This window comes from Nothoprocta perdicaria, unplaced genomic scaffold, assembly GCF_003342845.1.
Source record: "Nothoprocta perdicaria isolate Ctin4 unplaced genomic scaffold, notPer1 scaffold_7, whole genome shotgun sequence".
NCBI classification, from domain to species: Eukaryota; Metazoa; Chordata; class Aves; order Tinamiformes; family Tinamidae; genus Nothoprocta; species Nothoprocta perdicaria.
Window position 1 is genome coordinate 2973150 of NW_020455976.1, and position 144179 is coordinate 3117328.

Genomic DNA, 144179 nt, shown 5'->3' on the forward strand with positions numbered 1-144179 from the left:
GTTTAAATGTTACTTGAAAGGTTTGTGTTCATGAATGTGGACACATGGGTATTATTTCCTTAGTGTGCGAATGAAGATTATCCAAGTTTATTGGCAACCCGGGTGTTGTTGGTACATTCCTTTCTCCTTATACAAGAGTCATGTGCAGCGAGAGCCGCAGTGGCCGCTCCTCGGTCACACACTGCAGGACGCAGCCCATCCGAGCGCATTAGTTATTTCCCCTGGGAACCGCGCGGCGGGAGAGAAACCAGACTCTCCTCCAGGATCATAGAGAGCGGTAATCTGAGCCGAAGGAGCACGGCCATTAAATGTCACAGGCATAAACACGGCAGCAAGTGCTGATTCTGACCATATATATATTCAAAATAAATTAAATATAAATATAAACATAAATAAATATATTTAATGTACATATATATGCACATACAGGATGATAAAAGGCCTTCTGGGTTACAGTGACTGCAATGCRCAAACACCTGTACAGTTTTGTGGAGATGCAGTTATATTAACATTACAACATGGTAAATGTCTCAACGCTTTTTGAAGCAGGACTCACATCGTGGCACATTGTATCACCCACCCAGCACCCCGTGTGGGCTCTCCTTTGTGTGCTGCCTATCACAGCATGCAAGTACAATGCCAATGTGATACTTGTAAGTGGAAAAGTCAAACCAAGCAACATTCATTTGATTTGTATGATTTTTTTTGGATGCAGTTCAGTAGTTTGGAAGCACAGGCAAAGCTAGAAACATGTATCCTAACAGCTACAGCATCTGATTCACTGTTGGAGCACTGCGGCATTGCAGAAGGCTTAAGCTCATTATCTTACTAAAGGTAGTAATTTGCTTGATAATGAGCCAGGCTCTGCTAGCTGTACTGGGCTGTTGAGCAAGGCCCGAGTCTGAGCTCCGCAGCAGCAGCTGTGCAATTCCTGGAGYGCAGGGATGTTGCCTGCAGCTCAGCCACGCTGACACTACCACAGCAGAAATTAGCTGTTATTGGTGTTAAGTGTTGTTTCTAAATCACAGCCTAAGATCCGTCCAGCAGAAGTGAACTCAGAGCAAGGTTTGGGCTGGAGTTAAATTCTAAATCTCTCTCTCTCATTGGCTTTCAGATCCTTCAGAAGATAGAGGAATGATTTAATCTTTTCCACCAACATTCCTAATCCCTTATAAAACCAGCAATATTAAGCTATTGCAAGCAGTAAATAAATAACTTTGCAAGACCTGCAAAGGGAGAACACGAACATGATGGAGAGGTCAGGGGCAGGCAGCAGTGGCACAGATTTTAGTACAGCTTCCAGCTGCGCCTTCACAAGGAGCACACCGAGAGTGGTGGGCAGGCTGGGCCACACAGCGGGATTCCCATTAATGCAGGGAAAGCAGGTACAATAATTTCACGCATGCCAGGCCTTGCTGTGGTGCCACCTTCATGCYGTGGGCCACTGTGTAAAGCTGAAGCAGACTGCAGCAGCAGAGTATTTGAAAAGACACAGCTCGGTGTGACCTTGCACATCAGCACATGGCTTCACCCACTGCCTGTTTGTGTCCACGGTCCCCACAAGGCCCTGTGACAGCTATTACCAGCAGCACGGATGGCTGCCCCGCTGCAGCATCCACCGGTAGCTTGGTTTGCTGCAGCATCCGTGCTGTGGGGCAYGGGGGCCGCCAGAGACGGGACCGGTGACTTCTCCTCCCATAAGAGTTTCACCGTCCCTAGTTACCTCCWGTGCAAGCAAATGCACAGGGAGGCAGGGCTGCCTCCTCACAGCTCCAGGCTCACCATGTGGTGTCCTCATCTACCCCCTTACACCTGACTAAACATCTTAAACCTCTGTAATTTCTCTGGCGTTCCTTAGGCATTAATAAAGAAGGATTTTTTTTCAGTAGCCCCTTCTTCTCAGAGGACTCAAGTAGTGAAGGATGCCAGGCAGATTTTCAGCTTTAGGGAAGATTTGCTGGGAGAGAACTACAAGGCTGAAGAATAAAGTATGAAAGGGGGAATTAGGAATCAGGGATTAGGGGCAGGGATTCTGCTGCTGGAAGYGTGGGTGGAAACCCGTTCTGCTAATGAGCACAGGATGACTCTGGACATAACTGAAACTCATTTTAAAATAACTCAAATGTTCATGATGGGGAAGAGAGCCACAGATGGGATCTGAGGAGCAGAGAGTGGAAATTATCCAGGCTCAAAACCTGAGCACTGTGAAGGGCCAAGTGTGTTAATGCTGCGAGTCTTCCTTCATTGCCTCTCGAGGGATTAATAATGCTAGGGCAGGCGTGTGGGAGGAGGTGACTTCAGCCAGACACAGCCTTCAAACACACAAGGTTTTTGTTCCCCAAATCACCTGTGCCCTCCTAGTTCACTCTCTGAAGCTGTAGGTTGCATTGGTAGCGTAAATTGTATTGGGAGCATAAATAAATTGGGAGCATAAAAAWATTGGGAGCAGTGAGAGCCAGTAGTGGGTAGCACTAGCTGTGGCGATGGGCAGAGCGGTGCTTTCTTCCCAGAGCCTCTGAGAATCCCTAAGTTTGGCATGGATGGAGATGGAGGAGAAGGATTTTTTAACAAGTGTAGCAGGGTCTTACACAATCCTAATTACAGAACTGGGAGAAAGCCTGGTGAGCCAGCTGGCGTAACAGCAAGCTGGGTATAGGATCTAGAAACTGTTCTTTGGCTTCAAGCCRTGCTGGGGACTGGCAAATGCAGCTTGGTTCCAAAATTAGCAACTTAAGCTCAAGTATATTTCATAATTGCTATATGTTTAATATACACAGAGTCTTTAACTGTTACACCCAGACTGCTTAGAAGCTTTAGCTTCTGTCCCTGAATTAACCAAGCTCTTCATGAAGGCATTTTTATTAATAACAACAATTCTATGATTTAACTTTTCATGAAAATGGGATATAGTATCTTTCCTTCTTTCCTGTGAGATGCCTGGCCCAATTCTGGTGTCTGACGTGACTGGAGGTTAYTGACATTTGAGATCTGTTGTCTGATCTTCATGAACAGAGTAGGAAGCCTCAACCCAATTTAAACTGAACAAGTGCTCACATCATAGAACTACCATGTAGTTTGAAAGTGGAAGGAGGGAATTTTCCAAAATTAAATAGAAAAAATATCGGTCAGGAAATTAAGTGATCAAAGACTGCATAGCATTTCCCAGTGACTTGGAAACAAAAAGAAATGCTTTTAATAAGCTCAGGTTTCTTTTAATACTACAGAACCATGCTAGCTATGAGGAGATACACTGGATACCTCTGTGTCTTTTGTACATGCCAGCATGTCAGCCCTGCGACAGCGTCGTTACAGTCTTTGCTGTATAAAGCCATGGGATTATGGTGGATTCCCATATCACTGGGGAATTTGCAAGACTTGCATTAAGAGAAGTAATACTTATATATTTTACACAATATATTAATAATATTTGCAATATATGTAAACATAATACTCACATTTTAGCAATTTTGGGGCAAATCTTGTTTTCTTTGATGGTAAACTATGATTTATTTCATGGACAGAACAACAGGCAGAATATTYTCATGTAAATACAGGACCATCCATGATTATATATTCATCTCACTATTGTTTCTTTGCAATATTAATATTTGTAGCACGTTCCAAAAATGTAAAAGGTTGTCAGGGCAGATAATAGCTATTGTTTAGGGGGGCAGTTTATCACATCACTGCGGTGGTGGGGTGCCACCTAGTGATTTTCTTTCTTAAAACAGCCTCTTGTAAAAGGCAACCCATTTCACCTCCCAGCTCTGGGGCTTTCTGTGATTACTTCTTCTTATCATTACTTTGCAGCATCCAAAGGGTTCCTTTACACTTTCTAGAAGACATGTTATGTCCCAGTACCTGTCCCAAATTGCTTACATTCTCCTGGGTGATGTTATGATGAGATTTTACTCTATTTATTKGTATCTCTACAGAAGCCCATAAATTCTTACATTCAGCAAGTGATGGGTTATCACTCTTACGCTGCTACAGTTTAAAACCTGCATTAAATTAACTGCCTGAGGGYTGTGACCTCAAATAAATCAGCAAGCAAATATTTCTTTTCTAGTAACCCTTTCTGTACACACACAGTTGTGGACATATCTTTTATGCAGCCAGGGAAATAGATGATTCTGTCGATTTGCTATAAAATACAGATCTCTCCTGGAAAAAAAAGTCAGTTATTCAGTGAAATGAATAAGAGTAGTCCTTTAAATGAAACTTTATTGGCCAAGCTTGTCCCTACTGTTAATGAAATTACATTTGAAAGGTGATTTTTCTTCTTTTCTGAATGAGCTTTCTGCCTTTGTTATCATGCAGGTTTCATAGGGCTGTCAACATCGACTCAGAGTCATCGCACCCGATGAGGTCCATCCTCTCCATGCTTCCGTCTTGCTCTCCTCACACGGTTACATGAGCACATCATTTACACACACGTGCCTGTGACACTGCTGCAAGATAGACAGATTATCTCTGCTTTTCTGATGAAAAGACAGGATTGTTTTCTTTTTATCCCAGACTGCAGAATGTTCTTGAGAAGGTAGAAACCCAAGTGTCCCCTTGAGTCATTAACCCATCATTTCTCTCTGCTGGCTTGATGTCAATGCAGAACAGGTAAGTACATATGGGAGTCTTGCCCTGAACACAAGTTTTGTATAAACATGACCTGTTTACACTTAAAACTCTGGTTTGAGCTGTGGTGCTTTAACTCATGGCTTATCTGACACAGGCTTCARCTTGAGTTACCGCAGGCTAACTCTGTCACCCATTGTGTCTGCAGGTGCAGCTACTCTCCAGAGGACTAGTTGAATTTGAATTAATTTAGCCTAAATAACACCTGTTGCTACAACCAGCCTACACAATTACCCTAAGAGGGTCTCACAGGATGAAGGTCACCATGAATTTGAAAAATATACAACCACAGGTATCCACCAATATAAGAATATWTTTTTTTTGACCTCTGTATTTCTGGTGCTACTCACAAGCATGAAGACAACCCTCAGTTTGCATCACATTTTTTATCATCCACACTCAGGCCTCCCAAAGCCACTGCTGCATTTCCAATGGAATACAACACCTCTCTAGCACCTACCCCTACTTTGGACAGAATCCCGCACAAATTCCTTTTATTCTATCGGGCGCCTCCCCGGGGCGGGAACACGGGGCTCTCCCGGCGCGGGGGCGCGCACCGAACCGCGCCTCCCGCCGCGGCCCAGGCCCCGCCCCTCTCCCAGGCCCCCAGACCACGCCCCCCCCAGGCCCCACCCCTCTCACCAGGCCCCGCCCCTCTCCCCAGCCCCCCTTCCCCAGGCCACGCCCCCTCCTACAGGCCCCGCCCCACGGCCGTTGCCGGGACGCGGCGCGCGGCGCCATGGCCGAGGTGAGCCCCTCCCCTCGCCCCCCGCCATCTTCTGCGCCCCTCGACCCTCCTCAGGAACCCCCGACGCCAAGATGGCGCGTCCAGGCCYTGGGGGCGCTGCCCGGCCCAAATGTTGCCCCTGGGGAAGCGCGTTGGGTCGGCTCGCTTGTTTTAAAGTAGTAAAGGAAAAAAACTGCAGCTAATAACATAAAAATGGTATTAATTCTAGTCTGTTGCTGACAAGCTTGTGGGCTTGTGGGCAGTTCATCCCACCTTTGCTCGCATATTTGCCATCTCAAGTATAAAGAGATCAAAGTTAAAGGTTGAGCATCAGCGGGGAATGGAAGAAAAACAAGAGAAAAGCCAACCTGCCCCGAGGTTTCCCCTCTGCGTTGCCGCGCTCGCCAGCCCCTTTCTGAACGGGTGGAGKGCCGCGTTTCGGCCCCCCTGCACACACCTGTATTCTGCCCCAACAAGAACGCGCTTGTSAGCGTTCAAGCTACCTCCGTGTCCGCTGGTGTCTCCCTGGGGCATCTGCAAGGGCACAAACGCACTGGAGCTGGAGCAGGCCCCTGAGGAGAGGCCTTGCGGGCGCCCCTCGCCGCCTGCCCATGTTTTGCCACTGGGCTGTAATGGAGAAGAACGGTGGAGCTGGGTGTCCAGGAACCAAGCTGGCAACCTGACCACAAATCCCCCGTGCAATCGGTTCCAAACGAGCATTTCCTGCAGAGGGTGGATTGGCCGTATTAGCATTGCTGGAGCTTTTGAATATGTGTATATAAAAGCGGTTTGCTGATGCTGTCTTCATAAAAAGCACAGCCTAATCAGAACTGGGAAGAACGAGGTCTAAAATGCTGGGTTACCTGAGCAGCTGATATGTTATTTAAATGCTATCACGATGATGGCTTGTCTTTTTAGATCTATTTGTACAGTAGTCATAGTGCTCAATTACCGCAGCTCTGGCTGTTAAAGCACTAGTTATTTCAGTAAGATCAGTRGAGAGCGATTTGAAAAAAAAAATAGCCTGCAATGTGAAGGTCATATGGCAATGAGAAAACTGCTGTTATGGAAATCTTTGTCATGGTTTCTTACTAGGCAASTGTTAAACACTCCATATATTGCTTTTTTTATATTCTGGGGTCATAAGTGAGATGTTGTTAATTGATTATCCATCTCCTTCAGGAAAAGTCTGACAAACTCTGTCTGGAAGAAAGCGCGATTGAAGCACTTGAGAAAGACTTTCAAGATGTCATTGATCTCCTTAAGGGAGATAAAACTCTGGAGAAATTCCGAATCGAATATGAGAAGCTCCATGCTGTTATGAAAAAGTCTCATGAAAATGAAAAGCGTCTCATGGAAAAATGCAGGGAGCTGAATGCTGAGCTCGTGGTGAATTCATCTAAAGTAGCTGCACTCACTAAGCTCTCTAAAGATGATCGGGTGTCTATATCATCGCTTAAAAGGGTAAGGTTTTCAGTAGAATTAAATATGACCTGAATGGGTAATGGAAAATGTGGTAAAAAGAACAGCAGCTGCCAGACCACTATTGAATGTAGAGAATTAACCAGAGGGTTAAGTAAAGAGCATCTCTTGTCCTTGAACCTCTGCTTTGCTGCTGATTGCTTTCTTTCCTTAGCCTGGTATTTTTACCCCTCTTTGCCAAATTCTGTGTTTATTTGCACCAGGCAAAAACCAAGGTGAATCCACTGGCTTTCAAGTACTCACTGATTATTTGTATTTTAACTTCCATCTGTAAAATATTGTACTTGGATTACCTACATAACAAACAAGTTTTGAGACTGGATTAGGTAGTGCTAGATCATGACAAACCTGCCTACTTGCTGCAATATGAATTAGAGACTATGGAAGTGAAGTCAACTCATATAAATGAATGGTTCAGGGTGTGTTTGAAAAGGAATCTTATGTTGCATTTCAAGATGGTTTTATGAATGTACTCTGTTACATTCTTTGATTGAACTCTGTCAAATCAGAAAAAAAATCAAAAACTCTGCCGGCTCTCTAAAGAACAGTGAATATTTTTAGCCTTATACATAAGTTTAACTGCTGTAAATAAAGCTGCCAAATGATCAGAAAATGGTACTTTGATGAAATTGTGGTTTTTTTTTTCCTTTTGGTGGTTTTTAAAGCTTAAGCTGTGGTATGTGGACAGACTTTAATTTAGCATTTAGCTGAGAAACCCCCATGACCTATAGTTTAGTGTTACTTTTCTTAGGACAGGAAAGACTGCTATTATTAAATGCTTCAAAAGAATTATTAGTGTTCTTTACACTATATACTTACTTTGTTCAGGGTACTAGAGGAATGGAGAAGTTCTTTAAAATTAAGTTTCTTGTCCTTGGAATTATGAAGAAAATATACTCAGAATAAACATAACTGGCAGTTCTGTCACTCTAAGTCTGCAGCTTTCAAGCTTATCCTGCTACTCAAAGCATCCTCAAGAAGGATGAAAGCTGCCTAGAAAATCTTGTTGATTTTCACTGCTGCTAATCAAAACCTGGTAGGAAGCTGTCAAAAACTGCAATTTTCCTTATCATTCTCTTTCTGGTAGTACATGGTAATATTCTGAATGGGTGCAGGAGGAGAGACAGTCTTTGAAGGTGTCCCCAAACTGAGGAGACATCATCTTAGCAAGGTCAAGAAGCTGAGGAGTGGAAGAGTGGGAAAAATAATGGCCTTTTCAATCTGTGTTTGAGGCTAAGGCAAGATAAGGTTTTGCAATAGCACCCACTGATGAAGCAGCTGAGAGATTATGTAATAAAGAAGCTCTTTGATAGTATGATCCTATTAGAAACAACACAAAATGACCAACATAAGACCCTTAAATTCTAGTGATGTGCTGTGGACCAAGTAAAGAGCAGTGGTTTTTTGTTTTCAATTTGGCTACAAGCACGAGTCTTTCTCTTAAAAGCTCATGAGTCGTTTGGATGTTGTTTATTTTGGGGTTGTGCTTGGCATAACCTTCACATTTCATGTTACTCTCCTTTTCAAAGAGAAGTTCTATTACAGCTGTAGTATTTCACAGTGATTTTAGTAGCACACAAAAATGTGTCTCACAGGTGCCTAAGGCAAGTGCCGAGGAAGGTTCAAGCACTCAGATAATAAAGAGGAGGATGTCCACGCTAAATTAAACCAACAATGTGCTCCAGTGTTTCATTATCTGCCAGGGACAGGAGAATTCTGGTGGGGCTGTTCCTGTAAAAATTGTCTAGTTGCTTCAAATTAAAGCCCTAAATCGTGGTGATTGATGGGTCATCAAGGTAACGGGTTTGTAGCTTTCCTTTCCTAGCACATAGGTTCAGATTGAAATAAAGGCCTCAGGTCTGCAACCCGGGCTGCAGAGCTAAAATCTTTCTGCCTGTGAAGCCTTACTGCGATCAGTGGAGTTTGTTTAGGGAGAGTTTATCTATCCAAATCTATCCAAATGCTGGTGGGAGTCAAATTGATAATAATCAATAGTTATTGTCTGGCATCTGCTCGGTGCTTTGTTCTGTAGTTTTAATACGTTGCACCTCCCAGCCTGCTGTTGACAGAGGTGTCGGAGCTGGGGCAGGACGGAACAACCGGGAGCTGCAGCCCTCCCTCCCCTGACAGGGACCACAGTGTCCCACAGGGTTGCAGGCAGGAGCACTAGGGGGGCGTTTTACAGCACCTCAAACGCCTGCTTGGAGTTAGCAATTTTCAATTTCCAGAGCCATCAGTCCAAAACACTCAGTAAGCATTTCATTCAGTCTCTGTCTTTGAGCAGTTAAACTGATATGATTTGGGGGCTATTTAATCAAAATAAAGCAGTCACACTGTACAGAGCCTGTTTCACATTTTCCAGAGTACTTCCCTAAAAATTTCTGAATGATTCTGACTGCAAACATCCCACGTACTCCCATCTCTAATTATACCCTGGGCTGCAGAGCATGTTGAGTGCCTAACCGTGCGCTGCAATTACCGGTGACTCCAGCACTGCCTTCCTCCCGTTCCACCTTCCGCAGAATAACAAGGTGATTACTTCTTAAATGAAGGCATCATCCTCCAGTCAGAACCTTTCTTCCCTTTTCCTTTTAAATGAAGTCATTTATTGTTGCTCCACTCAAAGGAAAAGAAACAAACAACTAGAACAAAGCCCATTTTTGCTGATGCTGAAAGGCTTTAGCGAATTCTTCTTGAGATTTTGCCCGTTAATAAATAACAGTAATATGTGCCTGCTAACCCTATTGCTAAGAATTACTGTGACAAACATCAAGAGCAGGCTCRGAGAGCTCAGACTGCAGCTTGGAGTACCCGAGTCACTGCTGGTCTGAACGGCCTCGCTGGCTTCCCATGACATGTCCTCATGCACTGGGAAAATGCAGCAGAACAAGGCACAGATACAAGAGAAGGACCTAGTCTAACCTTCACGGAAGCCAGTAAAAAGACTTCTCAAACGCAGACTGGTTTTAGTCACCAATTCTATCCCCCAAAACTTCAGTCATAGCAATTWAATTCACCGATTTCAATCAAAACCTAATCAGCCAGCAGGAAGCTGTGATTTAAGTAATCAACTTTTATTATCTATTTGCATTTTTCTACAGAAAGGTTGCTTAATCTGAAACATGTTTATTTACAGCTAAATTTACTGCTTTGTTTTTTGCTAGCCAAGATTATACACTGTGTCTTTGTACCATGCTGTCTAGCATGCGTTTATTTAAATTTCATAATTTAGCAGGGAGTAATGAATGAAAAAAATCTTATTTACTAGGTAGCATTTAATTCTTGATGTTTCCTCATTACTGCATGTGAATGTAAATTAGAACTAAAATGTATAAAATATTTCAAAATGGATTTTAATGTTTAAAACTTTAAAATGTGCTTGATACATAAAGAAGAAAGACATTTTTCGGATTAGATTTTGAACTAGGTAATTTATTAATGAAACTACTGTTTGTAGACACTGAATTTAACTGATTATAGTCTTTAGAACTTCAGAATAAGTAGAGCTCACCATTTAACTCTTTATTCACAGGCTGGTGAAAGCGAAGAACACTATAAGAACAGTACACATCCCTGATGCTTAAACTCCAATTGGTTTTTCAAATTTGGATATCCTCAACTCGTTAAATAAATGAAAGTGTATTTTTTCACACACAGTTCAAGAAACTGAATTGAGCTGAAATGAGCACAGAGAGTCACATATTGATGTTTGAATCTGTAAAGCAAAAAGACTGCAGTTTATTTCTTTAAAATCTCGTTTGAGAGAGAGAGAGATGCAGAACAAGTGAAAAAAATAAACCCTCGTCCCCCTTCCCTCTTTGTGGATATCAAACCCTGGGCTTGAGAGTGGCTGCTTGCCAACCTGGCAGTCACATAGTTCCATGTGCTGTAATTTGGTAGAATTGTGATTTCTCTAAATATACAATTACAATATACAAAATCCTCACAGATGAATGTGAGCAAAGAGGGAGCAAAAGCCCAGAGTACATCAAGAGAACTTCTCTTTCCTTCCACTGACAGATACAGTGATTTAGATGCTCATTATCATAATGAGATTTTTATAGAGATTAAAGAACTATTTAAGTGGATGGTGCCTTTGTAAGCCTAGAAGRTTTGGTAATTTTTTTTTACATTAGTGAGGTTTAAACAACCAAAACCTCACAGAGTGAGATTTGATAATGTAAATGTTTAGAGAAAATGTATTAGGTCTTTTGTGGTGTAAATTGACCTAGCTTGAACATGTCAAAATGTTCAATATGTGCTGGTCCAAACAAATGGACGACTGGCAGAAAGAACAAACATGAATCTAAGCATGAAAAGACATGAAAATCTATTTTCTTAATTAACCAAAATGCAAGGTAATTAATTTTCAATTTGTTATTCATTTTCAACTCCATTTAATTTATGTAAGCATTTCTGGTTTGTTCCCAGGAGATTGAAAAGGCTTGGAAAATGGTGGATGCAGCCTATGAGAAGGAACAGAAAGCAAAAGAAACAATTCTTGCCCTGCGCGAGGAAATTGAGCGCCTGACTAAGCTAGTGGAGCAAGGATCTGAACTGTCCCTGGGCCAGGAGTACAAGTGAGTTTTCCCCAGGAAGGAGGAAAGCCTGGTCTGGGTTTCTGTCAGCCTGCACCTTGCTTAGCTGTTTTCACAGTACAAAGGCTTTGAGAATCAGAGAGAGGTCTTTACCTTGCTTTGCTTTTCTCATGAGCTTACATTTATTGGTATGTGTGTTTATGCAATGAGCAAGCAGAGAATCAGGCTCTGAGAGGGTTCCTTCAGCACTGGATTTAACATAGATCAAATAAAAACTAGTATTATGCCCTTACTCAGTGTCTGTCATATTGTTTTATCTAACTGGCAGTTCAACACACTGTCTTTGAGAATAAGATCCCGTGAACATGTTTGCATGTGATGGCAGCATGGTCAAGTAGATAAGATAAGGAAGCAGGAGACTTGACTTCCATTCTCAAATTTGTTGTAAGGCATCATCACTGTCTGTATTCTCCTTTRTCTTCTATATTTATACATTTTAAACTTTTTTTTTATTGAATACTTACACAGTCATGAACAGAAAGAGACCCTAATCTCATGTGAAGCCCCTAGTTGCTACCATTTATAAAAATAATGATCCTGAGGACCTGCAGRTTTTAAATACCCCTCAAAATCAAGTGCAAACTTGAAGGTGAGATTAAGGATATTGGCCCCCTAAGACCTGTGTGCTTTCTATGCAGATTGCCAGCACTGAGCCCAGCTAATTCTGGCTTTAAACATTAGCCCTGTGTAAGGTGTTTATGTGTATGTATGTAAGGTATTTACCCTACCTTATGTAGGGTCCCTGCTAGGGGGTCTGCTCTTCTCCCCTCCAGAACCTGAGCCCGCAGATAAATCATCTAAGTGGCTGAGAAACCCCTSCTCTGCCTTTTGGCCCTGAGCTGTTCTGGTTCTGCATAACGGGTTTCCCTGGAGTTTGGCCAACCTGCCTGCTGCTGGTAAAACCCTCCCAGAGGCAGCTSCCTGGCTGGTGCTGGCATCCCCTGCAGTAGCCAGGGCCACGGCTTTGCCAAGGCCTCTGCCCTGCACTTTCCCCCTGCCTGTCACGCTGCAGAGACCTGGCTGCTCAGAATTTATTTTGTGCATTCCTTCTGTGTTGCTCTCCAGTTCAATGTTTAAATATTCTATTGAGTGATGAGGCCATGGGACTGACCCTTCATAAGCTTTTGGTCCTATATGGCATTTCCAGGTCATTCAGAATAATAACCTTGGGCTTTAATGTGGAACTTGAACCCAGATTGTGCTGCTCAGGCTTTCTTTTCAGAGTGTAAATGTGTGTCAACCAGGGATCAGTTTTATTCTAACATTAAGAGACTCAATTCATTATCCAGATAGGTGCTCAGGTGGGTAAGTTGCATAGAGGCTGTTTGCAATACTGTCTTTGGTTGCTGAGTAATTCTGCAATGGTCCAGGCGTTTTGTTCCTTGTTACCATTTTGGGAAAGTAAAAGTTTCTTTGTACCCAAGAGGATGGCAAATAACAAGAAATTTATTTGTTATTTATTGGACTGAGGTTTTAGAAGCGTTTTCACAGTGGCTCTAATGATTACAGTAGATAGAGTGTATAATTTGGTTGATCAGTGCAGGCCTAATCAAAAAGGAGTTTAAAATGGAACAAAAGACTTTTAAGCTCCTGTTTGCCACAGAAGATCTGTATATTGGTAGAAGAACGAAAGTGCCTGTAATGCTACTCAATTCTTACTTCCTTTTTWTCTAGTGTCCGGGATTTGCTAAAATTTAAAGAAGACATAACGAAGGAGCGGGACCAGCTCTTGTCAGAGGTTGTGAAGTTACGTGAAAGTCTGACTGAAGCCACGGAGCAGCAACAGGACATAGAGAGAGCAAAAGCTGAGGCAGATCAATCCATAATGCAGGTCAGTGCAGGTCATATCGTCGTTTTTAGGAAGATATCGAATTATTACTTAAAACTAAGCTGGGAGACTTTTCCAGAACCTTACTTTCCTGATGGTTGGAAACCTCCTACTTTCTTTGTCACACTAATTTAAACCTACTACTCTTTACCTCAAGTAATTTTTCTTCTTCCTAGTGTTGGTAGAGAGCAGCTGTATTCCATCTCAGCTTGGTTCATTTTGTCTCCTATTTAAGTTTGTTTCTTTGTTTTTCTGACCATCTGAATAGAAGGGTGATATGTATATGTGCTTGCTAAATGGAGAGAAGGTGCAAAAAGATGGAAAATTGGATAGAAAGCTCTGATACATCAAAGTATAAAAATTTGATAATGAGGAATAAACGAATATAGAACAGACTGTAGCCAGGAACTGAAGTAAGGCAGCTGGAGAAAAAGAAAATGTGAAAAAGACCACAGAAAAAAAATAACAGGAAGAAGAGAGAAATGGAAATAGCATTTGGCTTATGTTCATTTATTAATCACAAATAAGAAAACAATGATCATCGCAGGTTACATGTGCAATACTAATTTCTGTTTCTGAAGCAGATAGTTGGGGTTGTGCTACAAGGGAGTGTAAGTCTTAGCTTTCTGACAGCCTTGTGAGGCATTGTGGAAAAGAGGGCGGAGTGAAACTCCCATCAAATTTACTGAAGCTTGTGAACTTAAATCTTCTGACATATAGTTCAGCAGCCATTAAACATACAAGATTGTTGCAACATGTAGAACCACCTCTCATTCTCCCATTTTGAAATTATTTTCCTTTTAGAATAAATTACTTCAGAGTGCTTATGTCTTTCTGAAGACCCTACTGAAGACCTTGTCAGTTCTAGCAACTTTTCATCTGTGGGAAAGAGGGAGGGAAAGGAAATTTTAGTTCAGGCTTAACACAGCAAGGTGCATCTTTCAGTTGCGTGTCCCTGGATGAACTCTCCATTTCCATGTGGATCAGCCCCCCGTGGCTCTTCTCTGCTGATGCTGCTCCACTGCATTTTTGGGGAGGGAGAGAACAGAAGATTGTTCTTCTCTTTCTGAGTTTGTGCAGAGGAACTTCGAGAGCAGAAAGATTGAGATGAGTTGTGAAAATCAACATTACTCATTTTCCTTTACAATCAGTGTGATAAGTGTTGCAGCAGGTGAGATAGAAAAGTCAAAATAGAAGTGCTTGAAATACAACCTGAAACCCAAGATAGTTTTAACTCTATATTCAGAAAATACAACTATACAGGTAGCTAAAAACAGAAAATCCATTTGTGCCACTATATCTCCAGAGGAATGCTTTTGTATCTGAACTCCATCAGACCCTTCTGCTTGGATGGACTGACTAGTGCTTAAAAAATTCTTATCATAAACAAACAGAATCCTGCAGGTAGGTTTTTTAGTTCAGCCACTGGAGGCCTTATTTATTCTGAGAAGATATTACATATTCCATCTAGTAATGCAGTAATATAGAAACTACTCTTTTCAAAATCAAGCTTAGTCAAGGGTTAGGTCAGAGGCCTTGTTTTCCTGAGTAATAGGCAAGAGAAYTTAAACTTTTGTCCTGTCTGTTATTACAGCTCCAACAAGAAATCCAGCTACGTCAGAATGAGGCAACTCGAGAGGCTCGAAAGAAGGAAAAAATGGAGAAGGAGCTGAAGAATCTTCTAGCTGAGATGGATAACAAGCAAGCTGAGATTAAAACTTTACAGCAACATATGCTGAAAAACAAAGAGGAGCAGCTAAAAGTAGAACAGCATCTAAAAGAACAGAAGGTAGGTTATGTCGCACACTGTATTTATCAGATCTAAGATTAGGGCCAGATTTCCCAATAAAAAGAAAATGACTTTTTCATGAAGGAGGATGAGGAAGATTAAAGTTAATACATTTTATAAGTCATTCACTTTAATATACATATTATTTTATTAATAACTGTTCAAAGCTTGCTGTCARACTTCAGGTGGAATTCCTCATAGAAATCAGTAGTGTTCTGCTTGGATCATGATGTTGTAGTTAGAGATCGTATTGAAAAGCCTACAACTGAAAGTACAAACTCCATGGATGATCTAACGATAGCAGCAGGAAATTGCCTGATTTTGTTTCCAGCATGTATTCCCAGTTTTGTCACGGACTGACTCTAGTACCTCTGGTAAAGTCATTTTACCACTGACTCCTTTCTTCTCTGTCACAGTAACTCTTACCTGCCTCTTGAGCTTGTGGAATAGTTTCTGTCAAGGGGCAAGGAACTGTCTTAGAATAGCATTTTGATTGATTTCTCTCTCTCTGTTTCCAAACACTTTACTGGGAATGTCCTAACATAGTGTTCTGCACGTTTTTAAATTTTCAARTTTTCACTCTATTTCCCCTGACTCGGAGAAACTCTCCGAGAAGCAATTTCAGTAAATGGCAGAAGAGATTTCATCACTGTGAAACAGTCCTACCTCAAGGGAAACTTCCTCAGGAGCTGTGTGCATCCTGTAAATTTATGGCTATTTCTTCCCTTCAGATCCCTGAARTGGTGTGGGGAGAGGCCTGTGACARTTRTTTTGTTCTGTCAGCACGAAGTCTTAATAAAATAAGTCACATAAAGAGATAAAGAGATAAGAGAAAATTAGGTTTCTTTTTGAATATGACTGAATTGGATGCAGCTTTTGTGGGCAGAGCTCCATGATCTGCTGACMTAATCATGTTGTTTTTAAATAGGGTATCTACAATTTCTGGTTCCATTCCATTCTTGCTCCTCCTTCCTATAGTTTCTTTTAAGCTTTCTAAATGCAGATTTTAGGGATATTCAATCTRTGCTGGACTACTAGTTCATGTGAAGTGCAATGCCTGGGCTTATTTGCCAGGTGATTGTAGTATCTTTCTTGCTGCTGGTTCGTGAGGTGTCTGTGGATACCCTGCACTGTGCACTGCAGAGAGGCTTTCCAAAGCAGAGGGAAGTCTCAGCTTATAGATTGCAAGCAAAGTTGATTCAACTATTGTTTATGAACTGAGCATGGCTGACTATGAAGCCTGCCCTTGTTCGGCTGAAATTTATAATAAAGTATCTTTACTTGCACCATAGTGAAGGTGGTTTGATACAGCAACTATATATTCATCCCATCCATGCCCAAGTATCAAGAAAGAAAGCTGTGAAACATGATGTAGACTTGGCATTTTTTTATGAGCATAGTACGTATTGACTTTATCAGCCTGTCACACACGGATGCTTAAACTCAAAAATATGATGATCATTCTTTCCTCACTTGTGGTGTAATGTCTGTTAGGAGAAGTCCCATCAAGCAGAAGAAAAGTCTGGCAGTTCCAAAATTGAAATATATGTTCTCCATGTAAACTGCAAAGCTRCTGTTCCAGGCTTTTGACTGAAGACAAATTAGAGAGGCAAATGGTTGTATCCTGGTCTCAGCAAACCGTGTGCTCAGATATTGTAGGCATGTTAATGTAGGATTTGCTTGCTCAGATAAAGAGCTCCCCTGCCCTCTGCYGATTGAAGTCATTTGAATCTCATATTCATTTGTAGTGATTATATGCAGCAAGTTGTTGTGTTACATGATGCCTGCCAAATGTCAAACAGGAATTAAAATATTTAGCTACCACCTGTGAGGGAGATATACAAAGTTCCCAGAAAGAAATGACACTGGCTGTGCTATTCATTAGAAATCATCATTTTCCCTAGCCAATATGAACATTTATCATATTTCACATTAGTAATTTCATCAGCAGTAATGAGTGGTTTATAACCAGACAACAATCTGCAGCAGCTTTTATCTCCTGGGGAGACAGAAGGTTCTGTCTTCATGTATATGTAGGTGTTGTAATCAGATTAGAGAGAATTAATAGGATTGTTCTTTAATCTAACAGATCTTGAATGAAAGAGCTGGCAAGGAACTTGAGCAATTTCAGATTAGAAATAACAAGCTAATGCAAGAGAGTGAGCAGCACAATATGATGTTTGAGGAGGTGATGCAGGATGTCCAGCAGAAGACAGCGGAACTGAAAGTAAGTGCCACAAGAGGTTTGTGTCTCACCAGCCACGTCACTGAGTGCAGTCATGCCACTTGGGACAGCAATGGTCTCAGTTCTTGTGCTCGTAGCACAAGAGGTTGGTACCAGTTGAGGACTATAGAAATAGATCTGGCCTTCATTTGTGCCATTCTGTGTGTGTACCATGATGTAGACTCCAACCATGTCACCTGCAAGCAGCTCACTCACGCTACTGGAGTTGTTTCATATGACACATAAGCCAAAATGCTCATTAGGCTGAGGGCACAGAAGACCCATGGTGCTTTTGAGAAGCACAAAGTCTTTTTTTTTTTTGACTACATGATATTCAGGTAAGAACAATGGCTTGCTTATAATAATTAACAAGACCTTAATGTTATCAAAACCCATTAATAAATAGTAATATAAGAACAGTATTCTGGATATCTCAGAGAGAAAGAAGCTTCCTGCTATTTTCTCTCCTCACCAGGATCAGCTAGAGAAGTTAACCATAAATAAATAAATAAATATGCTGTTTACATTCTGATCTGAATTGTTTTCTTGACTTATTTTCTTTCAGTCAAAATCTTGACTGACTTTAAGCTGTTAAACAGCAATTTTGTACCACTCCAGAGTTAGCTGAATTTCAGCTGRAGGAGGACTAAATGATTCCTGCATATGATTTCTGGGATAATTTGAGAGCGTTTGTGAATAAAGGCTAATGTCTTAATGCTAGTTGTTTTTACTTTATGGCTACCATATCTTGCATTTTGCAGTTCAAACACTAAGTGTGTTAAAAACATGGTAGAAAGCCATTATCTTATCAAGCTTTAGTTAAGTATACCATCCACCTAAATAAAAGGGTTGTTTGCCAACAGAAAGCTTTTTTGAGTAGGCCCCGTTAGTCAGAATGATAAAAACATACTACTGACAGATTAAAAGCTCAATTCAGAACTAATGTGACACAGAAGATCCTCGTTTGGATCCTAAATGGGYTGTGCGGCAGGAGTTTGTTTTATGTTGTATTTTGTTGGGCAGATTGCAGGACAGTTTTATTACCTATTTAAGAAACTGATTACATGTCCTTCAGGTCATTTGCCTTTATCTTTCTAGCAATGCCATCATTGTTTAAAACTTTACAAAGTGTCCAACTGATCTTTAAGTRTTGGATTCTAGTGTTTTAAAATGARGATTTTAGTTCTATAATTAATCCTAACTTCAAGAATAGTTGATGGCGTTTTTAGGGTCGTGCGCATGAGCTTTTGAGGAGAGAATGAGAAGCTGCTGCATTGGTTTTATTTATGCCAATTGCTGAAGTTGCTGGGAACACTAGTCATGAGAGGCCTTGTGCTTGCAGTTTAATCCTGCTGCCTGCTGAGCACCTGTAGTACAGTGCTGGATAACAAAAAACCTGCCGAAAGTGTTCATAAATCTCCTGAAGATTTTTGTAGTCAGTACAAGTTGTGGGGGTTSATATCCTCCCGGGAGAGGCTCACGTGGAAGGATTCTCTGTCTCACCTAGTCAGTGTCGGAGACTGTACCTGGTGTGCAGATGGTAGTCTGTGATGGCTGGAAAAATTAACAGTGGCACTGAAATCATATGAGGATGTCAAACTTACTGCTTGAAAAGCACAGGATTTATTTTTGTTATGATAATTGTTYGTAGTTCCTGGTAACCAGTTCCTGCACTTTCATGCAGTATTTTGATTATTTCTCCTCTGATTGCATAGTAAATGAGACGAGTGCTACACTGAACTTTTTCTTTAAAGCCATGGGCTATAACACGGATGGGAATAGTAGCTACATGCTGTTTAGGACGTGGGAATTATGGTATCTCTTCATGCTGCAGAGATCTTTCTCACCACARTGACTGTCACTTGTTAGGAAAGCAGAGTGGACTGTATGTAGTCTACAGGGCTAGTTGTGCAGTGCTGCATGTGGTTTGCAGCTGAGGATTCTTTATTGATCGTTGTAAGCCTGGAGGCATGAGATTTGATTATCATTTTCCTTGCCCTAGCTGGCTTTGTTTAAATTATTTTTAATAGGGTTCAATTATCAAATCATATTCTCTTACGCCACTCATAGCATTATCCCTTTTCTTCCTGGGGCACTGAAATGCACAGATTAAATATATATAACTCAACAGAGAGACATTTCCTTTTTGTGGAATCCTTGTTGCTCTTGTATAGGTCAGAGATGATGAAGTGTCTCAGATGCGCTACGAAATTTCAAAGCTCAACAAAGTAAGAGACGTTCTCCAGAATAAGCTGCGTGTTGTAGAGGAACAGAAAGTTGATGCAGAATATGAGAGAGACACTCTGAAAAACCAAGTGTCTGGACTGGAGAGAGGTAGGTGTCTAAGTGATGAATGGGTCTGTCTTCCAACCTTAATTTGTTCTTTCAAGGTACATCTTCCTCTTAAGATCCTCCCCTCTAGTGCCTAGTATGAGACTATACTAATGACAGATGGGGTGTAGAGCAACCTTATATTAAGCTTTTAAGGTTATAGGATTTTTACAGTGCAGCATATATGTGGTGAAAATACAATAGATGTAACTGAGTGTTACAATGTGCCAGTTTGTGCCACGTCACACAGAGAGTTGCCCTCAACCTGCCTTCATTTATTAACGTTCCAGTGCATTGCCTCTCATGAGCTGCACTGCCAGTGTAGCAGGTTTTAATTAATTGGACAATGTAATGAAACCGTATTTCTCTTCAGTTTGTAATAACATTTTAATAGTATGTATACAGTGTTAATCATGACCCATGTTAAGTACTCCACTGAACCCAGTAGAATCACCCAGAATCACCCAGGAGAACTGGATTTGATAGAGATGGAATAAGTGAAAATCTGTTTTTGAAAGTGCCTCAACTTTTAGATGCTTATTTTGAAGTTTCTTGAAAGGTTCTGATTTTCTGTGTGCTCCGTGATTTCTAAAAATGTAACTTCTTTGTGCTACCTTTCTTTGAACAACCAAATATCATATAATTAGTCATTATTATGTATTTGTCATATATCATTCTATATGATGTATATCATGTATCCTATAGTACAGGCATATTATATATGCATGTATAATATCTATATATATTGTGCACATATATTATGTTTGTATATGTAATGTGTATAATAAACATCATATTAATAGTATCATTAATCACTAGAACTGAATTCTTCTAAGTACCTAAATAAGTGTTAACACTATTAGCTAATGAGTCTTCAAAATCTTATCAGAGCTAATTGAACTGATTGTAGGTCTTCTTAAAAGGCTTCTTAAAAAGTCCACTAGGTGTTTCTGTTTTTACCAGCATACAGTTTGAACCTGGGATTTACACATTTTCCTCCTGTCTCTAGAATTGGAGGCTGCTAAAAAGCAGGCAGAGTTTGACAAGAAAGCTATAGATGAGCTTGTGAGGGAAAAGGACATAATAAACAAGGTGAGCTTGCTTTGGTAATAGTGGTACACAGATCTCTCGCCTTAAAAATGAAATATCTGTTGTTTAAGGCCTCAACTCACAGAGTATGGTAGAATAAGTAACATTTTGAGTCAGACATGGATTTCCTTAACTGGATGGTTTTACTGCTTCTTTTCTATACACTGATATAATATTAGAATTCACAAGCACAAAAGAGATTTCTAAGTTTTAGCACACGAATCATCAGGGAGTTCAGAAGTCATAAACGTCTTCACTTTTATGGTAAACCTGGCATTTGATATCCCAAGTTGATTACTTCTCTGCTTTTATTCTCTATAGTGTATGACGTTTAATATTAACCCAGGCAAATTGAGACTGCACTAGTAAAAAGCCAAAATGTTGGTACATCAGGTATCTGTTCATCAGGCTGTTTAATTCCAAACTATCTTTTAAAATCTTTTTCTCACACCAATCATTTTGTGTCACTCCAAGGTTCTTGTGCTGCATGATAGCGTCTCATGTTTATGGCCAATCCTAAAACGGAATCTAGTAAATTTAATACTAAAAGGTGATTTCCAAGTTGTGTCACTTAGTACAGATTCATTGTCCTGTACCCTGACTCTAGCAGGGACTCACATTTTGGAGAGAGAAAATAATTGTTCTGTAAAGTGAAAAAAAAAATTAAAGAAGAAACAGAAGACTGACTATGTAAAGATGTTATCTTAGTGTTCTGTGTTCAGCTCCTATGCACAACTTCTGAGGGAAGTGAACCTAATGTACAGTCCAATTCACTGTTTAGGGAATGAGAAGGAATAGCACTGGAGCTCATTTGTTATTTTTCTGGCTATTGACTTACTTTACAGTCCAGATGCTTGAGGCTGATCAGATTTCTCCAGTTCTTGATTATATCCCCTTGTTAACAATTCCAGCAATTTTTCTAAAATGTAATCACTAGTGTTTTAGCTTCAAATAAGCTGCAAAGAGCAGTTCTTTTATTTCTTTTTTTTTTTTTAATTATTTTTGAGGCTCAAGTACTTAAACTGAGCTAATTAGGTAAGGGATAATAACAGTGGGAACTCCATAATTCGCTTGGACGCTGATTTTTTTTTTTGTTGGCATGATGATGTCAGTGTTGTTTTTGCAGCTCAAAAGTCATTGTTTTGTACTCGCATCTACAGAACTTAGTCAAAGCTACCAATGCCACTCAGAAGCAAGTGAATTTGGTGAAACTCCATGAAAAGTCCAAAAAGAACTTAGAAGAAGAAATCCAGAATTATAAGAATGAAGCTCAGAAACAAAGGAAAATTATCTATCAGTTGGAGAAAGAGAGAGACTGTTACATCAATGAAGCAGGTGAACTGAAACAGAAGGTAGGAACAGCTTTATGTTTAAGTGGTTCTTACCTTTCTTACTCTCAAAAATGTAAAGATCATGCCTTAGTTTCCTTACGTAGCAGTGAGGGGAAGCTTACATCAGCTGCCTTCACACGAAGGAAAAAATGTCTGCCTCCCAGTACACAGTGCTCTGCAGGGTGTACAACGAGGGTGGACCTCGTTGATGGGTGTCTGTTCTCTGAGAGGCTTGGATTGTGGCCTCATATTTCTCTCACCTCTCCTTTGGGGAATGAAACCAGGGTTGGGGTTTAACCCAAGGCCTTTGCCTTCTTAGTGCTGAGTCCCACAATCATACACCTGTATGCAGTTGGAACTTACTCTTATATTTCTGTTTTAACTGCAACCAGCCATATCTTGCATACTGCTGGTGCTTCAGAATCCCTTGGGAACTGGTGTTGAAGCCACTGGGTGCTGACAGTGCTCAGCATTTTGAAAGACTAATTTCAATATGTGTAAAACAGTAGAAAATATTCAATTTAATCAAAAAATATGAGTTTTTCTGGGAACTCCCTCACAGAAACTCGGCATGAAGTTTGTGTTGTCTGCTGTCCATTGTTATGTAAATCTGTACTCCTGAAGGTATCCTCAGGAGTGTGATTGTAACATGTTCCATTAGATGCTGAAGATCATGCGCAAAGGCCCTCCAGGTAGTTCCCTGATTTATTAGGATTAGCTTTCAGGCTGTTACAACTCACATGTTATTTTCTATCTTACTTTATAATTACCTTTTTCGGCTTCCTATGACCAGGGCCTTCTAAATCATCTCAGAATGCTACATGCTTCCTTGTCTGGCTTGTCTTGTGTCATTTCCTTGGAATAATATTCAATGGAAGTGAAATTTCTCTTGCTTACAAAGTCCTATTTTGCAACTTTCCTGCATCTAGCAGTATAAATATGAGTTAAGATATTTGTAAACTAGGGCTGGGCAGCAATTCATAACACTCAGAGTGTTGCTTTCAGTTCTCGTTAGGGTTGCGCACAATGATTTTTGAGGGTGAAATGACATGTTTTGCTTGTTTTTTTTTTTCTTTTTTTCCTGTGCTGCCTCTTTAGAGGCAAATTTTCTGACACTTATTAGAAGGTAGAGCCTCGAGAAATAGGCTGTGACACCTGAGCTGTTTGTATAACAATGCCTGCTTTGAGATCGCAAATTTCCGAAGGAGTTTAATGCCTCTGTGCTCTTTGAGTTACTTTGAGATTAATCAGCACAAATGAGGGGAAAAACAGTCTCTTTGCTCCTATTTGTGTGGCCTGTATTACTGATCTATCCGTGTGAGTAAAATATTCCTTTTTTTCACCTAGAATTCCTAGATTATAGAATCTTAATTTCCCTATGGCAGATTGAGGCTTTTGGGAAGCAAGCAGTCAAGCAGCGCTGCAGTCTTGCCTGAGCTGCACCCTGACCCTGCCTTATGAGAAGGCACAAAAACGGTCTTGGGAAGCATTGCTTTTCAGAAAAGCTATTTTGATTTTGACAACATGTCCAGGAAAGTTCAGAAACAAATTTCCTTTTTTAAAATATGCATCATTTCTGGAAAAAAAAAATGTTCAACAGACATACAAGACAATGGACAATACCTTTCAATACTTAAATAAAAGTAAGCAAATAAGGAGAGTACTTTTAGTGAGTTCTTGGGTAGGTTCACTGTTAATAAACAGGAGAAGATAGTTGAGCATGCAGGCAAAAAAAATGTGTGAGGCTGCAGAGGAGAACTGAGTATCTAATTGTTTTTGCTGGGCTTTGGCAACTTGTTACCGAAGCTGAGAGGCCCAGAGTGCCGTCAACTCCCTCCGAATAGAGGATGCTCAGCCTCCCCCAGGACTGCTGGCTAGGAAACGTTGCATGCATCTTTCCTGTATTTATGAAGGAGAATTATTTAAGTTTAATAATTTCTGAAAAAGCAGAGTCAGCAGCCAGTGTCTGAGCACCAGCTTGGAAAACTTGTGCTGCTATTGCATCAACTCCAAGTGAAAGAGTTAGAAATGCAGTGACCTACTTTCCTGTCTTGCTGCAGCTTATGTGATCACCATAGTGCAGATTGAAAACATGCCTTATTGATTTCTTCTCTCTGCTATTACTATTGGCAGCTTGTTTTAACAGAAAAAGAAAAGGCAGGAGCAGGTTATAAACTGGGATTGTGCTGTGTATTGCACTGTAAGCAGTTCCTTGGATGCTCTGCAGGCACCTACAAATGCGCTGAAATTGTATTGCTGCTGCTTTAATACAGCTCTATATTTAGCTATAGCCCGTCRCCCAAGGTATTTGGAGGGACCTGATAGAATAATCAATTAATTAAGCTCTTGCCCCAGAGCCAGACCTCTCCAGACTTAACAGTATTGCTTAGAGCAAGGGACAACTTTGCCAACAGCAAACTTTGCAATTATTCRTTGTCTGATGTAAACACTACTGTATTCTTTTGCTTTGGCATATGGATGTAAATCCCAAGTCAAACTGTTACAGCAAAGAGATTCTGTCTCCCAGATTTTGTCCATGTGTTTTTTTTAAATACTCCGATATTTTTGCTGGTTTTAAGGGTGGCACTCGTTCAGTGAGCCTTAAAAATGATGTTGCTAATAGATRCGATCCATTTTTTWAAAAAAAATTATTTCTGTGTGATGTTGAATTGCAGTTGAGTACTGTGTGTTTGTGGTCTGTAGTTGGCARCTTTATACAGCAGGATAAGAAGTGTTACATTTAAAAAAACCCACACATTAAGAAGCTCATCATACTGATTAGCAAATATTTGTAGTTTTGCTCTTTTAATGTAGTAATTCTTRTTCTTGGGGTGGAAACTTGTTAATAAAGCTGTCTATCAAATTTTCAACATCCATTTTTTGACAAGGCACAATGAGATCATCTATTTGCAGTCTGCTGTCTGCTCTCCCACATGGAGAATAGACAGGAGTCTGCTCATGGAGAGTAGACAGGAGCACATGTAGGGACTTCTTAGGAAATTATATGCATTTTTATCCTTTTAATCGTAGAGTTGATATTCGTAACAATGTACAAAACATGGCTTTGCTTTATGAATGACTTAATGTTTTTCCTGATGAATACTATTTCCATTGACTTTTTCTGMATCTGCTTACTGGGTGTATTTTCATGGCTTATTTTTAAATTAATTATGTGCACATATATAAGTTTTATTCTTGAATAAAACCTATGTATGGATAAAATCTTTCCGAAGAAAGCTATCCAGAAAGTTTAAACTTATAACTGGCCTGTAGTGATTTTAGCTATAGCTACAACTTYCGATCGCAGGGATTTGAAGTTGTCACCTTAGATAAAAATCACAAACTCAGTTTCATCCTAATAATATTGTGATGGTAGTTTAATCATGTTCATTTCCTTCTTTTCGCTTCAGGTCCTCCAGCACCTGAAAGATATTGAAGTGCGGGAAATGCAGATCTGTGACTATGAGAAAAAAATAGAAGAGTGTGAGATTAAATTAAAACAGCAACAAAACCGTTGTGAAGCTGTGAGAACAGAGAGGAATCTGTACAGTAAAAATCTGATTGAAGCTAAGGTAGTCGAAAACTTTTTTTTCCCTTGAGATTCCTCTTCTGATTTGTTTTTTTTTAAATCTAATTTAAATTTATTGAAAGAAAACTCACTGGTTGGTTAAAGTGCAGAATCAGTTTGTGCATTCCCTTGTGTTTTGGGAGAATTAATGCTTTGGCTCCCTTGCAGTTTATCTGGGCAGTGTCTTTTTGGACTACAAATGGAAATTCACAGCCATCCAGTGGCAATAACCCTTCTTCAAACCAGCCATAAAGATCATGGAACACTGGAGCTCTGGATTCAGAATGCTCCATCAGAGGGGAAACGTCTTCCTTTCCCTCCTAACTCTGTTCTATCCCTTTAGGATTAGTCTGTGTGAATGTGTGTGGTTTAATGGGGAGAAGATTGCCCACTTAGCCCTGTATGCATATGCACGCAGCTGTGAGTCACGTATCAGAAAGCAGATGGAAAACTTTTTGGGCTGGAGAAGAACCGTGTGATAGGAGTAAATACCTCCCTCCAGCACACGTGTTTCAGGGAGTATCATTTACCTCCAATAATGATTCTCTCTATTATTATCTTTTCCTTGGAGATCTCACTAACAATACTAGAAGAGGAGGATAAAGTCACTTAAGAATACACTGTTATTCTGATGTAAAGATCTAAAACRCTACACAAATCCCATTATAATTGGCAGAGACTAGAACTTTGGATAACTGTGATTTACAACCGTGGGTTATTTGAGAATAAGTATTTGTGATGCAAGCCTATATAGTAGTTTACAAATTCATGCTCTGGTTTGAACAAGCAGCAGAATGGGGGTATTTTGCCTGAGAAGCAGACAGAAAGGAACAGTCTGAGTTCCTGTCCCACTCTTTGCTTGATGTGGTTAGGAATGAACTCATATGCCATTTATCTAATTGTCCTCTTACTGCCTCTTGCCTGTGGAAGTGGTGCTGGGCTGCTTGCTGTTTGCAATCTCTCAGCCAAAATATGGCTGGAAAACTTCAACCCTTTTTTTTTTTTTTTTACCATACTGCATTTTCTTTTGACATTAATTACAGGGAACTGGCAGGTAGGTGCTGAGTTGGAAAGTGAAGCAATGGATTCTCCAGCTCATTTTGTAACTTATATAAGACTTTGCATGTTATACGTGTATGCATAGTGCTTGCAGGAACCTGTTGATGGTTTCAGTAAATAGACACAGTTATTGAGACTTTTAATAAGTAACTTGATTTATAACAAAGTTTTGCAGAAAGTCCTATGTGAGAAGACAGCTGGGTTCAAAAACTCTTTTTGGCTGTGCTTACTCCACACTATATAGAGCAATGAAAAAACGACCATTCATAGTTCAGTAACAGGACAGCCAGCCATGAAAGAAAAAACAATGGAGTGGGAGATTGTGTTAAAAACTATGCTGAAGTATTTTTTTTTTCTTTTGGTAAGTAAAGCAAATTTGTACAAGCTTGTTTAGATAAAGCAGGATGTAGGTAGGATCATATAGTATGAAAAGACCCCTGTTGCCCTGCCCRCATTGCTAGTGACCCCCAGGACACCATAATCTTCAGACAAAAAAACAGACATGTTGGCAGGCCTTCAACATGAGATAAGTATCTGATGCTTTCATCCTGGGGTTTCTTTTTGGCATGAGGAGCTCAATTTTTGAACAGGTTCACTAGGAAACCTATTTGCAAAAACTGTGTGTTCTTCTTCTTCACTGAATACAGAAATTGGATTGTATTTAAGTATGTGTCTGGGCACCAGATTTTGAATATCTCCTTGTGCTTTCATACTATTTAGTAGCTTTTCAGACTGTCTAGCCAAGATTTCTCTTAGTATGACTTTCACAGAAGTAATTGAACGTGCTAATTGGTGGGCCTAGAGGCCCAGTATTTATTACATGCATTTCTTGCTTATTTATTTGACTATACGTGAGCCAAAGAAGTGTAGAATCCATGGATTTTGTTTTTGAGGGATGTCAAGTCACTCACTACCGATCAGTAATTTAACGTTAGTATCTCAGCACCATTTGGTGAGAGTACCGTGACTCATGATCTKAACTTTGCTCAGTATTTCATGCGAGGAAACATCACTCATTTATGGAGTAAATTGCAGTCTGTGCTGGGYGGTGCTGACAGGGATTTAAGCTAACCTGATTTTGCTCTGAAACAGAATGTATTCACAGGAACGGTTGTGATGTCTTCCCTGTGAAGCAGTGGCCTCTGGCACAGGAGCAGTAGCTTTGAAAGCTGGTTCCCCTAGATCTGCAATTGCTACCTGTTTGTGCTTTGATTTTTGCTACCTTGCATTTCATGTCACAGTCCCTGTAATCACTGGAAACAGTGGAAAGATTCTTCGTGTTGTACTGGCAGGCTCCCAGGTGCTCTGGGGAGAAGTAGTCTTAGTGAATTGCAGTGTTATCTGGTCTGTTGTTGTACGTTTTGAGCCTGAAGTATGTGCTGAGTATTCCCACCTCAGGGACTKTGCGATCTGTAAACACGTTTTTTTCCTCTAAAATGCACATAAAGGGTGGCAAAATGAAGATACAGGCAGGTATCCTACGCACATGGGTACATTCATTTGCACAAAACCAGCTTCTCCCCAAACTTTCGTGCACAGCTGTGACAAATGCTTTGAAAAGCACATTAGTAGAAGCATGAAAGTAGATGGATAGGATCAGAATATTGTTATTAATTTGAATTGACTATTGGTTCTTATTTTGTGTCTGGTACTTTAAATAATGGCTTATTATACTAATTGTCAATGAACATTATTCTTGGCATGTGCCTTTTAAAGGTCTGTGTATTGCAATGTTACGCTAGCCTAAACAGCAAATTATCAAATAATGAAATCATTTTGTTCTTTTGCCTTAGAAAGTAATGGTAAGTGCAGCATAACTGCTCTCAAGCACTGTGGTTGCATTTTCTGACATCAAATAATCTGAACTCCCAAGCACAAAGTTCTTCTTTCTAGTCCTTCTTTGTGATCATACTTTCTGTCTTATTAGGATGAGATAGCAGAAATGAAGAAAAAATTGAAAACTATGACACATCAGGTGGATCAACTGAAAGAGGAGATAACAGCCAAAGAAGCAGCCCTTGTGAAAGCACATCTAGAACACCAGCGAACAGAGAGGGAGAAGGAATCGTTGAAGGTCAGAGCCCTTGCACATGCACCTTCTCACAGAGATGGTTTCCAGCACTCTGGGAGAGAAGCAAAAGGACTGCACAAACTTAGTCTGTGGCATTTGTTTTGTGGTACTTYAAAAAATATTCTCTAACTGAAGCACAGACTCTCAGTACTCTTTAGAGGCATTAGTTAAAAAACCTTCCAGGTATCTAAGAAATTTAATCTCTGCCAATAATTTTTTTTTAGTCAGAAAGATCCTGGATTAGCTGTTGGAATTTTTGAGATAGACTGATTGTAGCTCTTTTCAATGTAGTCCCTTAGAATTCTAGTTTTTCTCTTCTTAACCTTTTCTCTTATGCTTTGAAGTATACTGTCTTTCAAGACTCTATATTTATATGAAACTAGCAAACATTAATCTCATGGGAGTTAGGTAGTGTTCTCCAGTAGGTACAGAGAAAGTAAGTTATTTTGTATCAGAGTATTGTATATCATATAAAGAAAAATATATTTTGAATCAAAGGGAATCTGAGTTTTATGCTTTGTTTCTTTTTTTTTTTTTATTTTTTTCTGGCACCATCTGCAGCTGCTCCTTGCATAAGCTATTAGATTTGTGTTGATATCTTAACCCAATTTGCTGCTCTCTCCAAAGATTTAGGAGTTAAGAGTGTCCGCAGCAGCTCATTTTTCTCTTAACTTAGCAGTAAAGAAAACAAAAACAGCAAACAAACCAACCCCTTAAAACCSAGCAATCCCCAGCCACTTTCCACAGCATTTTCTTTTGTCAATTTTTTGCTGTGCTCCAATTACACCCCAGGTTTTCAGCCCTTCTCAGCACAATACAATTATGACAAGATGTCAATAGAGCTGTGTAAAAAGGGAACGAATTTGGGTTCTTCTCCCTGATCAGTCTCAGAGTTGTTCCATCAGCGATGGAGAAGTCAAACTGTGTCTCACTGTCTGCGTGCAGCTTTCTGTCTTAGCTCATCCCCAGTTCTGTCTCGTCACCCCAGCACTGTCTCCTGCACTTTGACAAGCACGTGGTTGCTACACACTTTACCCACTCAGTTATTCACTAGCATCTATGTCCATGCCCTGACATCACATTAGTGACTAGCTTTAGGGCATTCTGCTCTTCTACCTGGCTGTCTCTGCTGAATACTAAAGCAGAGGAGAACACAAAGAGGGGGCCGATTGGCACAGGCACCAAAGAACCCAATTACTGCTGTTGCAAGCCAGCTTCAATTTGCCCTCTTTGCACTGATGTGAAGGAAGCAAGCTGTTCCTGGGAAATCAGGTTAGAGGACACGCGAAAGCACAGAGGACTGAGGAAAGAGCTCGTACACACATTGGGTTTGTGCTTGGCTTATCTGGTGTAAGTGTCTTAAAAATGTGTGATCACGACCRCTGAAAATTCCGGACTCCATTAAAGCCAGTACAATGGTATCCTTTGGTCTCATTTGGACACCATACAGGTTTGCCCATCAGGCTGGTCTAGCAGAACATCCAAATGATGAGAAGTGTGAATCTGCAAGCTGTAAGAATTGTGGTCATCGAGTTTTCAGCGCTGCTAAGGGCTTCTTGCACATTCATGGGTGTATTTTTTTTTTTAGCATTTTCCACAAATTTGGATGTAAAGCTTTTGAATTACTATTATTTCCTCATTCTGWATTCAGGTCTTGTTATACTTTTATAAAATTTGTATTTTCCTTCTACCTCTTGAACAAATACAAAACCCTTCACATTCCCGAATACTTCAGAACCTAAACAAGGTTTTGGTTTGAATTTTTTTTTTGAGATGTTGGCATGGATTCCATATGGATTCTTCTTTCTTGCTGAATTTGCTTCAGTTCTTACAAACTCTCTGAATCAACTTCAAGGGAGCTGTGCTGATTTACAAGAGCTTCAGACGTGACCTTTTGCCTTATGTGGTAGCTATGTTTATATACTTTTCCTTCTCCTTTACATAATGTACACAGACACTGGTACTATATCTGATTTTTAGCACTAATTTCACTCAGAGTCTTATTTGTCTGTGGGGCCCTTGTATAGCTAAAATTATTTATATTCGTTACTGTACAAGATAGTTCAGATTTATATTAACTTAATGCATTCCACTGAGATTTGTTTATATCMCTGTTTGCTGCCAACATCTAATACCACATCTTGTTTATGACTCATATTTTTTGTGACATAAGGAGAACGTAGAATTTTAATGTATTAAAAAAATATTATCCAGCATTGCCAAATGCATGAGCAGCTTTACATTTGTAGACAGCTTTTGCACACTGTTGATTGCATTTCAGTATAAAGTGCCGTGCRTTTTTGTTCAGCTGATGGATTTTGATGAACATCCATCCCTGAGTAAGAGAGATATGACTGTGGCACGTATGGGAAAATGAGAGTTTTATTAAAGAAAATGAGAATGAGACAAGTTATTTTACTGTGACAGTGAAGCTGTTTCTGGCTTGAATCATTGTTTTTTGCAGGTGCAGGCTTCATCACGGCCTCATTCTTTCAGCACTGGATAATGCTCTTTCTCAAAAGGCTACTTGAACGTCACTCCTTTTGAGGGTCAGAGTTGTGTCAGAGTTTTTTTTTTTTTGATTAATTCAAAATTTCTTGTGTCTGCATCAACTATTTCTGTCTTGGCTATAGCTAATTGCCTAGCAATGCTAGGCATCSTTAATAATCCAACAAAAAATTTTTGCTTTTTCTCCAAATAACATCTCTTGAATTTTGGAGCTCATGACAGTAAGCTAGAATTACTGGGCAATTTCCARTCCGAATTTAATTTAGTGCGGGGTGCACACACACAAAAAATCCCCTCCCTTCTTAGTTTCTTCTTCCACCCTCCAAACTAAACAATTGTTAAGCTGTTTAATTTTGCCCTTCACTATGCAGTAGCCATCTCCTCCCTTAATTCTATTATTCCATTTTGAAGCCTGTTCTGAGTTGATGCTAATTTGGATTAGATATCACAAACTGTTGTTCTCTCCAGCTAGGACAGCTGTCCTTCCTCACATCCCAGTCTGTCTTTGAACTCACCCTTACTAGTTTTTCATGATAAGAGTATCAATTCCATGGAGGAGCTTTACAAATATGAGCTCTATATTTTTTTTTGTTTTTATTATATGAGCTACATTTGAATTACAACTTTAGCCATTATTGCAGATAAAAACCCTTCCGATTTCTCTTGTGTATAACCCAACAACATAAAAGTACTATTTACAACATCTCTTTATGTTTTTTCATGCCTGCTTATCTTAGTGTTTTGTTCCAAAAAACCAATAAACTATGTATTTCTCAGGAAAATAAGTAAATATATGATGTTCTGTTCCAATCCTAACCCTTAATCTCAGGTTTATGTTATGGGAAATYGTTACTAGGCACAGGTTACTTATATTCTTTTGCTCCATCAGGCTGAACTGCTTAAGATGAAGCAACAAGCTGTGGAGACCAARCACTTTATAGAAAAACAGGAGGTAGAAGAGAGAAAACTCCTGAAAATTATTGCTGAGGCTGATGCTGAGAGGTTGAAGCAAAAGAAGGAATTTGACCAGGTAGAAATCTATAATTTGACTTTTCCAACACCGTATATCAGTCTTCTGTCCTTCATGCCTCCAACGTACTTTTAAGGGCTAGATTCTTAGCTAGTGTAAGTGCAGTACTACTAAATCTTCATAGTTCCATTGAATTAAAAATGGTTGAAAAATGTTGGAAGGACTAGAATAATGTAATTTAAACTGGAGGTGACTGAACTGTTGTAGGTGAAGCTACAGGTCCTTACCAGTCTTTCTTTCACTAACGACAGTGAAACTTCTTAATGCAAGTGCTCTAAACGGATGCAAGAAGAGTCACAATGCATTGGGATTGCACAGAGGAGCTGTAGTTGAGTTTCTTGCTTTGCACTGAGTCCTTAGGTTATCAGCGAGAGAGATATCCTGGGATCGCAGCTGGTTCGGCGCAACGATGAGCTGGCTCTGCTCTACGAAAAGATCAAAATCCAGCAGTCCATCTTAAACAAGGGAGAGACCCAGTACCGACAGAGAGTGGAAGACATCCGGCTCCTCAAGCTGGAGATCAAAAAACTGCGGCGGGAGAAGGGGATTCTTTGCAAGAGTGTAGCTAACGTGGAGGAACTCAGGTAAGGAAACTGATTGACTACATCTGTACATGAATCCATAGTGACTGCAGCCACAGTGCCACGTTGGGGACACATCAGAGAACTTGCTTCTTGCACATAAAGAGTTGTGTTGACAAATATTACACTTTGCAAAAGGGGATTATATGAGCTGACCTCAAACATAAACTGGTTTAAATTCATGAACCAAATGATTTGTGATTAAAAGAATTAAAAAAAAAAAAAAAAAGGAGAAGGAAAGAAAGGAAAAAGACGCCTTGGCTACAGCTAAAATAGTTTCCACATTTCACCTTGTGATGTGAGTTACTAGCTACAGAAGAAACTTGACAGACAGCAGCAGAAAAGGTGTTCATAGTTCAGTGACCTACTTATGGTATCTAGGGCTCACATTAGTGAAACTGCTTTTTATTAGTCAATCCTCAGAGGATGGGGAACATTTAACATATTTATAACACACCCCTACACATTTTCAGAGCTCTCTCCTTTGAGATTTATATGTAGACTTACTCTCTGTAGAGAGATTTAGTTAAATTTTCATTGAAGGTTGTGTTTCTTTAGAACAGAAGTTTAATAGCCCCAATCTGATTTATCTCCTCCTAGTCTGGCTTAATACTTCTTTCTTTTTCTAACCTTCCCATACCTGCCATACTTGAGGCATATTCTTATCTACTAGGAAATTATTACTATTTTTGGTAGAATTAGTATTGGTTTGTAAGGAGAGTCAGTTATGTTTTCATAACCATCAAACTAATTCTACGGAGCTATCACTTTTGGATGAGATTTTTATCTGAACTATATCAGTGTAATTCTGTGGTTTCCACTAGAGCAAATTCAGTCCATTGTCAACCCTGTTAACTCCAGTGGAGTTCTGCCAGTTTGATTTGGGAGAACAGAAGAAAGAACTGAGCCTAAAACATTAGCACTTGCAGTTTTTCTTGTCTGACTGCAAGCAGGGAGGGCATTTGAACCTGCTGCCCAAATGCCCTCAGCTGGAAGCCAGTWACTGTATTGAGACTCTGTGATGATATTGAGGAATAGAGCTATGCAGGCTGTGATGGGTGGATCAATTCTTGCTAACTACAGCAGCAAGCCCATGCTTTAATGAAGTCGAAAACCATCATGATAACTGCCTGTCGAAAAAGTCTATTTATTACTTGTGCTTCTAATTGGCTTTCTTGGTTTGCCATTTGGATACCTGCTTTTCTCACAGTTAAAAAAGGGCCTTTTTTTTTTTTCCTGACTATGACTAGTGAACTAAATTCAGCTAGTGAACTAAAGTCAACTCTAAACTTGGAAGGAARTGGCTCAATGGGTGAGTAGGCACATGGTGATCATTTTCTTGCAGGTTTGGAAAATTTACAGAACTCCCCATAAAAGTGATGAGGACTAGAGCCTTGGGAAATACATCTTTCTCATGGGAAGGCATGGCTTAGTTATCAAAGCATCTTGGGGGTGTTCATTTAATTTTAAATTCGGCAACAAATCACTGCTGGAGTGCCTGGAATTCTCCTCAGAATACTGTCCATTTGCCTTAGGTCCTAGAATACATTTTAGTAGCTGAGTCCTATTGACTGAGTTAGTCTTTTCAAATACAGCTGTAAAGTTCAATACAGGTAACACAATATGACACCATGACTGTGGTTTGTATGGTAGTTTAGATGAATTAACTGTCCTTTTGGGTTAAGGAGAAATACATGGAGATATTTAGTCTGGAATATCCAGGAGGCTGTGAAGTAGATTCCCTGGGAATTGCTGAATAGTCCCATTTTTTTTTTTTTGGTTATTATTACTAAAGTAAGTCAAGCAGTCTAACTGTGTTATATTCTGGAACCAAACATATAGTGGTATTGATGTCATCTGTTGATTACAAAAGTCTCTTTGTCAGTGCCATAGAGCATGAGGGAATGATTTTTAATCTTCATATTAATGCCTTGCTCAATTTGATGTGCTTTTGGTGTCCTTTTTTTTTTTTTTTTTTTTTTTTTTTTTTTGGTTTATTCTGGTTTTAAGACAGGAGGTTTATCACATGCAGAAGGAACTTCTAAGAGAACGGACTCGGTGCAGAGCTCTGGAAGAAGAGCTGGAGAATCCCCTGAATGTTCACAGATGGAGAAAATTAGAGGTGATGTTTCAGCATTTCCACTTCCCAAAGCTCATATTCCTAAATCAGTGACACAGCACAAAGTCTATTTATTTKACTGTTATGGAAATTACATGGAGGGGCAGGCAACTGAAATTTCCATAGCACCAGTGGAGTGGTTAACTGCTGAATGGTTGCCTTGCACAATGCAATCAGTGTTATTTTTGTGTCACTTTTTCAATGAAAAATTGCAGAAGGGTTTTCAAAGACTGAAAGAGAAAAAGAATGCATGAGGTGAATTTAGAAGGAGGTGATTCCTTACCACAGATGAAAAGAAAGAAGATGATAGGGAAAAATATAATCCTAGCCTCACCACTATATGGGAAGAAAGACAAGATTAGAAAGGGTCGTAGAACCGGTGCAGTGGGGAATGGATAGACAGGAAGCCAAGAACGTAACATGCATCTGGAAGAGCCTCCACACAAGCAATGACAAACTTTCAAAGATAGCTTTCTAGATAATAGGAGGTTAATTGCTATGAAAAACATCAAACCTAAACTTTCATACTATTCAAACCTGCTACATGAAGGGGAAAAGTAATAAATTTATAAACAATAGACCAAAAAAAGGAGCATCACTTGGCATCACTGGCTATTTTCATAGTAAGTCAGAGCCAGTTGACATCTCTGCTTTGCATGGACATCTGATCTGATGTMACCCTAGGTCACTTAGGTGCCGAGGTAAATAAGTGGTAACATGGTGGTCCTTACAGAAGCACTGCTGAATATTTTGACTGGTCTTCCTGGCATGACAGTTAATTTCTGATCTTTCTACGCTGGGCTTAAAGCTGAACAGTGTGCTGGCATTTTCTCATGGAAAAGAGATGAGATGCAGGATGCTGAACTGGGTTAAAGACATCCAGGTACGATCCCCAGCAGCTGCAGGTGACAATGGGAAATCAGGCCAGTCAAAAAATGCTGAGTTGGAAGAATGAGGGGACTAGGAGACTAAGAGATAATGGGAAATGAAGTCTTTCCATTCAGGTCACTGGTTTATATTTGGAACATGGGAAGGCCATCAGATGGCAAAATCCATGTGAAATGATCCTGATAAGCATTTGGTTCAATTCCTAATGAGCAAACATTCTCATAGCACTACAGTTGTCACAGGTTGGCACTATGTTTGGTCACTGCTATAGAAAGATCAAGGACTGAATGGGTCATGGAGAGTGAACTAAATTTCAGGCTGGTTTCTCAGGCAGTGATGCTATGTCATGAGTGCTGTGTGTCCATCTGTGATTATGGGTCCCATTTACACCTGAGTTGAGTAGCTGGTATGGATGAAATATGACAAAGGATTGAGAGCTGTGAAGATACTGTTTTCCTTTTAAGTTCAAGAAAATGTGCAGTGAGAGGAACTTCACTGGATCCTTTATTGAGGGACAGATTGCAGGAGTTTAGTCCTTATGAGCCACCAAAGAAACGATGAGGAGAGAGATGTTCAGAAGGGAAGGATTCCAGGCTCAGGACTGAAGGACTGCAGATTCAGGATTGCATGTACCCATGCCTTTTTCAAACAACTTACTCTTCCCTCGGGTAAAATAAAATACCCAGTAATTCCACACATACACCCCTCACCCGCACCTTTTGTTTGTTTGTTTGTCACTTTTAGATACAAAGAAAGCAAGAAAGATTAACTGTGGCTGTGTGCTGTGTACTTTCTGACATTGCTTTACACTTCTCTTCTAGGCTAGTGACCCAAGTACCTATGAGTTGATCCAGAAAATACAGCGACTGCAGAGGCAGCTTATCAGTAAGACTGGTGAAGTGATTGAAAAAGAATTGCTCCTTCAGGTACTGCAGCATCATTAGTTTAGTTTATCTTATTTAACATATTTAATTTACCCTGCATTCTCTGCCTGCACAGATRTGCTTCCAAAATGTTTAGATGCTTGACTTTTCCCTGAATTTCTTTTGCATGCCCCTTAGGTAGCTTTAGATGGCAGCACTGACTCACTGAAAAAGAACAAATAGTATCTGATTAGCTGATTTTTGTACTCAGGTTGCTGATACTTGGATAGCTGCAAAGTAAAATTAAAGGCTTGTTTTAGTTTATTCATGACATAGATTAGTTTTCAAGTTAGCATTAGATTTTTGGACAGGCTTTTTTGTCCATTTTATCATGTCTATTGCTGCTCAGACATAGATGAAAAAATCCGTATTTGATTTAGTAACTGCTTAGTTTGGCTTTTTGGAACCAGTGCTACAGATTATGTGGCTTAAATATAGTTTTAACCATGTTTGACCTCAAGATCTTTGTGTTGAACTTTACCGAAAAAATAATTGTTGTGATAGCTTATCTTTTTTCCTGTGTCAGATGTCCATTAAACCCTAGCAAATGCCAGTGAGGTATGTTGTTGAATCAAAGACAGTAAATTCCTATAGTGCAAATTTTGTTATCAGATATAACAAAATGTCTGTCTTGAGGCTTTGGGCTGAAGATGGAAAACAGGAAATTTGTCTCCTTCCTATTTACTTTAGGGATAATCTGAGTTCAAGTTCAGCAGCTGCAGGTATGACTCAAATGTCTTGAGTGTTAATACACAAGTATGGCTTGGAGTATAGAATATGACCTGAAGCCTGAACTTYGTTCTGACTTGAGAAGCTCAGCAGATGCATTTGAGCATTTTGAGCATTGAGTGTTTGTCTTTTTTTTTTTTATTGTTTTGTAGGAAAAAGAGATCTACAATTTCATTTGAAGATAATGTACAGTGTATTGTTATGCCTTTCTTGGAAAAACATAATCTTTGCTGCATAGTGTGGAAATTGTGCTGTAATAGTGTCAGTAGAATAGTTAAACAAAATGTAGAGAAAACGACTTAAAATGTCACCTTCTTCTACTCCTATTTAGCTATTTTCCCTTTTTTAGTGAAAAAGTGAAGTGAGGTATAGTGGTACTAAGTTGCCTGCTCTAGGTCATGTAGACAAGGCACTTGAGAACAGTTTAGCAAGCATGATGGTGATGAGTTTATTGTTGGACTTCGTCATCTTGAAGGTCTTTTCCTACCATAATGATTCTGTGATTCTATGTAGAAAATACGTGACATGGGTAGGTGTTTGAAGCTGCCTTGTTATATTAACCATTGGCACAATCTTTCCTTCTGTACAGCATTTTTTTCTATAACAATGCTGTTTTTATTAATTTCTTAGACTTTAGCCAGGCTTTGGCTGTATGAGATTTAAGTGTCATAACCAGAATTGTTAATGAGATCCTTTGTGCCCTTAATTCAAGCAAGGTACAGAAATGAAGTTCCTCCTCAGTGAGACTGACAGTAMAGACCAGAAATGCCACAGTTTGCCTTCTGTTCAATGTGTAGAGGCTTCACTTGCATAATTGACCTTCTTTTTTTTTCTTAAATATCACAGTGGTTTTGGAGGCATGCACAAAGATTGAAATAGGTCTCTCAGAGAGAGTGGGTAAGGAGAGGTAACCAGACATGGAGAAATTCCTCTGACTCATTTTCCCAAGGGCAGTATGTCCTACTGGATAGCTCTTTTGCCAAGAGCTCTGGAGATCAGGGCACTGTCTGAACCTGTTCTGCTAGCTTGCTGGATAAATGGGGATAAGTCATTTTGGTTTTCTTTGCAGGAGTTTTCCTTTCTGCATGTTACACCTGCTTTGTAAAGCATTTTCATCTCCGCTAAAGAAAAGGCTTGCTAGTAACTTATGGCACTGATGCTGTCACATTCAAACTCTGGTGAGAGGGAGAGGCTGAGAAACCCTTTCAGCAGCAGGAAGAGGAGTGGGAGCAGTTGTGTCACTTAGTGTCACTTTCTGGAGGGAGCGGTGTGCACCAGGAGGGTGGCTTCCCCAGCTCGGGTTCTGATCCGTGCAGCCACAGTGGCTAGAGAGTAGGGTGTGATCCTGATGAAAATTTACAATTACAGGAAAAAGCAACAATTCAGCTATAATTTCTGGGAAACCAACCCAAACCAACCCAAACCCTTCTCCTCTCACTATAACTGGCTCTGTTTAGTGAGTTTGCTCTCTGACCATTATAACCCAGGGTACAGAGCAGCTCCCCCTTTCCTCCCCACCCGCCAAGGTCTGATCATTCATTTTTTGTTAATCTTGGCACATCCCTCTGTGCTTAAAGACATTTGACACCCTGTGACCTTTTGTTACTTTTCTAAACTGCCATGGCTTCCCAGTGACTGGTCCATGGTGGCCAGAAGAAATGAAGTCTTGTCTTTGTTGATTCCTGTCACCAGCAGAATCTTTTCTTCATGCTGCTGTGAGTAGGTGGAAGGTGATAACGTTGAAACACAGAGGTCCCTTTACACTAGCGCTTGTGGGCCTGCTCTCTGCTTCCAAATGATGGACACTTTTTTTATGGGTCTTCCCTGTTAGTCTGTCACTGCAGTGCAGTTTCTGATCCCCTGCAGGAGCATGGACTCTGCTTCCAACTTCGCCTGTTCCTAGTTAGTGTAACCTCCGTTGTATTCAGAGTCAGGGGCAGGAGGAGCTCAGGGATATAAAGTTATTAGTTCAGAGAACTGCTGCTTTCTGCAGGCTGTATTTGCTTGCCTAAGGCACACATCTCCACTCCCACTCCCCATCCCCATTTTGCCCCGAGGCAAGGACGCAGCCAGTCCACATTGTCTGTTCTAAAACTAYCTTAATCTCGTTTGCTTTATGTAACAGTTTTTATGTGTGTGTGGCTGTTATGCTGGCAATTAGACTATGGTAAGTGTAAGTAAAGCTGTATGTGAAGCTTGTGAATGTCTGTGATTTCTCTACGGGCAGACTATSAGGCTTTAAAAAAAAGTATCTGGAAAAACTCTTGTGGATTGGGTATTCCTGAACRTTAAAAACACCTTTGGAATTTTGAAATAAGCCGTGCCTGTAAATGGTTGAGCCCAGTGTCATCAACCTGCTGTTTGATTTGTAGGGTGTTCGCCTTGCTGCATCCTCACACAGAGCTGAATATTTGTGTGGGAAAAATAAATTTTGTTTGTATCGTATATATTGTAGCTTTGTCTTCTGATTCTGACTTGATTCTTTTTTGTAAATAACTTTTTAGAAAGCAGGTATATACAGGGTATATTTTAGAATGAAATGGGCATATAAATGGAAAAATTTTGCTAAGTAAAGATTTCAGTATATGGGCTCATGTCATGTAGAAATGCATCTGCTTATTTCACCTGCTCCTGATGTATGTTTGATCCTCTCCTTTTCAGTTTGCTTTTTCACTATTTCTCACTTGTTAGTTCTTAAAAAATGATGCAGCAGTAAAAGCATCCTGGAATCCATGCTACATGATTAAAAGAATGGTTCGCTACATTTCAGTCAGAAAATTTAGATTGCTGACAATACTGTAGCCAGGAGGAACCCAGCTTGACTCTAAAATCCCAGACAAAAACATCTTTCTTAACTTGTCAGCAGGGCATATTTTTTATATCAGACCCTTGCTGAGATATGTTGAATATGCAACATGATGAATATATTTTTTTAGAATGACTTTTACAATTGAACACTTAAATACAGGTGTAGAAAGTTATCCCATACTTTATAAATTGTTAGCTCTTTCCTTGGTTATGGTTTATGTGTAGCCCATAGCCAGAGCACATACTGGCTCTTGTACACCAAGCCAGTTGGACATCCTGTGACTTTGAAAGGTAAATGCAAAGCAGGAGATCATACTTTCCCCTATCGCTTGGATCATTCTCACAGCTGAAAGCCGCTGTGTTGATAAAAAAATGCAGCTTTAAAAATCAGGTCCAAAACCAAGGTCCTGAATACTTACGGTCAGTAAAGATGCAATGGCATTTTTGCCAAACATAGGAAATGTTATTTCAGGGTTATCCAGCTTCCATGTTTCAGTCATTACCTTCCATCTGAATTTATGCAGCTGAAACATACAGCAGTCTTTGACTCTCTTCTACACCATTGAATAATRCTGCAGTGCTTTGTGAAGAAATATGTCGTGTTAGCCCAGGGATTTCAATGATGGGTGAAGGTCTTTGTGAACACATGTGGTATAACTGATRTTTTGGATCGTTGGATGCAAAACATGTTTAAGTCTAAGGTATAATTATTAATAAACAGAAGTATTATAGTGAGCAAATCTTGGGAAAAAGAAGGGAAAAAAAGGCACTTGCTCGCTTTATATGTGAATCTCTCATGCTCTACTGCATAATGAACAGTGCTGTGCAGTAAATTCATAGCATAACTGCATTACCTTGTTAGGATTATGATTAGTGTGGCTTTAGAAAATTAGCCCATTAAAAGCAAATATACACTGCTTTATTTGTTTCGTATTTAGTTCTTTCTCTTCGAAGCAAACTCCTCTAATTTGATTTTATGTCTCACTGAGTGGAATTTTATTCAACTGCAYGTCGCAGAGTGGATAACAGTAAGAAGATTCACATCTTATGTCAGTTGCCTCAGATGCCAGTCATCTCAGAAGACAGGTCATAAATGGAAAAGAGGCAYGTGAGCCAGGATTGTTGATGGGGGGAGGCAAAGGAGAAAGGATCACGGTGTATGTTTTGTGGTGACAGCTACAAAATCCCACCACCTGTATCATCTCATTTAACCCTTGCAAGCAGTAATGAAAGAATTGTTCTTTTATATGCATGATTTTTTTTCAATGTTTCTTTAGGTTGTGAACAACTAAAGGCCAGGACTGAGGATCTGGGATGTGCTCTTTCAAGGTTGCTGACATGTTGAGCTCATAGCTTCAGAGTGCAAGGGCAAAAGGCCTGATTAGCWCATACATCTGACTCAGGGTCTTTAGGCCAGGTAGCACCTACCTGTCCTTGTTCTGAGGCAAGATTTTTAGCAAAGTTTTAATTGCACCCAAGAATTGAAGGTTCCTCTTGACAGAGAGCAGGAGAGACAGAGGGGACTGCTACTGTTGCTGGCAGAAATCAGCAAAGTTTAATTTCAGGTATAGCAAGATATAGGGGGAAAAGAGTGAAGGAAACTTTCCCTTGGGCAAGTCGCTTGGCTTTTGCCTCTACTCAGGAAAAGAGGGTACTAAAACATTTCCAGACTTCTTTGGTGTGTGAATAAGCATATTAAGAGTAGAGACATGATACACTGCAGTAGTAACTAGCCCTGCTAGTTAGAAGCTAGCTAAAGAGTTAAAATAGGCAGATACTTTATTTTGATTTTGCTAACTTGATAGTAGATTTATTCAATTTGAGCTTACTGAGCTTTATTCAATTTATTCAATACTGAGATTTATTCAATTTGAGCTTACTGAGCTTTYGGATTTATTTCTGTGTATTTATTTTATAGAAATTGTCTCTCCATTTTCTATATAAAATACTGTTTTTTCAATCATGTATCATTTTTCTCTGCTCAGCTCATGAGAGCCCAGCCCTCTTGAACATCTCTTCTTTCCTCAGCTTGGCAGTTTCATGAAGCAGGTTCCTGCTGGCTGCTTCATTGCTGCCGCAGTGCTCAGTGCAGCCTCCAATGTACAGCACAAAATACAGAAAAGTCTGGTCAAGTGCTGGGGAAGRGAGTTTTGTGGATAGACAGCCTGCTAGGGAAGGTCTGCATGAACATTTCTGGGAAATATGCTCCTATTATCTGCCTTTAGGTATTCTTAAGGTCTAGTTTAGTTTTATTTCACGTATTATTTATCATAACCTCAACATGGTTGATATTTAATTTGATCTGTCAAAGCTGACATTCATATTCCAAGGGCCAAGTGTAGCTTCTAYTTATATGTCACATGTGGGGTATTCTGATTTGGGGATTTTTTTTTGAGAGAGAATTATTTATTTTCATAAAAGTAACTGCAATTCACTTCAGAAAAAAAAAGGCTGTAGAATCCTTAACAGTCCTTTTTRACCTGCCCGTTACTGTTTCTCCGTCCTCTTGCCTGTAGAGAGATTTTAGTGGAGGTAGTCTGGGAGACCGCTTTATATGCACTGAAATTTACAGGTGAGCTGTAAAATCCACTGCCAAAATACAATCCTTTCTGTACTGCTCCTTTATTATTTATATATAAAATTGGCCTTTTGAAGTGATTTTTCCATCCAAAAATAAAAAAGAGCTTTTCTTTTTGGCCTTTTATCCATTAGTAGGACTGGGCTCTTTTCTACCTCTATTTCCTCGAGGATTTGACCTCCTCTGGAAGCCCTGGATTAGTTCCCTATCTGGAGACTGTTCCAGCAGTTTTTTCAGCCCTCAGTTAAAGGGGTGAGTGAAGGGGTGAGCTTTTAGGCCTTTTCTACACTTAACACTACCATTCCTGCTGGCAAAAAAAAGTCCTTTTTTTCTGGTTCAGCTTATACTGGTTCCTGAATGAAATAAATGTGGTTGGCAGAAGACTTTATTGCCAGTATCATTGCATCCAATTGCCTGGGCAAATTGCTGGCTTAGCCACACAGGCACAAAGAAATCACACCGCTCACAGGGAGAGCTCAGCAGGCAAAACTTACAACCATTGACAACATGGTTCCTGGCATAAAAAAAAATAAAGCATAAAAATGCCTTCCTCCTCATATATATATTATATTTATATTGTTTATATTTATATTGTAATTTATATTATATATAAATTTAGATTATTTATATTATATATATATAATTTATATTATATATAAATTTAGATTTATATATATAAATTTAGATTATATTATATATAAATTCAGATTTATATATATTTTGTATATATATAAACAAAAATGAGCAAAAGCAAAAAGAAACAAGTACTGTTAWGTATTTTAGGGAGGAAGGGAGAGAAAACAGAACCTGATTGAATGTAATTTTTGAGTTTATGACTCTAGTTCTCAGCTGGTGGACAGAATACAAAATTGAGAAATACAGTGGGGACTCAGGCCCAACATTTACTTTTTGGTTTTCAGACGGATATGAATCCTAAAGAAGAAATTTACTTCCCCAGTGGCAGACAGAGATATGCTCTGGTGTATCAAAGGCACACTGTAAGAATTGCCCTGACTCAGAACTGGACTCTGAAAAGAATCAGTGTTCTTCCTTCAAATGAAAGAATAGTGTGTTCCCATGAACTCTGGCTGTAGCCCAGCTCTAACCGGTGACTGACAACAGATACCTAGTTACCAGTAAAATATTTTGATGTGCAGCAGTCTCCTGAGCTAGTGCATCAAATTAATTTCAGCTCAGTGCCTTGGGCCTGATCTGAGCTGGGGTCTCCAGTGCAGCATGAAGTGGCGTATGGAGGTACTTCATGCATTGAGTCATCCTTCAGGAATACTTTCTCAGGTTCTTTCCTTCTTGTGACATCCTTTTATTTATCTTTTATTTTCATTCKTTGCTGAACTAGGACTTTGCTTGGGGATTTTAACTTTACCTATAAACGAAAATATTGTGCATTCTAGCCTTAGTGTTATCTTGAAGGATTAGAGTGTTTTTCTGTGATTCTTTGCCTGGTATGATGATTTCTCAGTATCAGTAGTATTTATCTGGTCCCTTTTGTTTTGACATTGATACTCTTGTTTCTTTTTTTTTTTCTTCCTTTTTTTCTTTCCCATTTGCCCTATATGCTGATCATGTATCTGGTAGGCTTCTGTGAGTGGGGTAAAATCATTCACATACAACAAAATTTAGGATCATGGTGTTAATTTGCAGTACAATTTACCCGGGTTTCTATGCAATCCTGTTATGATGTAGTAGGTTATCACATTTCACAATTAGGAAGCGTTAGGGCCAGTGACAATCTGGGGGTATGTTAGGGCAGGTGAAGCTCTGTTGAGGGTTTGTGTTACCTGTGTGAAAACTTTCTTGTAAGCCTTAAAAATTAAATAGCAATTTGAAGATTACTCAGTTCTTGTGCTACCACCCTGCAGAAGGGAGATAGTTTCTATTTCTGCATATTTTGAAAATACTTCATGGCTCATTAGTTTATTTTAGCCCTTCTAATCTCAGTCCATCTAGAATTAGAAAATGTTCCATGCTATAGAAACTTACAGCATGATAAACTGCTTTTAAAAACATACTGACATTTACATTCTTTCCCTTCTCCCACATATGTTGCATCCCAAATGGAAGAGAATAAAGTCTTTGGAGGAAAATAGTGTCCCCCTCCTTTCTTTTTGTTTAGGGTCTGTCTGTTTAAATAGCTCTTAAAAACTGGCAGGAGAAGTGATGATCAGTTTAATGGCGTCAACTGAAGATAATCAGATGCTCTTTACAATAAGGAGATTGTTTTCCAATAAAAATAATACTGCAAATAKATGTGGAATGGAAAGCAAAGGAGATCACTTAACACTGAAACAAAACATTTGTGATGAAAAATATTCTCCATGGAAGAGTCTTCTTGCCCTTGTTAAAAAAAAAATCCCATGGTAAATGGGTTTGTACACAACAAGATACAAATTTGTTTAAGAAATTTGGAAAAAAATGCATTAAAAGAGAAATCTCTGTGGCTGTGTATCGTATTTAGGTGCTCAGGTGGTATTTTACACAGAAATGTTTTGGATGCYATTTGCAAAGATGAGGAAGTTGCAATGAGAGTAAAGATCTCATTGGGATTATTGATGGGAAACGTACATGAATGGATAATCTGGTTTTAAAGTTTCTGGGAGAACTGATGCATTTAACTGAGTTGGAACTTGAAAGAGAACTCTAGTGGGTCATCAGATGCCATCCCTCCCCATCATGCAAGATTGATTTAATTACAAAAACTCATCTTAGAGACATGTTTCCTGCATTTTAATTCATCTCCTCCCGGTGCCTGAGTGTTAGGATGCATGGGAAAGATTGTTGGCTATAGATGCCCTACACTACGTGGTTGTGATTTTTTTTTCCTATACTTTTAACCTGCTGCTGTAGTCTAGCTCTAGTGTTTCTGAAAATCTAGATTCAGAGGTACTGACTTACTTGACATACTGATATTGGGAGCTTCGGAGACTGAATTTCATTTCTGTGCATCTTCCAGTTGTAGTGAACTTCAGCAATTCATGTAGGAACTGTTTGTATTGCAGCATAAGAAAGTTAAAGACTGAACAGCATTCAGATATGGGAAGCAGGAGGCCACATTAGCATCCAGGTATCGCTATTGTCTGTGATCTACATCAGAAAAGGAAAAGTTCACAGTGATGTCCAAAATATTTTCTTCAAATTCCTTCCATCTAGATTGAACACAGAAATCCTGAGCATGGACATACTCTAGACATACCGTGTCACTAAACTCAAAGTATTCTGTATAATAACCAGTTCCTAAAATGTCTGGCTCAAACAGAAGTGTCATTAGCTTCAGTGGTAGTTTGTTAGAATAAAGCTTGAGTAAAAATTCAGGAGTTGTTCCAYTAAATAACAAGTGCACTGAAAACAAACTTGTTTACTCCTCACTGTTGTATTCAGCATGTATCTAGGAAGGAAATAAATCTGCTGTGCACCCCAGGGTAAAGTATATTAATCAACCAGTTATCTTGTTAAGGGAAAGTAAATGGCTTGCTGTGCTGACTGAATACATTGCTATGCACAAAGTTTGCAGCRCTGTTAGCAATCCAATATTGACTGTCAGCCGTCCAGAGCTGTTAGAGAAGTTACAAGAAGGTAGGAGTGCAGGAGCAGTGCAGCAATACACTTGGAAGCCCCTATCACCCCGTGTGCCTCGGACCTGGCGGCTGCTCCGTGTTGTTCCGTGGAGCCTTCGGCAGCGCCCCGCGGGGCTGCAGGCTCTAGGCAATCTGCAGCCTGCCACTCAGGGACGGTTTGTTGTTTTGTACATTATTTACAGAAGAAGACATTTTGTGAGGGACAGGCTATGTTTTGTTATTCATTTCAAGTCTGCTATTTTCATACTCGGAAGAAYGTGGATTGCTGGGGTAACACATGCAGCAAGACGCAGCAGTGCTTACGCTGCTTTGACACAAGCAGTTGGTGTCGTAGTTAAAAACCCTCTCAGCTGGTGACACAGCCCCCGTGCTTGTTCAGCCGAGAGGGCCGAGCTCGAGGCAGCGGCGCTGTGGGAGCCACGAGCCCACGCGGGGTGGCCGCCTGGACGCGTGCGTCGCCTCAGAGCACAGGGCAGAGCAGCCAGACCCTTCCTGTGCCCGGCTTAGCTTGGGTAGCTGTGGTGTTTCCCAGGGGACAGCACACCTAGGCACAGAAAGTTTTCTTTCTATGGATATTAGGATTCCCTCGCTCTCCCCTTTCCTTAGGCCTATTTCTCTGGCTTGCATGAAGCGGGCCATGGGGTCTGACAAGCACTTCTGAGGGGTGAACCAGAGCTTAACTCTAATTACAGTCACAGGGAGGCTGTAATATAAAACATTGATGGTTTCAGAATCCCCGTGTGGTGCTCAGAGGTACCGTTGCCTCTTAATAGGCCCCAGAGTGTATCAGGAGCCCACCCTGTCCCCGCTGTGGTGCCTGGCGTGTGCAGGGAGACTCTGCGCCCTGTCGGAGATGTGTGTGGGTTCACTGCCTTGTCAGACAGGCGCTTGCAGGGTTGAGCGGCGGCTTGACTTGAGACAGCTGCTCAGAGGCAGTGATTCTAGAGCATCAAAAGGCTTGAAACTAAGCAAGCACCCTTGTCTTGCAGGGAAATTTAAGGATCTATGGCAAGCAGGTGATTAAAGAAATCTCGGTGCCTGGCGTTCAGGCAGGCACTTCTGGAGGCTGCTGTGCAGTGTCCTCGGGCACCCTTCGAGGTCATCCATCAGAGGAGAGGCAGACTGAGAGCAGAGGCCATGTCCTCTGGGAAACCCTGTCCCAAACCTCCATGTACAGCAGCAAATAATCATTAACAGAGAAGCCGTGGTACTTCTCATTGGCTTCATCTCATGTTTTTAAAGTTTAAATGAGTAAAAGACATATTATTTTACTGAACGCAGAGTTTTTAAAGTCAAGTGGTAGGAACAGACTCCTTTTGGCTTGAAACCTTGTATTGTAATAATTATTAGCTCAGTAAARGTTTCCTACTATTTGCCTTTTTCACTTAGATTCCTTGTTAATAAGATTTATACCAACCTCTCATTCTCACCCAGGACGCTTTTAAACTAGTCTCCACAAGAAGACGAAACAGAGGATTGGTTAGTGCTCTCCTCAGCCCATCCTGTCAAGCTGCAGGTGTGGAAGTGGCTGGAATATTTCYGTGAATCCGTGCCTTGCCACCAGTAAGCTCAGCTTCAGGGAATAGCTCACCACATCCCTTGTGTTTATGGGGGTGTAAATCTGTGTGTTTGTCTTCTTGTGGGCACGTATGAAAGATCAGAGGATAATTAATTTGTCTTCTACAATATAAAAGATAAACACTTATAAGAGTTTAAAAGAGCTGCTCTGTTTAACTACTGTACAAGTTCTTGAGTATATCCGCAGTAAAATGGGAAGTTCTTGTGTATATCCGCAGTAAAATGGGAACTGCTGCTGTTATTTTAGCAAGAGGCATCCATGCCGTTATCTCCTTCTAATAGCTTGTTATCCTGTGTGTTGGAGTTCAGAGGTCTTGAAATGAGAGGAGGATAAATAACCTGCTTGTTCCTCTTTTGGAAAAGAAACTGTTTTCCCACAGACTTCCTAAGAAAGATGTCCTAGTGCCTAGTGATAATAACAATAAGTTGCAATTGCACTTTAGCTGGAAATGTTTGYACTTTGTTGTTCCTGGAAGACGGTAATAATGTAGCATTCAACTCATATTGTTACAAATAAGAGTCAGGGGTGAAGACCTTAAAAGATGCTCAAAGGTATTTTTTCTCCCTCATTAAGTTGTTTTGAAAATGCCATTCAATTTTCTGGAGTCTACTCTGCCAAAGGAAATAAATTTGCTCTTGAGAGCATTATTATCAACTGGAAGGGTAAGTTATCTCCGACAAGTTTCATTTAGCTCTATCTAGAGGGATGCAAATTTCACCAAAGACAGAGAAATCTTCCCAGCCCTTCTTTCAGGTTGGTGGCAATATTTTAATAAGAAAACCCCAAGTGTCTCCTGTAATATTAGTATTGCTACAGTGAAAAAGGACTTCAGTGTCCTGTTTCAAACTTGAATTAATTTACCCAATAAAAGCCTCACACTGGACAGTTAAAAGAGTGTCTAGATGATGATGACAATACCGGCTGTTCCAGGGAACTGCTGCTTGCAAAGGTGTTTGCTGACAGATAGGAAATAGATAAGAAACAGTAAGAGTTATAGAAAAGTGTTTATTGAGAAAGTTTGTATTGCACGCTTCTCAAAATGCTGGAGTTGCTGGAGGCAACTTTCTTCTATTGTTACACGATCTGTGAAGGTTAGTGTATGCTGATCTTCTCTATGCCTCATAAAACTCTTAATCATAGATATCCCGAGCCAACAGCTACTGTATTAGATATACTAATACACACAAAAGAGCATGCTGCTTATGAAGGTAAGATGGCTATGACTAAGTATATATGTGCATACATATTTATTTGTGTATATAGTAAAGCCAGATTGCAGCTTCCTGTTTAACTCTTCAGAAGGGGGGATCAGAGCCCCTCAAGGATGCTCTGCTGCTTCATGGCAGCATAAACAAAATGGCTGTGGAGTTCAGCATAGCTCTGACATTTTGGTTATAATGCCAATAAACAAGAAACCCCCCGTGGCATGTTGACTGACTTGTTTTCCTCAGCAAAGCTGTAAAGAACTGTAGTGTACTTCCAGAGTTACTGTGTTGCTTTCTCCCCCTTACTAATTAAATAAGGATTTTTAKCTTGAATAAATGTTTTGGGGGTGGCTATCATACCCAGCGTTACACACTTTTGCTCTACGTCTTAATCATGCTTTTTCTGTAGCTGAAGGCAGTAAAGCTTCAGTTACTGGAGACAGGAGCTAACACAAGGAAAATTTCCTCTGACTGAAAGCTGAAAGGGCTTGGGATTTTGTGCGTTTTTTTGTTTGGTTTTTGTGTTTTGATTTGTATGATTGAGTCTTGGGTGCATAGGGTTTTGCAAGTCTGGCTTAGACGGCCATTGGCGTGCAGCTAAGCCAGGTAAATTTGTTGAATTACCTACTCAGGAAGACAAGCTAGTAAAAATAAAAAGCTGGGGCTTCATGTCCTATTTCTGCTGTAAATAATCCTTCATTAACTGTACAGTCATCCATCGTCTGTGGCTTAGAGTGATGCCTTGGGCATTGCTAACAAGTAGGGTCATTTCAGGAGTTTCCTGGTGTCTTGGAAAGGTAGAAGATGGCAGGAAATGGAGCATCATTTGTTCAGTCTTAATACCTGGTGTTTTGGACTATCCCAGCATTACAGCCTGCCTCTCCCTCCTTGTGAAGGCAGTGAAGTGGCTTGGTGTCACTTTGGGTCTGTGTGTCAGAGAAGAATGAGCAAASTGGTCTGTACTGGTCAGCAGCAATGGCTTTTTTGAAGTAGGGTTGTATTTTCAAAGTGATTCTTCTTGTTGCAGACTGAGCAAATTTGGGCCCATGGAGCCSTGAATAATCAATGCCTTAAAATCTGCCAAACACCAGTCAGTCCTCTGCAGAAGAAAATATTTGTTCTCTGTTTGCTTCATAGCAAGCGGACCTGGAGAGCTCAAGATTCTGACTGAGACGGCAGCTAGTTAAATTTAGGGAGGAATGACATAAACAAAACAAAACAAAACAAAAACAAAAATACCATAAACCCACAGAATTAATGGGAGAGAGACTTAGAGACACAGAAACATATTGTCGTGGCCTAGCCTACAGATCTGTGTGCTCCTCAGAGCTCCTGTGGAAAACAAATCTAAGACAGGCAGGGCTGTTCTAAAAATAATGTGGAATTTTATTTACACACATATACAACAGGTATTTGCAGAGGTGCTGAATTTCTCTTTGCAATGCCTGAGCTCTGACTGTAACCCTCAATCTGAGCATCCCAGTGTGCATTGCATACACAGAATGAATGTACCCTCCTCTCTGCACTATAGGCTTGGCTCAGTTTGTATCATAAACTAATCCAGCTTGTTGAAATTATGGGCCCAGCCCTACGGTTGTACATSTGCTGAGTTCAATGGGAATTTTACCATAGGAAGGATGACATAAAAAGTTGTGGTATTGGTGCAAACTTAATCTGGAAAAATGCACATCTCTCTTACCAAGGAAAGCTTAAAATTAATGAATCTGGAGTTAGAGAGAGATCTAATGAGTCTTCTTTCTTGTCCTCAAGAAGGGTAATACATTTAGCATGCTTGTAACTTCAAAAGATTCACCTCAAGAATCCATAATTCTGGCAATGTCTAGGTTGTGATTACAGTGTGGCATGAGGGTGGGGATGTGTGTGAGGGGAGGCAGTTTGGGACATGCCAAAAAGCCCTGTCTTATGCACACTGTAATAATTTGACTTACTCCTGTGCAATGGGTGTAGGATTTCACGTAGCGTGTACCCAAAGCTGTYGCATAGCCACCAAGAGAAGTGAAGTCTGGTTCTGGACTTCTCCAGTGCAAGCTGAAATCTACCAGCTTCTGCTTTGGACAAAGCACTGTTCACTAATTCCCAATAGACACCAAGCTGGTAGGTTTGCCTGCTTGTTTATTAATTACTGCTACATCTTGATCTTCTTTGCTAGCTTATGACATGGATGCAATGTTTCCATGCATCCCCACTTGTTCTCTCAGACGTTTTAATGAATACACATCCATTTTATTTGTTTCCAAAAGGCAACATAGGTCATTTTTCTAGTTTACACACTACAACTGAAAGTAGTGCTTCTTTGAATACATCTCACGTGCCGGCCCACACTGCAGGTCCCTGAATACATCCTGAGCTCTAGGTGATAGCTGGATATGTAATATACATATTATATATAATACACGTTGCACAGCTTGTCTGTCCTTCCAGCATAGCCGAAGCACTGCTGAAGCCAAAATGTGTTCTCTTTTATTTTTTATTATCTTTTTTTTTTCTCCAGACATTCCTGATTTTATGATTTTTTATGTGTGGAGATAAAAATACTTAGCTTAAGCAATGCCTTTTTGCTGATTGTATCATGTGCACCTGAGATTTACTCTGCGGGCGCAGTTTTAAATTTCATTTAAAAGGTAAGTACAATAATATGTGATACACAAGTCAATTTCTTATTGCATCCTGGGTTAAAAATACAGAGACTATAGAAGATGCCAACCTGTGATTACAAACTACTTCTGATGAGGACAGAATTAAATATCCAGGATTTTCTTTCAGTGTTTTGCTGACATATGGTGCTTCTAATGCAGTGACATATTAATGGACTAGTTTTAAAAGAGATGGACAGTGCTTAGCAAGGAAGGACAGGATACGCATTATAAGACAGCTGGTTCTGCCTCTGCTGGATTATGGAGACAATATATGTTGGGCAGCTAACGAGTCTCTGTTGCATAAGATAGATACTCCTTATAATAGAATTGCCTGCTTTGTCTCTAAATGGGGTTATTATACACACCATTGCACAGTGTCTGAAGAGCTTGGTTGGCCCCTGTAGAGGGCTAGGAGAGAAATAAATTGGAAAACAATTGCACATAAGACCTTCAATCCATCAAGTGCTCCATATTTATCCAAATTACCGGTGCACTCTTCCAAAATACAAATCGGCTATACATTCAGGGGTAGAATGTTAATACTGACCGGACACGTTTTGACAAGGCAGATTTTTCATGTGATGTTGCTGTTAACTCGTGGCAAAATCTTCACCCACAGGAATAAAAGGTAGTAGCAGAAGCCACTTAGAGTGACATAACAGCTCTCCACTGAGAGTTAATTCTCAGTTGAATTTTTGTCACAGTGCAGACTCCTGCCTGAGACTCAGGAGGTCTCCTTGATTACTCTGAACTGTGAAGAAATTCCCTGCATTTTTAAGGAGTTAACCCCCAGTAATGTGCAGAACCGAAGGGCAGTGTTTGTAGAAGTGATCCATGGTTTGAAGTGCTTCCATTTTTGGGTAACTGTTCAGTGTGTGATTTTTAGAAGGTGCTAATGTTTGGAAATTGTGGACTCCTTTCGCTATTATAGATTAAACACCCAGGATTTTACACATTCACAATAACAAGTAATTTTTGGAAATTCTGGCTCAACCGCTGAGCAAAGTTAAATGCACAGTTTAATGGCCCCTTTTCCCCACAGCAACAGGGAGTTCTCTGGTAAGAGATGCAGACAGAGCTTCCAAGAAGGTCAGTGAAAACCTTTTTTTGAAAGCCTGTGTGAATACCCACATATCCTACTACTTACTTGCCATTTTTGTCCTGTTCAGTTAAACATCCCTAGGTCTTTTGTCTGCAGGTGCTGCTTCTAGTCAACTCCTGTTCGCTTGCAGCTGTCTGGATACCTTCCTAAATGATGATAAATAATAACAGGCTTAGGCTGGCAGGGTAGATGATTAAAATATTGAAATGTGCAAAGCTGCAAGGATGGCTTTGTTCAGTGCTTTATTCCTCAGACAGGAAAAAAGGACATCCTCAAAACAGAGTTGAAAGCAGTCTCTCARTAGAGAAACTTGCAAGTTGGTCCACAGTTTTCCATTCAGGAATGGCTATACCCAATCCCATGAGAATTGAGCTTTAATCTCAAGGAAGGACAGATGCAGGACAAAGAGAAATTATTTGCTGRTGCTGATGTTAGTCATAGTTGTTATTATGTGTAATTATTTGTCCTTCTCTCCCCTATCCCAGAGCCTCTCAGTTAAGGTGAAGGATTTATATATATGTGTGTCTATATAGACACTTACATACACAGGATGTATGGATATGTGTATACTGAGGTGCTTTGTTGGACTCTTTGGAAGAAGGAGCGATCTCTTTGCTGAGATTTCAKCAGCCTGGTCAGTCCCTGTTGGATGGTACTGTGATCCTTAATACAAGGCAGTGCGGCGCATGAGAAGAAAGATTACAATAAACACAGTTATTGGCGATTAATTTCCCACCCCAGATACTTTCCCCGTAACTGTTTTATGTTCTCTGCAGTAAAGCGTGCTCACATACGGCAGAGTTTAAGAGGATTTTGCTCGTTGCTCAAACTAGCTGGATGTTTCTTTTAATGAGCTCTCCCACTGCTATCACAACAACTTTAAATACCTTATGGCTAGAGAGGAAAGACTGACACACAGGCAGATTTGTTTCTCCAAATATCTTCCTGATTTAGTTGCATTTTTCAGCGACGTTGATTTCATCGCAGGTTGCGCTGCTGCTGTAGCAGTTTTAGCATTGATGGGAGCTTTTCCTTCCTTGCTTTCTTAGGAAAAGGAGAAGCTTTACGTGGAATTGAAGCACGTCTTGGCCCGCCAGCCTGGGCCTGAAGCAGCTGAGCAGCTGCAGCTCTACCGACACACGCTCCGGGAGAAGACTAAGCAGCTAAAAGTAAGAGGTGCTCCCTGTTTCTGGCCATGGGGCTGCTGGGCTCGCAGATCTATGGCCTGGGTGATTCCAGAGTGCTCAGCTTTAAGGAGACTTCCAGTGATCGATGCGCAAGCCTTAGCATATAATATCAGGAAAATAAGGCTAATACTGCGTCCTCCCCTAGGGAGAACCAATGGTGGCGGAATAGCTTTTTGTCACATAATGTTTGTGTGTTTCATTAAAAAAGAGAGGGGGAAAAAAGTGTTATTGTGCAGCATATTGCTCTAAATGCTCTTTGTGCATGTACATCCTGGGACRCAATCCATTTTCCGTTGGGTTTATTCTCCTTCCCTTTTCTTAAATTATTAAGATCTTGTAATAAGCAAATCAAAACCATTTCATTTCCTTTTAACAAGCTAGTGGAAATGTATTGAGAAGCTGGTCTTAAATTCTTGTTATTTCTCCTGCAACACATACACAAATATTAGACTCGCAGCCTATTGCAGAGATTACAGGAGTAACCCATCCTAACCCCTTGCCACCAGAGGGAGGATTTCCTGGTTCTGAAGGAACCTTCTGGAAGACTTTGAAAGCATGACATTAAAAAGTGATTCTGCAATAGGATGAGTTGATATTTTCACGTTCTTGCCTGCATGAAAGATCGCTCTCCCCAGGAGTTCATCTGCTTTTACAGCTCCTTTCACTATTGAAGCCATCATCTCCTGTTCACTGCATCATAATCATGTCTATCCTAACCACGAGTTAAAAAAATGCTGGAGCAGATGGGCCCTTAGGAAACAAAGAGCCTGTTATGCAAATCTTCTTAGATTTCCACGGAAGAGAAAGGCAATGTACAAAATGTAAAACAGAAGCCAAAATTTAGCTAAACTGAATGTGATATGAAGTTTTCCATACGGTTCCCATTCGTCCTTAATGCAGTAAATTGCTACTGTGCATTTCAGGCCCAGTATGCTGTTACATACTGCTGTGCATGTCATTCTGTGGTGYCAGGTCAAGTTATTTTCCTTCTTAAAGCAGGCGAGCCCACTGTGCATGCTGCTATTCACACATGGAAGCAGAATTGTATTCATATTTGCCCTGCCTGAAACTACTTTGCCTGTGTAGATTTAATTACTTCAGATCACAAAGTGGATCCCTGTGAATAAAACCCATTAGTGAAGTTCCAATTTCATACCGGCAGGTCTCATAATGCCGGCATGAAACAAGTATGGAAGTTGTTTTGGAGAGGTGGAACAAAAGCTGTACATTAAAACTGTAGAACATAATGACTTTTCGTATACGGTTAAAATTGGTCATCGGTTAGAAACACTAATAATGATCAGAAAGGCAGAGGGTGGAAAGATTTCTCAGTAATAGTTGCTCTGTTCATCGAAAGTCTAGGCACTGGCAGCCTCTTTCCTAGGTGGTAAAAGATGGAAAACACAACTCTGATTTCACTGCAAGCATTTAAGGCATTTTGAAATGTTCAGTTCACATTATGTTTCATAACTTTCAATTCTGTCTTGTTATACTGGAGCCTTTCATTTTAAATACCATSGTTTTGCTCAAACTGCAAATCTGCCATTACTTTGTTTTTGCTGTTATAAATTATTTACATCAGAAGTGTAAAGTCGAGATATAGAAATGCTAGGAAAACATTACTTGTTAGAAAATGAAGTCTTTAAAGTTCCTGAGTATTATTTTTAAGCCATTAATTTTGTGTTTTCATCTAGATTTGTGTCCCAGAATATTAAGAGCTAATAKATGTAGTAATAATACAATTCCAGAGATGCTTTGGGTATATTTTACATGTTTTATTGTAGTTAAATGGCACAGCCTTAGTTTTGTAAACTGTCCTTAGGGGGCAGAGGTGGTCAAATGAAACATCATGATGAGATAATGATGATGGGATGTGCTAGGAAATAATGATGCCTTATACGGTTGAGTGCGAAAGGAATAAGTGCTTGTAAAACTTACTTGTATGTGAAACTAACATCTTCTGTTTCAGCTTTTTGTCTTTTGTTTGTTAGGTTTTGTCTTCAGAATTGAATATGTATGAATCACAGAGCCAAGAATACAAATATGAAATTGAAAGACTTGCCAATGAACTTTTGAATGTGAAAAAGAAATATCTGGCTCAGAAACGCAAGGAACAACAGGCCAGGTATGGGACAAAAATAGTTTTGTCTGTCCGTCTCTCTGTATAAGYCTGCTTTTTTAGACTCTCTGTTACCCTTTTGATCAGAACATGACCAAATTTCACTGAAGTCGTATAATTTTACTAATTTTCCTGAGTCTTTCCCTTCATATTACTTCACCTTGTTTAGATTTCCCTTCATCCATGGACATGACAAAACCAGTGTTTCTGTGTCTGATGTCGTACGGTCCAGTTAAACAAATACTCATGTCACTGAGATGGTGCCCAGAGGACACAGAATAGTGTCTCGTTTCTCACATCTAATGAGAAATTCTCAAACATTATAAGAATCTCAACGTGTTATTCAACTTAGTATTAATATGAAATACCTTTYAAGAAGCACCTTACGTGAGGAGATGACCTTTCTTCAGGTGGCAACTACATTATGCTGATGTAAGAATAATGTCATTGTTGAGACTGATGAGTTTCCCCTTCTGAGGCTCAGTGTCTTTGCCAGTGGTTGCAGAGGAGAAGGACATTCCCCATCCACTTCTTGTTCTCTTCCTACACTCAGATAGAGGAGGGTGGGCAGTGCCTGTATCCTGGCTTTGTAGGACTTCTTGCTCATTCAAAGGGAGAGGGTAAGAATTTTCCTGCAGAAAGCTCTCATCTCTTCTTTAACCACGGGAAGTTTGATGGCTCTCATGTCACACTCCACAACTGAGCATTCAGCTCCTGCTCTCAGTTAAAAATAAATGACTAGGACTCAACTTGCGATCTGTTAAAGTGACCTGATTTGAAGGGGTGGGGAGATCAGGCTATTCTGATAATGAATTTCCAGTCTAGGCTACCAAAATTACTGATCCCTTTTGAAAACTGAGTTACTTGACTTTTTCTTTTATAGAAATATTTCTCAGATTTCTGCAGTCAGCTAATAGAATCTGTTAGTTTTTATTCTCTATATGTCTTTTGTCTTTCTTCTGCTTTGCTTCTTCATGCCGTCCCTTCCTCATACACACCAAAACTCACAGCTCTGTGTTGCTGAATATAATTAAAATCTGCCTGTATCCATTTCTTTCTTAATCATGTTTTAGTGAGCAGTTTTGATGACTGAATTAGCAAAAAGAGTCAGTGATAAACAGTGACCTTTGTCCATCTGCAAATTACATAAGGTTGCCTTAATGTTTGGAATTAGCGACAATTGTGCAGTGCTAATGGCCTTCCTGGAGCTCTAGGATCAATACATGAGGCTACCGCAATGTCTGGTAATCCATTTCCAGCAGCTAAGTATCCTCTTCACAGTAGTTTTAATGTTTGCCTTTGGATCTTGGCTTCATGTTTCTTTCTGTGCATCCGTTTAGAAGAAACTCACCTGTGTTTTGTTGTTATATCGAACTTAAATTAATTCCTGTCAAAAATATTGAATAAAACACTTTGTTGGGGACTTATATGCTTAAAATATACATATRTATACATATTTATGTGTATAGCGTGAGATGATAGTGATTGAACTTGGATCTGTTAATCCACAGCGCGTGGAATTTTCCTGATGTGGATCAATCAGTACCAGACTCATCACACAGTTTATAGGTCCAGGGTGTGTGTCTCTGCCTCTAGTTCAGTTTGAAGGTTGTTCTGCATGCAGGCAGGCATGGCTACAGTCCTGCGAGCACAGTAGCTTTGTGACACCTCCGTGCTGGAAATACATCCACATGCTGCTGCTGCTGCTGCTGCTTCATAGCCACAGCATCTCCTTCCCCCCGGCGCTGGCTCAGCATTTCCCCTCAGCCCTGGCGGGCACTTGTGCTCTGTGTGTGGCAGCCAAGGCCAGCCAGGTGCTGGGCTTGCTCTCTGGGCCACCCTTCGCTGTGGTCTCCACACAGACCTGCTAGGCCACATCCTGCTTTAAGGGACATGCACCTCCCAGAGCCCAGCTCAGCACATCAGTCCCAAATAACCACCACCGCTGTAGTCTCTAGGTTCCTGTTTGTATTGCCCAGCAGCAGTGGAACAGAATCAACCATGTTACATGATTGTCCTTCKGCAAACTGCTTTCCGTGCGTGGCATTTTGGCTGCTCTCCGCAATAGAGGGAGCCGGTTCTGCAGCCAGAGCCCTCCCCAAGGAGCCTTTTGCCCCTTGACGTGCAGCCCTTCCTCACTGCTCGCAGCCTCAGGCCGTGCTGGCAAGGCAAAGCCTGGCATGTAGGCACCAGCCAGAGAGCCAGGGCTGTTGGATTCTTACAGTCTCACGTTGTTCTAAATCCCAAGTGACAGGTAAGCCCTGACTTCATCTCTATCACACTGGCTAATGTTAACACCATGTCTGAAATAAATGTGGCTGGTTTTGCTGATAAAAAGAGGATCCTGTAAGGACAACAACGTTAGCAGCATTATTGACTATGCTGCTATGAAAGAGAATTTATGCTCTCAGACTACTTCATGCAAAGGTATCATCTAAAGCTTTTATTGATCACACAAGACAGTTCAGGTTTGTGATTTAAAGACTTGATATTGAACTAATGCAGTTTTCCATGGGATGCTAAAGGAATTTAATAAGAGACATCAGGAATTTAGCTTTCTTCTGCATCTGAGCTGAAAATGCATTTTGCTTGTGGATTTGAAATCCTCTTTTTCTGCTGTCTAATTCTGAACATCAACTTTCCTGGATGCTTTGGAACTCTTTTCCTCACTCCCCTCATTCTCTCCATCTGCTTCTTGCTTCCTTTCAGCTTCATTATTTTACCTAGTTGCCTCCAACACCTGCATGTCAATTTGATCCTGGTAAGGACTGGTAAGAAAATAGGAAACTGGCTTAAATCTGCACCAGAGACTCAGTGCTTCAGCCCAACTCACGTAAATAACCATACTGAGTAATGTCAGTAGGAGGTTTGGCACCTGGCTGCTTGCACATTAATTCTGTGTAATCTATCAGTTCAGTTGTACAAAATTTTCCAAACCTCTTGAGTGTCTCTGGGACTGTCTGCATGGGAGCCTGGTGCCAGAATGAGCAAGGACTCTGGAACCTCTTCTCTCTCCAGAGTTGCAAGTCCAGCAGTGGGATGGTTTGAGCTGTCTGAATGTAACATGTTAGTTCTTAGTCCTGTCAGCTAGCACTTCCGTTAGTGCTACATTGGTGTCATTTAAAGCATTTACAAATCATCTTTATGTTTCAGTTCATCTGAGTTATCTTGCATATCGAGTCATCATACAGGGCTTCTCTGAGCTTCCTTCTCTCTCCCTAGCTGTTATTACTGAGGGGCAGTCTGAAAAATACTAATTCTAGCAGGTCTTTTCCCCTTGGGGGGACTGGGGACAGTAATCAATCAAAACTAGATTTTGCAGAAGCCTAAATTTTGCAACACTCATGTTTGTATCTCAGTCTCAATGCCTGTGAAATAAAACGGTACTGACCTCCTTTGTAAAGCCTCGAGACCACTCCTGTTATGATAAACTAGTACTTCACAAGCCCCACTTGGTTAATTATAAATATCTCAAAACCTAGCTCGRAAACCTCCAGGTATATCACAGCGAGTTTGAAACACTGTCCTTTATATTTGTTCTGCTGCACTTACCTCAGCAAGCTCATTAGAGAGGAACCCACGACCCCTTGTTTTGTTCTCCTAAGGATGCCAAATTCAAGGCCTCCCGGGTCCTCAGGCAGAGCAGGTTCCTGGGACCATCACTGCACACGCGGCCCCATGTTAGTTTTCTGCAAATGTAGCAGGCAGGATAATTATCACTAGAACTTTGTTAAAATGGGAAGACAGAATAGCAGTATTTATTCATTAAAATTCAACAAAGGGAAAGTATCTCCCCATTGCGCCTTTGATGAATGTGGCTGTTTGTTTGAAAACAAACGCATCCTCRCCAGAATGGGATGATGATTAGAAATCTGAAGTCAGGGAGCTCTTGCACAGACTTCTTCTAATGAGGTGCTCTGACCATTTTGGGGCTAGCATTAAGAGAGCTCATTTGTTTCTGATTTTTAATAATTCCCCAAAACATCAGCAGTCTTGTAATTAGATCCAAACAGACACCTAGTCTTGGTGGTTTAGCCTAACAGGCTTTAATCAACAAATTTTTAATGATCTCTAGATACAGGGTTTCATCAAAGAAACTTGGGAGGACACAGATTTGCTTAGTTTCTAAACAGTTGGAATGAAAAAATTTTTTCCCCTTTTCTTTGTTTCTTTGTCAAGGGAGAAGGAACGATCCTTGACGGACATGGAGCCTGAGTTTCCACGGCACAGGCCTGATGTTCCTCGCTTCACTGGAGGGGGCTTCGCTCTCAGCAGACCCCTTCCCAACGTCACAGCTTAGGAGCAGACTCACCTCATGGCAGTCGCTCCCCCAGTTCCTTGGTAAACTCCATTTGTATTGCAATGTTTGAGAAATAATAATTTAAAAAGTAACCCCGAATCATCTTTCCCTCTGAAATCACTGTGTTGCCTTCAGAAAAAGGCATTGATAGTAGAATTAATGTAATTTTGTTATACTAATTGTGGACCAGATTCTACCTTTACGATGTGAGCAGAAGCCTGCACCGGTGTTTCTTGTTCAAGTCTCTCTCTATGTAGCACTGTAACACCACAAAGTGCCTTAATATGTAGAGTCATATTCCCTTTATCTGCCTCTGTTGCAAACACTCACTCCATTTATCCTCTGACTGAAACCAACTGAAAAGATTGATAAGACAAGAAGAATTAATAACCAGGTGTTCCCGAGCCTACTGAGCAAATCCAAAATTGACAACTCTTTACTTAGATGTGCACAGGTAACAGCCCTTTGTGCAGGTAGCGTATAATTTGGTTTACCCGGTGTTTGCCACAATTGTTAATAAGATCAAGGGAGTTTGTGGCCACAATGTATGTTATTAAGAGTGTGATCCTGTTTACTCTGATAGACGTGAAGTGACATAGTGATGTCTGTTCAGCCAGGGAGACTATACACTCTATCTGGCACATACTGTCCTCCCCTATAAATCCTTCCTCCTGATTGAAACCTGGACTCAGAACATGGCACACTTTATTCTTTATTTTCTAGGCACTTGGGCATTTTTGTGACTTTCAGAAATTGTTTTTGTAATACAGCAGGAGCCCTCCAACCTTTCCAGCCCAAAGAGATTTAATTATCATTCATTAACAAGTGAAATAACAAAGTCACTGCATGAGATGTTGAAGTATAGAAAACTTTCTAGCTGTAAAATAAAATGTTTTGAAACTGGTTTGTACATGGAAGCCCTTTCCCAGCCTAGGGGATAAAAATGCTTGTCCAAAGAGATATGCTGATAAATATTTCACATGCACAAAAACCCTTTGCAAAGATTTTGATCTTTCCTTTGGTGGAATACATAATTAAATATTAAAGCTACTGTGGGAAACTTTTAATGGAAGTGTTTAATTCAGAGGAATCAAGTTAAATACGACAGGGAGCTACTTTGCTTTTACATCAGGGACTGGAACACTTAGTCATCAGATTTATTGTATTTTTCTTTTGTTCCCCAAATGCCATTATTGCACTTTCACTGTCAAATGCATTATGCTAAAGGTATCATTTTAGGACTGTCATGCTGTCTGAATCGTGTCTTCTGTGAGTGTGACATGTCCCTGTGGTTACAGTAATTCAGGTGCAGTGGTATCAGAATAACTGACCTGGACACTTGAGTTTGAGGGGATCTCAAATCAATTTGAGATGAGGTTTCTATAGGTGGTCTCTGTCAGGGGTTAACAGAGACCCCCTGTTAGGGGTTAACAGAGGGGGAGAGAGTCCAACTCTCTCTCTTAAGAGTTGGACTTTGCCCTGCTTCCTGATCCTGGAAGGAAAGAAATTTGGACTAAAATAAATTGGCAAAGGCACATTTATTAATGCATGTGAATAGGAGAGGCGCTGTTAGACTCACAAAACACTGTCACCCCATAGAGAAACAACATATTTATTACACTCTGAACTGTGAAGCATATTTCCTATCTTCACCCAGAGATTACTCAAGTCTATGTACGTCTTTCCTTCTGTTTGATGTCAGGATTTAGAAGACGAGGTGTTACAGTGATCACGGCCTAGGGAGCAAAGCCAAGCAAATGGCATCTGTTCCTCAATTGCTTTCATTTTTATGAATGCATTAATAAAACAGCTTCTTCCCTATGTATATGTACTTAATAGTAGCTTCCATTGCACAAATTGGACTATTTTTAGTGCGATGCTCCTGCCCTAAATAATTCTTGGCCTGAGTTTTCCAGTTTTGAAAATGGGTGTGATAATATTTAACTAAGGACTTGCAAAGATGAATTCACCTCTATCTGAAAAGCGCTTAGTTGTCTTAGATTAAAAAAAACAAAACAAAACAAAACAGAAAATAGCAGAGCACAGGGAATTGGTCCTGCCAGACCTGGGAAGCAAGTGCAGGAGCACTCAGTGTGCTCATCCACACCTTCGGGCTGCCAGATTAAAACATGCTGGCTACTCTGCCCAGGTTTATTGCATCTGTTACATACTTCCAAAGAAAGTAAAAGACATGTTGAATTGGAAAAAGAAAAAGACAAGAGCAAGAAAATATAGTCATTCTTTAAATTATTGGCAGTAACTTTTAGCAGAACTAGGGATTGACTGAGTGCAATGAGCTTAATTTACAGTGCTAGTGAGTCAGACCATTTCTGAGTTCATATAGTAGAATGAATTAAAGCACCCAATCCCTGCCCCCATCCACTCTCTAAAAGTCAGGAAACTTGAAAAATCACTGTAGATGCCTGGGAACCCAGCTGATGCTGAGGTGCTCTCAGCCTTCAAGGATTCAGCTCGCACGGTGGGGAAGGCAGAGCATTAATGAGAGTATCATTTGTTCAGTCACTCCTGCATTGGGAGCAGCGGTTCTGAGGAGCTGCTCCAGGTTTTGTTGCAGAATCACATTAATTGAGCTCCAGTTTGTGCAAGATGTAAGCCTGGAAGTAGCGGGCAGTCTTTAACTTCTTGTTCCTGGAAGACTTGGAGAAAGATGGAGACAAAGAGTGGTGATCCATGGCACTTAGGTAAGAAGGAGTCTTCCTTTATTTTAATGGATTGCACCTGTAGGAGCTTGCATAGTAAATCTCCTGGATTATCTTTCAGGGAGCAGGGTGTATAATACTGTTTACTATCAGGGTTCTTGCGACATATAGGCAATGTTTTAAGTAACTTCCCATATAACTTAAGCTCTGATCTGTCTGGTGGGCCTATATTCATCAGATGTGTGAGCAGGACTCAAACAAGGCACTRTAAAGTGAGCTATTGAGTTTTAAGYGCAGAGTGTGACCTTTCTGTGATTGCCTGTTAGCTGCTAGCATACTTGGCACAGGAATCCAGCCCTTAATTTACACTCRGCTTTATAAATTCAGAGCAGTAGTAGCACATACTGTATAACCGATAACACACTCTGCAGGTGTAAATCTGGGAACACGTTAAATAAACAGCAGTGTAAAAGCAGGTTACAACTCAGKCTTTGCAATGTTAAGAGCTCCAAATGTACCAGGGCAGGATTTGGAGAAGGAAAAGGGGAATCCTTGCTACCACATTAACAAGACATTTTACAAGAGATTTCACAAGAGTGCAGAGGCCCTGCCAGCCTAACAAGCCTTGATGACCCTGATTGGCCTCACCTGGGCCTTTATGTCCCTGATTGGCCTCACCTGGATTCTTCCCAGCCTATTTAAGCCCAGCCTGGGCCACCACCATCTTCCCAGGAGCTTTCTGGTGTTGTTGCTCTCCAATTTTGCTGCTGTGGCCCAGTGGGCTCTGTTGCTCCCAGGTCTGTGGAGGCTCCTGTTGATCTGGACTCTTGGCTGAGCGTGACTGCCCAGTGTGGTGTGTTTGCCTTGCCTGGGTGCCCTGCTGGCCCTGGGATCTCYCCTAGTCTGCAGGGAGCTGTACCCTGATGTTAGGATGGAAAAACAGCTATAGTGCTACCTGCTAAATAGTCTCAAGGAGCGAGCTGCTGCTGGATGGGAAAGGAAGAACCTGCAGGAAAGGTGACTCCAGGTGGTGAAAGGAAAAAGAGCAGCTCTCCTGGCAACGTGGGACAAGAAGCCCCTGCGGAGCAGCTTGGCTGTGTGTCCTGCGGCATGTTTTGCAGGTGGGTTGCAGTATCTGTGTAAGCCTCCACCAGTCTGTTTTCTTGTATTCTTGTACTTGGATGAAATTATTGCACACCAGTTGTAGAATTGCTAGCAAAGAGAGTGCTGATTTATTCCCTACCACCAGCACCTTTCCCAGGATGGAATTACCCTGGATTGAGATGGAGGGAAGCTGGTAAGAGAAGCCAGGCAGCCACCACCTCTGCAGAGGTAGCTCTGTGTTTCCTGAGGGCTGCCAGATCCTACCTGCCCATACCCAAACTGGCAAATCTAAATCAGGTCCACTTGTATTTCGGTACTTCAGTGGTGGAGGAATATTTTCCCAGTAGGTGGTTTAGCTCTTGTGCCTTTTCTTTTAAGGGAGAATATTTTTAGCTTGTTTCTAAAAGCGGYTGGTTGATTTTGATGCTCTTCCCTGCTTGTGTGCTTTTAAAGCTGCCTGCATGGGTGAGTCTGGCTGCCCTTGCCTTGGAGGTTGTCAGATTTGATCCTGCCATCTTATTTGGGACTTAATTTTCCAGCTCTCTGGGCTCTGAGCTTGCTGGGCTTTCTGGTCCCTCTCTTAGGTGTCTGAAATGTGTGGCCACACTCTCCCTGGTCAGGCACCCCTTTGATCCACTTGTGCCCCTGTGCTATGTGTTTCTGTTGCAACTTGTTTCAGGTGTGGGATAAGCAGCATCAGCTGTTGCCTCTCTGCAGGTTGGCTGTTATCAGCCCCTTGGGTTGGGGCTTCAAACACCAGTGTCTCACTGAGGGTCTGTGGGTGCTCTGAGCTAGGACCACCTTGTATGAATGCAAGTCTGGGTATGCATGTGCTCTTGTGAAGGGAGCCTAGCTGGGATCGTATGTTGTCAGCACTGAGGCTTTGATGATGCAGGGACAGGTGCCCAAAATTAGCTTTGGACTTGGGTTTTACTCTGAAGCAGTCCCTTAATCAGGTGCATCTGTGGCTGATCAGGTCCATCTGCAGCCTTTTAGTTGTGACCTTTTTTGCTGCAGCCTAGGTGCCTTCAAGGTCATAGGGAGGTGTCTGCCTCCCAGGGATGGTAAAAAGCTCTAGACTTGGGGGCATTTCACAGCTGTCCTCAATTCACTTCTAGTGAGCAGGGAGTTTTGTGGTCATGCACTCAGCACCAAGGGTGATCTTGCTCAGCTCMCAGGTGGGAAGTGGGTATAACAGTGCACTCCCTGCCAGTCTTGGCTACTTATCTGCAAACTGTTTTCAGTAAGAACCATTTTCCAAGGCTCTTCCTAGGGAGAAAGTGAAGTGGTAGTAATTTAAAACCATTTTAATTTGAAGTTAGCTTTTCTACATAGGCTTTTAATGTACTTAAGATTAAGTATATATTTGCCAGTTTTGTCAATCTCACTTTGCCAAGTGTCACTGTAGAAACAGAGYATGTTTGTGCAGTGATATAACACTGATAGCAAAGCCTTGTTGGTATCTGTAGACTCTAGTATGATTAAAAACAAATAGTAAGGGAGTGGTATTTTGCAAGCAGCTTCGTCATGTTAGGTGACCATTTCTCCCCACAGTCTGTATGGAGAAACTTGTTGACACCTTTCCCTCTTGATCCTTCTGAAGGCAAACCTGGAGCTTTGCCTTCAACAAGGGGTATTTCCAGAGAAAAGCAGCTGTTTAGCCAAAGAACAGACTTTTCTGAAGCATTGTGCCCCACTCCAATGAAAAAAATTGTTTTTCTTRAGACTGCTTGAATATTCTTGCAGTCACAAGTGATTGTGGCAGCAGTCACCCAATGGCAGCTGGGCTGTGGAGACTGTCCCCATGTGCTTTCCCAGTCAGCYGCACTGGCAAGTAAAGTGTGTTTGCTCAAACTCCCTTTGTCACCCCAGAGCAGGAGCTGCCTGTGGCAGCATTTCCAAGAGCCTCTCTCACTTGGCAATCAGGGCAAGCGAGGAGCAAACACATGTTCAATTACCATGTCTCTCCTGATGGGTGGCAACCTGCAACTTGGGGACCATCCTCAGAATTGCTCGTTTCTGCTCTACGAAGCCATGCTGAAACTTTGTCTGCCCCTTKCATGAAGTGTGTGCAGTGGCATGTGGCTGGATCTCACCGTGAGCTCGGGGGGCCTGGCCCTAATAAGTGTTCCCATTTGCAAGTCCCCACCTGAACCACTTCATCCTGCTTCATCTCCTGCAATTTCTGTGCAATCATTTGGATGTATTCTCTCTGGGCAGGTTAGCAAAACCTATCACTGAAGTTTTATCTTATCTGAGTGTGTACAAGTCTATCCATTTATGAAGTCCCTTGCAAATTCAGCTGCTATAGAGGGAAAAGAGAAAGGCAAGCTCAATCTCAAACTAGCCTTCTTTACTGGACTTGCATTTTTCTTTGCGTAGCTGTGAGATATTTAGTAGATCATAATGCTTGTAACAGTTGCTAATTCGGCTGACTGTTAATGGTAGTTTTTCCTTGCCAAAGAGGTTTTTCTCAAAATTCCTTAATTCTGTTTGGGTTTTGCTTGTTTGTTTTTTTGGGAGCAGATCTTGTTTTTTTGTGTTGTTGAAATGAGTCTTTTAATTTACATGCATTGCTGCAGAAAAATCAGAGCTTTGTGTGTCAACTGGAAGAAGGGAGCAATTAAGTGACTTCTGTTGCCTAAGTCAACACATCTCTGCTTGAGTACATTAGTGGGGATTTAGTGTATTTTCAATTTGCATCTAATCAGGAGCTACTCTTTCTTTGCTCTTAATATGATGCATTGAGGTGCTCCTGTACCTAGAGTGCTGAGGCTATGGTTCCTTGTGGGTCTGGCAGTGGTGGGTCCTGCTGGTGGTGAGGTGCCAAGGGAGGGAAGATGTGGGTATCTTTTGTGTTAAAGCACTTGATACCAATTCCCCTTCCTGGCCCCAACTTGGCCTCCTCCTACAGGGCAGAGAGACATTAGACACTGGCAGAGTCTGTGCCTGCTGCTGACAATGTGACTTAGATCCACAGAGATGCGGTGTTTTGGGTGAAGGACCTGAGTTTCCCCCATCTCRTACAGGGTGGGAGGTTGTCCCACGAAGCACTGGCTGACCCTGAGTGCCTGGCTCTGGTGGAGACTGYGAGGGCTGGATGGAGGAGCTCGATGGAGCCTGATCCGTTCCCCAGGCACGTGTGGACACAGGGCAGCCTTTCCCTGTGCTGGTTGGGCCAGGCCTGYGTGGGGAGCCTGTGCGGCTGGGGCTCTGCTGGCTCTCTGCAGGAGCCTGCGGCTTCCAGAACCGTCAGTCACGCGTTGTTCACAAGCACTAACATCCAAATCGGGAATATCAAGGGGAATTACACGCCAGCATTGCTTGTCTGATCGAGAGCTTCACCTTGTGCTCTCGAGGGACGTGTCTTGTAATTTACTGCAGGGCTGAGGGAGAGATGATTTTTTCCCTCTCCGCTTTAGCGTGAGCTGGCAGCAAACTATGTGAGGCTTCTGCCGAGCACCTCGGAGCGCTTGCCCGTTTCCTCTGCTGGCAGCTAGCAGACTTCTGCTGGGCTTTGACCAAGTTTTGCAGCTGAAGCTTGAGTTTCTTCATGCTCTTTTATTTCATGTGCTGGCAGCTCTGGTTCCCTGTAGGCACCTGCCTGTGTCTGCTTTGCCCTTGGCTGCCTCCAGCCCGAGGTCTGTGGGGAAAGCGGTGGCACAGGCTGCTGCCAGGATGGGGACTGGGCTCTTCTGCTGTCCAGGCATGTGAAACATCTGGGTAAAAACTGTATTGGAGGGAAGAAGGAGCCAGAGGCTGTGGCTGTTTTGCTGCTTCTGCTCTGGGGCAAGATGGGTTGAGGAGGCCTTTTTGCTGACAACAGACAGGGGCGTCCAAGAGCTTTGGYGCCACATCCTGAGGTAAAACTCACACGAGCACTGCGAGGTGTTGTGGTCTGGTGTGTTGTAGCACTATCTCCTGGCATTGGAGAACACAGATGTCCTGTCTCTTGTGACACCGTAACCTGCCCGACGTCCTCATCGCTGCCCTTGCAGCCCTGCTCATGTGCTGGTGCTGTCCCTCATGAGGGCTGGTGGGGCTGCCTAGTGGCAGTTGGGATGCGCTGCCATTCGCCCGTCTCCTTCCCTGCTGGCCCATCTGAGCAGCAACCCATGGGCTTTGATTAAACATGTCATAAAGTGGAGCACCAGGACTGGCTTCCCCCCGAGCTCTGGTAACATGGGCTAATTGACCTTAGGAAACTGCCTTTGGCAGCCCTTTTATGCTCTTTATGGGAAAGTCTTGCAATGCAATTACCTCTTGCAATGGACCTTTTATGGGGCTATTAGTTTAATGTGGCTCAGTGAAATTTGGCCTGGGGGAATCTCAAATTCTAGAAAATTTAAGAGGAGTGTGGGGGGAATRAAAATTCTCTGTGGATGTATTTGATTTTTTGAAAAAAAAAAAAAGGAGACTTGATATGTTGAGGAATATTCATGCTGGGAAATGCTGTCATTTAAAGTACAGTTGRCTGGATGTTCCTTAGAGCTGGTGAGTGTTGTGGGTAGATTGTTGGGGCGGGTGAAAGGCCAAAAAGTCCTCTGAATGGGAAGCAGCTTCATCCCCTTCCCCCCAGTGTGGACCAGGTGAAGGTGTGTCTCCATGCTTGGATTGAAGGCCCCAGCCTGTATGTGCACTCCTCTTGTCCTTGGCCTGCACTGAGGCTGGAGGAGGGAATTTAGRGAAAGGTGTCAGGCTGATGCCAGCTCCTCAGCACCTGCATTGGATGATGGCTGTTGTCTAGGCCACAGCCTCCTGTCCTCACAGAGATGTTCACGTGGCTACTGCAGAGCGCTGGTGTGTTTGGTCACAGCTTGGGGAACCCATGGGGTGCCTTGACCTGGCATCTCTACCAATGGAAGACAGGGCATTTTCTTGGTCCTGTCTGGCTAGAGGTGATGTCTTCACAAACTCTGCTGGTTTTATTGGCCTCACTGGGTGCCCAGGAAGCAAAACCTGCTCCACTGTCCTCTGATTTGATTGTGTTGTGGTAGAAAGTGGATTTTACAGAGCTCATGTGGCAACAGAGAGAAATGGTATCTGTAAGGGCATTTTGCCCTTTCCAGCACTTTCCAGGTAAATCCCACAAGAATGGGGCCAACGTAGACCATAATGACCATGCTTAAGGGAGACCTGTATTGTCTCTTGGGCAGGCAGCTGGAAGTACAAGATTATTTTGACTTCTGCACAGTTATACCTGTGACAGATCCATGTTTAATGCACTCTTGAAAGCCTTGGCTCTAGTGCACAGATGGGAATTTGAGGCAAAGCTGATGTAGGGGCTTGGGGGGATAAAGGTTCCAGGATCCAGGCCAGGTTGCCTGCACTGGCTGTCCTGGCCCGAGGCATTTTGTTCCCTCTCTCATTTGCTCAAAAGATGCAACTTCCAGAATAGAGCCCCAGGTGATCCTGGCTGGATTGGGCTGTTACAAGAAATACTGCAAATGTAGTAAGAAGTTTTTTGAGTCACTGCTTTCCATGTGGAGTCAGCACAGCAAAAGCAATGTTTGAGTGAGATACTTACCCTCTATTTGAATCTTTTCTTCTAATACCCTTGTCAGTCTTGCAGGCAGCTGCAGTTCAAATCACCTTGCATTTTTACTTGTGATTGCTCCACCTGATATGGTGGTGAGTGTTCATATCAAGTCCATGTGTGATAGATGATTAGATTTATGCTGTACTTTGCAGTCCAGGGGTATAAATGTTTTTAAGCTGAACAAACCACTTAAATACCAGCACAGTCGTCAGCTCCCTCATCAGCATTACRGATATGGGGAGATAAAATAGCAATGGTAATTGTGGTGTTGGTGCCACTGGCAAATACGCGAACAGTTTCCCAACTGCCATGTAATGTCTCTTGAACTGTACTTAGTGTGACTTGACTCATTYAGTGCAAGAGCGATGTGGATGGTGGGAATGCCTGCTCAAGTTTCCAGATATTAGGACTTCATAGGAGTCCTATGGACTCCATAGGAGTCCTATAAGGAGGATGCTTATTTAAAAGATATTTATATAATGTCAAGGATGTTTTGGTTCAGTTGCAACAGGACCTGGTCATGCTTGTGGCCACCTCAGATGTGTGGTGTGTGTGACCCAGGGCCTGTCTGTCTGGCCTCATCCAAAGAGGTTTCTGCATGGGCAGCTGCAGAGCAGGACGAGGCTCATGGTGCTGTTACACTCCTACAGATGAGAAATGACTTGTCTGCAGAGRGACTTGCCCATTGAGGTGGTTCTTGCACAGGGGCAGAGCCTGTTTCCTCTGGGTGTTGCTTCTTTCAGTTTAACTGAAAATGGTGCTGGGAGTCCAAGAAAACCAGCAGAACCGTTGGAGATGCCCTGTTCCCCAGCAGTGCTTCATGCTGCCGACAGGAGTAGGTCTGGCTAGCAAGGCTGAGATTGTATTTCCTTCTTCCTAATTACATTTTTGCATTTATCTCCTCCAAGGCTATGTTTTTGTTTAATCTATTTTTAAAGGCAAGCTTGTTACTGGTTTAGAACGGCGGGTAGACTTTATTGTTATTTTTTCCTTAATAGAGCAGGTCTAAGGAATTTTAAAGCACTGCTTCAGCATGGAAAAGCATCTCCCCTTATGATTTAACATTGATACTGCAGCCTGGTTTATGTTGGGGAACTGCAGCAAGTGTTGCAAATGCTTAAAAGGTGATTGTGCTGGTGATGGGCACACAAGTGGCATGTGCAGGGTGCTCTTTTAGGAGATGGGATGGGAAGGGTAGCCCTCATTGCAGCTGGGCTTTCCTCTCTGCAAACCTTCCTCCCTGCCTCAGCTCTGTTGGGTCTCCTCTGTGCAAGATGCCTGGATGTCCTGCCCTAAGCTCTGGTTGAATCTAGGGAAGTACAATACTTCTCTAGTGGTAAATGCCCTTTTCCAGAGCAGCAGATTGTGGAGGTTTGTCTCTGGTTTAGTGGAAGAGCCAACAGGGAGCATTTGGGTGCAGAGAGGAGCTCACAGCCTGGTGCTCTCCCCCAGCCTACCCAGTCTGCTCCATTGGTGCCTCTGCAGCCTTCCCCTCCCTTTTAAAATTAAGGCTATTGTAGCTTTTTTAGTGTTGAGAAGCTGCCAATGAGGAATGCAATCTTGGAAGCAAACTTTCCCAGTCACTTTCTAACTTCAAGAATAAAGACAGTCTTTATGAATAAAAAAAGAATTTCATAGAAATGTTGAACGATACTACAGCTGGTTGGGAGGTTTCTGCCTGAAAGCCCTTTAGCAGAATGTGCCAACTTGTTGAAACAGAAGCACTTCAAATRCATGTGCTTATTTTAACAAAAGTTGCTGCAGGAAGGCACTTAGAAATCCAAGGTAGGTTTTCTGGCTGGGAATGGGGTGGGGAAAGGAGGCAGGGTGGCTGGGAGCAGCCTGGGTCTGGGATGTTTGTTTGTGTTGTAGGATGCTGCAGGCCAGACCGAGCWCTTGAGCCCTGTGTGCTTTGGGAAATGGCTTGGCAGAGGCAGGACATGTTGGGAAAGGAGCATCCTCTCTAGCTGCAATTGTCCCTCCTTGTCTGGTGACTGTGTGGCCTCACTCCTCATGTAGTGAAGGGCAGTGAAGGTGTCAGTCCTGGGAATCCTTGTGGGCCTTGAAGTGGGAGAGGGTGGCAGATCAGATGCAGCTGCAATGCAACCTGCTGGTTTCTAGCAAGCTGTGGTGCTTTTTAAGGCCAAGCTAGATCTGCTTGAGGAGGAGGTTGCAGGGAGAAACCCCTGGAAAGGCTTTACTGTGTTTGGGGTCAGCYGCAGGTTTCAGCTCTGGGCCTGGTAAGTGCAGCTCCAGGCAGCAGAGCCCTGTGACAAGTGCTAATTTTGAGAGATTGTTCTCTGCTCTTGGATAATTATCCACTGGTCGCAGCAGGTGTCTGAGCATGGCTAATCTGAACAGCTTGGCATTTTGCTGCTTACTAAGTAATGTTCTCTGATTTGTTAATGTTACAAAGCATTTACCCAGTACAATGAAAGTTCAAGTGTTCTCCCCTGGTTCCATCATTCCTCAGGTTTACTCCATACAGACAAGAATGAAGCACATGGGCCTCAACATTGTTTACAATTAGTAGAAATTTGTCCTTTTATCACAGCCAGCTTCCCCCATTCACAGCAGCTGTAACACCTCAGAGCAGGATTGCTGAATGCCAGCACTGGGCTCTGAGGGCCTTGAGAGAGCAAGGGGACTTGCTGAGGGCCTCTTTCTAGGAGTCACTAGGACTGAGCATTTGTCATTGTCAGATGGAAGCTGTAGGGTAGGAGGTCATGTGAGAAATCAGTGCACAGAGATGATGTTTTCCTAGCAATGTACTGCAGGAGAGAGTGCCAGAGCAAAGCTGAGCTGTTGGTGTGGGTCAGCCATATGGGAGTGCAGTTCTGGCAGGTGGAGGTTGCTCTGCCCTGATGCRGCTTCTCCCATGGGCTGTGGTGCCAAGGAGGCAGTGCCGTTTCTGTGCTCTGCTCCGAGGGCGAGACCTTGGCCAAGGCTGTGTAGCCGCTGCTCAGTGCTGCGAGTTGGCATTGTGGAGATGTTTGGGGCCGCTTCTGCGTGGAGGGAAGGAGCTCACAGTCACAGAGTGGTTGAGATTGGAAGGGATCTGTAGAGATCATCTAGTCCAAACYCCCTGTTCAAGCAGGGACACCTAGAGCATGTGGTGCAGGGTCACCCTGTGAACTCTGCCATCCAGTCCTTAATCCATCTCACTCTCCACTCATCCAATGCACACTTCTGGAGCTTTCCTATGAGGATGTTATGGGAGATAGCATCAAAAGCCTTGCTGAAGTCAAGGTAGACAACATCAATGGCTTTCCCARCCAGCCAGTCATTCCATTGTAGAAGGCCAGGATTGTCAGGTTGGTCAAACATGACTTTCCCTTGCTCCTGTGGATAGAGTCAATATTTGGACAGAGTAAAACAGCATAACTCCTGATTTGAAGGTGTTCACATGTATTTACACAAAAGGATCTAGCTGTGAGCACCCAAATTCATCTGAGAATAGCTTGTTAGTACCAGCTAGGTGCTGTAGTAATTGGTGAGCTATAAATACTGGGGGCCGAGATAATATTAAATAGGCTGTGTCATCAATTAGCTAATGGAGAAGCATATAAATGTCAGACAAAAATAACCTATAATRGCACAGTCCTTTCTTCTTACTCCCTCCCACTCTTCTTCACCCAGAAATGATCAGCTCTGGGACACCTCATTTTTTACTGTTAATAATTTAGGAGCTACAATGCTGTGCGCTGAGCAGGGTCTAGTCTGCAAAACACTTGCTTTTCCAGATCATTTCAGATTCACAAGTGTTTGTGAGAGGTACAAATGGGAATAAACAAGAGGGTTTAATGCATGGGAATTTCTCCAGCAGCAATGCTGGTGATGCTGCTTCTTGGTGGGAACTTGTTGGATTCTCTTGGCATTACTGTGATGGTAGGAGCTGCCCRATGTGCCTTGGTGCCTGTGCCGAGTGTGAGCGCAGGCTTGAGGGATGGAGGCTGCCCAGGGGAGAAACCTGGTCTCCCTCCCTGCCTCGTGTGGCCTTGTGCAGGCACGAGGCCCCTGTCCACCTTGATGCCTCAGCTGAGGGTGAGCTCTGGGGGACATCCATAACTGTGTGGCTCGAAGGACAAAAAGCAGATTTGTTCAGAACTGACTGCCAGGTTCAGAAAGGYCCAGCAGGTTTAAAAGGTCCCAGAAGAATATGGAGAAAGGAAGCTGCAGGTGGATAGACCCTCAGATAGCATTGTCATGCAGTTCTGTTCCTGAAGGATAGAGTAGCACAGCAGATTTTTGCAAAGAAATGGGAATCCAGGCACCTCACCTGGACCCCTGTCCCAGCTTTTAAAAGCCTGTTTATATTTTTTTTTGTGTATCTGAGAAATGCTCAYGATGTGAGAGGCCAAGGTGAGTGTGGTTCTGGGAACCCATTTTTCCTTAATAGCTCAGGAGCCTTTTTAGAAAAGCAGCGAGATGCATGAGCCCTGACTTTCTGTTGCTTTTTAGGTAAGTGGGTGCAGAGCAGATGCTGTTTGACTCCATGTCTCTGAAAGTCTCATCAGTGCTGCCTTTCCATGCCGTGTCTGGGAGCTTGTCCTTGAACCCAAATCCTGGTGTTTCCTCTGGGCCCGGAGTGCCATGCACAAGGTGAAACATGAATGCTTCCACTCAGACCCTGCACCATGGAATGAGAGCAGCTGCAGTTTGGTTGCTGTTGCTCTCTCCTCTGAGCAGAGAGGAGCTGAGGTTGAGCACTGAGGCACTGGCTGGAGACTTGGGCCATGTGGGTTTAGTCCTGGAGCCAGCTAGGTGTAACGTGGGGAAGGGGATATGCGCTGGCAGGCTTAGGCTCATCTTTCCACTTCTTTTTATAGCTGGCAAGAGGCAATCTCCTCTGCAGGGTGACTCAGAGAGGCTAAATTAAGCTCCTTCTCTGAATCATCCTCCCCAGCACTTGCTTTGCAACTGCCCTGCCTCTGGCAGAGCCTGTGGCAGGGCCAGGGCTGGCTGTGAGGAGCTGAGGTCCTGGTGGGCACTTGGGCATGGGAGATGCTGGCCCCTGAGGGATCTTGCTGCCTCTCCTGCAGCAAAGGGGCTGCCTTCCTTCCCACATAGATGTAACGTGGGAATCTGGAAACCTCCTGGTGCTCCTGTGCATGGGGGAGCTCATGGCTTGAGACCCACCTCCCTGCAGCTGCGAGGTGGGAGGGAGAAATGCCAAATTCCATCTGAAAGCAGAGAATGGAAACTTTCATGACATGGCTCTAGTTGATGCCAAAACTTTCTGCTGTTTTTCCAGCACATTAGGTGGAAAGYATCTTGATACCATTCAGATAAAGAAAATGCCTCACTGCAGCTCAAACAGGAATATTTCTATCTTTCAAAATTTTCAGGTCCATTTACCTCCTTTTACTACACCTGMTTTTCTACCTTTGAGGGAAGATCAGGATAGGACTTGAAGGAGACAGAAAATTTAAACCCAAACATCTTGGCCTTTAAAAGAGARGCAAAATGGTCATTGTTCCTTAGGGGCCTTCTGTTGATCTCTAGGGAAAAAATGAACTCTGTGTGTGTGTGTGTGTGTGTATCTTTTCCTGGCCATAACATGTGCCAGTGTGTGAGAAGCAACAGYGCTTGGGCTGTAGGGATTGTATCCTCTGGGGCTCTGGAAAAGCCCTTCAAGAAAGACCCTGGTTAAGCCTATGCTCTGACAGATAATCTGCACTTGTAGCAGACCACATGAAGGCAGCTTAAGCAGTAGCAGGTGTGAGGGAGAAAGCTGTGAGGGACACAAAGTGAGGATGAGGAGCGGGGGGCAACTCGCCTCCCTGCTGCTCCTTCCCATTTCTGCCTTCCAAAGCAGAGCTCCGGAGGCTGCACGTGGGGCTGATTTAACCTGTCACTGCTGGGTGCAGGAGACTGCAGTAATTAGCTTACTGCTAATTACAAATATATTTGTTTTTTTCTTCCAAAGAAATATGCATCGATCCATTTATAACAAAGTGCTGCTTGCAGAGCAATTACTTGAAATAAATTTTTTTCTTATATCAAGAATGAATCTTCTTGAATTTCAAGTCAAAATATGTCAAAGATGCCAGTCAAGAGTGATTGCTCTTTGTAATTTGAATGTTGTGAACATCCTGCAGTATGTCTGCACTGTCTTGGTTATATCAGGTGTTTATTTAAAAAAAAACAAGTGGGATTGACTTCTCAGAGTATAAAAGGCACATCTTATTTTTCTGAGGTAGTGACAACAAGAAACTCTTTGCACAGTGYTTCTGTGTAAGTACTGAGACATCCATGGATTTTTGCCTCACTTGCTGACTTCTCTCACTGACCGCGTGAACTGCTGGAGGTGACTCAAACTCCTTCCTTCTCTGGCCACAAGGAATGGGAGCTGCTGTTAATGCAGGAGCTGTTCTGGCCTGACCCCCTTGGTATTTGGGTGTCCTGCTTGTCACCTGCCTTGCTGTTAGCTGCTGAGCTGTGGSTGTTTTATATGAATCAAACATGGAGCTGGGCTGGTCTCAAAACTGGTTTGTGTGTGGTGGGTAGAAATGGCTTTCTAGTGAGTTCTCAAGGTGAAGCAGTGGTTGAAGGGAGGGAAACAAGGTTGGCCTTGATGATCTTGAAGGTCTTTTCCAGCCATAATGATTTCTAAGATGGATTTTAAGCAACAGAGGTTTATCATAGAGCTGACAAATTGCATGTCATGTGCTTAGTAATAGTGAGTGTTATTTTTTCCTTGGACATCTCAGCAAYGTTACAAGTGGGCTAATTGCGGAGGTTCCTAACCTGGTGCAAGGGCAGCCTGGGGTTGTGGCCAGCAGCCTGTCTGTGAAGGCAGGTTGCAATTCCTGATCTTCCTCTGGGCCGTGAAGCTGCCCAGCACAGGGGATGTGAGCACGAGCTCACCCAGGTTTGAGGGGCTCCTCATGTGCCTCAGGCTCTGCCCTGGGAATGCCGCTGCCCTGCGACTGGGCACCATGAAGCTGAATGCCCCTTCATTGCCAAACCTTTCCAGCAGGGCATGGCAAGATGGGCTGAATAAATTGAAATAGTCAAGTGCTTAAATGGGGATGAAATATTACTTGTGTTTATTTTAAAATACATACTGCTTTTTACAATATTTTCATGGCTCATTAAGTTGTCTCGTTTACTTTAATTTCCTTTCTAGAAACTATGATGTGCTACTCATTGCTCAAACCCAAAATAGGATTTTTATCATTGGTAATGTCTATTTAAAATATATTTGACAGATAAATACCTCTTATTTTCCCCTTCCTACCCACCCTGGGGCTTAAATTGCTCATAAACAACAACATCAACAAAAATTGTTTTGTTATTCAAATGAGCCTTCTTTCCCCCCACTGCAAAATCCTTTCTTCCCGCAAACGTTTTTTAACAATAACTGCCTAAAGCACTTAGATTTTTCTCCATAGGCAGTCATTGTGGCCCAAAGCAAACGTAATGGGAAGCCCATTTAGCTGCAACCTGTTTTGCATTCACCTGCAGTGGCGATGTGGATGCGCCCATCAAAGGCGACACGCTCTTGCACAGCATAATTGGCTAGTTTTGGTTGTACGAGAGCCTCATCCCCTGCACGGTTACAGGATCCCTTGCTCTGAGGCTGGGCAGTCACTGATGAGAGGCAGGCTGGACATTTCCACAGCACAGAGCAGCCACTGCTGCAATGGCAGTCTGTGCACGGACACTTCTGCTTTCCTACTTGCTAACTACTTGTCTGTTGCTAGAGAYGTCTTGATGTGCTCATCTGCAAGGCCACCACTCACTGAAATCCCAGTGTTTGTGTGTGTGTGCAGATGTTGAAGCCCTCACGTGCATTAGAATCATTAACTAATCAAGCTTTGTTGCAACCTACTGAGATATTATCCTCATCTGACAGACCATTAAATGAGATGTGGAGGGTTGTGACCAGCACTGAATTTTGCAGTTGACTTAGAGATAGAGCTGCAGCGTCACAAGACAGCTCCCATTCTACACCATCTGTTTAGAGGAGGGAAAAAGAAAATGGCAATGAAAACTTTTTGCTGATGAGCCCAGTTTGGTGGCCAAATAGTGTCRTGGCAGCCTGGTCAATGTGACAGGCAAGAAACCAGGAGGTGGGTGGTTTTTGCAGCAGGGGCTGAAGAGAACAGGCAGAGGGGCTGCCTGGCTTCTGGTCTGGTTCCTCTAGGGTGATGGGGAAATGCTGAGCTAGCATCATAAAGAGAAGAACCTGCTGGATGTCCCAGTCTGCCCACCTCTGAGCAGGGACTGGGAGCTGTGGTTGTCATCAGAGGTTGCTATGTGGTGCTGGGGCTTGTAGCAGAAGTCTCCTTGGGTGGCTGCAGCTGGTGCTGGATGAGGAGAACCTGAGACATGAGTGTGGATCTGTGCAGSATGTGGCTACAGAGAGGCTCTGGCAGCTGGTCCTGGCAGCAGAGTTCACCAGGTTGAACGGGATGGAGGGAGCTGTKTGCCAGGGCTGGGATTTGTCACAGCCAGTCTGCTGAGAAGGGCCCGAGTCACCACTTTCCAGCCAGCCTGAGGGTTTTTTCTGTTCAGAGGGCCCTTTGGGTAGGAAAATWTTTTTCCAACCAGTTTGGGTGGTAAATGCTGCCCATCCAGTGTGCCTCTGAGGGACAGCACTGCTCAGCTCTGATGGAAGGGCTTATCAGAGCTTTTACTGAGGTACTTAAAAGAAAATCAACCTGTGTGAACAAGCCCAGCTACAAAATACTTGAAATGCCTCAGGMTGTTTTTCTATGAACTGGATTAAGGATGGCTGCATGGACCTCTCTGCTGGTAGAACTGCACGGGTAGGAGAGCTGGCAAGTGACAACACATGGGATGGGAGTATTTTTTAAGCAATATGTCTGCTTGCAGATTGCACCTGCATCTTTCCCTTACACATCTCCAAAATCTTCTGCAATTGATTTCTTGGCAGCTGGGAGCTCTTTGAACTTGAGTCCTTGAGCTGGAGGAGAGCACGGTCAGATAAGTGCTGTCCATCGACCCAGCTGCCTTAGGARTTAGTTTAGGAGCAACAGACTTTCAAGTCCAGACCACAAAAGCACAGTAAAGGGGTCTGACAGGAGGCAAGACTGTGCTGGGAAAGCAAAGCTGGCTCTGAGGCATAGGGGTTTGCAGATGTGTGATCCTTGGGTGTTGCTGCTGCCACCAAATGGGTTTCACAGCCCAACAGGAGATTTTTTTTCTCTATGCCTCAGCTGATCCTACCACTGACCTTGTTGCCCAAATTGTCTGTGTTTTCTTAAGGGGCTGGCTGGTCTCTAATTGGTACAGGAGGGAAAAGGCAGAGCCCATGACTGCTGAAAGGGGGAAGTCTTAGAGACGTGTGGCTGGGGAAAYGGACATCTCCGGCCTCGTCCTTGCCAGCAGCCTTCTTTTAAACTGCCCCATTTCTCTTCAGTGTCTCGAATCTGGCAAGTGCAGCACCTGCCTGTCAGCCCCCAGCCTGTAATGAGTGATGTGTGTGATGAACGTGCTCAAGGTGGTGTGTGTAGCTTAATGCGATTTGAGTCTCTGAAGCCACGTGTGTCTGAAGGACATTGATGGATCTGAGTCCCAAATACCAGATTCCTGACTGCTGCTTAGCACCTCTCCACAGTTACTGAAGCATTTAAGGAAAGACAAGCCTACTGTTTACACTAGAATCATACAAAACAGGGCTTGAAAGAGCTTTGAGGGTCATCTAACTTGTACAGAATAAGTTTGACCTAAAGTGCCAGCTATATCTGACCTTAAACCACATTACAGCTGCCTGTTAAGAGCCTTGCTGAGCGCTGACCAGAATTTCATCGCCTGAACCCAGGCRGGGCCCCAGATCTATTTCACTGAAAAAAACCAAACTATTTAAAAGGATATTCTTCAAAATATAGGTGATTTTTTTCAGTGCTATGCAATGTTCGAGTTRGTGTGACTTAGGAAAAGCAATTATTTTCTTTCATGCTAAACCCTGATTGAGCTGTTCAMACCACTTGGCAAATGAATGTCTACAGTATGTAGAGTGAGCTTCTAGAAAGAACTGTAGTTTACTGCTTAGATGCTTGCCTTTGATTAAATTAGGAATATATATTGTCTTTCTCTCCTTCCAGTTCTGATGTGGGGAATGCAGGAGGCTTTGAACSCATATGTTAAATTCTTCTGACTGTCTCTAAACCTACCTTGTAATAAATATTTGAAAGTTTAACTTAAACTGCTCCAAATGGTTTCTGGATTCCCAGATGAATCACTAAATTGCCTAAAAAAGGAGCCTGAAGATGAAACAAACTCTGTAATAGCAAAGCAGACCTGAAAATTAAATATTTCAGTAATTGATAAAAGTGCCAACTTCTCAGACCTTTCATTAAAGAAAGAATCCATGTATTAAAGCCCCAGATTATCTGGGCAGCCTCTGTAGCCATAGCAATCAAAAGCAAACTATTTTCTCCCTTTTTTTCTCCATTCCAGATGGTGAAATTTTCCAAATGAGGATTCTTTTTCCTGTGGAAAYGCAGAAAGCTGATGTAGGAAGTAGATAGGGGCTAATGTCCTTGATTTTGACCAGGAAAAGTTGGGGCAGAGAACAAGGGTGATGCTTTGCTTGCAGTCTTGTCACAGAACTTGTCGTTTTCAATGTGCATCACGGTGTCACCCACAGGCTTAATGACTCACTTGTCACTTCCTAGCCCTGTGCGGGATGCCCAGACCGCAGGCAGTGGTGGGGATGCACTGGACCAGGTCACACTCCCCATCCAGAGGCCTGGACCCGCATGGGGCTGAGGGGGGGGATCCACCCACCTGGTCCCTGTACCCAGAGCATAAAGGGCTGCAGGGCACTTTGTGCTTTCTCTGTCCCCATGTCCCATGGGGGCCTGTCCATGTTGGATATGGATCAGAGCAACCTCCACAGATGGGGAGGAAATGGGGCTGCTTCACTAGACTTAGGTGCCCATGAGCTCAGCTCAGCAGTGTGGTGCCTGAGGGCTGCAAAACGTGGCCCAAAGACTTACTGCACAGTATTGTGTAGCCCCCAACAGCTTATTCTTTTTTTTTCTGTTTTTTTCCCCTTCTGGGTTTTAATTTTCCATTGCTACTTAGCTTCATAAAATAACAAGTGGCAAAAAATATGTTCTTAGAAATTCATGCCTGAGGCTAGGGCTTTTTCTAAATAGTTTTGATTCTTCAGAGAGTAGCTACTACGAAGCAAGAATTACCATAATTAACTACAGTAAACTGCCTGCCATTTGATGTCTGAGACTTAAAAGCTTCTGTTTGGATCCAGGCARTTTTGAAAAGAGGGCATCCATGGCCTAATTAAAAAGGGGAGAAGAGAACAGGAAAGACTGRTGATAAATCTAAACTAATCACAATGGGCTGACAAGAGGAAAGGTGAATGCAGCCCTCCTTTCTGGTCCAGAAATGAATAGCTTGGGAAGTCAGGGGGTTTCTTCTTGCCCCAACACAATTTCTCCTCAAGCGGATGGTTCCTCTTGCTCTGGATTTTGTAAGGGACTTTGATTGTAGGGCGTTTGGGATGAGGGCACAAAGTTTCTCTAAGTGTGCAAAGTATGCACATCCCCTTTGAGTTTCACCAGTTCTGGGGAAGTTATTCAGCTTTTTTGCAAGTGCTCCCTGAGGCGGCAGCAGCCTTGTGATGAATGTGGGTAACAACAAATATTTGGATACCAATTAACTGTGCAGTGTGATGATAACACGAATATGTTTTTAGTGAGATAGGGCTCATAGCAGTATAAATTGGGACTATAAATTGATTTCCTGGGAAGCAGGGAGGTTTATACCAGTGAAAATGCTCTCCGAGCTTATTAGTTGTTATAGTGCAGCTGCCTTCTGTGTTGTGGGGACCAAGAGCTGAGGGCAGGTCTCAAAGGGACTGTGCTGATTGCATCAGCAAGGGATGTCCTACAAGATGAGAGCTCAGATGAACGTTTGGACGAGGGAGGGTCTGACTTACCCAGGCTCAGGCTGCTCAGTTGCCTGTGAAAGGTGGGATGAGGCTGTTTTTGATCATCTCATTTTGGAAGAAGCCTGAAAAGGGAGCTGTGTGGACAGCAACCTCCAGAGGATTCCCAGTTGCTGTGATGGGTGGAATCAGTTTGTATCCTAGTGGAAAAGGGGTTTCTGTCCCCACACAGGTACAGCTGAACCTGTGGCATGTGTCCTGAGCTGAGCAGCTCTCGGGGCATCCCCAGTCACAGCCTTCKAGATCTGTTGATTCTCCCTGCTATGAGGACAGCCCATAGAGCTGGCAGGGAGCACTTCTTGAGTTGCAGTGCTGCTGCAGTAGCGTCGTTGCCCCRGGAACATGGGCAGCCTTCCCAGGAAGCGCTGTGCTGCCAAGGCGTTTGGTGCCAGCGGGACGCGGCAGGGCTGCTTTGCCGGAGCACAGGTGTGTGTTTAGGCCAGGTGCTCAGCAGTGGGAGCTGCCACCAAACATAAGGGTGCCCTGGGGCTGGGGGCCATGTGCTACCTGTTTCTAGTGTTAGCATGGAGCAAACCTACACAGTCCAGCCCTGGGGGGAACAGATGGTGTCTACTTGTGATGGGCTCCGTGGTGCCAGGCTTGGGGACGGGAGCTGCTGGAAATTGGCACCTGTATCTGATGCTGGGCTCTGCCTTGAACCTCCTGTACAATTTCCTTCAGCATCACTGCAGGCAAAGATGCCAGGAGGCAAGTGGTGCCTTTGCAACCTGCTGCCTGTCTGGCTGCAACAGAAAGAGCCAACAGAACTAGCTTGGGGGCATTTGTACTTGTAAAGTGCAATAATTAGACTTTGCCTTCTAGGACAAAGTGGAAGCAACTGTCTGTCTGTTCCCTTTAATGATGGGCAAATATTTCCCTGGTCTTTTTAATGAGTGTAACTCTGCTCATCTTCTCGAAGCCCTCATATGATGTTGGGTTTCCTATTTGTCCTTTTCTGCTATTTTTGAGTGGTGGGAGAAGCAATTTCCTTTTCTGAGGTGTACTCCCAGTTATGGCTGTCTGATATACCAGTGATCTTTGAGTTTTTGGCTCCATGAATCTCACTGTTCTATCCCAAGTCCCTGAATGAGGCTGTACCTGCAGCAATTTCCTTYTGTTGCTGTTCAGACGAATGTGTAAGATGCACAATGGGAACAGCAAGGCTTGCTTTGCTGTGAGACCCAAAGAAGCAAGGAGGGCTTGAGATGGACTTTGAGCCACTGTTGAGCTGGGGAGCCAGTGTCTGGGCTTTGGAACTTAAGGGCAACCGGGGGGATGAGAGCAGGGATCTGTGCTGACAGCATCTTGTCACCAGCAGCAAAGACCTGTGGAAGAGCAGGGCAAACAAATGGTGACCTCCTCTCCTCACCTGTGCATTGTGGTTCTGGTGATCTGCTGTTGGAGGCTTCTGCACCAGGTAGGGTGTCTCTGTGYGTGATAGCTGTGCAGTATGGAGCTGAGCCCTCCCGACCAGGCTCTGTGAGATTAGTGATCTGGATTCCCTCTAGGAAGGGTCTCTCCATGACAGGGGAGGCAGTGGGAACCTGTGGCTGATAATCAGGTTGGGGAAAGGAGGAGGAGAAGTAGGGGGCTAAGACTAACATTTCTGGTGGCAGAAAACTGTTAGATTAGCTGACGTGTAGCTGAAACATGCCACGACGTGGAGCAGCATTGCGAGAGCTCAATCGTATCCGTGGGTCTGCAGGCACGGTGTTTGGGCCAGCCAGTCTGTGTCAAATGCTGTGCTATAGCCCAGCACGACAGCCTTCCTGCTCTCTGCAGAATGGATACACACAGAGTTATGAATGATTTTGTTTGCAATTTCTCCCAGAAAGTCTCTCCAAGACTGTTTACATGATTGTGCCTCCTTTAACCTAATTATTCAGCAGCTCTCCCACCTGGAGCAGCAGTGTATGTTTGCCGAATCATTCTATTGCTCACAGAGCTGTTTTACCTCCCTGAGCAGCATCAGATACAGCAAGAAAAGCAGCTGTCTAGGCTACAATTGTTATAAGCTGTTATTCCCCCTTCCCATCTACCCATTGAGATGATAATTCTGTCTCAAATGCTGTGGTGTATAGACAGTATGTAAATGCTATGAAYTGTAGTGCTTCCTGTGAACTCCGCTGTGCTAATGGAAATCCCTTTTCTCCTTTCCTCTCTATCTGGGATATCTATTGCCCAGCTTGTTGGAAGTGGTCCACCAGAGTGTGCATCAGCAGCAAAAAAATTCCCAGAGCAGRGCCTGGGAGCCAGGCACAGCTGTAGCTTCCATCACAACAGGTTTGGGAGCTGGCGCTGGAGAAGGTACCTTTGGGGGAGACAGTAGAGACCCTGCATCTTTTTTTATTGGGATGGGTCAATCCCCTCTACAGAGGCCCCTGTCCTTGCAGGAAGGAAAAAAGTGGTCCCTGTGTTTGTACTTCCTYTTGGACCTGACAGATAAGCTGTCTGTTGGGAAGGCCCTTCCACAGAATTACTGATTTATTCATTTCCATCCCAGTAGCTTGTGGTGGGCAAGTGAARCAGTGAGAGTGGGTCTTGCAGAGAGATGCTGCTGCCTGGGGGTGTTGAAGGGATGGATATTTACTGGTGAAATGGTGGGCAAGCGAGGTGTACAGGCTGAAGAGGTTAGCTAGACTAAAATGTAGGGTTTTGTTGTGTGAGCTGACTTCAGTTTGACTAAATCTGAAACTTGAGGAGGAGCTGTTTTGCCACAGACGGAGCCAGGAGCGGGGCTGCCTCCTCACTGCTCTGCCAAGCACCTGTTTCTGGGCACGTTCTCCCCTGCTCCTGAGCACCTCACAGCAAAGGCTGTGCTGGAGCATCCCCTGCAGCTCCTCCCAGGGCTGYGTGTGGGTCTGCCCTGCTGTCTCCTGGCTCCTCTTCTAGTTYTAGGCATCTCCATCCCCACAGCTGCTCTCATTGCTGCTCTGTTCAGTGTCTGAAGTAGCAAGAGGAAGTGTTTGTGAACTCTGGCTGAACTGACAGCATCTCTTCATAGCGCTCCACATTTCTGCAATTATTTTTTTTAATTTTATTTTTTTTAAACAGGCTGTGTTCCCAGATTTACTGAGTTGAATGCAATTGCCTAGTTTAACTATTATGTTGCCATAGTCTGGTGGCAAGTTTATTAAGCAATAAGGGATGAAAAGCAGTGAGCTTCTGGGTGGTTACAGAGTGTGTTTGGTAGTGTTGATAAGGTCAAATGTTTGTAACTTTAATCATAAGAAATATGCGGARAGGCAGATTTTTTTTGCCTGGAAACTGATGTTTAGGAGAGAACAGCTGGGATGTTATATCCGTAGCTATCATTCCTCCAAGATCGTGGACAACCAGATATTAACTTGAGATGGAAATCTCCTGAACTAGCTCTTCTTTAATCAGAGGTCTCCAGACAGTTTGACAGAATTAATGCTGAGGGCTTTCCTTTACCTACAGAAACCCTGGAGCTTTCTGTGTCTGCAGATATGTCAGATCTTATGAAGTCCAGCAAGCTGCTCCTGGTGGCTCTGCTCATGTCTGTGGCTCATGCCTTGGCACGTGATGCTCCAGCATCCCAAGGCAAATCCTGCATGACTGGAGGGAAGCAGCATCTCCCTTAGTGCATCTCCTGGACATCTGAAATTTCTGGTGTAATATGGTTACATGCAATTGTAGATGTGTTTTCCACAGTCAATGGTGTTGCGTGTGTGCTCAGTGCAGGACACCCTGTGAGGATGTGTGCTCTGCGTGTTGAGCTTGAAAGGCCCTATCACATGGTGGAAAGTGTGGGGTTGCATCTACTGGGCAGCAGAAAATTGAGCCGATAGGAGCATTTATTCTCTTAAATATTTATTGAATATAATATTTAATTATATTCAAATATTTATTATTTGAATGCTTGTTGCATTYGAAATTATCAGTAAACTACCCCAAGATCTCCAAAAACAATTTACAGCATAATGGCCTGAATTTTCTTTACTATAATTTATCCCCTCACATCACACCTCCCTCGAAGCAGCCTTGCTCTTATGATAAAATATGAAACTCACTGCTGAGGAGCTGAAAATGAATCAGTCAAAGGAGTCTTTACTCGGAAGCTGCAGCCATGAAAGAAAAATTTAACATCTCTGGGTGTCTGTTTTGTCACTAGTCAGCACTGATGTTTGGCAAGTTACGTCACTGCAGCAAGAGTCCTAGCCTTGCACACAGCCTGGCAACCTGGGCTAACAACATATCCTAACGTAACGAGGCAATGCAGGGTGAATTAACAAATTCAGGAGGATTATGGTACTTTCTTTAGAAAGGCTAGGTGGTATTACTGCCTCCCCGTGGAGGCTATCAGAAACTGAAAGGTGGTGTCTGAGGGAAAGAAACCCTTCCAACAACGCAGAGAAGCTGCACGGGCAAGGGATCCATGCAGCTTATGTCAAAGAAACAGGAAACATCTGTCTCTGTGGGGGATGGAAGAAATAATTAATGTATCTGTGTACAACCTGGGAGATGGATAGCTGTAATTTAGCAGTGGCTGTTCAGCACTTCTCTCAGACATGACAGAGTGGCCTGCAGTGTTACCTGTTTCTTAATCTYTTCTCCACAGTTTGGAAGCGGCTGGAGTCGCTTTCTTTGGAAAGAGATCCTGTAAAGGGAAATTGTGGTGATATGTGACCATATGGGAAACCATATGTGAGGGCAACATCTGCACGAGGGCTTCATCCTTTCTTCCTCTTTCGTTCCCCTTCTCATCTTAATTGCAAAGGGTGATTGGATTAATATGCAAATCAGCTCAGCAGCTGAATTGCTGAATCAAACTCATGTGGCAGGGAAATATGAACAGAGGGGTCCTGTGGGGCGCAGAGGGGTCCTGTGGGGCGCAGAGGGGTCCTGTGGGGCGCAGAGGGGTCCTGTGGGGCGCAGAGGGGTCCTGTGGGGCGCAGAGGGGTCCTGTGGGGCGCAGAGGGGCGCTGGGTGAGCACTGCACAGGGTAAAGCCCGTGCTGCTGTAGGGAATGGTTGCTGGGAAGTTGCTCTGTGTCATCCCAGCTCTGGGAATAATACCACTTCACCAGGCTGCCCTGCAAAGACAGGGTAAGAACTTTGCTTGGAAGTAGCTGTGGTTGAAGCAGGGCTGTAGCTCATGCCTCCCAAATCCCAAAGGAATGCTGCAGAAGTGATGGCCTGAACGGACTGAGGAGCTGGGCCCTTCCCTCCTGTGCTGTGGTTCCTGGGGTGAGTGGGTTATATTTCACATTCCTTTTGAGGTTATTTGCTTGTTCTTGTCTATGTCACTGAACTGGGGGACTTGTTTCTCCTCACCCGGCATAGCCCCAAGATTTGAAATCCAGTGTGGGAGAAAGATTTACTTTAAGAATAAGAAATTTGACATTTACTGTTTTATAACTGACTCTGTTTATAGTGCTTTCTAGCTCTGTTCAACTTACTGAAACAGATTTTCATCTGGTGTAAATAATGTAACTGTTCTCTCCAGTGGAGCTCAGATGATTCACACCAGCTTGGGTTTGGTTCCACTAACCTTACCTCCCCAGTGTAATTAGCTAGAAGATAGCATTGCTCTCCTGTGCGGSTGTTTTACAGCTTTGAAACCACTGCAGCAATTTTATGTAACTTCAGAACCTAGGATGCAACACATGCAGGTGTGGGGGTGTACAGGCACCTGTATGCAAAGTGTGAATGGTGGGGTTAACTGACAGGAGAAAATACAGGGCTCCTAGAAGATCTCATGGTATGCCCTGTATTCTGATGGTGTTTCTTCTGGGCTCACCTCGCAGCCAGCTTTGCAGCCACAGCGTTTCCCCAGGTCAAAAACCCAATTTCTCATGAATACAGATGTCTGAAGTGCTCCTGGGTGCCATAAATTCTCTGTGCAAGTTGTTACTATTAGCCTCTGGCTTAGGGGTCCCCAGGGCAAGGAAGGGGAGCCGGAGGAGATGTATATGGCAGCTGAGTTGGTGGTTCAGTTCATTTTTCTTGAATGTCAAGTCACTTGGCAGGAAGGGCTATGAAACAAAAAGAGGGAGTTAATTGACAYTATTGCAAGGGATGCTTTATTGTCTTCTCATCTGGCTCTTGCATCCACCTCAGTGTCTGGTTGTTTATCGGATGGCCCTTTACTTGAAATCTGTCTCTTGCCACGTGCTAATGTGATGGCCTTGTAGTACAGTGAGGGTGAACAGTGAAACCTCCTGTGGCTGCTGCAGTGGCTCTGGCTGAGGGCCTGTGGCCCTCTCTCCATCCCAAAAAAAGATTAAAGCAGAAAAGTGATGACYCCAGTAAGCTGATCCTGTGATGCAAAGCATCCTTTTCTGGGCATCCTTCCTCCATTCTCCACTGAGGAAGGCAAAGTGGTTTTGTTGATGGATTTCATGGAATGGGACACCTGAGAGCAACAGCTATTTAAGTGCAAAGATGTCCTCTATGAAGAGATGATGTTTTTGTTTAAGCTTGCTTGGATATCACGATGACAGGTATGTAAAGCCTGTGTGGACAAATGAAGTGAAAATAACACTCAGCAAGAGGTATGCAAGCTTGGGAGGGGGATGGATCTGCAGTACAACGCAGAATCAGATTGCAGGCATCAGTCATGCTGRAAAGGTATCGACGGAGGATAAAATGCAGGTACTTACCTGCTCATTTTCTGCAGTGCTTTATTCTTCGCTTCTGTTTGGTATTTTGCGCTGAATAGAAAGATCTGTCTTCTCTCAGGCAGGGTTGCCCTTTGCAGGCCAGCTGAGCGCGTTGCTCTTTCCTCATCTCATCTAGGAAGGACTGGAACACAAAGGAGCTGGCAAGGCTGCATTTTCCAATTTAACCAACAGACAGAATCCTTTATGTTTTAACCACATCTGCTTTGGACTGATGTACCCACTCACCTGCTATGAATTTTTGACTTCATTCCTCACTGTGAGGAGTGAAAATAAATGTGAACAAACSAGGTGTGGTCAAGTGCTGCTAGCCACGTTGTCTCTGGAGGAGGTGAGGGGGATGGTCTAGTCCCTCCCCCACTGTTCTGAGCATGGCCAGCTGCTCTTCAGAAAGCAAGTAGAGGCTGCTCTGTGCCATGGAGAGCTTTGACATTTTGGATGAATAAAAATTCAATGCTCAGGAATTCCCTGGAATTTCCATGATGACTGAGGAATATCTCTTATGCCGTGGGTGACCATAGACAYATGAAGACTGGTGGTACTGGTTGCCTATGGATCCCCCAGCTGGTAGGGGTTGGACTGCTAGGGATCCAGAAGCCAGGGGAGACTGACAGAGGTGGGAATTGGGTCAGCATGGTTTATTGCTTTTCTGCATCCTGTGTGGCCACACCTCAAGCCCCTATGATCAACTTCCCCTTTCCAAACACTTATGTGGTTGAATAGCCTTGGGAGTAGAGAAAACTGGTCAGGGTGTATGGGCAAAATAGACCAAACTTGTTCTGGACCTTCTTGTGAGGATGAGGACTGATTCCTCATGCTTTCAGAAGTCACCTTTACTCCCACTAAATTTCCTTTGTATAAGGCAGAGGAACTGCTGACTGCCACTTCCTACAGATGGTGAAATGCAAATGACTCCTGCAAAGGAAAGAYGCACAGCTGTTCAGGTAACTTTCCCAAGGCCTTTAGGTGAGAAACAACAAAGAGCAGAAATCCAGAGTGATATAAAACCCAGATAAACTGAATCTGCTGCAAAGGAAATTGTGTGTATTCGTATGCATACATCTACCTCTGAATGTGCCTGCTTTCCCTGACTGTCTTTTCTATTGGATTCAACCAGAGCTGTCTGAATAATAAAAACAAACAAAAAAGTGTAAATGATTTCCTAGCCAGCAGGGACATAATTGGCAAATGATTTATCTAGAGATGATTATTTTTCTGTTGAGTTAGCCAAATTGCTGGAAAAAGGGTTTCCTATTTAACCAGTCACCTTTAGACAGGTTGGATAGTCTGGGACATGTTCCCTGGGGCTGTGAGCAGGGGAGCTGTTGTGCACTGCTGGTGAAAGGAGGTGTAAGAACAAGGTAAAAACAAGTGAGATGGCTTCATGTGCTTAATGATTCTCTGCTAAATTTCCCAATCAACATATTGAATTTTTAAATAATTTCTYGGTTTATGATCTTGCTTTACTCAAGGGAGGAAGTCTCTATAGCTGTCTGGACTGAGTTCTCTCATTAAGGTGGTTTTGCAGTAAGAGATGTAAAAAGTTCTGCACATCTTAGCACAGATTGGTTATCTTTAACATGCTCATCTGGGAAGTACCTAATTTCCTGTATTTGCTGGTCTCCTTTAAATTGAATCAAAGGTAAATAGACTCATGGGTCTTTGCTTGCTGTGTTTCCATTACACACAGCTCCTTTATGTCCAAGGAAGGCTCCCACCAACAGTGGTAACTGCAGACCAGGTTCTGCTTTGTTCTTTTCCTGCAAAAAGGGCTTCTTTCTGCTTTTCCTTAAATAGAAGGCTACAGCCACTTCTGCACCCCCTATTCCTACTGTTGTCAACTGGGGTCACATAAAACTCATTAAAGGAAGCAAAGGATGCGGGCAGGCCTGGCAGCGGCAGCTTTCTTGTGGTGCCAGCAGGCCCTCGGCCAGGTAAAGCCAAGCTCCCAGTGAGAGCTGCTCAGAGGCCTTTGGGATGTGTACGGAGGAGCTGAGTGCCAAGATGAAATATTTAAACTGCTTTGGTGTGAAGTGAGATAGGGGAGCAGCAGCCTCTTTAATCTATGTGCAGTTTTAAGACTGTGTGAATTATTGATGAGGAGGGCAGAGTGTGTCTAAAGCTCTGGCAGGTCATGAAACCTGGTGATGGACTCATTAATGGGGAGTTGTGTGGAAAGCCATGGGCAAAGGTGCTGCAGAACTTCACATATGCTGCTCTTCAGGCTGCCAGGACCTGCTACCTGTGGCTCTCCAGGTATTGTTGCAGTGTTAGTAATGGAAAGTGTGTCAGGCCATGGGATTGTGGTGCATAAGAGGAAACTTACAAAAGAATCTATTTGATCTGTCAGGAAAAAGCCCAAGAAGGTACAATAGATGAAATTCAGGACATAGTGTTTTTAATCATCTGACTGGATCACGTGTGGGACTTGGGTGAATCACTATTGCCAAGTCTTTTAACCAGGACTCAGCTGGTGGAGGAAGAGAGACTGTTGCAATGTTAGTGTGTCTGCGGCGTCAGCGAGTGCAGACTCGGAGAGGCAGCTCTGCCAAGCTGTATCCTCAAACCCACGTGCATTCACAGCCCTGCTGCCCTCAGTGGCCTGCCACAGTGCTGTGCGACCTGTGCTGTATCTGCTGTTCTGCGCCTTAGGCTTTCTCTGACCTATCTGCAAAGATCCCACATGCTGCACCCCAGGTGGTCAATTTTTCAGCCTTTGCACACTGACAAATGGGATGACAGATGATCCTTTCAACTGGTTTGATTTTTTGCCCCCCTCTTCCCCCTTTTTTTTTGTTGTCTGGAAGAGTTTTGCTTTAAGGAAGGTCTGTGGCCTCACACTTAGGTGCTGGCCCAGACTAAGCCTCATGCTTCTCTAACCCTGGGTCTCATTTCTAATTGTTAATTTTACAAAGGTAGATACTTGAGTGATGTAAATTGACATTACCCTCTTGGCTTTAGAAGGATTTACAGCAGTTGAACAATATCTCCTGATTGCTTTACGTTATCTAGTTGCATTCAAAGCACTGCAAATGTCACACCAGGGATCTCATCCCTGTCTCCTTTGGGGGCTGGACATTGGCCACTTCCTTGCCAGCCAAGGGACAATGACCTCTTCTGCAGTAAGGGTGTAGCTGGGACTGTCCTTGCTCACCTGGCCCCCCAAAGGGAGAGGAATATCTGAGAAGAGGAGGAAAAGACCTTTCCAATTTGCAAGGTAAAATAGAAGGAAAGTGGCTGGCAATGTGGAGGATGCCTCTGGGTAGAGCTCTGACTTGCCCATCCTACTGCCCCCTGGCTGGCTGGAGAATGGGGAAAGCTGGAGGCCTCCTGGAGGAAGGGCCCGTCTGGCACTGCACTGATGTGGGGACGGCTCCGTCAGCCCCTGGGCCTGCAGCTCAGGTCAGCCCATGCCTTGCCCTAAGCTCTGGGTGGAGATTAGATTGGAAAGAACTGCATCCCTCTAGGTAGGTACAGAGCTACGTTGGCTGCATCTTGATGCTTGTGCTTTCTTCTTAACCTTTTGTTGGAAAAACTTGCTTCTAAAATGCAATTGCCCCTGGCAGTGTGAAAACTGATTGCTACTCAATGTTACTTAGGAATCCAAAAGGGGATGTGTAGAACTAAATAAATTCATATTTTACTGCGCACAAAGACATCTAAGATGCTTTGGTTCTGTCCTCATGTAAACAGTAATTGAGTTGTTCCTTTGGCTTGCTTTGGTATATTACTTGAAACAAATAAGTCTTCCCTTGAATGATCTGTTTCCCAAAATCCTGAGAGCAGTGTGCTTGGTGGAGGTGGGGAGAGGGGTGTGTGAGGGTTTGGGACTATAATTTGGGCAGGGAAAGCAGTGGGGAAGAACAAATGAATTCTGACATTGTAAGCAAAGAGGAGGCAGTGGAGAGTGTGGCTTCAGCTGGCAGCCGTTACATTAACAGCTTGGGTATTTCAGTAATCAATTTAAAGTTGACTTTATCATGCATGCAAAAAGCTCAGCTCTTCAAGGTATGTGGTTATAGCTCAAAGCAGTTGAAAGTCAAGAGAGATTAAGATGAAGTGTAAGAAGAATGTATTAATGCTATCTTTTCCAACCTCAGAGAAAGTGATAGTGGGAGTAGATTTCTGTTGCTCATGATCCCAAATTCTGTTCAACTAGGAGCAGAAAGAGTTGCCTGTCACTTCTTTTCTGTAGAAAGCCCCCTCTGCATCTATCACTGGAAACTGGACCACACCTGGACTCCTGTATCTCTCAGTAGTGCCTGGCTCTCCAGGCACGTGAAGTGTGTGTCTGGCCATTTGCTTTCCCTGCCAGCTGAACAAACTGGGCTGCAATGGACAGCCCTGCAGCATGAGCTTGTTCTCCTGCTCAGCTTTGCACATTCTTCTACCTTGAGAAGAGCCTGCTCGTGGGAGTGATTGAGGCTTCATCCAGGGGCAGGAGTAGTGCTCTGAACTCCAAACCTCTGCTGAGGGTGGCTGCAGTTATGGTGTGGATAGGAAATGTGTGGAGTGTTTTGGTTTCCTTTTTTTCTGTGCCTGTATGCACCTTTTCTCTCTGAACCTGGACTTAGCCTGATCCTTTCACTAGCAAGATGGTGAGAAAACAGCTCTTAGAGACAAAATGACTGAAAAGCCACCCAAACCCCCATTCCTTCCCTTTGTCAGTAAGAAAATATACAACACTCTTGCTATCACTYCATAGTCATCTGTGTCATTGTCATTTTGTTCCCTTTCTTTCAGCAGATCAGAGCACCATACACATTTGACTTCCTTCTCCCCAAATCTAATGATCTAGGAGATATGTTTGGAAAGGATGAAAATGCTGAATGCAGTTAACATGGACAGGGGACAAGGAAGGATGTGAGCACACACATAAAGTGCATGCTAGGGAATGGTTAAAAACAGGCCACAAAGATGCTGAGAGCAGTGGCATAAAAGCAGGCAAAAGCAAAGGTATAGGCTAGAAAGAATTGAAGTTGCCTTGGAGAGAGAACAAGCTGTGGGTCATCTCCCCAAAGGAAATGATGTTCAACATTGCAAAAAGCAAACTGGATGAGGCAGTTAGAAATAGCTCTAAGGACTAATCTTCTTCCAGCAACATGATGGTTTAATGACCTAATTGGTCCTTTGGTCTCATGCCTACTGTTCTGTGAGTAGCTGTTTCCAGTCATTACAAGTAAGGTTTATCCAATGGAGCAGCCTTACCAGAAATATTCATCTGCATTCAGTGATCTGGTCCACTTTTCAGACCTCTTGGGGGTGAGAAAGCATCGATGTTGTAGGAGATGGAATGAATGTGGGACTCATTGTTCCAACCTTCCAATCTTGCCTTCTGATTTCTCTGTAATGCCCAGTGTGGTTTCCTTCTTTGTCAGTCAGGGTGTTCTTCTGAGATGTGGCCCAAAGCAAACTGCTCTTAAAAAAATGGTGTGATTTGGTGTAACTCCTATTGTCATATGTTAGCTGGGTCATGCCAACTCTTTCTGCATGTTGCACGGTGCCTTGTCGAGGCAGACAGGTTAAGATCTCATGGCTTTTGACTACCTGCTGATGTAAAACAGATGAATATTTGTGGCCTCCTTCTCTCCCCATGAACTCTGTAAATCACAACTTCTGAGTTTCCGAAGCTGCCTTGCTTTGAGTGTCTCATCTAGGAATGACGTGTGACTAGGGAAAAGAGGTGGCCACTTTTTTAGTGCATTCTGTGTCCTGGAGGAAACTTCAGGATGTTCTGCCATGTGACCAGAGCTACCGTGCACTGGAAGAACACTGACATGGTTGGAGCTAAATGCTGCAAGACAGAAACATGACTGGTACTTGCACCTATCTCATTTCATCCCAGGAATTATGAAGGGCATCCTTTCTTCCTGTTCTCCTTGACTGTTTTCYGTTCCCCATGCTCCTTTCCATACCATTTGGGATGTGTGGATCATTGCTGCATCTATCATGATGCTCAAATCAAGTTCTCAACTGTAGTTTCCTTGTCATTCTTTTCCCTTTCTACATCTGCTTGCAAAACAGCCTGGCAATAGATGAAACTTTAAATACATTAGACATGCATTTGCATTTGAAGGAGGAAATAAAATATGCATGACTTGTCCTAATTCACACTCCCAGACTGGTTCCAGGTTGTCTGTCATTGCCCTTCTGCAACTGGAATTTGACTTTTAAAACAATTCTAATCATTGTATTTTTTTCAGATTTAAGTGGTGGGGTTCCTAGGGCATTCAGCAAAAGCTTCTTCATCTGATAAAGGTGATCTCTAAATTTCATAATTTTTCAGAGACTTCAGTCCAGTCTCTGTGAGCTGCTGAGCATCAACCCCCTACACTGGGGGGTGCCAAAGGCTCAGCTCTGAGGTTGGTTCCAGTATGTCCTGTATGCCCCAGTCTTCTATGATTTTCCATATTTTCTTAAATGCACTGATTATGGCTGTCTGTTCCCTTGGAGCTTCTCAGCAGATGTGCATTTACTGCTGCTTACTTGGCTAACACAACCTTGACAAATGTCACCTGAAGCTGCAGCTCCTGTAGCTCCCTTTGTATTTTTCTCTTCATTATTTCAGTGCTTGCATGTTCTGTTCAGTATTAACTAGTTGTAAAATTACCAGGGGGAACCACAGTGAAGGAGGACCATGGATCTTCTGTCTGTAGTTCAGGCTGAACTTGAGAGTTTGGGCACTCAGGGCACAAATTTTGGACTGAAAGGAGATTTTTGCAGTCTGCATTCCTGGCTTATTCAGAGCACTGACCACTCATAGGCATGTGACTGCACCTGTAAAGGCCATGCAGATGCAGGGCTTGGAGCTGAGACAGTAATAGAATTTATTAATAGAGCTTAGTGGTAAAGGAAGGTAATGCTATTGAATGAGTATCAATATTAAGTACTGAAATATTAGAGAAACAGCATCCTAGTATTTGCTGAAAGAGCTGCTCTGAAGTTACTTGGAGGGGAATGGTATATGGTCCTGGATGGGGTGAGCAGCCCCTGTGTGTTATCTCCAAGTAACCGGGAGGGAAATTATGCCTGRGAAAGAAGGGAATCCTTGGTGAGAATGGGAAGGGGAGGAAAAACTACATCATAAGTTAGGAAAAGTTCTGGACACCCAGTTATTTTGTGTCTTTATTCAGTCCTTTCTTCAGCTGCTAAAACTAAGAAATAGGAAGGTTTTTCAAAAGATCCTCATTGCAAATCAGAAGGGAAATATCCACTGTGTTTTCTTTGACCACCGCCATGTGATGAAAGCCCTTTGGAATAGCAGGTCTGCTCTTCAGCCAAAGAAAATTCTCACTGTGTTGGATACTTACGTGTGTCCCATCGTCAGAACAAAATTGCTAGTATATGATTTAGGTATCAAACCAGCACAGTAACATGAGCTAAGCCWTGCAATGTACCTTTTGAATAGAGACCTCACCTTAGGCTAAAGTGCTTTTTACCCCTGACCAACCTGTTTACTGAAGTTACTCCAGCTGTTCTCCCAAATGCACCTTCTGTGCTGCTGCTGTGATGCCTGAGCACAGGGAGGGCATCTTTCCATGCCCAGCCACTGTACAGCCACTAGAATGCAACAGTATTAATCAGATGTCACCAAGCTGAGAACTTGTGAAACTAGGAGATGGCAGGAGGTAACAGAAAGGTCTCTCTGCAGATGATGCAGTTGATGTGAATGTAACAATTGAGGGGTTAATATTTTCTTAGAATCTCATAGCAGGTTTGTGGCACTCCCATGTGAATTCTGCTAACGTCTGTGCCAGGGCTTAGTGAGCAGGATGGGGGAAATGGGACATGCAGAGACRAAGTTAGAGTTGCAAGACTAGAAAAGGTGAGAGGGCTTGATAGCGAAGTGACTGTGCTTTGCCCCACTGCTGTATTTTGGTGCTATCACAACAGCTAAAGGCTGTTCATCATATGTGGGAGCTATGTTCTTAAGCTTGTTGGCACCCCCTYGCCTCTGTGAAGGTGCTGCCTGTTGGGCACAGCCAAGTACAGACCATCTTCRAGCTGCATAAGTTAACATCACAAGGTTACTGATACATGAGATGCAGGCAGATGGTATGAGTAACTACTGTCTGGATAAGTGCTATTGATTAACAATGTTAAGTGAAAAATCTACCTATTTTCTGGCAGCTAGCTGGCAGGTTCAACAGCTGAACTGTCCTATGAATAAACCTGGGGGACTTTGGGACACAGAAACATTAATTTGGCCCTGTGAACTCCTTGTAGGAATGAACTTCTTAACTGAGCACGCATTCTTAGTATCTGTCAGTGATGAGATTGTTTTGAAGTTTCCCAGATGTATTTCCCAATGACCTTGCCATAGCTAGCCTTGAAAAAGGGTTGTGATGTACTTGGAGTTGGCATGATGTTTCTCATGATCCTAAGAGTGCCTATTAAAAAAAGCCATATTAAAAATCAATTTTCTCCTTGCAGGTCTTGACCAATTTTGTAACACATAATAAGATGAGCAGTCTGGATCTGGCAGTGAAAAGAGCAGATGCCAAGCTGTAATTTCCCTTACCAGAAGATGCTGTGGAGCTACTTTGTTTCTCAGAGCAAAGAATCTGTATTATTAATGGGAGGACAGTTAAAACCGGAGTCCTGGGAGTAGGTATCATAGAAGATCTGTACTGTATGGAGGACAGTAGGTAGCGACGCATCTGGCTAGACAGGAGAGAGAAGTACTTAGAGCAAAGAGTTTTCCTTTGCCTTAACTGGGCRGGGGAGATGGCTGGAGTACCACATCCCCCTCTGCCCAGAGGAGGTGTTTCTGTCTGGAAACTCTTGTATTTTGGTGAGCCGGAGTCCTGGAAGATGTCAGGGCAGAGCTGGCAATGCCCATTCGTGCACAGAGAGCAGCTCAGGGCCCTGGCTGGGTCTTTCACCTAGTTCTCAGCTGAACGAAGATTCAAGGAGTTGAACAAAGAAATCAATGCTCTTAGTGTTGACATTTATTTGCGCATGGGGAAATATTTCCTTAGCAATATCCTGGTCCTGTTACCAGCTCTTCCCTTGTCAGGGTCAGAATCCAACCAACTACTCAAACAGCCAAACCTCCTGAACACACATTCTGTTAGGTACAGATATGCCTTGCTTTTAAAGAGGCTGCAGGCTGGTGCGGGGCTGCAGGGGTACATTCATGCCTGAATTCAGATTTATACCCCTGTCTGAGCAAGACCTAACTCATCTAAATGATCTTCAGCCTTGTCCCTATTCTGGCCAGCTCTTGTCCTCTTATAAGAATTAAAGTTGTTAAGTACTGGGTCACAACTAACCTTTTTCTGGAGGCTGCACAGAGATAATATTGCTTTATCTGTGCCATCAGATTTGTTCTCCTCCATTAACTGATAGGCTTATGCTTTCCTTTACCTTCCTCTTTTAATGTATTTATGGAGTCTTTTTGTTGCCTTTTATGTCCTTGTTAGTTGTAACTTGTCTTCTGCGTTAGCCATTCTGATTTATCCTTGCATGTTTGTGGTGTTCATTTGTACTCTTGGTTGCTTGTCCTTGTTCTTTCTTTTTATATAGTTTCTTTTTGATTACCTGCTTTTCAAAGTTCTTGTAACCATATTGGTTTCAAGCTACGTTCACTCTTTCCTTTGCACTGGGATAGGCAGCTGTTGTGCTTTTGATGGTCCCTTTCAGCACTAGCAGATCTCCTGTATTTCTCTCTACCTTAGATTATTTTCCCAAGAGACCATGCCTTGCATTTTCAATGTGTTAAATTCTGTTTTTCTCTTGTTTTTTTCCTTCATATCCATTGTCCTCATTCTCCTGCTACCCTGTCATTTCCTCTCTTAATCATTTCTATTCTCATTGTCTTCCACTTTTCAACTTTTTGATTCTAACAGGAAGAAACTTAAATCTAATCTGCCCACCTTCTTTGTCTCCTTTTTCACTGTTTGAAACAGACTTGACACTATCACAAGGAACTTGGACTGTATCCTGTTTTATTCTTCTGAGTAAATCAAGCTCTCAGGGCAGCTTATTTCTGTTTAGGAAACAGTCATATATGAGTTTMTTTTTTGGATTACTCTCGTCTACCCATATTCTCTAGAACAAGAGATCTTGAACAGAAACGGCCATTTCTTCTCTTTCTGCACTTGAAGCAGGTGTTGATGTGAACTGCAGCACTCCTTGCCCTTTTCTATGTTGTCCTTCCTTTGCATATGTAGCTTTCCTGTGTATTTTCTGTGTGGGTTCATTTCTGAGGTCACTTTAAGGATGGAAAGGCTCCAAATTAGCAGACTGAATAAGTGAAAGCAAAATAGGATTCCATACAATATGTTCCCAGAAATTGCTTTTCCCATCACAGTGAGCTTTGAGCTACATCTTCACTCATTATTAAGAATCAATGTGAAAGCTAAATGGCCTATTAGAGTTTTACTTTGAAACACAGACTTCTCTCCCCACTACCTAACATCCGTTATCAAGGAGTGTATTTGCCCTGCAGTTTGAGACCTCTGTGACAACTTGTTTGTCGAGAACAGAGCTGCCTGGCTAGATAACTCCAGGAATCCAGAGACTTTATCAGCTCTCATCTGAGAGTCTCCCCTGCAGTCTCTCCATCCCCTTCTTGTCTCCTTGTCTCTTTGGCTTGTCTTAYCTTAACCCTGGTGTCACTAGTTTAGCAACAGGAGCAGGTTATCAAGATGTTTGTGTAGATTTTTATTTGGAGCTTATGCACAGTTTAAAAAAAAAATAGAGATGCAGAGTAACAATAATAAGGCATTGGACTGAATCTCTGATTCTTGTACTAGTTGATGAGTGCCATTTATCAGCATTTGACTTTAGGAAAGTATTTACCTATATAAGACCCGAAAGTGTTATTGTAACATCTGGAGCTTTATCACTGTAACAGAAATATCTGCAGTTCCCTCTTGGTAGCAAGAGTAAGGTGGAACGGTGACAATGGGTAGAATGCTGCACATCCCATTAATTAGTTACAAATTAGTTAAAATGAGGGAGGTGAGATGCTCAAATGTGGCCCGAAAGTCTCTTATTGCTCTATACACTGTGCTGAAAGCTGGTGTTGTGCTTCATTTTTCCAGAGTTAAAGCATTTTCAAAATGTTTCTAGTGGAAGGGAAAACCTGGCAGCAAAATTCACTCAGGCCTGGACGGTTTATATTCCACACTGCTTTTCGTTTCTGATTCTCGTCTAAGATTGTTTCAATTTGTAAATCATTTGTCAAAAAGCAAAGGAAAACCATAGTGTTCTATTCTTTGCTCCAAATAAAATTTTACAGAGTTGTCTAGGCAAGACACACAGTTGCATTTCTAGGTATGTAAACATTTTTTATACTTCATAATTTTAATCACCAAATAAATACATAAATGCTTGTTTTCAGTGCTGATGATTGCAGTGCTTTTACAACAGCAGAACACTTAAATCAGCAATTTGCTCTTTCTAGAGAATTTGAGAAAAATCTGTTTATATGTCCTGTGCTCCTGTTTCTTGGTATTTAATTGCAAGTCATGAAGCAGCCTGAATGTTAGCTTAGCTAGATAAGTGGTTTGGCTTTCCTTTATCTGGAGGTGGGGAAAAAAGGCTTTGTTTAAAGGGCTGTATGGAAGAGATTGGAAGTATGATTTCTAATGGGCTCAAAAGTCAGAGTGACTAAAAGCTGGGTCTGCCAGTTATTTTTGATGCAATTCTTTTTGACAGTCAGCCTCGAGAGTTTTTGGAGTTCCTCAGTCCTAAGTCTTAAATTCTCATTTGACCCTGCTGCAGTCGCACTGGCTTTGGATGGTCTCTAAAAAGGCTTTTGTTTCAAGTAAGAAGTTTCCATCATAAAAAGCTTAGCAAGTCRTTGCTGTTCAAGACGAACATTTGATAATCAAATGACAAACAATCAAATGATTGATGGTTTCAGTTAGTGCAGGGCTGATGACTACCAGCCTGGGGTAAGAATTGTAGGCTAAAGTTTCTGCTCTGTTCAAGAACTAATCCATCACCAAAGTCAGAGATGTTCAAAGGTACTCAACTGCACCACACCAAAGAAGGATTAGGAATACAAGAGTTTGATCTGGATACCACAGTTAYATAAGTTCCTACTTGTCAAAGGGGTACATAAATACCACTTTCTAGTGGAGGCAGGAACATTAAAGTTTCTTTATTACTAAAGAACTGAGTCAACATAAGCTATGGAGAGATAAGAGATCAAATGATGGAATGAATTGGCATCAATAAGTTCATATGAGTACTCTAATTCATATATGAAGTGGCCTTGTATTAGAAAAAAGAGTGGTAGGGCTTGAAAAACTTCCAGAAAAGGATGTCCGCTTGGGAGTTTGACCTCAGTTTCTGTGTGCTGCCTCCATACCATTTGCTGCTTCATCTCATCTTTTCCGAACATTTCCATGATGGATAAGGGCCACAGTTAAACCTCGTACTCAATTATGTGAACATAGTCCTTCGGCTTAGGTTTTCCTTGCAGATACTGATGACAACAAATGCAGATTCTGGTCTTCACAAAAGTAGTCAGTTCCTCTCTGGAAACATCCTTGCCTGAAGACTTGCTCCTCCCAGCAGTGCTATTTAGGTCTGCACCCAATTAAGAAGAATGATTTGCATCACATCATATTCAGATGTGCCTCGTGTTGATGCCACCCTGATGGGAGGTGTTGAGTCTCACACGACTGTTTTACACCATCTCAGTGGGGCTGCACACCTCCTAGGCTGAGGACTGCAAGGCATGTGCACTGGCTCATCCATAGAGATTAATTAATGGTGAATTAGTCTTTGTGTCGCCTTCTCTACACGCACTGAGTTTTAATGTAAGCATGAAAACAAACACTGTTTTCACATGCAGCCGAGGTCAGCATTCAGCTCCTAAGGAAATAACTTGTAGTGTTAGTGGAGATTTACTACAGAGCTTTGTATCATCACATGAAGTGTAAGCCTGCCTTCTGTGTTGAACAAGATAACAACCAGCCATCCAGGGATCTTTAACCTCTGGAGCTGACAGCATGAGAATGAAAACAGGGAAGCCTTTCTCTTAGAGTAAAGGGATCAGAGGAGACCTGTGTAATTACTAGCCATTAAGTAAAGTACATTCCTACATCTTCAAATGCCAAGGCACGTGTATAATTAGCTGATAAACTGCAAATGAATAATTACCCTGTGGAGGAAGGCAGAAAAGGGAAGGGCTGTTTTCATCCTCTTTGTCCTCATACAGGGAAGAGCAGTATCTAAATTTCTTCTTTTAGATAAAAAACTTGGTTTCTCTTTGCTTCTGAATGACACTGAATTTCTGAGTTGGGAGAAGGAGTTTCACTGATGGCTCTGGAATCTGGTGCTTTATGAGCTATTCATGAGGTTTTTTTGTAGTTTGGAGATTGATGGTGGCTGTGACTTATTTTGCTTGTGTCCCACACAGGTAGTGGAGGGGAATGAAAGGGAAGCTGCTGTGAGCTCTGGGCCCTGAGGGGTGTCTGCAAGAATGGAGTCAGGGTCTGCATCTTTGGCTCCTTGTTGGTGCAATGCTGCTCATAGGAAAAATATACTGATTTATTGCACCTGGAATCTGGTGTGGACTCTCACTCAGTCGACCATTTCGAAGTGCTGTCTCAAATGGAACATAATAGAACTCTCTTAATTCTTCTTTCATTATAGTCTAAGCAGTGCTAGACAATCTCACATTCTCTGTGATATAAGAGTCTTTCGAAGGATGTTTTCTTTAGCTCAGATGCATCATAACTTAGATGCCTATATGGGCCTCTCACATTTTCATAATTACTGAATCTTTAAAAAATCTTCTCTCTAGATATGTGAATGTTTCTAGGCTTGGCAGCAGTAAGAATGGAGCAAATAAAAATAGTCACAGAGGACCAAAATCAGATTTGCTTCTAACTCCTCAATTCAGGAATTTCGAAATCCACCATTGGTAGATTTTATTTGTCCTGAGTATTTCCAAACCCCACCACATTTATAAATGGAAGCCCATGCCTAAAAATCTGAAGCATATTTATCTTTTCTTGTTCAAAGAGTGGGCTGCTTAATGGAATTATGGTTGCTTGCAGTATGTTACTTGTCCTTTAGACTTCTTCTGGTCCTGAAAAATTTGGAGAGAGCTCTTTGACTAACTAGAAAGACAAATTTAGAGTACAAATTTCATTGAAGCCTCTTTCTGTTCTCTCTAATTGGTAGCTTTAAATGCTATTTGAGAAAATTTGTAATTCAATATACCGTAGCAGCTAACGAGGGTGGGTAGTGGTGCTTATATTTTCCAAATCAGTTCACCCATTTCTTATTAAAGCAGCTTTTTGAATTATGAAGCTTGCAATTACTTCTAAATATAACACTTGAAGTAAAGTGTATATATCTTTCTAAAGTTTGAACACAGAAAATGATTCATGACCATACACTAGCAAAGATGTGTTTTAGCATTATAGTAACTTATACTTTGGAAGAAATATACTGATGTGCTGGCAGTGACTTTAGAATTTGCTTCTTTAATAGGTATGCACATGAAAATGATTTCATATGCATAAGCTTTTCCTCTCAAATAATCCTACCACATTTTACAGATGAATGTACTAGCTAGAGCTAGTGAAAAATCAAACATTAGAATGTAACTGAGAAGTGCTTCATTTTTGAARACTTACAGGTTTTGAAAATCCTGCAAGACTGTTCAGCAATTGTATTAGAAAAAAGGTGTTTTCAGTAGCTTGTATAAAAGTATTCCCATTCCAAAAATATTTTTTTTAAAAAGGCTTTCATCAAAAAATGTGTTAAACTCCTTTTTCAGAGTTATACTCGCCAAGATCTGAAACAAATCTGACGGTGCCAGATTTTGGCACCAGTTGAACAGGGACTCCAACCCACTGATCAGCTCCGGGAATGAATGCTGTAACAAGTCAAACTTTAAGGAAACGCAGGAGAACTCTGTGAGGTTAAAATATGGCTGGGAGAGGACAGCCTAGGCCCTGCTCTTTCAGTCATTACACTGGTCTTAGGATTATCAGCATTAGTGATCCTGATTTTTAGTGCTCTTTCAAAAGGCAGTGTCTGGAATTCACGATGGAATTCCTGTCTCCTGCTGAACAGTTGGTTTACTGAGTTAAATTGCATTTAAAATTGCATCTCTAGCATTGCTAAAAACAGCTCTCATTGGAGTTAGTGGGTAGCTTCTAGTTGGAGCTGCTTGGGTAATTTCTGCATCTCATTACATTTTTAGAAATTTTAGAATTTGTGCTTTGAAAACTTTCTGGATKTTCTTTTGTTACCCTTTTCCAGTTCAGATAGGTGACTCGGTGGGAGGAGGTGAATGTAATAGGAACTGAGAAAGCAAACCACAGCAGTGCGTGTGGCCAGAGGCTTTGGGGGATGTCAGCTCAAATGCTTCAGGTACCACAGGGATGTTGGCTTCATTTTCCCGCCTATACGGTGTACTCATGAGAAGGTAGCTTCCATGTCTATTTTTGAGAYGTATTTTGGTGGTGTTCCCTTTGTGTGAAGAATTGGGCAGTCTTTAGACCAGGAGGTGGAAGGGATGTGTTCTGTAGGCGAGGAGTATTTATCTCCCCCCCCCAAAAAAAAAAAAGGGTCCAGCTCTGTATCACTCAGCAGTGACTTCAGCACAGCTTTCTCACAGCGTGCCCAAGTTGGGGAATGAGAGATTCTGGGTTGTGTGCACTGCCATCTTTAGATGCTGATCAGAAATCTCAGCCTTGTCAAGRTGCCATCATAATTTTTCTGACAAGAAAGAGTTTTTATTTTGTGATGAATTGACAGTTTTGCATGAAATAGAGCATTTCACTCAAATTCTTGCCCTGTTCCAGTTCTGACCCTGCATAGCTTGTGAGATCTGATTCAATCAAAGTACATACTAATGTGACTGTAAGCACAATACACTCTGTCAGAGACAAACCTTAAAGTATGAAAAGGAAATGAAATTTGTTCTCTTCTCAGTAGGCTGCCTGGAACACTTTAGTATGTAAAACAAGACATTGTTCATAGCTATTCCTTGGCCTCAGGGTACCAGCTCCTAAGTTCTGGAAGCCTTTGGAGACACGGCATGGCAGTCTTTGAATAGAGACCCATCCTTAAATTTCTTAGCCYGTGTCCCTCCTCCTTCTCATTTTCCTTTGACATGTAAAAGGAGGACGAAATCTAAGAATCAAATTCACTAGGACCAGAGAGGAATTAATGGGAGAAAGTTTTACTGAAAAACCTTTTTGCGGCTTTTTGAAGTGTATCCAATTACCACTGAAAATACTTAGTCTTCCTCAAGAGTAATTAAATTATTTTCTGTGTTGGTGTTTAATATGGAAGAAGCCACTTGGATCTTAGAGTAAGTGGAATAGAACTAAGGTGGTAGGACACTGAAAGTTTTCCAAGTTAAGGACAGGCTCTTGGTTGGTGCAGAGGCATTTTCATTTCAGCAGCACTACACTGAGAAGCATCAGGGAAGTGATATTTCTGTGTTGTTTATTTAAGTATTTATTAAGGCAATTTCAGTTATTGCACTGGTGAATACCTGAGYGGATTACAGTGAATGACTATAAAGCAGCATCTGTTATTTGCCCCCAGGCTGATGCCTGTAAGTGAAGGACTCGTGTGGTCACTCTTGAAGCCTCTGTAGTTCTCGTTCTGAACACGATGCTGTTTTGGCTTTTGTTTGATGCCATGTAGGTATCTCCATGTACTGGTTTCTCTGAGCTGTGATCTGAACTCCATGTACCTACCTCAAGTGTTCAGTGCACATCTGCATCAGGTCTTCAGGGTACTGTCTGCTAGGTGCTTTCAGTCTTCATTGGGCAATTTCCTTTGCTTGGTTAATGTTAAAAGCTTTGTGGCTGACTAATTACAGACTGTTTAGTCCCTGTTTGAATGTTTCATCCCACATCTCAATCATAACTGAATCTCTTAAGGCTTAACTTTTAACAATTATTATAGTTGCTTTTCAGTTTGAGGTCAGTTGCACRCTTCTGTGCCTTATCTTGGTTTGTGTTCTCCATTTACAACACATGCCTTCCATGCCTTGTGCACATGARCATACCTACTGTGCAGTTTTGTCAATGCTTCTGTACTGTAGCTTCATGTTTAGCTTCCTTGTCTGAGTTCACAATGGGGAAAAAAAAAGCAACAGGACTGTATGTTTACAATATTAGTCAAGCTCTCAATCYTTATAAGCCACTGAAATGATCTTATAAAACAATAAAAGGAGGAGAGGGTTGAGGAAAGGATATCTTCAAGGTTGAGGATTAAGTGTGCTGAACTCTGACACTTATTTGTAAGGAAATATTCTGTTTCAAGACACCTGATTTTGTTGAAAGTATGAAATGCTGGAAACCTCACAGCAGGACCAGTTCTTTAAAGTTCTCATCTAACTTTGCAGTTTAAGTTCTTTGAAACTAGGTCTGTTTTGAAATCATTTGAACAATGTGATTTCTATTGCTCTGATTCATATTAAGACAAATATAGATCTTAAGATATTAAGACCAAAATAGGATTGGTTTATGACTATCAAAGTGGTCATCACTGAAGACAGAGAAATGGTTCAGGCAAGGTCTTTGGTGGGGCTTTTGGAATTTTTTTTTGATTATCTTGAACTCTGTCTTGTGATGTGAAAAGTTTGGAGTATTTGCTTCATCTCCACTTAGATCCTTGCTCACTCATGTTGAGGCAAGGCTAATATTAAAAGGTATGTTGCTGGAACATATTATGTTTAGATGTTTACTGGCATAGAAGATGCAATATGTGTCATTCACATTAGACTGTTAAATCTGTGTCTAAATTTTAGTGCGACTTAGTTTACAGTGGTTTAAGAGATTTTAGATACAGAAAGCAGAGATGAAAGAACATTAGTACCTTAAAGAGTAAGTGGGTTAACTCATGCTTCTCCCTGCAGCATGACCTTTCCTTGCAGCTGGGGCTATATCTACCTGGCAGCTTTGATTATCCTGGACATCTATTGTTGACACATTTCCTGAGCCGTTTATTGCTGAGGAGAACTTTGCACCATTCTGAAACATACAGAGGAGACTTCATGCTGGAAGACCTCTTTTTAGAAAGCCATACAGCTTGATTTATGCTTAACTTTCTCAAGGACTCATAGGTAGTCTCAGTCCATGGTGCATGAGAATCATAGAGTACATGAGAATTTTGGAGGTTACAGCCAAAAGAAATTAGGGAGTTAACTTGAACATGGACTGATTGAAGTCATATAAATAACACAAAATGAAAGCATTTGAAAATCTCCAGGAAAAATGTAGAAACTGGTTAATGAAAAAATAAGCAGAGACTTCAATAGCTCCTGCTGTTGCATATTCACTATAAGTGTATAAATGCACTTTACAAGCCCGTGTCCTTGCAACAAGTCCCATTACCCACTTCTCTTCATGGCCTCCCATGGCTCTTCCTGGGGCTTGGTAAGAGTCCAGCTGGTGCTTGAATCCTTCTGAGAAATGACAGTGTTTTTGTATCCACTGGCTTTTGAGTGCTGTTAATGGTCAGAGAGTGAGGAGTAAAGGGCAGAATGGTGGGGGAGGGTGCAGAGCYGGTAGGAGATGTCTTTCACCTCCTGTTCCTGAGGCTGCCTTAATTAAAGCATAAAGGGTAAGCACTTCCCCCTCCTGCTCCTTAAACACAACGAAACCAGCTGTTTACATGTCAAAAGTTTAATTTCCCTCATGGCCTTCTCTGTGTATTGATTTACTCAATTAGTGGTGCATGGCATGCTTGTCTTTTAACAAAAAACTGTGTGGTTCTTTTGACATTTAAGGGCCATAGATCCTTTTAAAGCTGGTCTTTGGAATACAGATCCCTCAGACTTTTTCCAAATACTTAGTGTCTACAAAGCTTCCTGCTCTTTTCCTCCTTCATAAAATACTCTGGCCCCAGAAAGATGCTTAGGTTCCTGTAATTGCTGAGACCATTACAGTGCTGCCACTAGCTGCTACAAAAGAAGAATGATAAAGATTTGTTTTTTCARAGTGTTGACATCAAATTCCAGACTTCAAAAAGAAATGAATCAAAACCTCTCATGTCCTATTTTTTGAAGAAATACAAAGATCTCCCTCTCTAAAAGATGGCTTATTTTTGGTCACCTTCAGCTCTGTTTCATTTGCTGTGGGTGATAGGGGGGATGGATCCCTGAAATGCTCCTGTATCTAATGGGGCTGCAGTTTGAAGAGAACGTTTTAAGAAGGGTAATTAAACTTTGGTGCTGTGCACTGCTGTGTTTCTCCTGCTCTGCCAACTGTGAGTGTGAAGCCTGCTTGGTCAGAGCACGAGGGCTGAGGTCTGGCCTGCTGTGGGCTTGCTGATTGCACTGCCATGGTGATTCTGTTGTGCTGTCACTTTGTGCCTTGATTTTACCCTTCTAATGTTGGACTGTGATTTGCCATTTTTCAAGCCAGATTCCAGAGGCTCTTTCCACGCTCCAAAAGTTTATTTGTATTATCCAGGGCTTGGCAGTTTAGAGGATTGATATGGTTTCAAACTGGAATGGACAAAACATTTAAACTGTAGCATGTGCCTGGTTACTCACTTCCCCTTGTTTCCTGTGTTTCCTTGATGCATAGGATGCTCACTTAGCAATTCATGCTAGTGGAGGGATAGGGCCTGAATATTTCTGCTCTGAAGCGTTGAGCTCTCCCTTCAAACTAAAGCAGAATGTCCTGCAGCTCTTGTCACTACAAAGGCTGTGACATCACTGACTGCAGGGAAGCCTCCAGGCACCTTGGCATAACTTGGTAGGGAGCGTCCTGCATAGTTAAAGCCCTGTGTGACTCGCTAAGTATCTTTGCCTCAAGCTTAGAGCACCAAATATCAATAGAATTTCAATGTCTCTTTATYGGCATCTTTGAAAGTATTGGGTTCAGTGACCCGCTGGGCAGCTTGGATTATCCTACTTGGTTCTTCTTTCACTTCTGCTCCATTTTTTAAATAAACCAGACTAATGCTCAGTAGAAATGCAATATCCATTTACTTGATAAAGACATAATGATTGATTTAAACATTTTTTCTTTCTGAAAATCTCCTTTTTAAACTTATACAACTTCTACCTATGCACACTCACAAAAAAATACATGCGGCAAGAATTTAGCTAGTCTAGTTTGAGTCCTATAGTTCCTGTGTGATGATTAGCTATTTCAGATTGCCCTGTGTATGGACTGTTAGTTCATGCTTTGCTCACAGCTTAGTATTTCAGGTCTTAAAGGTTGTTTCAGTTTGAAGCAGGTGAAGAAAGTCTATTAGGTCCAATGCTTGCTTGATATAATTGTGTTCATTTGCAATGGCCATATACAATTCCTTCTTTCAGCCATCAGTCTGGCCAAAGGTTTGCTCTTTGGGCTGTTTGTTTTGCCTGTATGTTCCCCTTGCTGTGCTGTCTTTCAGCTTTTTTCCTCCCTGTTGTTGCTACTGTGGTTGCATCTGATTTCCATGTATATGTCTACATGCTTGCACATCCTCTCATGCCTGGATATGCAGTCAACCAGGTTTYTGAATTATGACACATCTTTCAGTCTCACAAGATACGGGAACATTTCATGGTTCCTTTGTTCTGCCCAAGTAAGGAGGCTGCCCTACCCACTTTCCTCTGGGACGTGGTGTGATTGCCTGGACAACAAAACGAAGACATGGTGCACCAGAAGATCACTTTATTTGGGCTTTGGCATTTAGAAAGTGATGCTGTTTCCAAGACTGTGTTGAGGCAGTGTATCCAAAGTATTCCTTTTCCCTCCACTCAGAACACACTTTGTCTCAGCTGCCTCTGCTCTTCTGCTTTTTGGTCAAAATACAATGAACAGGGCACGGTTGCCAGCAGCACACAGCACAGTTTTGTTGATATGTGAGCTGCGAAGGAACACAAAGATTAACTTAATACAGCTAGAGCCATTGGCAACTGCTTGACTGATTCCTGACCGCTTGCTCAGGAGAGGAATGTGCTTATTGAGATGTATTAAATTCTTCATTCCTACTTCCCCTTCCCCTCTTCAAAAGGAGGGTCCCCTTATGGCTACAGGAAGACAGCTCTGTGCAACGAGGGTGGTTGCTGTATGAGGTAGATTCTTGCCTCAGCTGCCCCTAGCAGCAGAGCTGCTCGCCTGCGTTTCCCTTGTCCTCACATCCCACCTCTCAGGGTTCCCTTGAGAACGCCCAATGTCTGGAGGTTGAGAGCAGAGGCTCTGCAATTCTACACATGCCACTGCTGGGCTGCTTATAGCTGTGCTGTGGGGTCTGTGCTGAATTTGAGTGGCCTCAGGCATCTYGACAGGGGCCATGTCCTAAAGCAGTGGAAGTATTCTAGAGTGACTGGCTCTCTGCTTTATAAAAAGATCTAGCTCGCTCTATCCTCTGAGGACATTTATAGTATGGCAAACATTTAATGCACAGTACATTTGCACCAGATTTTCACCAGTGATGGTCATGTCCTGAAAACAAAATTGTCTTTTTTTAACTGGTWGGCCTGATATAGCACGAGCACCCTGGTGCTCTGGGGAAGCTTCCCTCAGCCTTCTTCTAAGGGTGTTTTTTCATTCCCTCTGCAATAGCCTTCTTTCAAGGCTGAAGCTACCCTCCCTTGGGACAGGTTTCACCTTTGCTCAGATGAGCATGTGTGGGAGTGATACACAGGAGCACATGGAAAGCAATTTGAAGAAGTAAATTTTCTGTTGTCTTTGGAGGCTGTTAAGTTGGGTGGTTATGGAGAAAGATGGGAATTGTGACAAATATGCTGTGCGTCRCCAATATGGTATTTGCTCTAGTTTGACAGATCTATGATTTTTAAGTGCAGATTTTTAATAATTTTAATAATATCTTTTTCTACTKGTTTAATTATTTTCCTACTTGGCTTTGAGTGAGAGACAGGGAGGCCAATCTGGCTCTATAACCTGTCTGCAATGACAGAAAGAGGAAATGAGACAGTGAAGTTAATAAATACTATGGGGTACTGGCCAGTTTTCTGCATGTCTCCTCCCCAGCAAATGAGTTTTAATTCRGGCAGTTTGCCACTGCCTGTTGTGCTGTGTTTGACCTATAGAATCAGGCAGCTTATAGAAATGAAGGTCTTTGCTCTGAAGCCTGCTGCTGGGTTCAGTGGGAATGGCCTTATGGAGCTACTGTGRGAGCTACCATCACTTTTGAGTGTTTAAAACTTTCTCTGTCCTAGTAGAATGGTGAAGTAAGGCTTTCTAGACCTCTGCTTTGCTACTTACCATGTGTGGTAAAGCCAAATAGCTGATTTTATGCATGGCCTGGTGGGCTTAATTGGTTTGACTTTCCGGGGTTCTCAGAATATCTTACAGACACGAATTAACTCGTTCCGACCTCTGAGATGCGTGACTATTTCTGTCACACTTGGAAGAAACATCGCAAGCAGTCAGAAAAGTCATCTATGGAGAACTGATTGTGGACTGGTTAATATTGTTCATCCGAACAGAGAGGCAGTGTTGTGCAAAGAAGCATGCCTTGGACTACTCCTGGAAATCTGTGTGAATCAGTTGCTAGCTTTGCTATATCTTTTATGCAAAATTCTCAAGCAATTTAACAGATAAATGTACAAATAAAATATGATGATTTAGTCACAAATTTAATAAAAAATTTGAATTTATATTTTAACTTAATATTTTCTTAAGCTGATAGCATTTATTACAAATATCTCTGCTCTAACAGAGAGAAACTTTCTATGAAATTTAGTCACACTTTAGGTTTCCATTTTCAAACAGTTCATAAACAATTTGTTTTACTGAAGTGGTTATTAAAATGTTATCTCCTCCTCCAACAGGTCAATAGGGCCTCCTTCAGACATGTGAGTAGCCAGCTCTAATGCATGCTATTCGTGCTTGCAATGTGCTTGGGCCATCCGTAGCTCAGTTAAAGTTTGTTAGCAATTAGACCCTTAGCAAAGACATTGGTTGAAACCAACTTTGAAACCAAGAAGAACTTCCTGTGTGAGGTACCAGCTTTGCTGCTCTTAAACATGTCCCATTAAGACTACTTTGAGCTGAACGCATCCTTTCCTTTTGTCTCCGTTATACTCATCCTTCCACTGTAACCACTTTCAAAGACTGCTCAAATTGTCAATGTGGACTCCCCTGGAAACTACTGTATTTGGAGAATGATATTTTTTTAAAAAGATGCCTCTAAATTCATGTCTGCAGATGCCTTGGAAATGATGTGTTGGCACCTGTCCACCTGCATTCTGGGCTCACAAACCAGGTTGCTTGTCCCAAGAAGCCTTTGAGTGTTTGTGGGTGTGTGTGTCCTTACTCTTCTGGAATCCATCTCAATTTTYGAGAAGTTGTCCTAGGAGCAGCAGCAGGAATGTGGCCTGCTCTCCGGGGTGCTTCTACCTTTTCTTTGTCCCTTTCTATCCAGTGACTCGGGGTAGGGAGAGGAAGGGCAGAATTTTTAAGGTCTCGCRGAGAGCCTTTCCTTCAGACCAGACATTAATTAGGGAATCTATTCTCTGTCCTAGTTAGAGCATGAGAGTCCCCGAGAGCCTCTGTGTGCTGAGATGATGTGATGGGAAGGAACGATAGGACCTTGCTGTGTGGGGAGTGATGGGAACCTCAAGAGTCTGAGGAGCTTCTGTTCCAGAGCACAAACTGGGCACCGTAAGAAATTCTTCCACGTCTCCCTTATTTGCATCTCTTTGAGAACCATTTATCCAAAGTCTCATCTCTGAGTGCTTTTCCATTCCCTATTTACTGATTGGGAAATGGACTAAATTTCTGTTAACTAGTCAGTGCTTTTTTTTTCTTCCCTTCCAATCTCTCTTCCCAAATGCATTATTTTAAAGAGGACCTTGTCTCTTTTAATCATGCACCATTGCATTATAGCAGTACAACTGTTAATCAGATGTTTAATCAGTGGAAGCAGTTCATCACCCCCTTCCCTTCTCCATGCACAATTTTTATGTTGGCAGGATGAGGAACCTGGTTTGTGGTCTCCAATTGTTCCAAAACTCTATCTGTGGGCTTTCCCCTCAGCCAGGCTGCTGATTTTTACCGGTGTGTGCATCTCTTCCTTTTCACTTCTTGCTTAATCAGAATTATTTTACTAGCAGTGCTGAGATTTGGTCTGCTTTACCCTAAAACAGGGACAGCATTTATTGAGGGGGAAAAAAGCAAGCAGAACAAAAGCAACACATTCGGACTGAGAGATCAGAGACAGTTGGCAAACTTGTTTTGTTTGGCACTGAGTGTCCTTCCACCTGCCACCAGCCTGTACCCTGCCTAGAAATACCAGTTCTGCTTCACTGTTTCACTCTGATTTGGCCCTGGGGCTCGATTTGGAATGACACTGCYGGAATATCAGACACTACTTTTGAGCCCGGGGAAACAATGCTCCTGTTTGAAAAGGCCCTTATTCCCAGCCCGTGCTGGGCCTGCTCTTTGCTGCCAGGGGCTGCATATGCATATAGCTCATCATGGAGATCTGTTCATGGATCCAGCACTTGCTGCTTATTGTCCTCCAKGTAAATATCTTCTGAACTGTGTTTTTGGTGCATCTTGGAAATTACATGCTACAAAAGATTCAGAGGACAAGTCACTTCCAACTCAAAAATAAAGGGTGTTTAATCCAGTGGTGAACAGTCCTACTTCCTGCCATGTACCCAGTGGAAAGCAAGCACTACTACTTGATGGCAAAAGCTGAAGCTTTTGTGATTGCACCCTGGAGACATGCTACTCATTTCTTTCATATAAGAATGATCTCTTGGCTGTGACAAGTGCATATAGCTTCTTGCCCTCTCAGAACACAGCATTTGATGAGCTACCTCTGCAGCTGTGGTAGTGCAGCCACAGGAGGCAGGACCCTACAGCAGCTGTGAGTTTTGCTGAAGCTGAACAGAGCACACAGAGAGCAATGGTTTTTCAGATGATGATTGGAAACCAAGCACAGRGGGAAGGCTACAGGCTATACACTAATATTTATGTTGGAGCTCTTCACTGGTACTGTGCACTGGCAGAATAATTCCATACTGGATGCAGCACTACTGGCTGTGATGGATTTGTACTGAGAGTAAAGTTGCCTCTGCTTTTAGAAATCCAGAAACATTGTTTGCTCAGCAAGGCTGTGTTTAGTCTACAGGCTTCTGCTGCCGTTACCTGTGAAAGGCTGTGTAACTCTGCCTTTTAGGGATCTGCTAAGCAGCCTAATTGCATTAAACAGATCAGTGGAACCTTGATAAACACATGACCTGGTCAGTCAATATTGATCTATTTTCATGGTGTGCTGTTCCAGAGTCTTCTCATGCTAGGATGTGATGGTTTATAGATGGGATTGATTTCAGCTTTTGAAAGGAAGCACATAGCAAAGACAATGTATATTATTCTGTGGAAGTTGATTATTGAAGGTATCAATAGTCTGGATACCAGAGGGATATTAAACAGGTGTTACCAGGGGGTAGCAAACCAGCAGCTGTGTGTATCCTTTTGCCATGCTGTGGATCTTAATATTAGTTTAGGAACATAAGCAGCTGCTTATGCGCTTAGCAGTTGCAGGTCTACAAGCAAAATGGTGGTGGGGCATGAAAATCTAATGATCTAGAACAGAAATGGAGGTCCACATGCAACTACAGTTTAGTAAGTGACTCACGCACTTAACTGAATTTTCTTCCAGAAGATAAATTACTTGTTGACACTTCATGACAATTTYAAAATTGTAACCTGTGCTGCCCTTTGAACTGTCCCCACACGCCCCAACGGCCGTGCATCTGTTTAAATACTGCACCAACGGTCACATCCCCACCGCGCCCAGCAACGGTCGTGCTCCTGTTTGAGCTGTTGGACTGTCCAACCACTGGTCGCTCCCCTGTTTCAACTGCCCTCCCTAGCACCACCCCGCCCACCAACGGTCACTCCCCTGTTTGAACTGCGCCCCAACGGTCGCTACGACACTCCCGTTTGAACTGCGCTCCAACGGTCGCTCTCCCATTTGAACGGCCTCCCCTGCTGCCAATGGCCATGCCCTTGTTTGAAGTCCTCCGCAGTGGCCATGTCCCTGTGGCGGGTGCCTCCTGGGGCCCGTTTTGGCAGGGGCAGGGAGCCATGCCAAGGCCTCGATGCTTCCTGACGGCTGGCGAGGCTCCGAGGCCGCCGCAGCACCTTGCAGCGCCATCCTGTGAGCTTCACCGTAGGGCAGGGTGCAGATAGAGCGGCTTGTGAGCAGTGTTGTTGGTGCTGTGTTCGCATGCCAGGGAAAGGGGAGCAGGGATCCATGTGCAAATGTGTGTGCTGCTCAGTCAGTGGAGCTCAGTGGCATGAAGAGTGCCACCGATCTGGGAGTATTAACATATTTATGTTGCTYTGCAGACCAAAGAAGCAGAATGATGATGTGCTAAAGCTACTTATCTGCTGCTTGTGTTCTGTGTAATCAGCCAGAAATCTGTCTTAGAAAGAAAGCCYCGTTTTACTTCTCTCATGTCAAGAACAAAAATCCTGTTTGCAGTAATGATACAGAAATAGGAAAAAGAAAGAAAAAAGGGGAATAATTCCTTTACAAACTGTCTTGATGAAGGAAGGAGCAAGGATGAAGGAGGGTACAACAGAATGAATTTAATCAGAAGTAACTAAACTTGTGATATGAAACAAGAGTTGAAAATCAAGAAGCCTCTTAAAAAGGTTGCCTGAAGGCTGATGCTGTGCGCTGAGAATTGAGGATTGCAGTGTAACCGGCGTGGGGCATCTAGCAAGTTCTGTTTGGAAGCTAATGGCTTTTCAGAAATATTTTGCAGTATTAAGGGGCTGCAGGGACAAGCCACTTTTGCTGMCACATGTAGGCATTTTGTCTGTGCACACCAGGGAGCTCTCTCAAGTGTTATAGGAGGGTGGTCCAGCTTTCGGCTGCTTCAGTCCTGAACAAAARACTTCAGGATGGAGACAATTTGATGCTTTTACTATGCACTGCTGTTGGGGATGAGTGTACAGGTGTATTTATCTTTGCTTTGGAAGTTTGTAGTTGTGACTCCCTATCTAGGAGGTGACATCTGGATGCCCATAGTTGTGTGGCTGTCTCAGGGTAGGCCTTCAGGACTGGTATTCTGGCTTCAGAGGAACCTGAATGTTGGAACAGTTGCTGCTTTGATGCTTACCAACATGTTCTGTTCTCTGCAGTCCTAAGTGCACTGCTATGCGTGGAATTAAGYGACTGTTTTTAGCTAAGTCGCAGCAGCTCACACAGCGTGCTGGATTCATGATTACACTGTGGTCTACCGCAAGCTTGATAAGGCAATTAGCTTTGCTGTGGATCTCTCTTCATTGCTCTGCCATCACYGTTGTCTTGCCAAGGTTGCCTGCCTGCTCTTGAGAGCTAGAGGCAGTCAAGCTTTATTTCTTTTACTACTTATGTTAACCCTTAGTTAACATTGTTTCAGTGAATGAAATGTAATTTTTAATCTTTGGGAATATATGTCACATTGTTTAAGTTTCAATTGTTCTTACTGATTCTTTCCAGGGACTTCAGCGAAAGGTGAGGAAGGGGCTAACKTGTGAATGGTGGTTCATTTCCATTTTGTGCAGTTAGGAGATATGCGAGGGGCAGCTGATTGTGTGCCGTGAAGACAACACTACTAGYGTGCATTAAGACAACTGTTCCAGCAGGAAAGCTCTGCAGTGTGCTGAACTCTCCCTTTCTGCTGTTGTACCTGTTCCYGTTGCTGCTGTTTTGTTCAGTTTGTTTATTTCTCCCAAGTCCCCTCCACCTTGGAGTGAACTGGACAAAGATGATGCAAGGCTGCTATGAGGTCAAACCCATTGCAGATACTTAGAGAGGTTTCTACAGTGCAAATTGCTGAACAGGAGTTGTAAGAGCTGGCCTATAAAGGATTCCAGGGGAGGGTTTGCTCTAAAAGCTTTTAAAATTGATTCTGAGCTAACTTAGAGTAGGATATAGAAGAGGGGAATAAGCCTGAATTTAATTTTATATGATGAGGATCTTTTGTTATTGTGCTATTATAAGTGTCTCTAAGTGATGGTCTCTAACAGAATACAGAGAGCCTCCTGTCAATCTTCAGAGCATCTCTAGCACTGCTAGTAAAAAGTTCAATATCTTATTGGACCTATTAGYGGGAAGAAGTGCATCTTGCATTGCATAGAGTGAAGCAAAAATTTAAATATTTCCAGAWTTTTTCAGAAAATATTTTGGAACATCATTATGCCATCTGGAACTGTTATCTTTATATGCATTTTCTAATTCAGAGAAAGCAGGTGCAAATACATACAYGAGAAGATTACTATATACTATAAGTTATACTTTTATTTCTTTGCTTAGCTAAATACCACACTATCTGGGCAGTATTTTGTATGTAACTGTAACTTCAAATCCAGAAAACCTAACTGCCGGATTTGTGAACAATGTAAAACACTTATMAGAGAATTAGGAAGCAGACAGAAATAGCTGATTTTTTTTTTATTCTGCTGAGGCTAGGCTTCAGAAACAAATCTGTCCTCACTCAGAGAGAAGGAGCTAGGTCTTCAGCTTTTTTAGTTTTGTTAGTTTTCAGGTTTTTGATGGCATAGGTCACTGTATTTTTCTACTAATAAAGAAAACACCATAATCRTTCTAGAGGTACCACTATGGAGTATAGGCATGTTATTTAAACTAGTGACAAGTCTTTGGGCACCTGTGCAGTGTTTTTATCTCCTCTCTGTGCAAGGCAAACAGATGTACGTGCAGCAGTGGTATGAGCGTGATGTGCGGCTGCTTGTTGAACCTAGTCGTGTTGTGATTCTTTAAGTGATTTTCCTGCACTGCATTGGTATGGGGACAGCACTRTTCATTCCCAAAGCTCAGACTGCTAGTGCCTGAGCTTTATTAGGAATTGCTTCCTAGAAAACTTTCAGTGCTAGGAGATGACAACATTCCTGGCAGAAATATAGTCCATGCTGGTTTTCTGTGAGACTCTTCCTCATTATGCCTGGGTACTTTTCAAACTAATTGTTGAGCTGAGCTGTGTGTTTATGGGATCTATATTTATTTTATGGCTGATATTCCCTGTCACTGAAAGGTGAAGGCTAGGATCAAGTAACTCTGCTTGATTCAGGGTATGGGACAAAACAGAGGTTTTTGGTTGTCAGGGTTTACACGGAGGCAGGATTTAAATTGAAAGGGCAAGGTGCTTTGTTCTCCAGAATGAAAGATGTCTTCAGGAACCTAACCTCCCTCCCTCTTTTCTCCCTGCAGCGTTGTTCACCTCAAGGAGATRCTAGGAGAGGAGAACTGAAGAATACTGCTGCTCTGCCGTTTGTGCTGTGGGGAAATTTTCATCAAAGAGTGAGTTGCAGATACTGATCCCCCAAAACAGGTAGGACCTTTTTGTATCTTCTCACCATCCTAACAGAACCAGAGTGCTGTGGGACTGAGATTTATGAGGAAGGGTATTTTTTTGAAGAAGACCAGTTAGAGAGGTGGAAACGCGTGTTAGATACTTGTTTGTAAGCTGTTGTGCCTTTAGTGGAAGTTGAACAAAACTAATACAGGTTATAAAGATGCCTTTCTTGTGCAATAGCACCCCAAGTCCATGGCTTCCAAGGTAAAATGGTAACTTGTGTTGCACAGGTGATGTCCTGTGTAATAAGTACCGTATGTGGAACATTATAGGTGACATGCTGTCACCTGTATGAAAGTTTTTTTTTTTTAATGCGTACTTCAAAATCCAGCGTAGACCAAGCAGTCTGAGTCTGCCTTGCTTCCTGACTGCTGCATCACTCTGTAGGCAGTAGTAATTATCCTAAACTGTATGCAATGTGTGTTATAAAGTGTTTTCCCATGAGTATGGGAGCACAGACAAAAAGAAACTTTGGGGAAAACAATTGACAACTGGATCCAGTTTCTGGGAAACTGGTTCTAAGGTGAAGGCTATTTTCTTTAAAGTGAGGCTTTCTAATGGTGTTTCTGTGCCTTTTTGACTTCACAAAAGGCCATTTTTAATTTGGATATTTTGAGTAGTCCGKTTTCCACAGCATCACTATGAGCAGTGCTATTAGCACACCTCTGAAGAAGGTGAACCACGTTGAGTTGCAAGAGCTAGCATCTGTGGTGGTGGAAAAAGAAGCTTTCTACCTGTCATCAATGCTAAAGAGGTGAGATTGCGTCCCAGTATCCTTACATGGTCTGTGAAGGGATGTAGTTGCTTCAAGAGATAATGCAGATTGCCTTAATTCAGTGTCTATAGTAGGCAGTAGCAGAATGTCAACCCAAATGAGTCTCTGACTCATGCTTCTTTATTTTTTATTTTTTTTTTTTAGATTTTGTGCCTGATTTTCTAGGTGCCCCCCCCCTTTTTTTTTTTTTTTTTTTTTTTTGACTGTACTTGAAGTTGTAACCTGATTGGCAGGGCTACCTCCAATCCCTTCATTCTTTTGTGTGTGTGTGGAGCTCTCCCACCCTGATTTGTTCCTCCTACCCATCCCTTTGTATAGAACGGGGCGAGCAGCCTTCAGCACAGTGCCCAAAAAAAGCACTATGCAGTTGTAAGGTGTTTGTCACCATAACACCTCGCTCACAGCAGGGGGATGACTCAGCTGCCGCCCTGCTTGGCTGGGATGTGTCACTAAATGAACGATATTTTCAAACGTGGTGGGATTTGGGAGTGAAGGAGAGGGAGAGGAGGAAATGGACTGTGACAGAACAGTAGGGAACATCAGGCTTTGCAGTAATCTGAACCTTTTAGTTAAAGAAATACGCAGTTTAGAGAAGTAAAATAACCCAGTCACCGGAGCACGTTGTAGTCTAGTCTGTTCTTCCTCTTATAGGGAAAGGGAAGGCTGGTCCAGTGGTTACAGTTTTTGCATGTGACTTGAGGGGTCCAAGTTCAAATACGTGTCCTGTGTAAATTTCTGGGATATATTCCTTAGTGTCTCTGAGGCCAACTCTGAAATGAGGGTGGTAGCAATGTCCCCCTCCTGAGACCCTAGGAGGATTTCAATTGTAGGCTGTATGCACTCATGTCAAGGAGTAGATCAATTGATGGCAGCTCTTTGTTCTGTCAGTGTTTGTGAAGCATTTGGAGCTCTTTTGATGGGTAATGCTAGAAAAGTACAGTGTTATTTTAGTTATCCTGGAGGACAAAATCCGTTTGCTGCTTGTGCTGTCATAGTCTGAGACTTATTCTGCCTTAGTGGTCCTAGGTGGTAAATAAYGTTCATTTATCAGTTTTTTAAACAATATTTATGTATAATCTGGTTGTGTGGGACGTGAGAGAGTTTATTTTAGATGTTGCCTGGAACAAAGTTCCTGGATCCTTCAGACACTTTGTGGAACCGCTGGTTGGTGTCAGCTGTAGTCTCCTGGCCAGACTCTCCATTGAGGAGTCCCACCAGAAATTCTGCTCCCCTGTTTAGTAGGGTGGGCTCTTCTGTCACGTATTTCTGCTGCGTACTGCTAAAACAGCTCTTCCACCCCAGAGGTGCTGCATGCTGTGATTGTTAGATCTTTTCACAGTAAGTCAGTGCGTGAGATTTGTGTTTTGAGGATTCTTTTGGAAGAAGGAAACTTATATAAAAGCATGAAAGGGCATTCTGTTTAGATAGGAAGAGGCTAAATATGTTCTTTCTTTGGCAGAGCTGTAATCACATATTTGGCACTTCATGAACAGATGGTAATGATAAATGTTGGAAGAGTATTGCTACTGGACAAACATTTCAAGCCAGCAGTTGGAAATGYGGATTCAATTAGAGTTAAGAGGCCAGAAGTGTAAAAATAAAGGTGTGGAATGAGTCTTCTATGGCAAGAAGTTCGAATCTATCCTGTCACAGGTATTAACCCTTTCATTATCTTATCAAACTCACTTTAAAGCAAGCTGGGGATCACTGTTAACAGAAAAGCTGTTGCATAGTTTTGCTTTTATAGTGGTTAGAAATCTTTTTCACTGTTCAGCCTATAAACATCAGTGTATCGTAGTTCTTTCCTTAGGGTTAATCTCTTAAGATTTGTATGAATCATAGAATCATTATATTTGGAAGAGACCTCTAGAGATCATCTAGTCCAACCTCCCTGCACATGCAGGGTCACCTAGAGCATGTGGCACAGGATTGTGTCCAATTGGGTTTGGAAGATCTCCAGAGGAGGCGATCGCAACCCCTCTTGGCAACCTGTTCCGGTGCTCTGTCGCCCTTTCTGTTAAGAAATTTTTCCTTAAGTTCTTGTGGAACTTTTGGTGCTTCAGTTTGTGGCTGTTTTCTCTAGGGTGGAAAACTTCTCTGTTTTTTTGAACTGGTTTCCTTTGTGGAGTAGATTTTTCCCTTTCTGATCATCCCTTTAGATACCTCTTCTGATCTTAACTGGCATTTGTGAATACGGTTGGAAAAAAAACTATTCACTTTATCCCAAGGGAGAATTCATATGCTGCTCTAGCTGCTCAATGGCTCTCTCTATTACCAAAAGTAATGTGGAGTTATGGTATTTTTTTTCATATGGATGTATTCTGTTGGTGCTGTCCACTGAGTAACCAATGACATGTTCTGTATTTTTTTTCTGACAATCCCCTGGCTTATCTTTACAAACCTTATTAGTCCCTATGTGCTTGACTCCCTGTGATCCTCCTTCATGTTCCTGATGCTTCCTACCTTCCTGCTGKTTTTTTGACATTCCTGCAACACTGTCCACCCAATAACTTCCCTCCATCCTCATACTTCCTTTTTCCACAATGCCTATTTCCATTTTCCCCGTTATCAGTTCTTCCAATTCATACCCTAACCTCTTCTTTTCCATCTTGACTACTAATCTCCAATGCAGAACCATATCAGCTGTGTTACTGGAGTCCCAATAGATGAGATCTGCTACTATTCCTTTGGAGAGGAAGCAGTTACCTTGTCAAACAAGGCTACTGTGTTATTTTAGATCTAGCTTTGGGAAAGTCTGTCTTCAGCTTATCTCTATCCCTTTAATTATTTTTTTCCTTCAGCAAAAGATGATAAAATCCTGCATATGGGATAGGTCAGAATAACTGGCCTGTAGATACTTAGATATTTTTTTTAATCTCCTGCTAGCAGTTAGGTAGTACGGATGCTTTTCTTCCATCACGGGGTGCTACTGTTCCTAACMGCCAAACCAATTAAAAATCCTTGAAGCTAAATCCGTGGGCTCTTGTGTAGATTGCCTGGTCTCTGACTGGCACATGCAGAACATATGGAGCTCCTTTTTTTTTCTTTTTCTTTTCCTTTGGTACTGATTATTTCCTTGTGTGTATGTGCTTTAAGACRTTATTTTATCCCTATTTTCATCATTATTATCTTTAAGGAAAAATGAGATTTTATTTCCTATTTATTCTTTTTTTGAGCTCCCTTCTCAATCACTGTAAATGTTTACTTCGTATTTCTCATGTCCCCAGATCTTCCTTTCTTGTTTCTTTTTAAAGATTAAAAAAACTGCTACTTGTGAAGTTCATGGTTTTCATCTCTTTTACCAAATCTAACCCAGTTTGACTTTAGACAGTTCTTGCTTTATGTTACTATACTATTCAACCCTGAGAATCATCATTGCTTCATGTTCCTCTTGAAGTACCTTTTCATCAGGCTGTATTTTGAAGCTTCTCTACAAACCTTCCCCCCCCCCTCCCCCCCCTCCTTGGATATATGTTCCAGGTAATTTTTTTTTTTTTTTTTTTTTTTTTTGCCTTTAACTTAAAAAGTAGTAAATACCAAATCTGCTATACATTTAAGTCCTGAGCACCCTCACCCTGGTAATTTCATTTAATTTCTCCAGATAACATAAGGAAAGGTGTTTGGAAGAGAAATCTACACTGACTGAGCAGAAACTGTTGTGAAATTCAGTGACAGAAAGACCATTTTCTGCTGGGTATCAAATTCAGCAAAACTATAGAAGCCTTTTGTGTGCTAAGAAATGTAGAGATGGAGATAAATGTTTGAGGAGCCAACAAACAGAAAGAGCRTGGCGAGAAGTATTCAGTTTCCCTGTGAATTTCCTTGCAGCARTGTAAAAGGATCACTGTAAAGTCATGATTTCTTGTTACACTGACACCGTAGTTGTATAGAGAACTCTTCTACGTTGCGTTTTTCTTTGAGATAGAAACATGAGTCCTCCTCGTGTCTTATCAATCCATGTGTTAGTCTGATATGTTGGGACTAGCTAAGGGGAACAAAAGTCCCTTGTTTTCTGTATGTAAGAGTTGTGTTGAGTATTTTTAATGCTCTCTCTTTGCTTGGCTTTTCACTGTTATGTTAAGGTCCTCAGCTGGTGTATTTTAGGAGAGGTTCTAAAGTCAGTGGAACTCTGCTGGTTTACACTCCTGGATGTACTACTGTTTACTGAATTTGAGGAGTCAAACTTTCTGTAGTAAAAGAGCTAAAATACAGGGTAAGTAATCATCTATGTAGGGAAGAGCTATAGCAGATTAGAATCCCATGTGAATTGAAAAGGTAAGCAAACACACAGCGTTATGTTTCCATTTGTAACCTTTATTGCTGAGTAGTGAGATTTTTTTTTTAAAAAAAAAAGGAGTATTTGAGAGGAAAACTGATGTGCAATAGTCATGTCATCAGCATTCCCCACTACTCTCATGTCTAAGCTATTTTCCTTATCACCTGTCCATGTGCATTTGTTGTCTTTCGCTTTAAATTCTAAGGATTCCTTATTGCTCAGTGTTTTTGCAGTCTTGCACGATCCACATCCAAAGACAACTATGTCATTGCTCAGCCAAGCGCAGGAGGACAGAGATTAAATATTATATTATAGAGAGCTATAGAGGGAGTTCTAACAGTCTAAGATGGGGAGTTGTGGTAGCAGAGTGAGAGATTTTGTTTTCTTGGCAAGGTGGTGTCACTTTGAAATTTGTCACRGATACTGAAATGCCATCCTCAGGTTGCAAATGATCATAGTGCACATGGTGCCTCTGATGATGTCCTGGCTGATAAAGACGCTCGGATGACCCCAAGCTAGGACAATCAGGGATTACTCATTGGTCACTTGTTTCTCTGGTTCTGTTATGTGGAAATACTGAGGTATATGAGATGAATGATTTTCTAGTGATTTTCGAGAGGCAAAAATGGATGCAGGATATTACTTGATTTGGATTTAAAAAAGAGAAACCCTAGAAATGATTTGCTGTAGTACTGGCAGTATGGATTTTCTGGCTCTCTAGTTGCAGCTTTTGTGATTTTGGAACTTCCTGATGAACACTGTAAGATCGAGGGGAGACTAAAGGGAAAATAGGTTTTGAAGACCAAGAGGGATCACTGAACTCATCCACACTATGTGCTGCATAGAATTTAATCAGTGGATGTAATCTTCCTTCCCTGTGTCCCTGAAAGGATGCCCAGCATCCTGATCACATCCAGGATGCTGAGCATCCAMGCCCAGCAGCCTGATCACTGCACGGGGACTGTGAGGATTTGAGCTATGTTTAACCCTTGACTTCTAGCCTGGTGGGTGACCTTGTGTAGAGCATCTCACCCCTCTTCCCTTTTACAAAGGACAGTTAATAATGCTGGTCTGTGTTGTTCTTTGAAATACCCTTTGAGATTTGCTGATGAGAGTTTATAGAACTGTCATCTCTGAAAGTGTCATGGAGTGGTKGTTTGCTTAGTGGCTGTTGCTCGGCAGAGCTTTTTCAGTGAAGCCATAGAGAGCAGGAAATTTGTCACTCTTCTATCTTTGTCTCTTGTGTTGACAGAACTGTCTTTTTCATCATGATGACTATTGTCAGTTTATGGTAAAATTCACAAGAGGGAGATGGAAGCCTCCAACAAATACTAATGGCAGGACTCTTGATATGCACAGAATAGAAGTAACTATAGACAGAACAGTCACCGTTAAACTACAGCTTAGTGATTACATCCTGCCATACACACAAGCCATCAACTACATATGTGCTGTCTTTGGGACACCATAAGGTTTGGCAATGGTTTCCAATGTACTGAGCAGGTCTGTGTTTGCAAGGCTTTACAACCTGCTCCAGACAGGCGTCTTTCGAGACCAAAGGCAGGCRGTGTCCAGGTGGATAATGTCTGCCTAGCAATTTAGATTTTGAAGACGAAGTGAGACCTTAATTGTCAATGAAATTGGATGCCAAACTCCTGTGGGTTTAAGTTAAATGCCTGCATGCCCCCTGGAATATGAGCCTGAGTTCTTAGCAGGCWTAGAATGTGTCTATGTCTGCTGCTCTGAGGAGGGAAGAGAGTATGGGGTGGGAGAGAGGATGACTGGAGGTGTGGGGTAAAAGCAGAGATGCAGGGAACAGGGAGTAATGAAGRTGCCTAACCTCAGCGTGGAAGAGAATAAATACATCAGTATCTAAAGTGAGACAGTGTAGACAGTGTGCGATCTGAAATATGCAAGAGTGAGATTTGGAAACCAGGCAACTTCTACACGTGGCCGCTTTGCTAGCTGGGAAATACCCAGGAGATCTGGCTGTACTTTTGCATGTTATAAGGTATGTTATTCATAAATCTTGGTCTGTGCAGATATAAGAATCCATCGCAGACCWCCAGCAGTTAAATTAAACCTAAGCTTCTTTGCACTATTGTCTGGCAGCATCTCACTGCATATCACTTGCTGATTAAGTCGGGCCTTTATTGCAGAGAAGCGGGTAGCAAGGCAGTGAGTCTTTTTGGAGTGTAAACAAAAGAGTAGAAAAAGCTCTTCTAGCAAATGCTGAGGAAGATCGATGTTGCAATATAATCGTATGTAGCCCCTCACTGTGCCTGGTAAACACAAAACTTTTAAGTGCACATGATTGTCAAGCTGCCTGACTGCTGAACTTCTGGAGTTTCCAGCTCCATAACAAGCCCACTCTTAGTGACATGGCTTGGTGGGGAGCTCTTGTATTTTAAGTTAACTTTTAGGAGAGGTTCCTGGCCAACCAGCATTCTGACTGTCAGACTTGAGTGGGAAATACTTAAAATTCTCTGATGGAAAACTTTTTGCTGATTAGTTATTTTATGCAGGTTTGCTTGTGAAATTTGTGATTGCTTCTAAAAAGCATGAGTAAAATATTGTTTTCATAGAAGCTTTTAAGTAAGTTCTTATTTTCCTTTGAAAAAYGTGTTTGTGCTTTTTAAAGCTTCTGGCAGGGGTGGGAGGGGGAGAACTTTTATGCTTCCCCTTTTCTTTCTGTGAATAGAAATAGACTGCAAAAAATGGGTAAAAATGGAAGCAATTGGAAAAACTTGTTGCCAAATTATTAACATTTCTTAGTATGCAGAGATTAGTTTTGAATTTCCTTTTTTTTGAGGGAAAATCAAACTGCTAATGGTTACAAAGTGTAAAAAAGAAAAGAATTTAAAACATGTTTTTGAAATTTTAAGGTTTTTTCAAAACAGCCTTAAGTGTTCCCAAAATTCACATAAAAGAGGAATAAACGTGGTGCACAATCTCTAGCTTCTCCAAGGGGCATGCTAAGAGTTACTGGGGAGCTGGAGCGTGGGGAGCCCTGGCAGCTACCATGGAGGTCTGCTCTGGAAGAACCAGAGTCCTAGGAGAGCCTGAATTGTGCTCAGCCTGCATGTTGAGGAGGATGCTCTGTGTGGATGCCCTGCTGGGCAGCACGGCCTGGCAGGCTGTGGGTCGTGGTAGCTGTGGCTGGGATGTGGAGGAGCARGGGGAGCCCTGGAGGTGGAGGGGCCCTCTGCCTGCAGCAGCCTGGCTGGCATAAAGGCACTTGCATGCAGCTGCTCGCTTTGGCTTTGATCCTCACCTTCCTATAAACTCTAAGGCATATGATTATTAATAGACTTAATACTAAAATTAATTCAAATTATTATTAACCAATTTTACAACTTAGTTGTTTGTTCTTCCTCTTTAAACATCCCCAGAAAAACATAATGCTGGTCTTTGACATATAAACAGGGTAGGTAAAAGGATATCAGTCCCAGGTCTAGCCTCTCTATTTTCCTTACATATCCTGGCCTCTCTAGACTTTGCTGATGCTTGCTGGTGCCTGTGGTGACGTGAGCTTATAGCAGTTACCCCTTGGTAGGARGAGGGCAGCTGGAGGCCTGAAGTTGCCATTTTATATGAGCTCTAGGCTGTAATTCTCTGCCTTTCAACATCTGAGTAGCTTGCCTTGGTTCCTGTTATTTTCTCTTTCCCTCCTTCCTAGGGAGGTGGAACATCTTCCTAAGATACACACAGAGTTTCTGAAAATGCTGTTATAGAAACAGTTGCTATGGTGGAAAATCACTGTGTCCAGCATCCCTGCCCTGCTGCTTCTGGGATCTGCCTCCCCTGTTACCAGCAGCACTGGGAACTATGGGCAGAGCACGTGCCATGGAGGTGAAGAGCTCCTGTGGCTTCTGCCTCTCCTGTGCATGTCCTTAGGGCTGTCTAGTTGTTCTTATTGTGCTGCAACTGCAGAGGCTGCTTCTCTCRCCACAAACCTTCCTGGCAATGTCAAAGTTCGCTCAGAAACCAGGCTGTAAGAGCTTGATGTTAGAGTGGGCATTTCCTTTGAAWGCCCAAACATATATATTTTTTTGTGGTGTGACAGTGGCTTAACTGCTGGTCTGCTTTGTTTGGTATTAGACACATGGACTAATGAAAAGCAGAGGGAGATGAGGTCTGCAGCACACAGGGATTGTTCCCCCATCAGGCTGGCTTGCTGTGTCATGTGCCCTGCTAATATGGAGTTCTTCGAGCACAGATGTGTGGGACTGGGCCCACAGACTGCACGCACTGCATGATAACTTTGTGCTCCCACTATGCACACAGTATCAAGCTGCACTTACCCTCCAGTTCTGATAAGACAGACCTAATTTGGTGACTGGAAATGATTCATTTCTCTTCCTACACTTTGTATCATGTGCTTAGGATGAAAAATATTTTTGAGGAGATCTCTGTATCACTTTTAACGTGGCAAAGTCCCAGATGTGGTTGTAGTGTGTTTATTGCAGTACCYCTGCTGAGCACATCTTGCTGGATCTACCAAACACATTTTGTGGGTGTATTTGTACCACAAGGAGGTTTTCCCTCTTACCTAACTTGGTTTCCTGTTTCCCCAAGTCAACACTGACATCAAGTTCATGTACCCAGCCACATGGGCAATGGCCTCTTCTCTAAGCTGAGCTGTTCCTGTCTGGGAAGAGAATTTTGTGACTTACCCTGAAGTACTAATGTAGCTTCAGCAATAAAAAAAGCTACAGCAGTAAATGRAGGAAGGTCTTTTCTGTAACTTTGGTCCTTCAGAATGCCCTTAAAATGGAGCTTATGTTTGCTGCTCTTGTACTTGTTAATTCACTGAAAACCCAGGGAGTGTATGTGAGTGAAGCCACTTGGATGTGTTGGGTGCTTATCCACGCTGGAGGAAGTGGTCTGACATGTCCCTCTTGGCAGAGCGAGGACTGTCCAAGGATGCAAAAGGTAGAGTGATCCTGTAGGTCACCTTCTTACTCRGGTCTCTGTCTTTGGAAGTAGGAGTTTCTTTAGCCTTAAATTTGTGCTGCACTGTAAGGCAAACCAGATGAAAACCCATTTTGGGTCAAGATGGATACTGCCTTAGTTTTGCAGTGACGTTGCTTTCCTGATATTTTTAGCTTTTTTCCCCAAGATTTGCCATTTCTATGGAAGTAGATAGGGAGGTCTGGGATTTAGCATCCAGAATCCAGAAGGCTGGATTTTAAAAGAAACATATCACTGCCCTTCATGTATATAATTGGACACAACTGAGTTTCTACTTTAGCATTGCACAGTGTTTGATTGACACCTTTATGCCACTCCATTTATACAGGCAGAGCAGTGCACAACCTGCTTGGGAGCTTGGGTGGAGGAGGGAATGTGCTTGTAAGGTGGCTCAGGTTTGCACTTTACCCATTAGGAGCAAAATAGTGAGTAGATGCCCTAATGACTTGATCTTATTTGGCATCTCCATGCTGTGATGGTGCCAGTTGAAAGGGAATGTCGTACGAAGTAGCACTCCCAACTTCCCTTCTATCTATTCCCAAATCCTTAGTGCATGATTTTGCATTTGTGGGGTTTGGATTTGCTAAACTGGTTCCTTTGTTCATAGGCCTGCCTTCCTATGCTTGAAGTACGAGTTGCAGGATAAATACACTATTTATTTCAAGTACTTCACTAACCCTACTGCAGGTGAAAGATGTGCTGGGAAACTGGTGTAGGGTCAGTGCAGTGGATGGTATTTTCTTTCACAATCAGACAAACAAAAAGTTTGCTTAATGTGCAAGAAAATAAAAAAGTATGCACGGAGCTCAAGAGGTGCTTTCCATTGGTTCATCTATTTAAGCCATTATCTTTTCCTTGTTTGCTTTTCCTGTAGTTACCTATGTTCCTCCTATCTTTGCATATGTTAGATTGTCTTGATAGATTCAGGTGCTGGGTGTARATTTGAGTAACTGCCTTGATTTTAGTGGAGCTGGTTTTAGGGCATAACTCTGTTGCAGCTTATGGTGTTACAGCGATGTCAGCCAGAAATGAATCAAGAGCAGCCTCCCAGGAACAGGGTCCAGCCTCATTGCTTTTCCCATTGCATTGGCTTGGAGTTTCCTTTCCATCCCCACACTCCAAGGATCTGAGCCTGGCTCTGCTGCTTCCTGCTTAGGGCTGCTCCCATGCTGTGGGAGGGGAAAAAGGGAAGAGGAGAGGCATGTCCTGGAAAAACAAGGCAAATCTCTCCAGTGCTGAGTTTGGAATCCTTCAGTCGTGTTTCTAATGTGATTATCAATATGGCCACAGCTAGTTGTATTAGTGGTAGCTCCTGCCCAGCTTATTACACGTGCTGGTGTTCAGACGTGACAGATCTTGCTTGTAGCTTCCAGCAGTAGCAAAACAGAGTGTCAAAGGGCTTGGGAATGGATAAACAGGGCTAGGGAATGCTGCTGTCGTGGCACAGGGCAACAGTCCTGCTGGCTGCTAATTCATCTGTGAAGCTTCAAGCATTGATTGCGATGACTTAAACACCTCCTGAGGATGTTTTCTGCCCTCTACTACTTGGAATTCTCTCATGGTGCAAGGCATTCAGAGTGCGTCGTTTCTCTCTTCCCGTTTGCAAGGGGATGCGTGCCGTTTAGCTTGTAATTGGAACTCTGCATGCTGCAGGTATCTTTGCACCATCATGAGAAGTGGCTCATTTTGTGAATCGCACAGGTATTTGTCACCTTTGTTTTAAAATGGGAGCTATAAATTTTATGGAGTGTGTGAAAATATATATTAGTTTTCTCACACAGATGAATCAGTCATACTCTAATCTGATATGGGCTTTATGACCTCGCTAAGGTTACATTCTATGCTTAATTTTTTCTCTTGCTCCTGTATTTAGATCTTAGGTTTAATATCTTTAAAGAGGCAAGAACATTGAAAAAATACACCTGTAAAAGGGACTGTGCTTCTACGTATTATTCATAACCCAGGAGGTTCAATGAGCTATGCCAATTTGGCATGTTGAAGCTGCTTGACAGTCCATTTCTTATTAAATATGGTGCATTTAAAAAYGTCGATTTTACACAACTGCAGATCTGTTTGATTAATGTGTTTTCTAGGGAGTTTTTAAATACTTGAATTGGTTCAGAAAAGTCCACTAATGCCTAATGGGGCATGACTGTGGCCTCAGCCTACCTGTGATGGGGAATATCATCTGATAGGGGAGACAGAAAGGGCTATGTTCCTAGTGTTATGGGGGATAAAAGGCAAATKAATTAATGGAACAGATTTCCTTCACACTTATGGAAAATGCAGTTTTTTTCAGGTCAGCAAACATTATGAAAACCTTGTCATCTCTGCCTCTGAAGAAACATGTGCCTTTCAGAGAGTGAGAAATAAACCTGCTGGATTCTTTTTCCTTCTCTGATCTTCCTTCTTCCCCTTGTATATGATTGGAAAAAAAAAATGTTGGTAGAGGCTGGGGGAAGAAGTGGGGGCAGTTTTGCAACTGATGTGACTTAACATGACAGGAGTTGATCAGAGTTCATGTGCCAAGCCAGCATTAGTCAAAAAAGCGCTGCTGCTCTTTCTGGGAGAATAAACATCTTTGTGCAGTTCAGCTGTCCTGGTATTTTGGAGGGCGAGAAGAAGGGTTCAACAAACGCTGTAGGATTCCTGTGTGCCTATAATTTGTAATACACATGGCATCTCTAGTGCAAAAAGGACAGCAAAGCTCAGTGCAGAGAGAAATATTGTTACAGGGTGGAAAGGGGTTATTTGAAGCACCTCGTTTTGCTCTTGGTTCTGTCTGTGAAAATTCTTACTGTGGCTCAAAGAAAGTGAATTTGGGGCACTGCCAAGAGCTGTTGAAAGCTGGATCATGGACTAGGATCCCTTTTTGGAGGTTGACTCAGAAGGAGCTTTGACGTTTTTGAGGGAGGATTGAAACCAGTGAGGCAATGGAAAAGAAGAGTGCTTCTGGATACATTTGGACTTGCCAGCCTAGTTACTGGCTAGTGGGGCTGGGAGAGCACTTGTGGAGGGAAGAAGCTTCAGATTGATCTGTTGAACTGAGGGGTATTAAACTGAGAGGTGGGCTGATTTGCGGGCCCAAGGTGATGCACGTTGGCCAGAGCAAGCTGAAGGATGACGAGTTCAACAGACCCAGGGCTTAATTCACATTTGTTGTGCAGACTGAGTAGATGGTCAGAGGACCATCTCTTGTGGATTTGTTGGCCAGCTCTAAGCTTTGCTCTGTGCTCATTCCTCTGGGATTCACTGGTGTTATTTCAGTGTCATTATATTACCAGTGAGGAACAAACATGGCTGGAGGATACAATCTGTCCTCTAACATTAGAACCTCCAGAGCTGGATTGTGTTATGTGGCAGTTAGGTTTATATTATATATAAATAAAATATTGTTGGCCTCCTGCTCTGTCATTGCAGTACGTTTTCTAACATTCAAGAACAATTTCTTTTCTGTTCCGATCTTTTCTTTGTCARCAACAGCCAGATCTACACATGAGAGAGTCTCTCAGTCTATGGTTTATGTGTAGACCAATTTTCTTTGCACTTCTTGGGATGTCCTAGATTGTGTAATTTATATCTGTATTAAGGAGGCTTTGCAGTGAATTAAAGAAGCTTTAGCATATGGGAGAATTCCGCATACTGATGGCTGTCCTTCTCTTTCCAAATGTGGAAAATACAGTGGATTTTCTAAGCTAGAAGCCTAGGGAATGGTGAAACATGTTCAGGTAATGCATCTCCCCACACTCAAAAGCCTGAGTCAAGAATTCCTCCCCGCTCCCCTTGTGCTGGGAACAAGCTGTCCTGTGTTTTTTCTCTGTGATGCAAACAGGTCATTCATCTCCTTACTTACCAATTAACGAGTTGCTTCAGAGCACACTAGTCTCATTATATTCGGAGCCTCAATGCCTCGATCTATCATAAATGGTTTAAGATTAACACGGAGGAGGTTAGCTTTCTTTGAGTACTTCAAAGTTTGATTTAGCTTGAATATTATTTCCCAATGGAGAATAGAGTTGTTTACCTTGGAAATATCATAAGTGATGGAATATTGAGAATCAATCAGTCATTGCCTTGATGCTTACGTGTAGACGTTACAAGATGGAGGGATAATTACAAAATGCAACTTTCAGATGGAGTTGTTTGGAAAAGCAGTTTGATTAAACCTCGGCACCTAATGAAGGGTGAAGCCAGACGTAGCAATAGTAGACATCCCAGCTTTTGTCTTTGAAATACGCTGTCTCGTTCAAAGAAATTAGACAATTAGACATTATAAAATGGTACTACCTTTGTCAACGTAAAAACTGTGTCTGCCTGGCTGGATTCTCTGTATTGCCAGTGTTAATTAAAAATCTGTCCTTTGACTGATGGAAAAATTCTTTGAAGTGGTGCAACTCAGGACAGGCTTTGTTTCCAAGTGTCTTCTGTTCTCATTTGCTTATTTTCATGACCAATATAAATCTATGAGGGCCAAGATTAAAATTGTGTTCTCTTTAATAGGGTCACTCATGCAAAGGCTGTGGGATTAGATCTTAAATTGGCACTTTTTAAATCTCTGATATAGTTACAGACTCAGTGAGCTGTGTAGAGTCCTCACCTTTCTTATGGTTAGAACTCGCTGGAAATTACTCTTATGTTGAAAATCTCAGTCCTTTGTTAAGATATATATTCTACCAAGCATTTAGTCCTTGCCACAAAAACAGAGCAGAAACTCCAAACAGCAAATATATTAATTAGTTTGACTAAAAATATTCACCTTTGAATATTTCATTTTCCAATGAGAAAAACACAAAACCACAACACAAATTGTTGTGTATGGGGGGTGGTGGCMGTGGGGAAATCTATTGTTATGATTAAAAAAAGATAAAGAAAAGGCTTGGGGGAGGTGAAAGGAGAGCGGAACCAGCTAGACTTTTTTATGGTTCTTCATCTTGGAGAYTGCCTCAGTCTCTGCTGTGAGGGGTTGGCATGTGCAGGCTTCAAGGTAGCCTGCGTTTCTGAAAGTGCTGTATCTGTGAACAAGACTGACTAAGGACTGGATGAAGTAGGTTGGTGTGGCGGGGCAGAAGGGTTGTACTGCCATGGTCCTGCAAGCATGTTAAGGAAATGAGGTGAATTTGCATGATTTTTACATGGTTTCTGAGGTTTCTCTGCCTGAAGAGTTAGGTTGCAGCTCGTATCTGATTGTAGTCCAAAATAAATGTCCTTTTCCATGTACCAATGCCAGGACAAAATGTTTGGAAGTCTATCAGGTGGACTCTGTGTGCTGATAGAGACAGGATGAAGCCAGTGGAGGCCTTACAGGGTCTCCTGAACAGACCTTATTGCTTCAGGGAGACTTTTCTGTAGAATTTTGAGTAAAGCATCCTTGGATTCAGGATACGAAGCAGAGCCAACTGTGTGTTTATTTTCCTTTGGGTAGTTGTTTCTGACAGGGAGCCCAACATCCTAAGAATATCCGTGGGACTGTTTTTCTGAKGTCCTGCATTTTGTTCTGCAAAGAGAGGGCTGAATGTTGAAGTGCCTGCTTGTATCTACCTGCTGCTGATGTGAACTACTGCTGAGGTGAAATCACACTCCTTGTCACTGCTCAGAGCTTCCAGCTACCTCCACTGGCATAACAAGGGTAGAGCCTTACATAGGCGCCTTATTTTGTGCCTGTAAGGGAAACCTGATAGAGAAATCACAATTTTCAGACCACAGGGATATTTATTTAACTAAACTGTTGTTGATTTAAATGATGGTGCTTTGACCTTTAAAAGAAATTCTTAGCAACTTTCACAATGAGACCCTTTTATTATGAGCATATTATAAAGATTTAGGCTTTAATCTCACATCTGGCGGGAAATATCTGGTGGGGAATTGCTGATCATGCTTTCCTGAGTACACCGGGTAATTGGTTCTTATGTAAAACAATATTAATTTTAGTCCTGCAGACATCTCTGTCAGTCTCGAGAAGGACAGATCAATGCACCAGGCACGATGAGGAACACTGCAGAATGTGTAGCAAGTAAATTCACAGGCCTAAGAATGAACGAGACTCATCCTCTGAGGCATTAGAATTGGGGAAGGGAGTGTATCAATAATGAGAAACTCCCATTTGAGATCAAGTACAATCCAGGTCACAAATAAGTACATTTTAGACATCTGCTTGAGGCAGTGAGCGTAATGAATAAAAAGCATTAGCATCGTACAGAAAACCTGCCTATTCCTCTGCCAGAAAGCAGAGCAGCATCAAGGAGCCTGGCTTTTTAGCTCACTTTGCCATCGACACTGCCTCAGTTGCCTTGCTGAGCTTGCTCTACCTGTATATCCTTCAAATCATTTTGAAAATCAATGTATTTGATTTTCACCTTCCAGAGTGGCATATTGTTTGCAAAGCCCTCTGAGATCTGCTGGAAGGAGAGGGTAAGGGGGTCTCTGAGAAATCCGCACTGTCATTTTCTGCTGGGTCTGCACAGAAGGAACTGGAGAATATCAGATCTCTCTGAGCATGTACAACACACCATGAAAATATGCCAAAACAAGCTTCTTAGAAGAATTGTGCCCCTAAATCAAAGGAAGATGGAATAATAAATAATAAATTAAGAATCAACCTGCAAGAGAACAGACCACTTGAGAACTACTGGTAGATTTAGTTGCAAAAAGGACTGCTACAGTGTCCAAAGCTCTGCTCTGTAAGATAGATTATGATAATCACATTTCTATACCAATCATGAACAGTGGAATTAAGGGAAAGAAGGAAGAAACTGAGAGAGCGCAGTTATCTTAGTTTTCCTTACAGCCACCTTCTCCTGGACATGTGCATGGACAAGACGACTTCTGATTAGAAAGAAGTCCTGCTCTCCCTTCCCCATCGCCTGTTTTACCCATGTTCATGAGTGTCCAGCTTGGCGAGAACAGAGGAAGGCTAAGGAGGAGAAAATCTTGTGGTTTTTTATTTTTTAATTTTATTTTTTTGAAGCATGACATAGGGAGGAAGTGGAGGAGGAGCAGTGAGGATGAAAGGCAGGCAGTAATTCCAAGAGCAGTAAGAGCAGTGTCACATTGCAGGTTTGCATGCAGCTCTGTCCAGGACTGCCAGGTCCAGTGAGCAAAAATGTCATCCCTCTGGTCTTAGCTCAGGCAACATTATTGCTGCGTACCTGCTTCTGAAGGGGCACATGTATCACATGCTCTGCTTTATGAAAGAGGAAGCCTGTAGTCTAGCAGGTGTGAGAACCTAGTACCAAGCCCTGAACTGAGAATTAGAGTGCTGTAGGGTGAGATTTAGCCTCAGTGTGAATGGGGATGTGTGAGCTCCCTCCAGTGTCTAGTTGTGTGATGAAGGTGGACCTAAAGGAGACCTCGGCAGGGAAGACCCTTTCGGCATCCCTTTCACGTGCGGCTGARTCTCGCCCGCAGGAGCTGCGGAGGTGATGGCAGTGCAGGGGAAAGCTGGAGAGAAGAGAAATAGTCTGTTCAGTCTGGGTTCGAGAAAGTTATTGGCAGCATAAAAATGCTATTATGATATTAATGAGAAATCCACTTGTGCAAAGCAGAGCTTTGGGCTGAACCTGCAATTTGTAAAATTTACGCAGCTATTCAGTATTGCTAATCTGATAGGCCTGTTCAGAAACTTTAGTGTGAAAAATCCTTTAGAGAAGTGTTTTGATTTAAAAAGAAACAAACAAAAAAAACCTTTCTCTGTTCAAGTCTGGATTTTTTCCTTTCCTACCTCAGATTTTTTGCTGAGACCAGAATTTATAGTATTTCAGACTTTCAGATCAGTGAAGCCTGAAGATCATATTTTTAACATCTTTTTTGGCCTTTTTTCTAAAGTTTGTGATAAAATACTGGAATAAATACCAGCTGATTTCTTGCTGTGTTTCTGTTTTACTTTCATTGTTTCTTTTGCCACACTGTCAAACTTCTGTGGGTGAGAATAGAAAGAGAAAATGATGTCCCTCCTCCTCAAATAGAGAGAGAGAGAGAGAGAGAGAGAGAGAGAAGCGGGGGGGAACCCAGAAAAACCCGGGAATCTTTAGTTTCTTTTATTATACTGCCAAGGATAGAAAGGAGGATCCTTTTTTTCCCCCCTCAAAGTAGTACAACTGAACTGGTGATGATGTGTGACCAAGTGAAGGGCTTGTGTGCTGGAAAGCTTGTCGTCTTGGGGCACCTTTAGTGACCTAGCAGAAGTTACCACCCCTGCCCAACCCTGTTTCCATGAAAGCTCTCAGCTGTCTRTAACTTTGAAGACCCCTCTTGAAAAATATTTCAGAAAGCTACAACAGGAAGACCTGGACTAGCTGGGGACAAAAGGATCCTTATCTCACAGTGTATTTTCGGTGTTGACTTGATGTCAGTTGGACAACATGTGAACGGTGTGGGTGGCCAAGTATGGCCACTGGGCTGAGATGGTACCGCATCCTAGTACTCCTTTCCTTACTAAGGACAYGGTACTAACAAGGAGTAATTGTCTAGGCTTGGCTGTTGTGAAAAGCATGAGCATCTTCTGTGGAAGACATAATTGTACAAAGGGATAGGATAGGTAGGATAGCTGTTCAGAGCTTCATCTTGAAATTGGTGGAACTTTAGTTCCACTTTGCAGGTTGAAAATAGGAAATATTAAATGACTTTCCACAGGCTTTGAAGGGGAGATCTGTGTTGGTTTGACAACTAGAATTTCTGTTTTCTCTCTGTTTGGACTACAGTCAACCTCTCTGATTAATAATAATAATAATAGTAATCGTGTCGTTCACTTTCTGTCAGACCGTCTAATCTGCTCTTGACCTGTGGATGTGAAGATGAAAAACCCTATTTGCTGACATTAATCCCCCAGGCCATCTGCTCTCCTTTACCTTTTTGGTCTGAATGTGTTATTTTTGTGCCCTGCCCTCCTGCTTTTGCCATGTGTCTCTAGCACTAACGCGGAGTTACACGCGACCCTGTGCTGAGGGCTGCGACTGCTTCAAACAGCACCTGCATTTTTAGAGATGCTTAGGGATTTCCTTTAGTATCTCCTCTCTTCTCTTGGCAACTCCTCTCAGCATGATTTATGAATAGCAAGTGTAGCTGGGGGTGATGGGAGGTATCAACACCTCTGAATCCCAGCGATAGGAGCCAGCGTAATTAATAACGACACGCCAGGAGTGTTTGTTTTGCATGAAGATCACACAGCAGAGAAATATTTTTTTTGATTTCTAGGGGAATGGGAGAAGTCAGGACTAGTCTTTCCCTGTGCTGTTAAATCTGTGTGTCATTTTCCTTAGATAATTAAGTAATTCTAGCCTTTCAAGGAGAGAAGCCTCCCTCTTTTTTCCCTGTTAGCTTGTAGATGTAGTACATGTACCTTGTGGCAAATCAATGCTAAYGGTATTACCATGCATTATTGCAGTAATGGAGTAGAGTAAGCCCAAGGAAAAATGTTCAACCCTTACCGATTGCATTAAGAGCATGAGGATCTTTTATGTAGTTGGCTTATTAATGGCACTTTCATTTATGTCCCTGTGTTTTAACCCTTTGGAGATTACTCTAGAATACAAATAAAGTTGCCAGATATCAAACAGATTCAATAAAGGGAGCTTGGGTGTTTATAGCAAACCTGAGCGATGTATTTAAACCACYATGGGAAGAAGGGAGCTGTTAAATTACTAAGCAGAACCCAGGGTTACTCTCAGTTTGGAGGCACAAAAGCTGTAGGGAGGGGATATTAATGCCCTTTGGCCCCTCACACTGTGTCCCCATTGATTCTGGCCTGTTTTTGCACCACCTGAGATGCCTGTGCTGCTCCTTCCCTCCTTCCCCTCCTTGTCCTCCAGAGGAAATCCGTGATTTGCCCCAGCAGCATTTTTCTCCAGGGAAGATCAGCGTTCTTACCTGTTCTCTCTTGCCCTCTGTCTGATGGCAGCCAGCTGGTATGTTGTTTGCACCAGGCATAATCTAGATGCCAGTGGGGCTATTTCTTGCTGCATTTGCAGGTCTTCTCCCTGGCCCTGGTAAGTGATCAGGTATTCTGGCCATCACCATAGTTTAAATGATTAGTAGCTTATTAAATGGCATTTTATCATGGAAATGAATACAGCAGTGGTTCCCAGCCCAGTAGGGAGCATGCATTACAGTGCGGACAGGGTGGCACTTTGTTTTCTTCTTGGGGCCAGTGTCAGATTTTCTGGTTTCCTGTGGATGTGGGTAACATCAGAGAGGCCCTGTGAAGTGAAGCTGTGAGACATCAGAGTCTAGTAAAGGCCTTGGGCTATAAAAAATACCACTTAGTTTTGTCCTAYCTCGTGACTTAGAGGTGTTGTGAGTATGAATTCCCCTGGGCTCCAGGAGTGGGTGGAATTTCCTTTCAAAATACTTCAAAATCCATTTAAGTGAAGCTTGATTCAATTTGACTTCTTTTAGGAGCAAGTGTGAGATCCAGTGTACAAGAAAGGTGGGGGCTGCTCTGGTTGGTTTGCTGAGAAACACCTGCCTACAGCATAAATACTTTATTTTCTTTGGTTCTTCCTCACTAAATGTACACTGTTATATTCTTGTTGACCAGTACAAAGTCTTTCCTTGGTGCTGTAGTTCCATTTCTCTGTTGTATGGGATTGTTCTTAAGAGTAAGGAATGAAAAAGCAGTAGGTGAGGGTCTTAAAAGTCACYGTTTGTTGTGGTAAAGAAAATGGCACCAAGCTGTGTCAGGCTGCATATCCTTTTGTGAAGCCCCACCATCAAAGTTGAGGACTCTGCTAGATTTTTTTATCTCTAGTTTGCTAAGAGTATTCTGCCTTTGTGCAAAAATTTGTCTTTGGATTTAACACATGCAGAGAAGAAAGAATCGGAATCTTCCCTTTCTAGGTCYATCTCAAGCTTTGACCAGGTGGGTAAAGAAGGAAAGGTTTTTCTGGAAGAGGAAACAACTTGGGAAAAGTACATGGAGTGAGAGCAAACTGTCAATTGAGGGTGTGGCACAATGGTATTCGGGGAAACCTTGCACTGTACATCTTTGAACATCCTCCCTCTGTCAYTGTAGGTCAGACCTGTTTTCCACAGATGTGAATTTTTCCCCCAGGGGCTTCCAGGTAATYTGAACCTCAGGTTCAGGGAGCAAGTGATTCTGCTGGGCCTGCTGAGGATGTTGTCTAGCTGCTCTGGCAGACAAGGCTGTGCTGAATGGGAGCACTTGGAGAGCCCTGGTCAGCTCCTGAGGCAGCAGCGCATTCCTAATCCATCCTCTTGTTTGAGGTCTGTGGCTTGGGATTTGCRGCCTTTGGTTTGCAGATGGTAGCACAGCCTTGATGGGTGGATTTCCCCTTAATGGGCTTTAGAGATGTCACTGCTGCAGTGTTCAGATTGTAACAGTTATCCCCTGCAGTAAGACCTCCTTGGACTCCTTTAGAGGGTAATTCTGGGTCAAACAAAAAACAGTGGTCTTGATAGGGACATCAGTTATTAAAACTGATTCAAAGCCTGTACTGAAGTGTGCCTGGGGTATGGACACAGCTAGCTAKCGTCTGTTAATGGGTGTCACTGGAGCAGCTTAGGCAGCAGGAGCTGAACTGGTTGGTAGCTGTGGCCTCCAGCACACACAGTGACCAAGGATGGTTACCTCCTTGGCTGGCACAAGAGAAATCGCAAGTTTGTTTCCCTAGCAGCACAAGGTAGCAAGGTCTAGCACTTTGTTTTCTTTCTTCTATAAGACTTTGTGTGTGCTAAGCCTTATGGCATTCAAACAGCACCATTTTCCTCAAATCAAGGTAGTCATAGTTCTTAAGTGCTTTTAAGATATGATCTCAGCTTTTCYAGATCACACTGTGCCCTAGGGAGTGAGTGGAGCAAGAAAAGGGTAGATTTCAGGCTGACTAGGACCTTTTTTGCACAGCAATTTATCCTTAGGCTTCTCAGTAGCAAAAACACCCCTGGACAATCAGGGACATCAAATTTCCTGAACAGCCAGAAATGWGAAGCTGATGAGAGATGCAGTCAGTTGCCAGCAGTAAGCTGGCATGCTGTCTGCTTTCCAGCACGTCTCAGGATCCCTTTTCTCCRTGAAACCTGTAAGAGTCAGGTAGACCTTGGGAGAAGAGGGGAGATTAGGACCATTTACTYTTTCTGACTCAATGACTGTGTGAATGTTAGTCAGACTTCYATGCTTTTTATCAGATTTTCTCAGAGGGGGATGTCTTATTACTCATTGCATGTTCTTGGATATTATATCTTAAGCCATGATTATACCTTTTTTGACTATACGTGGCACAGCTAAGCCAACATCTTAGAGGAAATGTTTGAATTTAGAAGACATAGAGAAGCTGAAGATATGAATGTTCTGGCCCAGCACCTTCTGAGAGACATGGCGGAGCAAATTTTGAAAAGTTTGGCAAAACTCCTGAAAAACCTGTTCCTTATTGTGGTTTTGGACCATATGGAATCCAGTATTTCTGAGTGGGCAAAGACAACGAATACAGACAACATGCAGTACACCATGAATTCAACACAGTGGGCTTGTGTGCTGTACAACCGAGCTCTGTATATGCTGCAGATCCAAACTGCCATCAGCAATTTGGAATCCCTGTGAGTTTTCAGCAGAGGGGGAATTTCATGCTCTTAGATTTAGGAGCGACCTAGAACCCACCATTAGCGAGCAGCATGACATGAAGCCAGCAGGATCTCCCTAGGGAATTCAAAACAAGCACCTTTGCCTTCTCTGTGGCTGCTGAGTCCTTTGCTCTGTTGTGCACGCTTTGGGCCATTGGACCACTTGGCAAAGACAATGGGGGAGCTAKCTGAGCATTCCCAGATGAAAGGGGCTCTCCTGTCTCCTGCATAAATGGTGTTTGTGTAGAAAGAAACCTGAAGGCGGGATGCAGGGTCAGTCAGCAGGGCTGGCTTTGCAGCTGCTCCTTTGGGTCACGTCCCCATGCTGGGTTTCTGAGGAGGCCTGTGGGTGTGAGCGGTGCTGCGGGAGGGCAAGGGCATGGAGCAGTGACGGGCAGGGCTGTGCAGAACCGGGCGTGGGAGAACTGGGGAGCCAGGCCCCAGCCAGCAACGGGACAGTCACAGCAAGGGGATCTGTCCATGTGGTAGGAGATAAATGTTCTTTTTTTATATATCTCTTTTTTTCCCCACACTCAAAATGAAACAGTTGCAGAATTAAAAAAAAAAAAAAATCAATGAAAACCCCAAATGATCAGTGCTGTCTGAGAAGGGTTTGGAGTGAAATGATTGCCAGGCTCTATTTATTCCTTTCTTTAGATCTGAATAGTGTCATTAGACTTCTTCCACCCAAATCATCACCCCCTCCCCCCTCCTGCCCCAAACACAACTCCCCCAATTGTCTCTTCCCTTAATTGAACCAGCTTCCCCTCAGTTATAGACATGTTCTGCTACTTTATATTTGTGTGGTAATTGGCCTTCCAGAACATTGACTTTACTTATTTGCTTACTTAGAAACCTGCTGCGGTGCCTGGTGTTCTGGCATATGGTTGCCTTACATCACTAAGCRATCCATTAAAAACCAACATGGCCCAACCGAATATAACACCGACCCCTGCCTCCTGCAGTGCATGGCTGTAGCTGGATAGGGATTAAAGCAGATTGGAATAGATTAGATCAGGGATTAAAACCGCCTGTAATGGATACAGTGTTGGATTATTCCATTTCTATTCTGGGATATAGATGGTGCAAATCTGGGGCTGTTGAATGGCTTCCTCGCCGTCTCTGTGTTGTGACCAGCCAGTCCTGGACGAAGCTGGCATTCCTGCATGGGGAATGGTGTGTGCTGGTGACGGGCTCGCAGTTCGCAAGTTGTGCAGGAGATGGGGGTGTTGTTCATGTTACCTTTGTCTCCTAGAGAAGCTAAGGGAGGAGAGAGCAAGGGCTGCATCTCTTTGGCACCGAGGCCTCTGCCAAAGGCTGAGGAATCTGGCAAAGGAGAAATTGTAATAGGCATCATCAGTGACACTTTGACAGTGCGACCCGTTATTTAACRGCAATATGTAGGGTCTATGGTAGCATTTCAGGAGCTTTCTTTAGAAATTCCAGTCCTATCCATGGGTGTCTGACAAGTAAGAGTTGGGGGTTATCCTGGTGATGGAAGTTTGAATTGATGGTCTGGAACTGTCCCTGAAGGTGGCAGGTGAAGGGATATTCACAGGTGGTGATTTTAGGTGCAAGGGTCTGCAGGTAGAAGAGAGCTGCTCCTGAGGTGCTGAAAGTGCCGTGGTGAAGAAAGGGCTGGTTAGCACTATGCATAAAAACCTGTCGCCTCCTCTGCTGTGCCTTGTACAGCTGGGTTCTTCTGGTGGTAAAGAGGGCTGTGGTGAGCATAGAGTAATGTCTTGTGCTGGCAGGATTCGGGGAGATCTGCAGACAGGTCCTATTCTGGTGTGGGTGGGTTTGTGATCAAGAAGTCAGGGATAGAAATGATATTGCAGAAAAGAGGAGCTGATCTAGGTGCAAAGAGGGGCCAGGTCTTGMGCAGCATCCAGCCAGACTGAGATGATAAAGGCACGTGAGTGACCTGCTCTCCTGGCAGCAGCGGTCACCAGCAGCAGCACTGGCCCTGTGATGGTTCTCACTTGTGGCTTACAGTGGTTCTGGCCATGCAGAAAGCTCCAGGAGCAGCAGGGAGCTGCTGGGCCCGGGGGGCTGGAGCACAACTTGGGGACAGTTGCAGTGTGTTGCAACTGCAGCCCCCCTGCAGCTGTGCAGTGTGTCTGCAGCACGTGGCCCTGGCAAAACGCAGGCATGGGCTGTGCGCTGCTGCCCTGTGCTTGGGACAGTCTCCTCGCAGCAGTCGATCCAGGGAGAGAGAATTAAGATACTTCCCTGGCCCTGTGCTCTGTTCCTTTGCAAGCGCCTGAAGGCTGCAATCCTGGGGCGAGCTTGGCCCTGGGCAGTAAAGCAGCCTCTGCCGCAGGCTCGTGCATCTCAGGACTCTGTGTGGTGCCTATGGAACAGCTCTGRCGTGAGCCCCCATTACTGTTCTCACACAAATAGCTGCTCCTAAATGTTTTGGAGGTGAATGCAAGTCAGAAATAGCAAGCCTTGGGTTGGAGAGTGGGTGATTTGATTCTACTACTCCACCACCTCCTTTCCCTCTCTGTATTATATTTGGATTTCTGCCATGGGCAGGGTCCCCAGCTGTTGACTGGCTTCCCCCTTGCTGCAGCCCCAGTACTACTCCTACAGCAAGGGTACAAGCTGCAAGCCAGCTGACACCCCAGACTCTCTTCTCCCTCCTTACAGGACAGCTCTGGAGTGATTTCCATCATTTCCATCATCCAGCAGTATTTGCAGCCCCCTCTTTGCTTTTCCAGCTTGCTACTCACTCATGGCTGCAAGTCGGGCTGCATGGAGCCCTCCCCACCCCAGTGAAACACTGTGCAGCAGGAGGAGGCTAAACTCAGGGAAGGGACTACCAGGGAACCCTCCCTGGTCTGCCAGGCTGGGCAGTGCCGTCCCTGAGCCTTTCTCTGTCCCTGTGCTTCCTGCCGGGTTAGACGATCTAAACTGGAGGGGACTTGGGGGAAGCTGCTGAGCTGTCCCGCTCTGGGGGGGACACTGAGGGGAGTGCACGGAGGGCACGGAGAATGGCTGCGGTCCGGGGCGCGTGGGATAATCACCACGACGCTAATTATCGATGCTCTTCAAAAGGGAGAGAGTGAWAAAAGCGGTTTAAAAAAGGTTGACAGTGGACTTGATCTGGAGAGAAAGGGCTGCTGCGTYGCTGTAATAAATAGCTGCGGAGGGACAGGGCAGTGATGCCTGTGAACAGGGGTGACCCTCGGGAGGAGGGAGACCCGCGGAGCCGGGGGAGGAGGAGCGCGTTCCCCTCTTTGCTCGGCGCGGTTACTCGCACCTTGTCCGGGGCTGAGCTGCAACGGCTCCCTGGGCACTGCCAGCAGAAAGGAGGGCTCCGGAGCTGGCGGAGCGAGGTGTYCCTGCGCTGGGAGGGCACTGCCTGCTCTAAGGACATGCTCCTTCCTCGAACCCAGCCCGAGCTGCTGCCCCAGGCAGCAGCCCCGCACAGATGATTCCCTCGTGTTTCTCTTCCACTCTAGACCAAGCCCACCCCGGCTCCCTTCCCAGCGCGGAAGGTGACAGGGCTGCCGGGCTCTTGCGCACAGCCGTGGGCAGGGATAGATCCGTGTGCCCGGAGCGGTGCTCAGGGGGGCTGTGTCCGCGGAAACGCTGGACCGCACAGGCTGCGCGTTGTTCATCCCAGCTGCGCCGCTTTACGCGGCTCGCCCACCCTCTATCCATACCCATACATACACATATACAGGGAGGAGCCGTATGCGTGCGTGGACAGGAGAAAGGGCTGCTCTGTCCCGTCCCGCGCAGGGGCGGCAGCCCCGGCGGCTGCGGCGCG

General features: G+C 42.7%; 1 protein-coding gene and 1 long non-coding RNA gene across 2 annotated transcripts; both read left to right on the forward strand.

Moving 5' to 3' along the window:
- The first annotated feature begins 5544 nt into the window (after positions 1-5544).
- On the forward strand, positions 5545-60882 carry CFAP58 (cilia and flagella associated protein 58). The gene is made up of 18 exons (XM_026050710.1): positions 5545-5575; positions 6542-6823; positions 11273-11421; positions 13114-13270; positions 14862-15056; positions 17146-17283; positions 19455-19614; positions 20621-20703; positions 21861-22052; positions 25442-25603; positions 28586-28732; positions 32127-32267; positions 32628-32851; positions 34859-34970; positions 36677-36781; positions 54079-54198; positions 56208-56341; positions 60515-60882. The coding sequence occupies exons 1-18, from the start codon at positions 5573-5575 to the stop codon at positions 60633-60635; spliced, it is 2625 nt and encodes an 874-aa protein (XP_025906495.1). The 5' UTR covers positions 5545-5572; the 3' UTR covers positions 60636-60882.
- Positions 60883-64031: 3149 nt separating this feature from the next.
- LOC112957140 lies at positions 64032-118554 on the forward strand. The gene is made up of 3 exons (XR_003251154.1): positions 64032-64416; positions 117665-117785; positions 118444-118554. It is a non-coding gene; the product is annotated as an uncharacterized LOC112957140 (long non-coding RNA).
- Positions 118555-144179: the final 25625 nt, after the last annotated feature.